General features: G+C 48.0%; 7 protein-coding genes across 11 annotated transcripts; 3 read left to right on the plus strand and 4 right to left on the minus strand.

The window, feature by feature from the left end:
- Nucleotides 1-4,328: 4,328 nt before the first annotated feature.
- On the minus strand, nucleotides 4,329-10,430 carry LOC143834361 (TNF receptor-associated factor 2-like). Its single transcript, XM_077331142.1, has 5 exons — nucleotides 10,155-10,430; nucleotides 7,659-7,713; nucleotides 7,221-7,319; nucleotides 6,289-6,408; nucleotides 4,329-5,339 (listed from the first exon to the last, which is right to left on the minus strand). The coding sequence occupies exons 1-5, from the start codon at nucleotides 10,307-10,309 to the stop codon at nucleotides 4,653-4,655; spliced, it is 1,116 nt and encodes a 371-aa protein (XP_077187257.1). The 5' UTR covers nucleotides 10,310-10,430; the 3' UTR covers nucleotides 4,329-4,652.
- A 35,188-nt stretch (nucleotides 10,431-45,618) lies between these two features.
- On the minus strand, nucleotides 45,619-51,996 carry NFKBIL1 (NFKB inhibitor like 1). The gene is made up of 5 exons (XM_077331154.1): nucleotides 51,902-51,996; nucleotides 50,000-50,316; nucleotides 47,984-48,096; nucleotides 47,321-47,438; nucleotides 45,619-46,472 (listed from the first exon to the last, which is right to left on the minus strand). The coding sequence occupies exons 2-5, from the start codon at nucleotides 50,286-50,288 to the stop codon at nucleotides 45,928-45,930; spliced, it is 1,065 nt and encodes a 354-aa protein (XP_077187269.1). The 5' UTR covers nucleotides 50,289-50,316; nucleotides 51,902-51,996; the 3' UTR covers nucleotides 45,619-45,927.
- Nucleotides 51,997-53,871: 1,875 nt separating this feature from the next.
- On the plus strand, nucleotides 53,872-72,718 carry LOC143834215 (uncharacterized). Of its 3 annotated transcripts, none has more exons than XM_077330839.1 (8): nucleotides 53,872-54,144; nucleotides 58,784-58,855; nucleotides 59,589-59,663; nucleotides 60,376-60,502; nucleotides 62,375-62,488; nucleotides 63,926-64,012; nucleotides 66,179-66,268; nucleotides 67,063-72,718. In XM_077330839.1, the coding sequence occupies exons 2-8, from the start codon at nucleotides 58,832-58,834 to the stop codon at nucleotides 69,363-69,365; spliced, it is 2,820 nt and encodes a 939-aa protein (XP_077186954.1). In that variant the 5' UTR covers nucleotides 53,872-54,144; nucleotides 58,784-58,831; the 3' UTR covers nucleotides 69,366-72,718. The 3 variants fall into 3 exon arrangements, with proteins under 3 accessions (XP_077186954.1, XP_077186953.1, XP_077186955.1); XM_077330838.1 differs by having other exon boundaries at nucleotides 63,926-64,024; nucleotides 67,063-72,716; XM_077330840.1 differs by lacking the exon at nucleotides 59,589-59,663 and having other exon boundaries at nucleotides 63,926-64,024; nucleotides 67,063-72,714.
- A 223-nt stretch (nucleotides 72,719-72,941) lies between these two features.
- LOC143834384 (uncharacterized) lies at nucleotides 72,942-75,705 on the minus strand. The gene is made up of 2 exons (XM_077331195.1): nucleotides 75,630-75,705; nucleotides 72,942-74,209 (listed from the first exon to the last, which is right to left on the minus strand). The coding sequence occupies exon 2, from the start codon at nucleotides 73,924-73,926 to the stop codon at nucleotides 73,036-73,038; it is 891 nt and encodes a 296-aa protein (XP_077187310.1). The 5' UTR covers nucleotides 73,927-74,209; nucleotides 75,630-75,705; the 3' UTR covers nucleotides 72,942-73,035.
- A 2,743-nt stretch (nucleotides 75,706-78,448) lies between these two features.
- GPANK1 (G-patch domain and ankyrin repeats 1) lies at nucleotides 78,449-82,437 on the minus strand. Of its 2 annotated transcripts, XM_077331157.1 has the most exons (4): nucleotides 82,270-82,437; nucleotides 80,098-80,741; nucleotides 78,731-79,220; nucleotides 78,449-78,576 (listed from the first exon to the last, which is right to left on the minus strand). In XM_077331157.1, the coding sequence occupies exons 2-3, from the start codon at nucleotides 80,682-80,684 to the stop codon at nucleotides 78,764-78,766; spliced, it is 1,044 nt and encodes a 347-aa protein (XP_077187272.1). In that variant the 5' UTR covers nucleotides 80,685-80,741; nucleotides 82,270-82,437; the 3' UTR covers nucleotides 78,449-78,576; nucleotides 78,731-78,763. The 2 variants fall into 2 exon arrangements, with proteins under 2 accessions (XP_077187272.1, XP_077187273.1); XM_077331158.1 differs by lacking the exons at nucleotides 78,449-78,576; nucleotides 82,270-82,437 and adding an exon at nucleotides 82,120-82,201 and having other exon boundaries at nucleotides 78,666-79,220.
- Nucleotides 82,438-82,544: 107 nt separating this feature from the next.
- CSNK2B (casein kinase 2 beta) lies at nucleotides 82,545-95,145 on the plus strand. Of its 2 annotated transcripts, XM_077331225.1 has the most exons (8): nucleotides 82,545-82,676; nucleotides 83,935-84,033; nucleotides 88,395-88,477; nucleotides 88,758-88,860; nucleotides 92,030-92,145; nucleotides 93,061-93,136; nucleotides 94,034-94,223; nucleotides 94,762-95,145. In XM_077331225.1, the coding sequence occupies exons 2-8, from the start codon at nucleotides 83,964-83,966 to the stop codon at nucleotides 94,850-94,852; spliced, it is 729 nt and encodes a 242-aa protein (XP_077187340.1). In that variant the 5' UTR covers nucleotides 82,545-82,676; nucleotides 83,935-83,963; the 3' UTR covers nucleotides 94,853-95,145. The 2 variants fall into 2 exon arrangements, with proteins under 2 accessions (XP_077187340.1, XP_077187341.1); XM_077331226.1 differs by lacking the exons at nucleotides 82,545-82,676; nucleotides 83,935-84,033 and adding an exon at nucleotides 87,703-87,889.
- Nucleotides 95,146-99,416: 4,271 nt separating this feature from the next.
- Nucleotides 99,417-107,567, plus strand: LOC143834395 (E3 ubiquitin-protein ligase TRIM38-like). Its single transcript, XM_077331215.1, has 4 exons — nucleotides 99,417-99,548; nucleotides 102,135-102,230; nucleotides 104,227-104,310; nucleotides 105,301-107,567. Exons 1-4 carry the CDS (start codon nucleotides 99,467-99,469, stop codon nucleotides 105,819-105,821), a joined length of 783 nt encoding a protein of 260 aa, XP_077187330.1. The 5' UTR covers nucleotides 99,417-99,466; the 3' UTR covers nucleotides 105,822-107,567.
- Nucleotides 107,568-112,189: the final 4,622 nt, after the last annotated feature.

The raw sequence follows: 112,189 nt of genomic DNA on the forward strand, positions 1-112,189 counted from the left end.
GGAGGGCACATTTGCTGCCACGGAATCCGTCACAGAAGACACAAAACTGAGTGCAAGCCAGACGGCAGGGCTTAACCCCTCCCAAACATCATACACACACACCCTGCATGTATCCTTCCCAGTGTTATGGGATCCCATGCTTTTGGGTTGCTCTTCTTTTCTTCCTTCCACCTAACTCCGAAAGAAAGAAAAAATTGAACCCTTCACAAAATACAAATCTGTATACGTGGCTTCCATCCCCCCTTGCCTCTCCCCACTTTCCCGCTCTTCCACAAGCACCCAACTGGGTGATCTTGGGCCACTGATAGAATTGTTCTGACCAAGCTGTAATCTCAGGGCTCTCTCAGCCTCACCTCCCTCACAGGGTGTCTGTTGTGGGGAGAGGAAGGGAAGACGAATGTGAGCCACTTTGACACCCCTTTCTGGTGGAGAAAGGTGGCATATAAGAACCAGCTCTTCTTCTTCAGTAAACTCGGGGCTCTCTCAGCCTCACCTCCCTCACAGGAGGTCTGTAGTGGGGAGATAGATTCAAGTGGGTAGCCATGTGGGACTGAAGCCGCACAACAAAGCAAAATCAGAGTCCAGTGACACCTTTAAGACCAACAAAGATTTATTCAAGGCGCAAGCTTGCACTCAAAAGCTCACTCAAAAGCTTGCACTCAAAAGCTCACACCTTGCACTCAAAAGCTTGCACTCTTGCACTCAAAAGCTTGCACTCAAAAGCTCACCCCTTGAATAAATCTTTGTTGGTCTTACAGGTACCACTGGACTCTGATTTTGTTTTGCAGTGGGGAGAGTTGAGAGAAATTGTAAGCCAGTTTGAGACTGGGGAGGGAAAGGGGGGACTGGGGAGGGAAAGGAGTCTGTGTCTGGGAGGGGGAGGGACCAGGAAGGGCATTGGGGAAGCATGAGGTAAGGGGGGGGGGAGAGGCAAGAGAAAAGGGGGGGGGAAGGAGTCTGCATCTATGTGTGCACAAGAGTGTCTGTGATAGAGAGGGAGGGGGCCAGGACGAAGGAACCCCAGAGCAGGTATGTGTTCTGTGATAGACTCTCATTAGAATGTATTTGTACTTGTTGGTGTGCATATAAATCAAATAATAAATGCATTAAATCAAATTTTTTAAAAAACTAGGAGAGAAGGTGGGTGGCATCGAATTGCAGCTATGTGCAGTAAAGCCGGTTGGGTGTTTGCATCCTTGCAGGCAGGCACTCTGCATATTGGAGGGAGGAGGGCGGTGCACACCGGGCAAATTCTAACTGTTGTGTTTTGTCGGTTAGTGTCAGTTAAAGCGTTAGTTAACAAAATCTCTCTCGGTCAGTCCCGTGAGCGCCTCATTACCTCAAAACAAAATGTCCCCACTTGGTTCTGTGGAGTCTAAAGGCTATCGCACAGAAGTGCTCTCACACTGAGGACATCGGCTCAAATCACCAACCCAGCCCAAAAATCAGATTTTTACAACCAAGGGAGCTCCCCTGGGCCAGCTCCCCTGCCTCAGTTAATGGCCTTCTTGCCCCACTGATAACAAACCAGCACCCCCCCAGGAGTTTTGCTGTGGGCTAGAGCCATCCCCTTTGTGGGACCACCGAAAACTGACTTAGCAAAATCCCTCAATAAAGCTTTAATTGAATATAGCTTGGTCCAAGTTTCTAGAAACCAGACGTCCTGGAGAAGCCATGAGCTGCGAGCAAGAGAGTCACGTATGCTGCCTGAATTCCACGCGCAAAGAGGACCAAAAGGGTCTATCGCAGTTTGCAAAAGGCCTCACGATAGCCTTCGAGGATGAAATGTTGCAGGTCTAGGAATGTGCATGTGTACAGGACAGACTTCCTCGGCTTTTTAACCAATGAGAAACCCCTGAAACATCAGGCTTTGCAAAACCCCAGAAGTGGCGCAATCATGCAGAATATGGTTGGGAAGCAGAGCTGTGGACATGCCCACCTGGGGCCCCTCGCCTTCCCACCCCCTCCAGGCCCATCATTGGCCATGGGGGATGAGGAGGTCAACATGACCTTATTGTTGGAACAGACAATGTCTGGTGTACAAAGAAGAAGAGAAGAAGACCCTGCAGGGGCAGCAAGAAGACTGTTAGTGAGGATAGTGAGGTCAGGACCTCCTCTCCTGCTAAGTGTCATTCTTTGTTTGTCTTCACATTTCTACTCTTAGCGGCAATTTTCTGCTTCTTCTCGGAAGCCACGGTTCGAATCTCTCTCTTTCTTAGTCGAGCATGTAGTCAGCTCCTGTCTCTGTCTCTCCTCTGCACTATCGAGTATGGTAATTCCTTAATAAACCTTTTCTTATTCTTAAATCAGGGTGTGCAACCTCACCGCCTTATTTCCTCTGCTAGCACACACATGGTCATATCACCTGATAAATGTTTAACCCATTTGAAAAATATACTAAAAATTATTTAACTCCCACTCCTTCAGGAAACCCAGGGCCATCGAGAAACCCTAGGGCAGGGGTAGTCAAACTGGCAGGGGCTCATAGGAATTGTAGTCCATGGACATCTGGAGGGCCGCAGTTTGACTACACCTGCCCTAGAGCAGCGGTAGTCAACCTGTGGACCTCCCAGATATGCATGGACTACAATTCCCATGAGCCTGGCAGGGGGCTCATGGGAATTGTAGTCCATGAACATCTGGAGGACCACAGGTGGATTAACCCCTCCCTAGAGTGTCACGAAACCCTGGTTGAGAAAGCCTGCCCTCCAGGGCTGCTGTAAGCCAGCTGTAACTTGAAGGCACGAGAAAGAAAAAAAGGAACCAGCATTGTATAAATAATGTTTAATGCGGCAATAATAAATACCTACATGGCTTTCAATAAATCAATAAATAGAACTCTGAGGTAGAAAGCATCGTCAGCATAGCTGAAAACTTGAAATTCTTAGCAATGACGATTACAGAGCCGGGTGCAATTTTGTTTTAAAGTGCAGTACAAATGATTAACCAGTAATGTGAATTTTATTATTAATAATAATAATAATTAATATTAATAATAATCACACTCCACCATATCCTGAGGCTGAGCAACAGGAAAACACACACATAGCAGCAGCATAAGTTGAATTTGTATCTTCAAGGGCATGCGCACACTCTTATGAACACACACACACACACACACAGGCTAGAAAGCTTAACAAGGCCATGCCAAGGAGGGGGGGGGAATCTTCCTACTCCTCTATTTCATTGGGAAAAACATGATGCCAGATCTGTTCTCTGAAACGGCTGTTCCTGTTTCAAAGCCGTGCGCACAACATCAGTCCACTGCAGCTCAGGAACAACTACAGTGCAAAGACGGCAGAGGATGTGGGAGAGATGAGCATTATGTGCCGCTTGAGGCCCACACTCAAAACAGCTGGCCCCTTGAGGAGGGGTGGGGGCTAGGTGGTAAAGGCACCTGCCTGGCATGCAGAAGGTCCCAGGTTCAACCCGCAGTATCTCCAGTTTAAAAAACCGGGCATGAGGTGATGTGGGAGTTCTCCAGCTTGGTGTAGTGGTTAGGAGTGCGGACTTCTAATCTGGCGAGCCGGGTTTGATTCCACGCTCCCCCACATGACCTTGGGCTCACCACAGCACTGATAAAGCTGTTCTGACTGAGCAGTAATATCAGGGCTCTCTCAGCCTCACCCATCTCACAAGGTGTCTGTTGTGGGGAGAGGAAAGGGAAGGCAACTGGAAGCCACTTTGAGACTCTTTGGGTAGAGAAAGTGGCATGTAAGAACCACCTCTTCTTCTTCAGTAATCTCAGGGCTCTCTCAGCCTCACCTCCCTCACAGGGTGTCTGCTGTAGGGAAAGGGAAGGGAAGGCGACTGTAAGCCGCTTTGAGACTCCCTCGGGTAGAGAAAAGCGGCATATAAGAACCAACTCTTCTTCTTCTTCCTGACACCCTGGAAAGCTGCTGCCAGTCTGGGTAGGCACCACTGAACTTGAAGGACCAAAGTTCTTCATTCAGAACGAGGCAGCTCCAAGTATCCTGTCCCAGTCGGGTAAGATGGACACGGAACGTAGCCCCCATTCTCTCTCCTGGGCATCCCTGTTCTCAAAACATCAAAACTGCCTGTTTACATTTTTTTTATCCTGGTCTTCTTCCAATGAGTTCAGGGTGGGTCACTGGAAGGTAGGAAAAAGGAGAACGTGGCTAGCTGAAGGCCACCTCAAGTTTGGAGCCTTGTTGGACACTCTAACCCAGGGGTAGTCAAACTGCGGCCCTCCAGATGTCCGTGGACTACAATTCCCAGGAGCCCCTGCCAGCAAATGCTGGCTGGGGCTTCTGGGAATTGTAGTCCATGGACATCTGAAGGGCCGCAGTTTGACTACCCCTGCTCTAACCACTATACCACACCGTGCATAATGCAATCTTGAAGAGTGAGAAGCCACCGGGAGCTGTGCATTGATGAGCAAGAGCAGATTTCCACCAATGGTCCAGTAGCGATAGAGACATCAGTCATCTCGGAAAGCTCAGAAGTGTCCCTCGCAGGCTGGTATTTCACAAATCACGGAACAAAGATCTGGGAGTCTCACATAAGAGGTAGCTAAATATCCACCCTGGAATGGGATTTGTAGTGGTCGCAGTTGAGAGGACAGGCAGAAGGGAAGGAGATCCAGAGAGCTTTGGAAAGCTAAGGGCCCAAGGACAACTGTTCATTCCGCCTCAGGGATTTGGGGTCGCAACTTCCGTTCCTGCTGAGTCCACCACGACCTTGAGGTAGAGTACATCGTCCTTGAGGTATCTGGGGACCTGTGCTTTGCAGGCAAAGAGAGGGCTCCCGCTGGCGACGTTGAGCCTCTCGCACGGCTGGTGGAAGGAGGCGCTGTGGGGATCGGGCAGGAAGGTCTCCTTCAGGGGCGGCTGCCTTCGCGTGGGGTCCAGGAGGACGAAGGTGACCTTTTGCTGGAAGGGCCAGGGCAAGACGTCATCGTAGGGCCCCCTGGCGACCGCGAGGAAGAGCGACAGGTGGCTGCCCTTGCCGATGCCGTCTCCATCAGGGTACATCCGGACACAGAGGTGGTATCCAAAAGGGTGGGTGGCAAAGACTGGGGAATAGACAGAACGTTTCTTCCCAGATGTGGCGTCCCTCAGGAGCTTGGAGAAGTTCTCCACTTTCCACACCAGCATGCCGTTGGTGCTGATTAACTCTGAGGACGTCGGTATGGACCCTTTGGGGCTCCTGTGCCCTTCTGGAGTGGTCTTCAGTAGCTTCTCATACTGGGAACAGCAGCGCTGAAGAGACTTCACCATGGCTACCTGGTTATTCAGCTGCCTCCGCAGAGAAACCACCATCAGCTCCAGGGACTCCACACGCAGCACGACAGCTTCTGTAGTCAAAGAAGAGCCGCCCTATGGATTGGAGAGATTCAAAAGTTGACTTTGGGTTCATGTTTGGTTGAAGGACTCAAGCCTGACACTGGTCTCTTGAACCAGGATTGTGAGGGATTATCCAATTTTTGGCCACAAGAGGGAGCTAGAGGATGGCCAGCAAAGCAGGCCAGAGTAGGCTAGGGCAGGGTTAGTCAACCTGTGGTCTCCAGATGTCCATGGACTACAATTCCATGGCAATTGTAGTCCATGAACATCTGGAGGACCACAGGTTGACTACCCCTGGGCTAGGGAACAAGGCCAACCCCTTCCTCCCCATGAAAAACCTCCAGTTCAGATTTGCTGATCTTTGACCAAGCAACAAAGGAGCTTTGCTCCTGTTTCTCACCCCCACCCATCCTTGTCCTTAGGATAGAATAATGATTGGAAAATTGTGGTCCACTTTTCTCAAAGTGGGAAATAAAGTGGTAAATTATTAGTGCTGCCAAACTCCTGATGGGGGCAGGGGATACCCTGCCCTCAGATCCTGTTAAATGGGGGGAAGGCCTCATCTACTTACAGGAAGTTCTTACTATAGAGTTTCTGGCTATTCATAGTTCTAGGCAGAAGTGACAAATGGTAGCTCTAGGAACCACCTGAAACTCTGTAGTTAGAACGTCCGACTTTAACATCCTAGAACTAAGCTTTGTTTCTTCCGGGTAGCTCTAGGAATCACCAGGAACTCTATCGTTAGAACTTCACATAAGTAAACAAGGTCCTATTTTTATTATTGGTTTTCTCCTGGGGTGGTGCTCCCCCGCAATCCAACAAATTAATGTGTGCAGGTGTAGGGTCTGACGTCTACATTTGTCCAATACCCGTCTTGCTGAATCTTCTTCCGCATCCTTGGTCTGCTAAAGCAGGGGTAGTCAACCCGTGGTCCTCCAGATGTTCATGGACTACAATTCCCATGTGCCCCTAAAGGACTTACTTCGCTGCTGTTTTTGCTGGTCCAGGTGAGTCCCTTTTCTTCAACTGCTTCTTGATCCCTGAGAGCCAAGGCAGATTCCTTTGCAGTTCCAAACGGACCCTCAGGGGGGCAGACATGATCCTGCATCAGAACAAGCCAGAGAGTCAGGAAAGTTGAAAGGGGAGAGGGGGAAGGCGTGAGAGAAATTGCTTCCCATCTCCTTTGTGCAGACAATATTTCTGTCCAACTACGACAGCCATCTTCCCTTAATTAATGAGCTGCCAGCTGGTGCTCTAAGGGCAGATCAAGACCAGAGCTGCTGTCGAAATGATCTGCCAAAGCCGGCCTAGAGAGCTCTTTGCAAGCAAGGATTTTCTGGCTCACAGCTTGCATGCTGGACTGTGCAAACTGGCGGGTGACTTCTCAGAGGGGCCTTTGACCTGGGAAGAGCCTTCCTCCCAACCCAGCAGGAGAGCATCCAAGGCTCCGGTGGAGTTTTCACATCACCTAAACCAGGGGTAGTCAAACTGCGGCCCTCCAGATGTCCATGGACTACAATTCCCAGGAGCCCCTGCCAGCGAAAGCTGGCAGGGGCTCCTGGGAATTGTAGTCCATGGACATCTGGAGGGCCGCAGTTTGACTACCCCTGACCTAAACATTTCAACCTGCCACGGGGTCACCCTGGGGCGGGAGGCCGGGGTTCAGTGGTAGAGTATCTGCTTGACATGCAGAAAGTCCCAGGATGTGAACGCCTAACTTGAAATGTCATGGCAATTTCCCTCCCCTTCCAACTTGTGCTTTTTGTTTTGGAGAAGGCCCTGTGCCCATCGGACTACGAAAGAGAGGCGGGAGGAAAGGGCAGTCCTGAAAATGCTCTGGAACCCCCTCCCTTCCAAGGTCCCTGGGCTGTGTTGCTAAGGAGAGGACGGGGGAGAGAAATCTTCATGAAATACCTGATAGGATTTCAGTGTTCCAGACCAGGCGCATCCAAAATTTGGGCAAGCCACTTCTGTGGCGAGTGCATCATTCTCTGCAGCTTTGTCACTGTGGAACTGAGGAGAGAGAAATTCAGGAGGTTCGCTGGTGGTTCTCTAAAGTCTGTTTCGCATCCTTTTGCCACAGCCCAAACAACTTACACCTTAAACGCGTTACTGCCAGTGAAAATGGCAGCCCTGCGGTTCACCGCCCTTCTAACTCATAGGACGGTTTCCCTACGTTTCCTTTCCAGTCCAAACCAATGGCAGCCAACAATATGGGGCAAGGAACTGCACAAGGCTGTAAGATCAAGATGCACAGTTCTCCATTGTTTTGGAACGGCAAGAGGAAATCCAATGGAGTTTTCAGAGGCAATTGTGCATTTAAAGTATGAAGTTTACTAAAATTCCACTCACCTGTCTGGGGCTCAGTTCTTGTCTACAAGCATGACACAGCACCTTGTCCGTGTCCCTGTGGCGGGAAGAAAAACAGGAACTTAATATTGTGCAAATTGAAATAGAAATGTTAGCTTTTAAGGCTTCTCCCCCTCCCACTCATAAAGTTCCATTTTCTTTATGTGAATATCCTCCACACTATGTTGTCGTACGCATGCACAAGTCCCGTACACTTGTTCATTCTAGTGAAAGATATTTGCGTGCATTGTCAACGCTTGGCATATCATCTATGCCCATTGGCCACCTCTATACATTTGTGCATTATATACATATGTGTCCTTGGCATTTCCATTAGAAATGGGCTCTGGACATCATAGAATCATAGAACCATAGAGTTGGAAAGGGCCATACAGGCCATCTAGTCCAACCCCCTGCTCAATGCAGGATCAGCCCAAAGCATCCTAAAGCATCCAAGAAAAGTGTGCATCCAACCTTTGCTTGAAGACTGCCAGTGAGGGGGAGCTCACCACCTCCTTAGGCAGCCTATTCCACTGCTGAACTACTCTGACTGTGAAATTTTTTTTCCTGATATCTAGCCTATATCGTTGTACTTGAAGTTTAAACCCATTACTCCTCTCCTCTGCAGCCAACGGAAACAGCATCCTGCCCTCCTCCAAGTGACAACCTTTCAAATACTTAAAGAGGGCTATCATGTCCCCTCTCAACCTCCTTTTCTCCAGGCTGAACATTCCCAAGTCCCTCAACCTATCTTCATAGGGCTTGGTCCCTTGGCCCCAGATCATCCTCCTCACTCTCCTCTGTACCCTTTCAATTTTGTCTACGTCCTTCTTGAAGTGAGGCCTCCAGAACTGCACACAGTACTCCAGGTGTGGTCTGACCAGTGCCGTATACAATGGGACTATGACATCTCGTGATTTTGATGTGACCCTAACCTCCTTCAACACCATTAGGTCGTCGCGAAGTAAGTCAATGAACAATCAAACCATCCAAGAAGCGCTTTTTAAAAAACCGGGACAACCCACCAGAAACACACGTAGACTGAAAAGCTAGACAGAGGTGAGCAGTGCTAGAACAGTAAGTGGCTTCTAGACCAAACTGAGCCTGAATTCTGCCTCGAAGTGAAAATGAATAAACAGAGGTGAGATTATTTTATTCAGCCCCTGAAGAGTTTTCAAGGCAAAAGATGCTCAGAGGTGGTTTAGCCTTGGCTGCTTCTTCATTGTGACCCTGGGATCCCTTGGAGGTCTCCCATCCAAATTCTTGCCAGGGCCAACCCTGCTTAAGCTTGCAAGAACAAGAATGAGCTAGCTTTGACAGGGGCCCAGAACGCCTCAAGTAACAACTCCAGCAAAAAGATCTGGCCACGAGTAAGTGTGCCTGCACACAAAAAGCTGAAATGATAGAATCATAGAGTTGGGAGGGACCTCCTGGGTCATCTAGCCCAACCCCTGCACTAGGCAGGACACTCACAACCCTACCGCTCATCCACTGTCACCTGCCACCCCCTTGAACCTTCACAGAATCAGCCTCTCCATCAGAGGGCTATCCAGCCTTTGTTTTAAAATTTACAAAGATGGAGAACCCACCACCACCCGAGGAACCCAGAACTAAACTTTGCTGGTCTTGAAGGTACCACCGGACTCAAACTTTGTTCTGTCGCTAGGCGGTCAAAAACACAAAGGAGAACACACCCTGACCCAAACAAAAGCCAAGGACCTAAAAAGGTCAATAAGGAAATGAACTTTAAGCCTATACAGGGTGGAACACAATGATAATACCAGTGTGTATTAACCAAATTAAAAAACCCAAGGCTTTTCGCATAGCCTCGATAAGATCAATCCATGTATACACACCAATGCCTCCGCTACCACCTTTATCAACGGTCAGGTATCACATAAAACCAGCAGGTATGAAATGCACAATAATTGTTACAGCCCATTGGCTCCTTTACAGAAAAAAAAGATATAATCAGGACACTACCAAGCACCAGGAGAAGGCGGCATATAAATGTATAACAAAATAAACAAACAAACTTCGGACCTCTAGTCCTGGGGTAGTCAACCTGTGGTCCTCCAGATGTCCATGGGCTACAATTCCCATGAGCCCCTGCCAGCGTTTGCTGGCAGGGGCTCATGGCAATTGTGGTCCATGGACATCTGGAGGACCACAGGCTGACTACCCCTGCCTAGCCAATTCTGTGGGCCAGCGGAAGGCCAGAGAAAACTATTGGAGACAACCACCGTTTCAAAAACACATCAAAGCAATAACACCAGAGTCCAGCAGCACCTTTAAGACCAACAAAGATTCATTCAAGGCGAGAGCCTTGAATGAATCTTTGCTGGTCTTAAAGGTGCTACTTCAGACCAACACGGACCAACAGGGCTGCATCGCGTCAAAGCAAGCCCTTTGAGCGCCCCACAGGCAAGCAGCGTGTGACATTTAGAAGCCGCTTGTGACGCCGGGAGGCAGGAGCGAGAGAGCGCGCCACCGACCCACCTGAAGAGCCTCTTGACGCAGCCCAGGCAGTAGCGGTGGCCGCATTCCGCCTGCTGCGGGGCGATGAGCAGGAAGCCGCAGGCCTGGCACAGCAAGCCGGCGTTGGCGACGGGGTCGACGGGCATCAAGGCGCCCCTGCGCAGCTTGCCCATCATCCGAGCCGCGAAAGCAGCAGCGGCAGCAGCAGCCAACAAAGCTCCAAAGCGGCCTGCGCCGAGGCGGTTGTGAGCGCTGCGAGGCCGGGCGGAGTCTTTTTAAAGGCGGGCCAGCCCCGGGCCTTGACTCAGCGAGGACGCGCCAGGGAATCCCGCGCCTGACTCATCACGCGTGCCTCGCAGCGCTGGGGAAATGCCTCTGACTTCAACCCGTTGCGAAAAGGGGAGCCTCGGGACGGGAAGCCAATGTGGGGAGACCCTGCTCCTTCCAGCCCAGGCTCGAGCAATCCTCCCCGGGCTCGGGGGTCGCCTTTCCCCCGGGCCTTGGTCCTCTCCCTTGAATGAATCTTTGGTTAAAGACACGGATGGAAAAGGGGAGAATGGCATAAGTTGAGTATTTGAGGCACAATAAAGCAGAAGAAGAAAATAAAGCCCAATGCTGCAGGGGTAGTCAACCTGTGGTCCTCCGGATGTGCATGGACTACAATTCCCATGAGCCCCTGCCAGCAAACGCAGCCCTCCCCCATCCCCATCCCAAACAGCTCTTTCCTCCAGGGGAACTGATCTCTGGAGTCCGGAGAGGAGCTTTCATTCTGGAGCAGGGGTAGTCAACTTGTGGTCCTCCAGATGTGCATGGACTACAATTCCCATGAGCCCCTGCCAGCAAACGCAGCCCTCCCCATCCCCATCCCAAACAGCTCTTTCCTCCAGGGGAACTGATCTCTGGAGTCCGGAGAGGAGCTTTCATTCTGGAGCAGGGGTAGTCAACCTGTGGTCCTCCAGATGTCCATGGACTACAATTCCCATGAGCCCCTGCCAGCGTTTGCTGGCAGGGGCTCATGGGAATTGTGGTCCATGGACATCTGGAGGACCACAGGTTCTACCGGACTATATTGAACAGTAAAACGTTGAGGTGGAACGAAATAATCGAATGTTAGACTGTGTGTACTAGCTGGGCGGGAAATGCAAATTCCGGGGAGAAATGCCGTATGTGGTACGTGATATTAAGGGGATGTTGCTTCCCAACCATGCTCTGCACCGTTGCACCATTTTGGGGGTTTTCCTGACGCCTGAAGAATGTTTCAGGGCTTTCTCAACGGCTTTCTCAACGGTAAAATTTGCCCTGGAGGCAAATAACATTACCTACAAAATAACGTCCTATTAAGCCTCTGTTAGAATGACTCCGCACTTTTCTCCAGGCCTGTTGGCAACTCTGTCCCTTCGAGAAGAGCACGTTCCTCTCCTGAGGTGACACGCGTTGATCACCAAAACCAAGGACGGTATGCTTTTATCCTTCAGGGATGTCTGACACTTACACATTTTTCTTCCTCCCAAAAGCAGTCGGTCACGGTTCTGTCCTCCCATTTTATCCTCATAAAAGAGCCCCTCCATTTTGTCCTCACAAGAATCCTGTGAGGTCAGTGAGCTTGAGTGGTCTAAATTTACCCTCTGAGGCAGGGGTAGCCAACCTGTGGTCCTCCAGATGCCCATGGACTACAATTCCCATGAGCCCCTGCCAGCACACGCTGGCAGGGGCTCATGGGAATTGTAGTCCATGGACATCTGGAGGACCACAGGTTGACTACCCCTGCTCTAAGGTATTAAGGCAGAGAGGCAAGGGAACTGAAAATGACAGCGTCGTCCTAAGCAGAATTATGCCTCTTGGAGCACTGTTTTTTTTTAGATAAGGCCTGTCCCAGGTGGGAAATTGAAACATAAAATAAATAATATTTATTTATTACATTTTTCTATACTGCCCTCCCTTACAGCTCAGGGTGGTTTGCAATAAACAGTTCTAGCTTGCACATTATACGTTATGGCTCATGGTACATAGCACACGAGAACACAATAACATTGAATAACACTTTGAACATAGCAGAATAGAGAATATCGACAATTTTGACTTAACAATTCCAAACTTAACCGCAATTTACAGTTTATAACAGGGGTAGTCAAACTGCGGCCCTCCAGATGTCCATGGACTGCAATTCCCAGGAGCCCCCTGCCAGCAACCTGTGGTCCTCCAGATGTCCATGGACCACAATTCCCATGAGCAAATGCTGGCAGGGGGCTCCTGGGAATTGTAGTCCATGGACATCTGGAGGGCCGCAGTTTGACTACCCCTGGTTTATAACATGCAGAGGCCTGTCAGGTGTTGCCCTATGGTGTTTCTGTGGGCAAAGCTGGTGATTTGGGGTGGGGTGGGGGGCTTCTAGGTTGCTGTTCTTCTGCCGGCCTCAACCAAAGGCTCCGTGGAAGAGCTCCATTTTGCAGGCCCGGCGGAACTGTTTGAGTTCCTGCAGGGCTCTGATCTCATCTGGACATTCATTCCACCAAGTGGGAGCCAGGACAGAGAAGGCCCTGGTTCTGGTGGCAGCCAGGCTCGCTTCTTTGGGGCCAGGGATCACCAGTTTATTGTTGCTCGAGGAGCATAGAGCTCTTTGTGGGGAGGCTGAGCAGAGAGGCGGTCCCTCAAGTATGCAGGGCCCAGACCACGTGGATTCAACCGGCAGCCAGTGCCGCTGTTGGAGGACGGGCTGAGGGGGCAACTGTGCTTAGGAAGTCACTGTGGGTTTGCAAAGTGGTAGTCTGATGCAACTCCCCCATGCCAAAGGAGAGTCTGTTGTCGTCATCTTTCTCCCTATGCAAATATTATTATTATTTTATTATTATTATTAATGATGGTTTATTTCGTTAGTTTCTATACTGCCCTCCCAGCAAACCAGCTCAGGCCCTATGGAGTTTAGTTCACGGACGCGTGTAGATTAATCACCAAATCGTAGAATATATAGCCCCAGTCACAGAAGGTTTTACTGCTCTTTTTTTTACATTTTATATTTTAGAATGGTCAGTCCACTTAAGAATCTGAGGCCGTTATCTTATCTACCTAGTTGAAGCATCCCTGAACAGAGAAGAACTTTTATGCTGTTTTGTTATAATATGCTTTCAGTGAAGGCTTATTTAAAAAAAAACACACACACACACACACACAACCACCTATGCACAAGCAATTATGTATCTGTAAAGATGGGAGCATTGAAACACCAGAACATGTTTTGTTTCAATGCCAACTGTGTGATCAAATGCGAAGAGAACTTAATTCATCTGTTCCACAAACTAGGCTTGTTTCTGAGACGTTTAAAAGTCATGCTGTCAGATAAAAATATTGAACTAGCCTCTGCCGTGGCTAAATTTGCATGGAGAGCGGCCAAAATAAGGGTGAATCCGGAGCAAAGATAGAGTTACTTAGCTGTATTATGTTTTAGTTTGACATTTTATTAACTTTCATGGTTTGGAATCTCCCCCCCCCCCCTTTTAACCTTTGTTCATCACGCATATTTGTTCTGTAATTTGAATTCTGGTCTAGTACCGCATTAATAAATATTGATTGAGAATAGTAAGCCACCGGGAGCCACGAGAGAAAGGCTGGGGCATTCCAGTTTCAGCAAAGAAAATTATTTACTTTGGCAGAGTTACACGCAGAGTTATGGCAGAGTTACACGCAGGGAGCATGTGATAATATAAAACATGGCAGAGTTATACGCAGGGAGCATGTATGGCAGAGTTACACGCAGGGAACATGTGATAATATAAAACATGTAGCCAAGTAGGTGGGAAAAGCTATGCAGACAGATTGGGCAATCCCCCCTAAATACTAATATAGAAGAATTCAATCCACCCAATCGCAGCTGAGAAGAGTTCAAAATGCTCCAGGGCTTTTCTTTCCCTGGAAGGCACGACACTCACGTTCCTGTGGCAGGCTGTATCACAATCCCTTTGGGACCCGGAAGTAAATTAATTAAAAAGTGCCGGAAAGTTGGGCATCGTTTACATATAAATAAGTATAGATTCAAATGGGTAACACAGCCTACTGAAGTAACAGAATTGATTTTTGCTATATATTCCCAGTCATGTAAGGAGATCATAGTCTGACGAAGAGTGCTTGCACTGGAAAGCTCACGCCTTGAATAGGTCTTTGTTGGTCTTAAAGGTGCTACTTGACTCTGAATTTATTATATAAACAAGTCTACCCCCCTCAGAAAGAAAGACTCATTTAAATAGGTAAGCTTGTGGAACCAAGGGCAAGAAAATAGCCCTGCAACGACAGTTGTGGGTATGCTGGAATGCAAAAGGAAGAAGAGACAGGAGGATTTTTGTTTATTTGTTTATTTATTCTTTTGATTTTTATCCAACCACTCCCCACATCGCAGGCCCATGGTCTCAACCAGGGGCCTGTGGGAACTCCGGAGGTGGTCTGCCTTTCCCCTCCTGCCTTTATGAACTCAGCCACAAGCTAAGGTAGTCAACCTGTGGTCCTCCAGATGTTCATGGACTCTAATCCCCATGAGCCCCTGCCAACAATGCATGAACATCTGGAGGACCACAGGTTGACTACCCCTGAGCTAGAGAACTGTCCACTACCATTGCTCTCCCCCCCCCCCTCTGAGAATGAGTGAATTCTCTCATGGTTTGTGTGCCTAGGAGAGGGCGGAGCCTGCACACCTGCTCCCACCTTAAACCAGCACCTGGCTTTCCTCCTCCGTCCTGCCCAAGCCTACCACTTCCAGGAGGCATGAGCAAAACAATTGTTTTAAAGCTGCCGATGGCAAATAACAGATTATTCCCCTGTAAAACGATTTCTCAGACTTCCAAATGATCAAGACGAACTGCTAGGTGTTTTTTCGTTTTCGGTATCTTCGTCCGTGATGTGAGATACCCTTTAACTTTTATCAATCAGTCCTCTTTAAATGAATTCTTATAATCTTAATCCTGTGGTGATATGTATATGATTCTTCCTCCAAATTGTTCTATAGTATCCAATATACAAAGTTGTACAAGTATTAGCATCGTAAAGTGTGAATGCTCTTTAGGAGTGACTTAGAAGTTTGAGAAATTGTTTTACAATGAATAAACTCTTATTTGCCACTGCCAGCTTGAAAATCACTATTTTGCTTGTATCACGGCTGACGGGTCTTCAGCTGGGACAGCCTTCCTGATTGGTGGTTAGGCTATGAATCCCAACTCCTCCCAGCACCCTCTTACCGTTTTATTAAGAGGTGCAGATTCTTGACTATTTAACACAATTGTTTTATGAAATTCCATAAGCAGCCCTGGGTGTTCCTGTGATAAGGTAAAGGTAAGGGTATCCCCTGTGCAAGCACCGAGTCATGTCTGACCCTTGGGGTGACGCCCTCTAGCGTTTTCTTGGCAGACTCAATACGGGGTGGTTTGCCAGTGCCTTCCCCAGTCATCACCGTTTACCCCCCCAGCAAGCTGGGTACTCATTTTACCGACCTCGGAAGGGAAGGTTGAGTCAACCTTGAGCCGGCTGCTGGGATCAAACTCCCAGCCTCATGGGCAGAGCTCTCAGACTGTATGTCTACTGCCTTACCACTCTGCGCCACTCTGTGATATCACCTATCAAATCCAAAAGCAGACATAGAGACATACTAGGTGCTCTCTCCTACGAATGCATATGTTGTTGAACATATAAAAAAACCCACATATTTTCCCTTGAAACAAAACTATTGCCAAGGTTTTTATCTTGATTCAGATTTTTGATAGGGCTGCCCTGGGCTAGATATTATCAAGTCAGCAGTTACAGTCTCAGTTCACCATCTCAGGGGATATCCCACACTCGGCGTTCAGGAGAAGAAATGATTCATACCAGTTTTCTTTTGAAAAACTTTCAACCTTCATTTCACAAGTTGCCAGGGCATAACTGCTTTTCAGCTGCCAATTACAATGTAGGGAAGAAGTTCAGTTTCCTCAGGACAAATTCTAGTACTCCCGGTACTGGGAAAATAAAATATATTTGCACGTCAAGGAAACGTACCTTGGCGTAACTGTGCAATGAATGACTAACAGGCAAATCATGTTAAAACAAATGAAAATCTGGAAATGCCCTTGGAGAGCACATTTCATATTCATACATGATCTGGAAGCAAGGGTTAGCCACAGGGTCGCCAAGGTCACATTTTGGGGGTGGGGGGAGCCCCAAGAAGACTGTGAAGAACTGCAAGCTGCTGTCTCCCAACTGGATTAACAAGCCGTCGGATGGCAGATCGCATTCGATATGAGGAAATCCACAATAATGTAAATCGGGGCACAAATTTCAGTCGTCATATACATGCGTATTTGGGATTTGAAGTGGCTAGGATGCCCCAGGAAAGATACTGGGGTGATGCTGTATCTCCCTTTCTTTCCCCCTGCTGAAAAAACAGAGTGGGAAAATAGATCGGGGACAATTACCAAGGTGGTGGTAGTAAGTGGTTAAAAAGGTAAAGGTATCCCCTGTGCAAGCACCGAGTCATGTCTGACCCTTGGGGTGACACCCTCTAGCGTTTTCATGGCAGACTCAATACGGGGTGGTTTGCCATTCCCTTCCCCAGTCATTACCGTTTACCCCCCAGCAAGCTGGGTGCTCATTTTACCGACCTCGGAAGGATGGAAGGCTGAGTCAACCTTGCGCCGGCTGCTGGGATCGAACTCCCAGCCTCATAGGCAGAGCTTTCAGACTGCATGTCTGCTGCCTTACCACTCTGCGCCACAAGAGGCTCTTGTGAGTGGTTAGAGTAGGCATTCCCAACATGGCCTTTACCGATGTATATTTTGAAAATTACTCCTCTTGTCCACTTGGGCTTGCTCTCTGTGTGTGTCTCTGCCTCGTACGGTGGCCTTTTTGTGGTTGACTCCACCTCCCATGGCAGTGGTTCTGCAGTTGTGGACACCGAACCGATCCTCCCAATGAGGAAGGCCCAAAGTGCTTGGCGCTTCTCAGCTGACATGACCTAAGGACCAGGAGGACACGATGGAGGTCCATAACGTTCTAAATGCTGGGGAGAAAGTGAATCGCAACCGTTTTTCCTTTCTCTCATAATAGCAGAACTGACCCTAACCTTTTTCATATAATTAACACCGGCATTACCTTATTCACATTATTAACATTCTGCATGGAATTTACCTCAGGCTTTGGTAATAGCCATTTGCTTAGACAGCGTTTAAGAGGTACACATGTGGATCCATAGCTTCTTTTCTAGCTTGTTTGACAATGGTATCCAAGGATGTTATTGCCTTCACCTTTGTCTGAGGATGGTGGCTCAGGATGCTGCCCCCCCCAGATTTTCTTCCATTCTCCCCCGCTGCCACTTGCTCTATTAACCCCTTTCTGTACCCGCTGTCTCTGTTATTCCTCCTCACATCTTTCTATTCTGGCTCTCTACAAGCGGAAGTCTCTCATTTTGTCTCAGCAACGCAAGCTGCCCACTGAAATCTCTTGTTGTCCTTTCCCAAGGTCTCACACAGCAAGGAATAGTGTTCCATGCTGTGGTGTTCTGCACTAAGATTATTTTGCTTGATTTTTCAGGGAAGGGACTTTCCTCTGCATTTCCCCAGCCGCCAATATTGAGGGCTTTTTGGCAATCCTGAGGTTTCCTACCAACTTCCACCTTAAAACTGCATGGCTCCACAGTGTAGATTTTTTGATCTGCAGATTAGGACCTTTCATGATTATTACAAGTCTGATAAAGGCACACTTTTAGAGGCTAGATCTATCAGTAGTTTTATGCAGTTGCAGTTTGCTTCCTTCCCACATTTAATCTCCCCAGCCATGTAACATGGTAAGTCCCACGCATTTCTTTGCAGTCTCAAGTAAACATTTTAAACAGGATGTTTATCAAAACTCTGATGGACTACCAGATACGGTTGCTAAGCAGTTTGCAGCTTTATGGACTTGTATAAGTTGGCCGGGCCCTCTATAAACCATGATTGCTAAATGGAACCTGAACATTCAAGAGCAGTATACCTCCAAGTACCAGAAGCTGAGACCAGTTAACAGGAGTCAGTTACTTTCTTCACAATCTGTTCACAAGCAACCCAGATTAGGTCAGATGACAGAATTCTAAAGCAGGGAGATCTTGTTCTCATCCCACGGAGACAAGGCATGTCTTCCTATTTGTAAATGAGGTTGATTTATTTGAACCAAGACAATTTAAAATCACTTTAAAAATCATATTTGCATCACTTGGGAGGGGGAGGAGGCCAATTTCAATCAATCTTCTCCATTGTTGGTGAGGGATTTCCTCAATTAAAAGTGGCTAACTAATTTGTTGCTTTAGCATTAAAGGAATATTAGCCTGAACAGCCTTAATATAATTAAGTGGGCAAAACTTTGCTCAGGATGCCCAGCCCCAAAGAAATGCAATAGACCTGGAACAGGAACAGGGCTTTTTCGGCCCTTGTCATGTCCTGGTGGAATCATAGAATCATAGAGTTGGAAGGGGCCATACAGGCCATCTAGTCCAACCCCCTGCTCAACGCAGGATCAGCCCTAAGCATCCTAAAGCAAAATGCTTTGCCTAATGAGATCAGGATCCTGCAGGACCTTAAACAGTTCCACAGACCATATAAAACAGAGTTGTTTTGCCTAGCTTGTGGTTGAGGCCCTGGAATAATATCTAAAAATGTATTGGCCTCCCTATCCAAAGTAGCTCAAGTAACCTCTTTCATATCCATTTTATCTTGCATATCCTCTCCCCACCCCCCACCCCCAATGGGGAATCGATTAAGAGCGGCAGCTTCTAATCTGGCGAGCCGGGTGTGATTCCCCGCTCCTCCACATATGACCTGCTGGGTGACCTTGGGGTTGTCACAGCCCTGTTCTCACTGAGCAGTGCTGTCAGAGCTCTCTCAGCCCTGCTGATCTTTCAGGGTGTCTGTTGTGAGCTGCTCTGAGATTCTTTCGGGCAGTGAAAACAGGGCATAAAAACTTCTTTCTTATTAAGGATGCAGTGCTGGGGAAATCAGCTTCTTTGTTGGAATTTTTAAAATATAAAATGTTTCCATTTTGTAAATTTTCAATTTGTTTTTTTTTAAATGTTGTAATCCACCCTGAGCTTGAAGGACCGACTAGAAAAGTAGGAGAAATAGGAGTAGGACTACCGCTGCTACAACTGCTGCTACAACTGCTGCTACTACTACTACTACTACTACTACTACTAGTACTCCTCCTACTACTACTAAATATAGTTGCAGAATGCAGTGTACTGCGTCTCTTAAAGTACAGCCTTTTTCTTACTACTTTAGAATGTGATGTACATTGTATTGTTTGCTTTTAGAGATGCTTTCTGCTCAGGAATCCAAATAGGAACTCTTTCTCATCCTGCAGCCATGACAGGTTTTCTGGAGAAGGACGGCACAAAGAATTTCCTTCTTTCCAGTATCCTTTTCAGTTTCGGGCTTCCCTTTCCCCTTCCACTGCCCTGTCCTGCCACACCCAACAAAACGGAATGACAGTATTAGCTAGAAATACAGCTAACAGTTACAGCGCAGATGAGGAGAAAAAAGATCACCCAAATAGATAGTGTAGGCTTTCATGAAACCCTGAGTTTTCTTGGGTGGGGAGGGTGGGAAGGGGAGGAGCCCCAGGTGGGCGTGTCCACAGCTCTGCTTCCCAACCATATTCTGCATGATCCTGCCACTTCTGGGGTTTCTCAAAGCCTGAAGAACGTTTCAGGGCTTTCTCCATGGTAAAAATATTGAGAATTGTTGAGATACTGGATGAGATTTCAGAGGCTTGCCAGCACACACCCATCTCCCCCACCCCCATCCTAAGACGTATTATACAAAATAAGAGCTGGGGGGGAGGAAGTTGTACCCCACTACAAGCTATTGTGATGTCTGATAACTTGTCCAAGATATTCCCCCCCCCAGTCTTTTCTTTACATAAAAAGTAGCCTTTTGTAAATTCATAACTGGGTTATGTGTTCGGTTTGTACAGAGTTCAGTTTTTATTTCAAGCTGGGTTTCTTTGGGGGAGATTTCTTTTTTTTGAGAGAGAAACTTTTGTTGCGGCCGAAGCTGTTTGGAAACCCCATTAAACATATGATTAAAAGAAACAGTGACTTTGTATCTCTTCCCTCTTCACCCGTTTCAGATCGCTTCAAATGCCTTATGAAAGCTGGGTGGCGGGCCAGTTAAGTTTGGTTTTTATTTTGATAGCTCAGGATGAATCGTTGTAACTCTTTTCATCTGTAAACCACCCCACACAGGACTGTGGACTACAGCGGCATGTACATTTCCTAAACAGATCAAAAGTACTAGAATAAGCCAAATGTACATGCCGTAAAAAGGCTTAAACAATTCATTCCGTTTGACTCGAGGGGTGGGGGGACAACCCTTCCTTAGATTCAAAATACGGCGGTCTGATAAATCCAAAGCTTAGGTACAAGATGGAACAAGAATATTCATCCACTTGTGTTGAGTGCTTTCAGTTTAGCTGAGTTATCTATGATCGACAGTTCTCTTCAACTCTCCAATGCAGGGGTAGTCAACCTGCGGCCCTCCAGATGTCCATGGACTACAATTGTAGTCCATGGACATCTGGAGGGCCGCAGGTTGACTACCCCTGCTCCAATGGGTATCTCCCTCCACTTCCATTTTATCCTCATAGTGACTCTGTGAGGTCAATTAAGTTGTGTGCCTATATGACCGAGTTAAGGTGAGCTTCGTGGCAGAGATGGGTCTTGTACCCAGAGACTTCCCGATCCTAATCCAATGCTTAGTGACCTCACACTGACTGTGACAGCCCAGATGGATGTGATTAATTCCTGTCACAAAACCGTGCGTCAACTTGGAAACAGAAACACAAAGACGCCTAAAAGAACACAAGTCTCTCTCCAAGCAGAAATTGGAAAATGTTTAGGTTTCTTTACCAGCAACGTGCCCTCTGCAGACACACACACACACTGACACACACACACACACGTACACCTCTTCTTCCCTGCAGATTAGAAAACATGCTGTTCTCAGTGAGCTGTTGAGAAACAATGGGGCCGACAGAAGATGAGTCAAGCTTAGGGGTGTGAGTCTGCATTCAAGAAAATTCCAGAGGAGATGGCCTTGCAGCTGGGGGTTGTCCGTGGGAACCGGTTATATAAACTTAAGGACACTTTATGTATGCCAGAGCGAAACAAAAGGTGTGAGTCCTGACTTGTGTGACGTAAGGGTTCTTACACACGGGAGGATTCCCCATTTTAGATGGACATGTCTCTCTGGGACAGGGAACCTAGATGTGTTCATAGGGGCAACAGAGGGGCAACCATCTGCAAGGTCATTGTCTGTATTTTCTGTGCTACCTTTTATGGAAAGCTTTCTCAACTAAGTTTTTGTGAAACCCCGGGGTTTCTTGACGGCCCTGGGAAGGTTTCTTGAATGGGTAGGAATTAACTAAAAGTTTTTTACATTTGTTAACATTTATTGGGTGATATGACCACATATTTCCCCCCAAAACACACACAAATGGCCACTGGGCCTCGAGGGGTTGGAACAAGGAGAGGTGTGTATACAGCTATGCTTCCCAACCATATTCTGCACGATTGGGCCACTTCTAGGGTTTCTCGAAGCCCGAAGAATGCTTCAGGGGTTTCTCGATAATAAAAAAAAAACTTGAGAAAGGCAGTTGTAAAGTCTGCCACTCAGATGGTCCAGTCTCCGTGTGCCACTTTTTGCCCTCCAAAATGTCCTCATGTTAAACTGATTCTCTTCCCCACCCCAATATTCTTCCTGCAGAGACATCCTCCTTTCCCCATGGCCTCCCCATTTCACTCTGCAAAACGCACTGTTGGTGGGCAAGGCCCTTTGCCCTTGAGTCCTGCTATGGACTTCACTGGAGGCCATTTACGCTCACGCAAGGCCTTTCCCCAGTTTGCTTCCTCTTGGTGCCACATGAGGCTGTGCTGGGGGAATTCTAGGGCCTACATAGCTGCCCCGTTTCATGAGAGATTTCCCCCTGTTGCTGGATCCAATTTACAACCTCCTCGGTGCCCGTCAGCCTGATGCCGGGACTGGCCAGCATGGAATTTCACTTAATCATCGTCATCTGCATGGCGCGCCACAGAGCTGCCTGCAGAACATGACAATCCTGCCCGTAAAAGGGAGGCTGGGGATATCACCGTCTCTTCTTTCACTTCCCCATAGCCTGAGAACTCTGGGCTTTTGTTGGTCAACAATGCAGAGACAAAAAATACAGCTGGGACTTCTTCCTCGTCAGGGTTCATTCCACACTGCAGCCCAATAGCTCTTCTAGGCTGGGCTTTGTTTACGAAATGCACCGTCCAGTCTCCTGAGGGTGTAGATAGCCGGAAGAAAATTCGGTAAGGCTTATTCCCAGGCATGAATTCACAGATTTGTGCCTCTGGGGAAAATCTGAGCTGTCCTTTGTCATAAGTGTCTACGTTTTAAAAAGGGCTCTGTCAGAGCCTCTGCTGTGCTCATGCTGGGGGAGAAATAAAAGTCCTTTACTCATATGCCTACCCAATGAACAAAAATACCCCGCCTCTCATTATTATTATTATTATTATTATTATTATTATTATTATTATTATTATTATTATTATTATTATTATTATTATTATTATGTGAAATTTCATAATGTTCCATGTAAACCGCCCAGAGCTGTAAAGAATCAGCAGTATAAAAATTGAAATAAATAAATAATAGTAATAGTAATAGTAATAGTAATAGTAATAGTAATAGTAATAGTAATAGTAATAGTAATAGTAATAGTAATAGTAATAGTAATAATTATTATTATTCTGCACCACTCCTGGAGCTGGCTCATGTCGGGTTACAGATGTCCCATTAAACCCCCATTAAAAAGGACACAAAAACTCAAAACACAGATCACAATAAAAATGAGATACATGGCCAAATATTACCCTACCCAACCCTGCCTCTAGAGGGGGGAGGAAGGAGGGTTAAGAAGATTTAGTTGTTGCTTCACGCTTTCATAGACAGTTGGTTTTTTATTTAACTCCATGCCGTGGACATTTTCAGCTACCTACTTCTACACATCTTACTGATTTACTGATTGATTGATTGATTGTCTGACTGACTGACTGGTTGATTTTTATACTGCTGCTCTTCCATTGGTCTCGCGGCGGTTTACACAAGAAAAAAACAGTAATAATACAATGAATCCCCAGAAAACACCCTTTACAGCACGGTAAAGGTAAAGGTAAAGGTATCCCCTGTGCAAGCACCGGGTCATGTCTGACCCTTGGGGTGACGCCCTCTAGCGTTTTCATGGCAGACTCAATACGGGGTGGTTTGCCAGTGCCTTCCCCAGTCATTACCGTTTACCCCCCAGCAAGTTGGGTACTCATTTTACTGACCTCGGAAGGATGGAAGGCTGAGTCAACCTTGAGCCAGCTGCTGGGATCGAACTCCCAGCCTCATGGGCAGAGCTTTCAGACTGCATGTCTGCTGCCTTACCACCCTGCGCCACAAGAGGCTCATTTACAGCACGATAGCAAATAGTAAAATAGATGGCAGCCTCTCACTCAACTTGTCTAATATCCATCCTCTTCCCCGTTCAGCCGGAGGGAGCGAGGAGCCAGATCTGATAGGCACCAAGGTCATCGAGGGGGGGATCTATTAAAGAGGTGGGATTATTTTGGGTCTGGCCTCTTGGCAACCCTAAACTGGCAAGTCATTTTGTTTAAGCCATGGTCTGCGCCAGCCACAGAGAATGCGGAATGGCATGAGTCAGTCAGAGCATCCATGCTGCCCATTCTGAATAAAGAGCCCTTTGCCCCTATGCCCACTCGATGGGCAACATCAGCAGGCCTCAAGCTATATGGGACGGGGACAAGCCGATCTGTGGGTCCTGCCCCACGTCAAACTAGTCCATCTGACTGCCTGCTGTTCCACCCTATGCCGTATGGCGTTATATGGGCAGTGGGGTGGGGGAGTTGGGGAGTTATTTCTGGGTTTTTTGTCCGTCATCTTGTTATTGCTATTAGGTTGATTGGTTTATGTTTTAATTGGGGGGGGGAGTATTGATTTTATTGTTTTATTATATGGACTATTGTAAAGGCCACTTGCCTTTTTATTTGTAAGCGACTCCGAGTCAACTTCTTGGGAGGGGCGGGATATAAACCTACAATAAACATAAACACAAACACATAAACAAGCCCTTTTATTTAAGCGAAGATCTGTTCTAGTCATGAGAATGTAGCAATAGCTGCTCAGGGCAGTGCTGGTTAATGAGCCCTTTGCCCACCTGTTGGCTGATTGCTGCAGTATAGCTCAGGCAAGAAGAAGAAGAAGAAGAAGAAGAAGAAGAAGAAGAAGAAGAAGAAGAAGAAGAAGAAGAAGAAGAAGAAGAGTTGGTTTTTATACCCCTCTCTTCACTACCAAAAGGAGTCTCAACGTGGCTTATCATCGCCCTCCCTTCCTCTTCCCAATAGGCTCCCTGTCAGTCAGGTTATGCTGGGAGAGCTCTGATAGAACTGCTCTGTAAGAACAGTTCTAAAAGGATTGTGACTGGTCCAAAGTCATTCAGCTGTATGTAGTCTAAATGTACGTCGGGTCCAATCACATATTAGGGGCTTCTGATTCTTAGAAGCACACGGGTAAGAAGAACTGAACCCTTCTGTACCCATCACTTAACCTCGCTGTTGTCTTTCTCCCCAAGCATTTTTGCTGACTTCTTTTAATCAACAAAGAATTTATTTGTCATATGATGCACTGTAGCAGGCAAGAGAGTTTTTTTTTAATGAATTAATTCATTTCAAGTTTTTATGCCCCCCTTTCCTGAGGGAAGCTTGCAATACGTCCATACAATAAAACAGTTTTTTAAAATGTAAATATTAAAATCCGGTTTACATTTTAAAACTAGGGAGCTCACTGCCTTCTGTCCTGTGGGAGGAAGGGGGAGTATGATGCTTTGGCGGGTGGTGTGCAAATCAAAGAATCATAGAGTTGGAAGAGACCTACAGGGTCATCTAGTCCAACCCTCTGCAGAATGCAGGAAATTCACAACTTCCTGCCCACTACAGTGAACCCAATTCCGTGTCCAGGTGATAACCCTCCCCCCCCTCGAATCCCTGGCCAATCGAAAGAAATTCACCTTCTGACCCCAAAGTGGCAATGGCATTTCCCTGGGCATGCAAGAAAGGGCCACAAGAGTCAAGCTCAGATGCCATCCCTTCTGCCCACCCTCTTACAACCTGCCTAATTTCACAGAATCGGCATTCCTGTCAGATGGCTATCTAGCCTCTGCTTTAAAACATCTAAAGAAGGAAAAACTCCCACCTCCCGAGGAAGCTTGTTCCACTGAGGAACCGCTCTAACTGTCAGGAACTTCTTCCGGATGTTTAGCTGAAAAGTCTTTTGAATTAATTTCATTCCATTCATTCTGATCCAACCCGGAAAACAACTCTGCTCCATCCACTATGTGGCAGCCCTTCAAGTACTTGAAGATGGCTACCATATCACCTCTTAGTCGCCTCCTCTCCAGGCTAAACAGTCCAAGCTCCCTCAACCTTTCCTCATACAACTTAGTCTCCAAACCCCTCATCATTTTCATTGCCCTCCTCTGTGTTGCCCATGCAGAGAGGCCAGTCTGTTGGTGTTCTGTGGAGGTAATTATCCATTGGAGGTGGTTTGCCATTGCCTATAATACACCCCAAGAGCCTCTTGTGGCGCAGAGTGGTAAGGCAGCCGTCTGAAAGCTTTGCCCATGAGGCTGGGAGTTCAATCCCAGCAGCCGGCTCAAGGTTGACTCAGCCTTCCATCCTTCCGAGGTCGGTAAAATGAGTACCCAGCTTGCTGGGGGGTAAACGGTAATGACTGGGGAAGGCCCTGGCAAACCACCCCGTATTGAGTCTGCCATGAAAACGCTGGAGGGTGTCACCCCAAGGGTCAAGACATGACTCGGTGCTTGCACAGGGGATACCTTTACCTTTACCTTTATAATACACTCCAGGTATGTCCTTCGCTGTGCAAAGAGGAAAGCACCTGCAATCCTCCATTTTATCTCTCGTTCACTACTAGCAAAACAGCTCAGGCCAAGACAAACCTACTCATAATACTTTGCATGTCAGAAATAAGCCCAAAGCAGGCTCTATGTGGAGCCGATCTCGAGCAAGCGATTTCCTGGCTGTCACAAGAGTGATGCAATGAATCTGCACTGAAAGGGATGGGCCATGTGATCTTTCCTCCACCCTAGCGCAACAGGAACAAAGAAATAGGATAACACCTGGACCGGTGACTGATCTTATCAACGACCCTGTATAGTTTCACCTGAATGTCTCTTCCTGGTGAAGTAATTCTTCCGGTATCTTCCTCCTGTCCTTTAATTACTAGCACATCAAAATCCCATTCGCAAGGGGTCCACCGCACTTGGACTCCCCTTCCAGCCAAAATGCAGATGTAGTCCCCTCCCAGGGCATGCCTGGAGTCCTTCACCAGCTCCAGAGTTTGTCTAATAGCCCATTAGTATTTCTGTGTCAGAGACTGATTCAACCATTAATGAACCTTCAATTTCTGCGACGTTACTCAATTGATAACATCAGGCTTTGCCGCAAGGTTCCTTGCCCTGCCTCTAGCTCCCAAGGTCCAAAACTTGCTATCCTAACCCCGCCCGTGGCACCGCAGGCGCTGCGGACTAAATAAAGCTGTAAGGGCTTAGGGGGAGGAGTTAGGCGGGCTCTGTCCAGGATGAGGAAGGGTGCCGATTGGCCCCTTCCTCCGGACAGACCATCAGCCTCGCCAATTCCCGCCCTGCCGACAAGGGAGCAACTGCGAGCCGCGCGTAGCTGGCGGGCTGGCATAGCAGCGCGGCTGGCGGGGGCTCCCTTGCCTAGCGCCCGCTGTATTGTTATTACAGCGGGCTTAATTACTAGTAAAGCTATAAAATAAAAGCAGTGACTAGCTCTCTTTGCTCTGTTTGGCTCTTTCTTATGCAAAATTCAGCTTGCTGGTGAGCTCTTCTTTCCAGGTCCACCCTTCCCATCAGATGGTAAATATATTTTCCCAATCATCTCTTTACTTTCACCTGTATGGTTGTGTTTAGATTATATTGTATGTGTGTTGTTAGGGATCCCTTTTGTTTTTTTAAAATAAAAACGCTTTTAAAATTAATTTTTAGAACTTCTGTCTAAGATTTCTGACCAGATACTCTGTATACACTGGTGGAGTATCTCACCCATTACCCCTCTTTTCTTGCTTATTTGTCTTTTAGAACTGCTAATTCCGACATCATAAATTTAGCAGACATGTCTAGTTCAGGTAACACCTGCTTCTGTGTGGTGTGAACCTTAAAAAAAACAAAGATTATTGTGTTTAGAAGAAGGATTATCTTTTGGTTGGTATGCTTATATTAGGTATAGTAAAGAAAAAAATCAATAAACATTTTGGCCAGCATCCTTTAAGAACTGCTCTAAGTAGAATTTGGAGTAAAAGCAAAAAAACTTAATTACCAAGATTCCGTTATGGTTGTCACCACATGAAGTTCTGTTTAGAAGTCGTACACATGCAGAAGAGATATGGTATGCCTATAAAAATTTACTTGTCCAAACAATGGAGAAAGCTAGGGCTGAATATAGATTAAAATCTTTAGAAACCCTAAAAAGGAAGGTATTTGAGTGTGGCTATATGCTCAGATTAAAGATAGATATGATAAGAATAGAAAAGAATTTTGTTTTGAATTCGAACCTACGATTTTGTTACCTTTTGGGAAATCAAGAACATTTGATTAATAGAATATATGAGGAATGTTTAAAAATAGAAACAGAGAAAAAAATTGTGAAAGATTTGATGAGAACATGGGCTAGAAACAATGGCCATGATATCCAATTGAATGGTTGGCGTTGTATGTGGGAAAATAGTTTAAAATTTTCCGCCAGTTATTATATAAAAGAAAATGTATATTAAATGTAATATAGATGGTACCCTACACCTTCTAAGCTTTCTAAGATGAAAAAATCAAAAGAAAGTTGCAGTTGGAAGTGTACTAGGTACTTTTTATCATCAATGGTAGTCTTGTGACAAAGCAAAAATTAATTGGAGAAATATTCACATGGAAATAAAGAACATTTTAGGAAAAAAAGATTAAATTCAAACCAGAAATTTATTTACAGGGTAACTTAGATATTAATTTAGATAGGCAAGTTGGAGTTCTTTTTAGATATTTTTCAACTGCAGCAAGAATAGCATAGACAAGGAAGTGGAAGCTCGAGGAAGCTTCTACAATATTAGAATGGGGTCAGCTATAATTGCAAAATTAACAAATTATCCAGAAGAAAATTGGACTTCAGACTTGGGATTCATGGGTGAAATATATAGATCAAATATTCGATGACAAGAACATGACCTTGGGTTTTGCACATGGATAAATGTTGGTTGCATATATAATTTGGAGCGATTGAGGGCAAAAGAAGAAGGGGACGACAGAGAATGAGGTGGCTGGATGGAGTCACTGAAGCAGCCGGTGCAAGCTTAAACTCTGGGGAATGGTAGAGGACAGGAAGGCCTGGAGGATCATTGTCCACGGGGTCGCGATGGGTCGGACATGACTTGGCACCTAACAACAATAACAACAATAATTTGGAAGGCGTATGGATAATATTTGGAATTGTGGAAATGAACAATATACAGAGCTCTTCCACCAGGCTTTTGGTTGGGGCCAAAGCTAAACATCTACCTATTTCATGGCTTCGCCCATCCATCAATTACCAACCTTGAGTGGAAGAAGCTCCAAATCACTGCCAGACCCTTGCCTGCTCTTGAGGATGAGAAGCCACTGCTGTTTTTAACCTGTTGTGCCAATGTCTTTTTAGAAAGAATTTTAAGATTAAATTTTGTTTTAACTTCTTTATTTAAACTTTTATGTTGTATATTGCCCTGAGCCAGTTTCCTGGATACAGCGGTATAGAAATCAATCAATCAATCAATCAATCAATCAATCAATCGGATGGATGGATAGATGGATAGATGGATAGATGGATAGATGGATAGATAGAATTAGTATATTTGACTTCTTTGTATAACATGCTGGAAGTCTCACACATTTTTCTCTTCTTCTCTTTCCTCCTTTTTCCATCTCTTTTCTTAGTTCTTTCATTTTTCATTTCTTTTTCCCCTCTTTTCTTATCAGCGTATTCATTTTATACGTACCCGTGATACTGCTAGTTCTGTTTCGTTGTTGTAATTGCCACAACTGTTCCTTTGGATAACTAGCATTTTCTAACAGGCACAGATACAGGTGATATAAGAATTAGATGGATGTACAGCAGCATCTTGACGACCAAAAGGTGTTTCGGGGTATAAACTATCAAGAATCAAAGCTCACTCCTTAGGCACAGCATAGATAAAGTTGTCAGACCCCCAGCTTGGGTGAGGGGGGTCCCCCGCTTTCAGGCAGTACCTCTCCCCCCCATTAACCCCCTTTTTGGGAAGAATGCTGGAAATTAACATGATGTGCCTATATGATCCAGAAGTCACATAGGCACATTAGGAAAGTCAGGAGGCCATGCTCTGTTCTTTGGGCAAAACTCTATGGTTACAAGCTAATTCTGCCTTTGAGATTCTCCCCAGAAGCCAGAGCATTGCCCCCCAACTTCTCTGACATGCCTATGTTACTTCCAGGTGATGTGGGCATGTCACATTAATTTACAACACTCCTTCCTTCCAGCAGCTCCGAGGTGATTTGATAACCCAGGGAAGAGGATATGGACTTCCTGCACATTTTCCTCAGAGGTCAGATTGTTAGGTTGTTTTATCCCCCTCCAGAATGCCTCCCGGATTTCCAGACAGTAACTTTTGCATGAAATATATACAGAGACCTGCTGCTTCTCCAGCCAGTCAGAAGCTTTTAATTGGCATAAAACATATATAAATACAACTTTAAAGATTCAGTTAGATAATAGAATGGAATTAAATAACAGAACAGGCCATAAAATGGTCAAACAAACCATAAAATATAAAATACAAGATAAACACCACTTTACAGGAACAACTTAGATGCTGCTTCTTTTCCCTGTGAGTGAGAGACGGCAAAATCATTTTACAAGCCACAGACGAGGAGAGGCTGAAGGCTCCCAGACTGACCCCTTGGCAATTCCATTTAAAGCAGTGGTCCCCAACCTGTGGGCTGCTGCCCGGTGCCGGGCCGTGAAGGCCATGGCGCCAGGCCGCGGCTCCCTCTCCCCGCCCCCCCGCAGTAAAAAACTGAAAGAGGAAATCAGGGCCGCACCTGCGCATAGTGCATGCACTGGCCGTGCCACGCATCGTGCATGCACGAATGCATCATTTGTGACCGAAATCGCGCATGCGCGGCACTTTTGCGCATGCACACATGCGCGAAACTGCCGCGCATGCGCAGTTTCGGCTGCAAATGGCGCATGCGCGCATGCGCGATGCGTGGGCCACAGGTGCGGCCCGCTGCCCTGCCGGTCCCCAGCCTCAGAAAGGTTGGGGACCACTGATTTAAAGGATCTATCCAGGGCTGAATCTGCACTGAGCTTTTTCCCCCCTGCCGATCTTGCAGAATTTAGATTGATCTGAACCCGAGCCTTTGTGCTTCCCCCCTCCACCTAGACTTGAAATAGAAACCCATCTGCACTTGAGCGTGAGGCTGCAACTGAGCTGGTGAGTGGGGGGGGGGAAGCTGAGACAAGTGGAGACGAGCCAGCAGCAGCCTTTCACAGAAAGAGGCAAATCTCTGCTGCGAGAAGTGTAGATTCTGGAGCACAGTCACCTTAATCCTTAAAAAAAAATAAACCTTCCAACCAGGAACTAGGAATTCTTGGAACTGGCACCCAGCCAATCAGGGATAGACTGCTGACGTTATTCCGGGGAAACACAGATCTGCCCTTTAATCCTGGGAGCCTCAAAACGGCTTGATCATTTATATCAAGTTGACTCAGCTCCTGGATATCTCGGGGGGAGGGGGGAAATAGTGTCACTGCAGCTCAATCAGATGGTTTGCAGATGGCAAATTTAAATCACCCCAAATCAAAATGGAAATTGCATTCAGTGTAGATGGCAGGGATCTGGGATTGGACTAAAAGCTCCATGCAAATTCAGCCAAGGTTTCAGGTGTTGGCGAAGCCCTTTCTCTGCCAGCCTGAGCAGGCGAGACTGAACTAGGCAGAGCGAGGGTCTGACTCAGTACGGAGCAATTTTGTATGAGTCAAATTTAGTAGATGGCTGATGTCAGTCAAGGCTTCTCCTCAGAAAACAAAGCCATCTCTCCTTTCTTTGTTCATGATGGAGAAAGTAGGGGTGGGGTGAAAAGGGCAATGAACTTCTGACATATTTCCTAGGGAACCGAAGTTGTGTTTGCCAACAAAACTGCACAGGCAGGCAAGAGGAGGAGTGACACAATAGTAAGTAGCATCATGACCTGAAGCAGAAGTCAACACGAATACTAACATTGCATCAAGAGACAGAGGTCAGGCCATGGGCTTGACCAAGACGTATGAGGAAAGGTTGGGGGAGCTTGGTCTGTTTAGCCTAGAGAGGAGACGACTGAGAGGGGATCTGATAGCCATCTTAAAGTATTTAAAAGGGTGCCATAGAGGATGGAGCAAAGTTGCTGTCTCTTGCCCCAGAGGCCAGATCCAATGGGGTGAAATTAATTCAAAATAAATTCCGTCTAAACATCCGGGAGAAGTTCCTGGCAGTTAGAGCGGTTCCTCAGTGGAACAGGCTTTCTTGGGAGGTGGTGAGTTCTCCATCTTTGGAAATTCGTCATCCATCTGACGGATGAGGCTGATTCTGTGAATGTTCAAGGGGGTGGCAGGTTACAGTGGACAAGCAATAGGGTTGTGAGTGTCCTGCATAGTGCAGGGGGTTGGACTAGATGACCCATGAGGTACCTTCCAACAAAACCCCTGTAGGAAGCCATATTAGTCCACTGGAAAAATTCCCAACACCTCTGTTGTGTAAGACAAAGACCGAATCAAATGTCACAGATCAGTGAGCAGGATTCCTAGAACTCTTAGTCTCACGGGCAGTTTTTGCTTAACAGGTTGCCCTAATGAAGAATTTGGGGGTGGGGGGGGACTTGCATGCTAATTTATGATGCACATCGACTCAGGTGTGTTATCCTGAATCCACCCTGAGATAGGGAAGAATAGAAGTTAAATCAATAATAATAAAATAAATAATAATCTGCCATCCCCTTATGACACACACACGCACAAACGCACAAGGAATTTCAGGGAGTTACTGGAATACCAGCTCGGTGACTCACAGCAACCTCAATATTTACACATTCGATGAAAACTATGTGACACCAGCTAACACAAGTTGTGGGGAGAGGAAGGGGAAGGCGACTGTAAGCCGCTTTGAGCCTCCTTCAGTTAGGGAAAAGTGGCATATAAGAACCAACTCTTCTTCTTCTACACTAGAAGCGCCTTATTGGATCCGTTATTTAATTGCAAGGAGAGAAACCCAGAATGGCACAGTGTGTCCATGCTAATAAGCTGGAACTCCCCGGCCTGCTTGATGTTCAGCTGGTCTCGACCAGGATCGGGGCATTTTCGACCTTGGCTCCCACCTGGTGGAATGAGCTCCTGGAAGAACTGAGGGCTCTGATGGAACTTATGCGGTTCCGCAGGGTCTATAAGACGGAATTCTTCCTCCAGGCGGTTGAGGCCGGGCGGAAGTAAGATCTTAGCCCTTCCTTCAATATGTCCACCGCATCTATGACATTCAGGGAGGTGGGGTGGGGGAAGACTGGCATGGGGATGTGGGTGGGTTTTTTTGTACTTTTTTGTACTTTTATGAATGTTTTGTATTTTGTGTTGTAAGCCACCACGAGCTGGCAGGCTGGGAGTGGCGGCCTACAAACTGAATTAATGAATTAGGGGAGGGGAGGGGTCAGGAAGCCAATGGAGGGGTCTGACCCTTAGGAGGAGGTCTGAGCAACAGGAGATGATGGATTGTTACAGATTAATTTCACGCAAACTGGGATGGGGGCGAGTGACTTATTTTTCTCTGTGATTCATTGCGGAAAACTGCAAATAATGAACAGATTTCAACACAACTCATTCTTTTGCAAGCAGGCTCAAGAGTAAATATTTTTGGCCGACATGAGGGAGGCATTTCCCGCCATGACAGCCGGGCCCTCGGTTCATTGCTGGGAAAATCTGGCCTTGCTCATGGTTTAGACTGGAATCTGGGTGATTTCAGTGGTCCAATTGCAGCTTTTCCCCCATGTGATTCCTGGCCCCTATTGGCATCTGAGTTCTTGAGATTCATAAGATACTTGGTCACTCCCCACCCACTCTCATCTTGGTCTCAAGGTCACCCTGAGGTTTCCATTCTAGAAAGGGGTAGGCAAGCTATTCTATTGCTTGGTCTTGTGGCACCTTAAAGACCACCAGAATTAGTGCAGCATAAACATGGGTGGGCTAGACACCACTGCATCTGACGTACGACATGTTTACATCCATCTGACACCACTTTATCTGATGGACAACATGTTTACATCCACCTGGCAAGGCTATACCTATCACTATAAACAGCAGAAATATGTGTGGGAAGGTTATTATGAATCGAGGCAATAGGGCCAGTTTTCTATGCAGTGGATAACATTTAACTGCACTATAGTTCATTTCTTCTTCTGAGGGTGCAGTTGATGATGGGAGGGCCCTCTGAGCTACAGGGGAGGGGGGTTACTTGTTTCGACCGAACGCCTGGTGGGAGAGCTCCATTTTGCAGACCCCGAGGAACTGTTTTAGCTCTGCCAGGGCCCTGATGTCGTCTGGAAGCTCATTCCACCAGATTGGGGCCAGGACAGAGAAAGCCCTGGTTCTGCATGAGGTCAGACGACCTTCCCTGGGGCCAGGGATCGCCAGCTTGTCGATGTTAGGAGAGCGTAGGGGGCATAGGTAGGCAGGGAAACGAAACAGACACAGGTGAGATGATGCGAGAGGGGATATAAATTTATTGATTGATTATATTTCTATATCGCCCTCCCCGAAGAGAAAACTATATCTACCTTCGCGGCATACAGAAGTTCCAAAGAAACAGCGAAAATGACCAGTGCTCTGGGTGTATGTGGGATATACAGAAGAGAGATTCTAGTGCCAGGGCTTCCTCAGCCTCACCTCCCTCACAGGGTGTTTGTTGTGGGGAGAGGAAGGGAAGGCGATTGTCAGCCGCTTTGAGACTCCGTCAGCTAATGAAAAGTGGGGTATAAAAAACAGTTTTTCTTCTTCTCTTTCCAGAGCCTTGGTGTTGGAGTTGCATCTTGGCAAACCACTGATCATCTGCAAATTCTCCCTTCTACAGTTGTTTCATTGCAGCATGTACAGATTTGACAACAGACACCCTGTGGGGTGGGTGAGGCCGAGAGAGCCCTAATATCTCTGCTCGGTCAGAACAGTTTTAACAGTGCCGTGGTGAGCCCAAGGTCACCCAGCTGGCTGCATGTGGGGGAGCGCAGAATCGAACCTGCCATGCCAGATTAGACGTCCGCACTCCTAACCACGACACCAAACTGGCTCTGTAGTGGTTCTCAACCTTCCTAATGCCGTGACTCTTTAATATAGTTCCCCATGTTGTGGTGACCCCCAACCATAAAATTATGCAAGTGTTCTTTCACAGAAGTTAAACCAAAATTGACCAATGGTGTGAAGATCCATTGTTCATGATTGTATATAAATTGTTTTTTTTTTTTTGCAGGGGTTTCTCAGCTCAGCTCTGCCTCTTGTCCCACCATGCCGATCTCACTCTTTCCCGCTGTTCCAGACAGACGAACACACTATCTCAATCTACCCTGCAAGGCTGTTGTGTGGATGGCAACTCCCCCAGCCAAGCTGCTTGCCCTGCCGCAACCCCTGTGAAAGGGTCATTCGACCCCCCAAAGGGGTCCCGACCCCCAGGTTGAGAACCACTGTACTAGTGGATCTGATTCCACCTGTTACGTCTCTGGTTTCTCGCAAAGAAATGCGCTTCTCAAGAACAGAACAATTTCTTTATTCAGTCATTTTGAACATAACAGGGGAGGGGCAGAAAGAACTGCAGGCACATTTGGAATTCGGACACAAAATGGTGGGCACAGCAACAAAATGGCCACCCCAAGCGACGGAGTCAGCCACAAAATAATTGCCACAGCTTAACCCAGCCTTTGTCTGTGGAAGAGCCCCTGAAATAATTTTTCAGGCTTCAAGGAGCCCCGGAAGTCATTTCGACTGGCCATGCCCAAAAGTGGCATGTCATCAGAAGTGATTTCAACACCTGTTGAAATCCGGGAGTAGGTGTGCCCTCCCAGGCAAAGATACCACAAGAGAACTCACTCACGCTTATTCAAAAATCCAAGTAAAACCTTTTTGTTTAATCGAGTCAACAAAAGTGATGTGGGTTTTTCCTTTTTTTTCCTTTCTTTTTATAGATACTGGGCTAAAGTTTATACTGTTTGGTTGTTGTTTTGCTTTTCTTGCCTGGTGAAGTATTAGTTAAAATTGCTGAGCTATTAAAAAAAGGTAAAATTGACATCTACAGGCAACAGAAAACCAACTGAAGAATTTCAAGAATAGTGGGATTTTTCTCTGGAGCATTTGGCAAAATGAAACTTCAAGCAAATGGGGACTCTGGGGGGGGGGGTGTAGAGGGATGGGGTGATATTGTAACCAATAGTATTAATTTTTGGTATTTTTTTCTATCTGTATAAAAATAAAACATAATAAATAAATAAATAAGTGATGATCTAGCACAGTGGTCCCCAACCTGCGGGCCGCGCCATGGCGCTGGGCCGCGGCTCCCTCTCCCCGCCCCCCTGCAGTAAAAAACTTCCCGAAGCTTCTTACTGCAGGAGGGCGGGGAGAGGGAATCAGGGCCGTGCCCGCGCACTGCGCATGCGTGGCCGCGCCGCGCATATGCACCATGCGCGGCCGAAATCGCGCATGCGTGGCACTTTTGCGCGGGCGGGGCAGTTGCCCTGCCGGTCCCCAGCCTCAGAAAGGTTAGGGACCACTGATCTAGCATGAGGAGCTTTTTAGTGTCTGATAGCCACTTCACAGGAATCTCTGATACCATATTTATTAACTACTTCACGGTTCTGTAAATTCTTTATGCAAGGGGTGGGCTTGAGGAAGTGACACCAGTTTCCCAATGTCTGGTTTAAAATTACTTAGCAGAAGTCTTAAGTCGCTATGTTTAGTAATCTGGAGTCGATTTCTTTGCTTGGCGATAAGTTGGATGTCCGCACTCAAAACCACACGAAAAACCACACCCCACAAATGCAGGAACGGGCTTCTTCACCCGCCTCTGTAGGGGAGGAGAGTTATCAGGAAAAAAATTTCCTTCTGTTACAAAAACTCTTTGAGACAATTGCATAACCATTGGCTTCCGTCCAATGTCATGTTGTATCTCAGTGAGTTCTTCCTCCATTACCCCAGCTTCCTTAATATTTGAAAGTGGATTTATCACCCCATCTGGAATTTCCATTGAAAGAAGCTCTTCCGAGCTCTCAGACGTGTCTTCATGCAGCGTATCCAAATGGTCCCACACAAAACCCCCCAATTTGTAGGTCTTGTATTCTCTTCATCTCTTTAAGCTCAGACAGGCTCAAAAACTGGAATAGCTCTCAAATAGCTCTCTGAGGCTTGGGGAGGGCGGTATATAAGGATGATAAATAAAATAAAATAAATAAATAAATGCCTATATTGCCTTGGAACAAAGGTAACTGTGAAATAAACATAGGAACAACAGATGCCTTTCTCATCTTTTTTACCACCGAGAAATCCCTGAAACCTTGTTCAGGCTTTGAGAAAACCAGAAGTGGCGCATTTGTGCAGAATATGGTTGGGAAGCAGAGCTGTGGACACGCCCACCCGGGGCTCCTCCCCTTCTCCTCCCCTTCCCATCCCCCCAGGCCCATCATTGGCCACTTAGAGGGAGGCAGGTCGACATGACCATTGTATGGTCATATCACCTGATAAAAGTTTTTTTTTTAATTAAAAAAATATATATACAAAATTAATTCCCACCCATTTGGGAAATCCTACTGGGGCCATCAAGAAAGCCTGCTTTAATAAAACTGACCTCTGCAACTGCAAATTAACGTAATTGAACTTTGAAAATAGTTCTGATAAATAAACAATGCCATGCTTGCTTCCTTTTGAGTCCATTACGGAGCCAAGCATTCCCGTCTTCAAAAAACTCCACGGTGTGTGGAAAAGGTGATAAAAGCATTTCATACAGCTGCCTTTCGATGGCCCATGAAGTTCAGTAGGAAGCCACAAATGTCTAAAGAGCCAGTTTGGTGTAGTGGTTAGGAGTGTGGATTTCTAATCTGGCATGTCGGGTTCGATTCCGCGCTCCCCCACATGCAGCCAGCTGGGTGACCTTGGGCTCACCATGGCACTGATAAAACTGTTCTGACCGAGCAGTGATATCAGGGCTCTCTCAGCCTCACCTACCTCACAGGGTGTCTGTGGTGGGGAGAGGAAAGGGAAGGTGACTGTAAGCCGCTTTGAGCCTCCTTTGGGTAGAGAAAAGCGGCACATAAGAACCAACTCTTCAATTTCACTCCCAATGTGTAATGACTTGTGTGGTCGATCACTGAGTCTTTTGCCACCAAATGTCGGCAGAGAATGACACAGTAAAAGGCAAAAGGATTTTCATTGACCGGCAAAGTTGACTCATGCATCTGCAATGCAAATTCTGTCCATATGCTGCACAATATATCTTCCACATTTTCAGCCACTTCATGACTCTCTGGGGTGCTGGGGGTGCTCCTGAGGTTTTTGCGATGCTGCAGACCTCTGGAGTAGGGAACTGGGGCACGAACCAAAGTTTCCCCCCAAAACGCCCTGGTTTGCGCCCCTGCCACAAATGTTGTTGGTCTTTCAGGTGCTGCTGGACTCTCGCGCTGCTGCAGGCAGACTAACCCGTCTTGATCTGTTTTCGGAAGTCACTGTTAGATGCCCTCAGCTCCTTTGATGCAGAAAAGGTGGAGTAAACATGTTCTAAAAGCTCTACGTTCGGCTTTCTCAACCAGGGTTTCATGAAACCCCGGGCTTTCTTGATGGATTTCCTGAATGAGCAGGAGTGAGTTAATCTTTCATAGAATTTTTAAATGTGCTTATCATTAATCAAGTGATATGACCATATAGAGTCGTGTCGATCCACCCCCACCCCCTCCCAAAATGGACGGTGATGGGCCTGAAGGGGATGGAAAAGGGAGGGGTCCCAGGTGGGTGTGTACCCAGGTGTTTGTCCCACCCATATTCTGCACCATTGCGCCACTTACGGGGTTTCTCAAAGCCTGAAGAATATTTCAGGGATTTCTCAATGGTAAAAAAGGGCCAGCAAAAGGAAGCTCCTCCACCAGGCATTTGCCTGAGACCGACCACAGCCCTCCCTCAGACTTCCCCTCCATGGCCTGAACCAGTCTGGCCTCTCTAGGGGGTTTAGCTAAGTTTCTATTCCTGTTATATTGCTGTTGTTTGGGATCACTGAGTTTGTATTGTTTAGAACCACAGTTGGATTGTTGTTGTTGGAATAGACCAGATGTAGTCAAACTGCGGCCCACCAGATGTCCATGGACTATAATTCCCAGAAGCCCCTGCCAGCATTCACTGGCAGGGGCTTCTGGGAATTGTGGTCCATGGACATCTGGAGGGCCGCAGTTTGACTACCCCTGGAATAGACTATGTTGTATGTTGATTCGTTCCACGTATCCCCCGTGACGTTGCATGTAAACCGCCCTGAGCCATATGGAAGGGCGGTATAGAAATCAAATGATAAATACGTAAGTAAATAAATAAATGAATAAATGAATGAATGAATAATTCGGGATTCAGACCCGAAGTAAAACATCATCAGGACTTCCTCTCCACCCGCTAGTAGTGGGAGGGGGGGAAGTTGAGCTGCCGTTCTTTGCCATGCTGGTAATATTGGTAACGTTATTATTGTTTTAATGGGGTTTAATGGGGATTCTGGGATGCTGTTACCTGCCATGAGCCGCAAGGGAGTGGCGGGAAATAAATATAATAATAATAATAATAATAATAATAATAATAATAATAATAATAATAATAATAATAATAATGTTGTTATGTTGTTGTTATGTGCGAAGTCGTGTCCGACCCATCGCGACCCCATGGACAATGATCCTCCAGGCCTTCCTGTCCTCTACCATTCCCTGGAGTCCTTTTAAGTTTGCACCTACTGCTTCAGTGACTCCATCCATCCACCTCATTCTCTGTCGTCCCCTTCTTCTTTTGCCCTCGATCACTCCCAGCATTAGGCTCTTATCCAGGGAGTCCTTCCTTCTCATGAGGTGGCCAAAGTATTTGAGTTTTGTCTTCAGGATCTGGCCTTCTAAGGAGCAGTCAGGGCTGATCTCCTCTAGGACTGACCGGTTTGTTCGCCTTGCAGTCCAAGGGACGCGCAAGAGTCTTCTCCAGCACCAGAGTTCAAAAGCCTCAATTCTTTAATAATAACAATAACAATAACAACAACAACAACAACAACAATAATAATAATAATAATAATAATAATAAACTGTCCCAAGCCCCCAATAGCCTCATTGCCATTAAATAATAACAAAACCCCCAAGTTCCTTGTGCTCAGGCCGGAGGCCAGGAAGTGAATGTGCAGGCTTCGTCTTGCGCAATCTCCTCCACCCATGCGCAGAAGCCTGGACAGGAAGGGCTCTGATGCGTCCGTGCACCAGAATGGCAGATAAGGACAAGAAGAGCAGCACCGGATGACGCTGCCTCCGAGGAAAAAAGAGGAACAGAGGCCCTGAATGTTAACCGGACGCCTGCCGTGGGAATTTTGGTCATGGTCTTTAAGCAATGAGTGTTGCACGAACGCATTTTCTTCTTGCTCCATGCTTAAAACTTGCAGAGGATGCCGCAGTACAGCCATTTCCTGGGGGTGTGGGAAACCAAACCACTGAACCAGGGGCAGTCAGAAGGGCAGCCCTCCAGACGTCCATGGACTACAATTCCCACAAGCCCCTGCCAGCAAACCATGGACCTCTGCGAAAAGAAAGGGGGGTCATCAAAAGGGAGTCACACATGAACACAAACATGAAGCTGCCATCCTTGGTCCACCAAGGATGGTATCGTCTACTCTAGAGCAGAGGTAGTCAACCTGTGGTCCTCCAGATGTTCATGGACAACGATTCCCATGAGCCCCTGCCAGCGAACGCTGGCAGGGGCTCCTGGGAATTGTAGTCCATGGACATCTGGAGGGCCGCAGTTTGACTACCCCTGCACTAAACCATCCCTTTGCCATAGATTTGACTCTGGCCGCTGGGCAGATTGGCTGCCTACGCTGCCTTTCCTGGAGACCTTTTAGATTTCCTTTCCTAACAGCCTGAATGGGGGAATTGGAAGAAAATCGGTCCCTGGAGCTCTGCACTGCATACCCCGCAGTCATCCTCATTCCCGCCCCAACTGCAGCTGCACTTTACTCCATGTCCCTCCCCTCCCCAGACCCTGCCTCCCCAGTCCCTCCCCCACCCCTCCCCAGACCCCCAAAATCCCCAGGTATTTCCCAACTCAGCTTTGGTTATGCTAATGGGGCATTTTGAAAAGCTCAAAAGAAAGCTCTGGTCTCAGGGACGCTGTCCGGCCGGCCTCAGTTGGGCCCTCAGCTGTGAGGACTCTAAATCAGTTAATTTCTCTCAGTCTCACCTCAAAGGAAAAATGGTGGGCACATGTATCTCCCTGAGGGGGCAAAAATTGATGTGGACAGAACGGAGACGGGGCAGATGGGAGTGACGGGGATAATCCGGGACCTGGGGCCAAGGCCTGAGGAAAGGTTAAGAGGTGAGGGAATGTTCAGCCTGGAGAAGAGGTGGTAGAGAGGGGACAGGATGGCTTTCTTTCGGGATTTGAGAGGTTGTCGCTTAGACTCATAGAGTTGGAAGGGGCCATACAGGCCATCTAGTCCAACCCCCTGCTCAACGCAGGATCAGCCCTAAGCATCCTAAAGCATCCAAGAAAAGTGTGCATCCAACCTTTGCTTGAAGACTGCCAGTGAGGGGGAGCTCACCACCTCCTTAGGCAGCCTATTCCACTGCTGAACTATTCTGACTGTGAAAAATTTTCCCCTGATATCTAGCCTATATCATTGTACTTGTAGTGTAAACCCATTACTGCGTGTCCTTTCCTCTGCAGACAACAGAAACAGCATCCTGCCCTCCTCCAAATGACAACCTTTCAAATACTTAAAGAGGGCTATCATGTCCCCTCTCAACCTCCTTTTCTCCAGGCTGAACATTCCCAAGTCCCTCAACCTATCTTCATAGGGCTTGGTCCCTTGGCCCCAGATCATCCTCGTCGCTCTCCTCTGTACCCTTTCAATTTTATCCACGTCCTTCTTGAAGTGAGGCCTCCAGAACTGCACACAGTACTCCAGGAGGAGGAGCAGGAGGAGGGCAGGGAGCTTGGAGGAGGGCAGGGAGCCGTTAATGTGAGGATGATCCACAGCCTGGGGACCAAGCCCTATGAGGAAAGGCTAAAGGACTTGGGAATGTTCGGCCTGGAGAAGAGGAGGTGGAGAGGGGACAGGATGGCTGTCTTGAAGTATCTGAAAAGTTGGCACTTGGAGGAGGCTGGCAGCAGAGGATTGTTCCTGCTGGCAGCAGAGGATTGAACCCACAGTAATGGGTTTAAATACATGTAGGATGGTACTGGATGGGGTCACTGAAGCAGTCGGTGCAAACTTAAATGGACTTCGAGGAATGGTAGAGGACAGGAAGGCCTGGAGGATCATTGTCCATGAGGTCTCGATGGGTCATTCATGACTTTGCACCTAACAACAACAGGATGGTACATAACAAGAAACAAGAAAATTGTTTTCATAGTTCAGCAGTGGAACAGGCTGCCTAAGGAGGTGGTGAGTTCTCCCTCACTGGTAGTCTTCAAGCAGCAGCTGGACAGATCCTTATCCTGGAAGCTTAGGGCTGATCCTGCATTGAGCAGGGGATTGAGCTAGATGGCCTGCATGGCCCCTTCCAACTCCTGTGATCCTATACATAACCAAAGTGTTAGGGAGAGGCAGGTGTCATTTCCCTGTCGTTGTTGTTGCCGATGCAGTGCAGTGGCAACAGGACCACTACATGGCAGGTTTTCCTCATCGTCTCCCTGCCGCAGAACCCTGGCAATGCCGCTGGCCCTCTGTACCACCACCAGGACCTTTTTAAATTTAAAAAAATGACCCTGGCAACTGAATATCATAATATCGACATAACAATAGGACAACCTGTGTGTCAGATTCTTTGACTTGCCTGCTTTTTTTTTAAAGCCTCCAGCCTTGTGCAGAAAGCGTATCTTTGCAATAAAAGGGGCCAGAGACTTTAAAAGAAACAAACAAACCAAACGCCTGGGGAATTCAGAAAGACGGTATGTTATACTTATATGACAGCATGGCTTCTAATCGAAGAGAGTCTCCCAGTGGCAGAAGGGAAGGAAATGGTCACTGTGGGGAAAATAGCTGCTGAGAAAATGAGAAATTACCCACCCACACAGCAGTCATTCTGGGGTTGGCTGCGATCTTGTCCCAAACTTTGCGGGAACGGAGGCATGGGAAAGATTGGGGGGAATCCGGTAAATGCCCAAGGGGAAGGGGTACACAGATATTCCATGAAGCTGTGGGGAACTGTGTGTGGGGTGGGGGAGAGAGAATACTTCCCAACAGCACTGAACCTGTGGCAAACCATTGTGGAAATGGTCAAAATTTCCCCCAAATGTTCCACTTCTTAGGTGCTTAAGGTCCCATGGGACCCGTGTATTAAATTCATGGGTTCAGGGTGGCCAAGGGAAGTAGAAGAAGGAGAACGCCCACTACCACCACCATCACCCCCGACCCCATGTTTCTCTACCTGAAGTTGGTTCTTATATGCCGCTTGTCTCTATCCGAAAATGGCGTACATTCGCCTTCCCTTCCCTCTCCCCGAAACAGACACCCTGTGAGGGAGGGGAGGCTTAGGGAGCCCTGAGATTACTGAAGAAAAGTTGGTTCTTAGATGCTACTTTTCTCTACCAGAAGGAGTCACAACGTGGCTTCCAATCACCTTCCCTTTCCTCTCCCCACAACGGGCACCCTGTGAGGTAGGTGAGGCTGAGAGAGCTCTGACAGGGCTGCTCTGTGAGAACAGCTCTATCAGGACTGTGGCGAGCCCAAGGTCACCCAGCTGGCTGCATGTGGGGGAGCATGGAATCAAACCCGGCTCGCCAGATTAGAAGACGCCACTCTTAATCACTACATCAAGCAGAACTGCACAAGAAAGCTACAACCAACCCCAGCTTATATACACAAGCCCCATAATAGATCTTCCTACCAGTGTACACTAGTGGCCATCTCCACTTTAAACTAACTGGATCCGGCTGGTAAATTAAGACTGCCCACTTCGATTTCGCTTTGGACTTCAAGCTTAATTCTTGCTACAGAAATAACACAAATAAAGAGTGTAGTGTAGTGGTTAAGAGCAGCAGCCTCCAATCTGGAGAGCCAGGTGTGATTTCCTGCTCCTCCGCATGCAGCCAGCTGGGTGACCTTGGGCTCATCACAGTCCTGATAGAGCTGTTCTCACAGAGCAATCCTGTCAAAGCTCTCCCAGCTTCCCCTACCTCACAGGGTGTCTGTTATGGGGAGGGGAAGGGAAGGCGTTTGTAAACCACTTAAGAGACTCCTTCAGGCAGTGAAAGCAGGTTATAAAAACCTTCTTCTACAGTGCTATGGAGACCATCCTCCAAAGCATCCCTGTAGTGTGATTAGCTGGGGATCCCCAGGTCCCAGCTGGAGGCCGGCATCCCTAAGGAATTTCCCAACCCGGACTTAGCAATTCCTCTGCCACCAGGAACAAGGCCCCACATCCTCCTTCTGTGGTTTTATGTGGCCTCCCTGATCACCAGACTGATGCCTCGTGTGCAAGGAAGCTACAGACCCCACCCAAGGGCGCAATCCGTCAGTAGATCTTCCTACTCAGACCTCAAGAGATACGTACAGGTGCTGTGCAAGAGCACTTCTGGGAAAGGGATGTGGGTGGGGAGCGGCAGAAACAGAGGCTGGGCGACCACACCTGGCTGAATCGGGAGGCCACCTTAAAAGCCCAACCAAAAGGTTCATCAGCAGACAATTATCCCATGCTCTGTCCTCAAAGACAGGCGGTCTGCGGGTTGGAGACGGCCTCCTTGGTTTGAGTGCCTACCGAAGGCCCTTGGCCAGACCAAGAAGCCATCTGTACGTGAGGGGCAGCCGACCCAAATATAACATGATAAGAAGGAGAGAGAAGAACCCCCTTTTTACATCCCAGGAAAGCAGCTGGTTTGCTCAGCTGTGCCACCTAGTGGGGCCGAGGGGAAATACACGCTGACCGCCATTTTCATTTATTACCCTTGTGCTCCGAAACGCCCGCAAGGTGGGCCCTGGCCTTCCGAAAGAGGCTTAAACACAAAGTTCAGTGGATATTACCATATAAGATGGATAAGCCCTGGAGCATATCCATCGCACGTTAAAACCCCCACTAGCGTAGCAGGGAATGGTGGTACAGGGAGAGGCGCACCACACCAATTCCTTGACCAGAAGACGCTCACCGCAGGAGAGGAACTGTCTGCAGCCACCAGTGGGAAGCCACAAAGGGAGAAGTACCTTCAGCCTCAGGTGGGAGAGATTTCCATAGCTGCCTGTCGGAGAAGGCAGTTCGGAGATCCACAGATTCATGGCCAGACCTTGTATAAAGTGGCTCATCAAAACCCTGCTTCACCAGCTTTTGCCATTTCCATGTTACTCCTGACTTTCGCCCAGAGGCTCATGGGATTTGTAGTTCATGGACATCTGGAGAGCTACAGTTTGGCCAAATGAGGCACAGACAATCCCTAATCATGGGACGTGGTCCAGGCGTGAATGTGGTACACTTGCCTTCTTTGGCTTACGTTTATTTAAATTCTGCTGTGATTGGGTTAGAAAAAGAGGTCGAGAAAAAGAGTACCACTTTCTACTATCCAAGTGGTAAGGCAGCAGACATGCAGAGTGGTAAGGCAGCAGACGTGCAGTCTGAAAGCTCTGCCCATGAGGCTGGGAGTTCGATCCCAGCAGCCGGCTCAAGGTCGACTCAGCCTTCCATCCTTCCGAGGTCGGTAAAATGAGTACCCAGCTTGCTGGGGGGTAAACGGTAATGACTGGGGAAGGGAATGGCAAACCACCCCGTATTGAGTCTGCCATGAAAACGCTGGAGGGTGTCACCCCAACGGTCAAGCATGACCCGGTGCTTGCACTGGGGATACCTTTACCTTTACCTTCTACTACCCGAAGGAGTCCCAAAGCGGCTTCCCGTCGCCTCCCCTTCCTCCCCCCACAACAGGCACTCGGTGAGGGAGGTGAGGCTGAGGGAGTTCTGAGAGAACTGTGACTGGCCCAAGGCCGCCCAGCTGGCTGCACGTGGAGGAGCTGGGAATCGAACCCGGTTCTCCAGATCGGAGGCCGCTGCTCCGAACCGTTATGCCAAGCGGTCTCTCAACTCTGCTCAGTGTTAACAAGCTGCTCCCGGCTTCACAGCAAATACTAAATTTATTTAAATTTGAACCGGAAACTCCCCCGGAAAACCGACTGGACCGTTGCCTCTTCTTAGCACTGCTTGTCTCAGAAGAAAGATCGTCTTGTGAACCCCTGATCACATCAAGTGGTTCCTGTTTCCTCATCCCATGCTTCTTCGGAAGCCCCAAAGAAACCCCCAGAAAAGCCATTTTTAACAGCAGACCTCCGACGGTTCTTCTTTTCTCTCCCCCCCCCTTCCCCACTCCCGGCATCCTCAGAGACAAAACTGAATCAACCCGCAACGGAGGGGACAGCGTTACGCCTCACTTGGCCGCTTCGGCTAGCCGGTTGAAAGCCTGGGATAAGGCCGTGACCGTGTCCAAGATCCGCTGGCGGTCCCTCGCGGCTAAGCGTGCGCCGCAGCGCTGAGCAAACTTGTCCGGGTGCCACAGGGCCTGCTGGCGCCGGAGGAAGCGCCGGTAAGCCGCTCTGTCAGAGGGATCGGTGCCGTGGAGGGCCACCGCGGCCATCTCCTCGGCCGTCCCCCTCGGGCACGGCCAGGGAATGTCGGCATAACTCAGAAGACGGGAACCATCGTCGGTGAAGACCCGGCTGCAGCCTTCCTCGTAACGGGCTCTTTTGGCCGCCTTCAATTCTTCTTCTTTGGCCCGGGCGCGCTTCTCGTAGAGGAGGTGCTCCTCTTGGAGTTTCCGGAGCTTCAGGGCAGGTTTCTGGGCTTCCGCCCGAGGCTTCCGCTGGTGGGGGTGGGGACCTTCCGCTCGCCTACGTTTCTGGCTGTATTCGCGGGAGATGCGATCAGCCCAGTCCTCGTAGGTTTCTGGGTTCGGACCGGTCGTGTAGAAATCCTCTAGAGAACGGGGCGAAAAGAAAGGGGGGGTCATCAAAAGGGAGTCACACATGAACACAAACATGAAGCTGCTATCCTATTTCCGTCTACTCTCGTCTACTCTAGAGCAGGGGTAGTCAACCTGTGGTCCTCCAGATGTCCATGGACTACAATTCCCATGAGCCCCTGCCAGCGTTTGCTGGCAGGGGCTCATGGGAATTGTAGTCCACGGACATCTGGAGGACCACAGGTTGACTACCCCTGCTCTAGAGGTTCCTGGACTTTAGAGCTTGTGGACACATTTGGGATCCTGACACCACAGTGGGCGCAATCCTAAAACGCCTGCCACAATTTCCCTTCATTCACACACTGATGACCTTAGTGGGGTAATGACAGTGGCTGCCCAAAGCAGCATTAAACAATAATCTGCGTGGCCAATCAGGTTGCCAGAATCCCCATCATCCAGGCTGGCGAGCAGAAGGTTTCCTGGTTTGCCACAAACCGCTCTTTGCTGTGGCCTTGGAGCGGCCAACTACGGTTTGTTCCGTGTCTAGGGATGAGGACTCTAAACCAGTGTTGAGCATTTGAGGCTGAGGACTTCCAAGGCTCATTCCCACTCTGGTTGGGTTGGGGGACTGTGGATCGGTAGCACAGCATCTGCTCGGCACGCCAAAGTTCATGGGTTCAATCCCCAGCAACCCCACTTAAAAGGACCAGCAGCAGGTGACGTGAAAGATCTGTAACACGAGGCCCTGGAGAGCAGCTGCCACTCAGGACAGGTAACATGATGGAGTCTAAGGCTGCTTGTGGCTACACCTGATTGCTGTCGATGGGGAACCTGAAATGTAGGCGACAACTCTCTTCTTCACCTTCATACCGCCAGCAGGTCTCCTGGTACTCGTCTTCTAATTCGCCCAGGAGTTTGCGATTCCACTCCCTGTCGGCCTCCCGTTTTGCATCGAGGTCTTCCAGCATCTCCTGAGGGCACTGCAGAAAACAACAGGATTTCCACGTTTGGGGAAAATGACTTTTTCTTTTTTCGCATTGCATCTGAAGATAAATATTGATTTATTTATGTGATTTCTACATTGCCCTATCCAGGCTCGGGGTGATGTACAACATAAAAGTTTAACTACGGAATTTAAAACAAATACAATTTAAACTTAATTTTAAAAGCCATTGGCACAACAGGTTAAATACAGCAGTGGCCTCTCAACCCTCAGAGCAGGCAAGAATCTGGCAGTGATTTGGAGTTTCTTCTACTCAAGGTTGGTAACTGATAGATGGGTGAGGCCATGAAATAGGTAGGATGTTGTTTAGTTTTGGGCCCAACCAAAAGCCTGGAGGAAGAGCTCAAACCCTGCGGAACTGTGCTAGTTCTAAGAGGGCTCGAATGTGTTCCGGAAGCTCCTTCCGCCAGGTAGGGGCCAGGACAGAAAATGCCCTGAGGTAGCTCTTTGAGGCCAGGGACCTCCTAAGCCTCATATCCAGCCCTCCCCTTACACTCTTCCCCTACTGGGCTGCATTTCTACCTGTTTGTCTTCCGCCTGTCCCAAAAGCTCCCCTGGTGTCTTTCCATCTCTGTTTCTGATGCTCAAGGCAGTTGGGCACTGATTTCGCAACGGAACGAAAAGGTCTTCGTACACTACGGGAGGGAGAAAAAAGGAGATTAATGATGCCACTCTGACCGAGGAAAATAAGAGATGGATGCAAGACATTCATAGTTTGGACCTGGACAAGAAAGGATCTGATAAACATCTTCAAATATTTTAAAAGGCTGCCTTGTAGAGCAGTGGCCCCCAACCTTTTTCGGGCTGGGGAACGGGGGTGGGGAGGGAGGACTGGGGACCGGGGGGGGGCACCCGCGCCTCCCCCCCCCCACCGCAGCCTGGTACCGAGGCCTCCATGGCCCGGTAACAAACCGCAGCCCAGTGGTCGGGGAACACTGTTGTAGAGGATGGAGCAGAGTCGTTCTCTCTTGCCCCGGAGGGACGGACCAGAACCAATGGGTTGAAATTAATTCAAAAGAAATTCCATCTAAACATCCAGAAAAAGTTCCTGACAGTGAGAGCGGTTTCTCAGTGGAACAGGCTTCCTCGGGAGGTGGTGGGTTCTCCATGTTTGGAGATTTTTAAACAGAGGCTGGATAGCCATCTGACAGAGAGGCTGATTCTGTGAAGGTTCAAGGGGGTGGCAGGTTACAGGGGATGAGCAATTGGGATGGGAGTGTCCTGCATTGTGTGGGGGTTGGACTAGATGACCCAGGAGGTCCCTTCCAATTCTGTTACTCTATGATTTTATGATTTAGCAGTTTTTTTCAACAATTCATGCCCTGCAATCAACTGTATTCCTAATGGTCATACTGAGAAACTCCACATTCAGATCTGAGAAAGGGCCAGAGCTGGTATACAGTATGGAGTCTCCTTGTGCTTTAGTACCTTTCTACGCATGATGTTCACCAAGCATGGCCAGCCCTGGTTAGTGCTTGGGTGGGAGACTGCTAAGCAAGTCCCTGATTACTATGTAGAGGCAGCTACCAGCCAGCCCCTTCTTTTCATTTCTTCCCTTGAAAACCTTACGGAGTCACCTGAAACTTGACAGCAATTTCGTCCACCATGGCTCTTATGGCCATCTAGAAGAAGAAGAAGAAGAGTTGGTTCTTATATGTCGCTTTTCCCTACCCAAAGGAGGCTCAAAGCGGCTTACAGTCGCCTTCCCGTTCCTCTCCCCACAACAGACACCCTGTGGGGTGGGTGAGGCTGAGAGAGCCCTGATATCACTGCTTGGTCAGAACAGCTCTATCAGTGCTGTGGCGAGCCCAAGATCACCCAGCTGGATGCATGTGGGGGAGTGCAGAATCTAACCCAGCATGCCAGATTAAAATTCCGCACTCCTAACCACTACACCAAACTGGCTCTATCCCTTAGAAAGGGAAGGAAGAGGGACCACGCAACCCAGACTCCACTCAAACCAGGGAGTTCCCTTGGACCTCCCCACTTGAACCCATGCGACAGATATGACCAACCATAGGCCTGTTAAAAACAGGGATATTCAACCTGTGGTCCTCCAGCTGTTCATGGACTACAATTCCCATGAGCCCTTGCCAGCATTTGCTGGCAGGGGCTCATGGGAATTGTAGTCCATGGACATCTGGAGGACCACAGGTTGACTACCCCTGTGTTAGATTGTTTGCCATGTTAAAATATTATTCCTCTGTTCATTATTACTGGCATGCCAGATTATATTATTATAATAATAACTGAGTTCAATGTATTATCCTGTTTAGTTCTATATGAGCCACCCTGAGCCTTAGGGGAGGGCGGTATAGAAATGTAATTAATAATAATAATAATAATAAACTCCTAAAGGTTTGCAATAGTTGAGTGGACGAACGTCTCCCCACCCTACTTAAGGCAAGTTGCATCAGGACAGGCTACCAAGATACAAAATGAGGGGAAGGATAGAGATCCTCCGTCCTGCCTCCCAGGGCAAACAACCCCAGATCCCCACCTGCAGAGGAAGCCGGGGGCTCAACTGCTGGGTCTCACCTGTGCCTCCTTTACGCGCCACTTGCCGGGCAGCTACGTGCAGGGCCGTGTCTCCACGCTGATCCACAAGGAAGGGGTCCGCTCCATACTTCATCAAGAGGAGGGCGGTTTTGTGGTCCTGCCGGGCGCAGGATCGGTGCAGGGGGGTCCGGCTTTTGCGCTCCGCGGCCTCCCCCAGATCCAGCGCTCGCCTGTGACGCCGCAGCAGCCTGCGCAGCTTGCGCCGACGACTCGCATCGACGTAGCGCCACAGGCGATGCTGGTACCCCGATGCCATGAGGACAGGCATTTAGTCCCGAGGGCTGGAGTTGGACAGGCTGTGGGGAAGAGACAGGTTTAGCAGCAGTTACAGGGTGGGAAGTCAGGACGGATATCGATTCCATGAGATTCCGACACCTGAGGTTGCCAAGTCTTGGAGATTTGGGTGGGTGGCAGGATTTTGGGAGGGTAGAGAGCCAGCTTAGTGGTGGTGGTGGTGATGAAGAAGAAGAGGAAGTGGAAGAAGGAAGAAGAGTTGGTTCTTATATGCCGCTTTTCTCTACCCGAAGGAGGCTCAAAGCCGCTTACAGTCGCCTTCCCTTTCCTCTCCCCACAACAGACACCCTGTGAGGGAGGTGAGGCTGAGGGAGCCCTGAGATTACTGAAGAAGAAGAAGAATTGGGTCTTATATGCTGCTTTTCTCCACCCAAAGGAGTCTCAACGTGGTTTACATTTGCCTTCCCCTTCCTCTCCCCACAACAGACACCTTGTGAGGGAGATGAGGCTGAGGGAGCCCTGAGATTACTGAAGAAGAAGAGTTGGTTAGTATATGCTGCTTTTCCCTACCCGAAGGAGTCTCAAAGTGGCTTACATTCGCCTTCCCCTTCCTCTCCCCACAACAGACACCCTGTGAGGTGGGTGAGGCTGAGAGAGCCCTGATATTCCTGCTCAGTCAGAACAGCTTTATCAGTGCTGTGGCGAGCCCAAGTTCACCCAGCTGGCTGCATGTGGGGGAGTGGGATCTACTTGTAGGAATGTTTCACACTTGTATGGAGACAGATGGGGCCAGCAGCAAATGGCTGATCAGTGACATAGACAGTTTTATTTCTCTTATACAACTGAATTCTAGGAGACTGATTGGCTGTTTTAGCAAATAATTATCATATGGCTCTATTTGGACGTTGTGACACAGTTTACTTAACAGGATTAACTTTTGCTTATATATTCCCACTGTCACGAGGGTCAGTTCATAGTCTGAGGAAGAGTGCTTGCCCTCGAAAGCTCACGCCTTGAATAAATCTTTGTTGGTCTTAAAGGTGGCACTGGACTCTGAAGCTGTTCGTTGTTTAACTATGGGGCCCTCATTTTTTCTCAGCCTAATCTACTTTGGTAGCTTCTTGTGGCGCAGAGTGGTAAGGCAGCTATCTGAAAGCTTTGCCCATGAGGCTGGGAGTTCAATCCCAGCAGCCGGCTAAAGGTTGACTCAGCCTTCCATCCTTCCGAGGTCGGTAAAATGAGTACCCAGCATGCTGGGGGGTAAACGGTCATGACTGGGGAAGGCACTGGCAAACCACCCCGTATTGAGTCTGCCATGAAAACGCTGGAGGGTGTCACCCCAAGGGTCAGACATGACCCAGTGCTTGCACAGGGGATACCTTTACCTTTACCTTTAATCTACTTTATAGAGTTGTGAAGATAAAGACGGGGGAAAGAGCCAAGTGGGACTGTACCACCACCATCCCCAGTAATAATTATACAATAACTTTCCCCCTTCATGGGGGAAAGGCGACTGTAAGCCGCTTTGAGCCTCCTTCGGGTAGGGAAAAGCGGCATATAAGAACCAACTCTTCTTCTTCTTCTCCTCCTTTTCTTGCTGACTTCTCCACGTGTCCCCCTCCCTAAATCCCACTGAATCACGATTACCTTATCAAGTCTCCACGCAGCATAGCGCACTTCGTCTTTGGCCAGTGCGATGTTCACAGGGGAAGAGGAAAACAGAACACCCTGAGTTGAGGGCGGATGTGACTTCATTTAATCATCTAAAAGTGGAGCGATTCTTCTTTTGCCCATACTTGGTGCTCCGTGTTTTAGGGCTCGTGTGGAAAATCTGAGCTGGAACCAGAATAAATTATTTTTTAGGACGGGCAGGGTGACGGCACCCGCCCTTCTCACTCTCATACCCAACTGTGCTGGGGTGTTGCAAGGACGACTGAAGTCATGCGTATGTGAAGCGCTCGAAGGAGCTGTCTTTAGCAATTTTTAATACCTGCGGACAGAAGCGGCCGCTCTCTGTAGAGTTGAGTTTCACAGGGGAATGCATAAAACCGGGCACGAAGTGAGGGCGGATGTGGCTTCAGGGCTCTTCCTTATTTTCTTTTCTCTCTCCAGTACTGGTTGGGTGTTGAATGTTTTAAGATCTCAGCCAGTGTTGATGCAACACAATTTGTGTAAGAAAAGCTCTTTGTTTCCCAAATTCTAGGGGGGGGGGGGGACTGTGGACGGCATTTTTTTTAAAGTTGGCTTTCAGTGAAGAGCAATTCAACGCCTGAAACTTTTCTTACTGGACTAGAGAGTCAGAACTTGGTCAGGATTTCGCACATCTGGAGTTGCGAATGAGCGCCTGTCTTTGTTTGGGGACCAACCAGTCTCCTGATTGAACTCAGTTCAGAATGGTTCAGGGGTAGTCAAACTGTGGCCCTCCAGATGTCCATGGACTACAATTCCCAGGAGCCCCCTGCCAGCGAATGCTGGCAGGGGGCTCCTGGGAATTGTAGTCCATGGACATCTGGAGGGCCGCAGTTTGACAACCCCGGGTTACGTGATTGTACAGCCTAATTATTTAATTTATATGTCACTATTCTTTGTGCTATGTATTTGCATTTATTACTGTTTTACGGATGGGTGGGTAACAACATCAACAATTTCAATCGGCTACAAAGAAAAACTAACAAAGCGATACAGTTCCATGCACGCCTATTCGGAGGAAAGTTTCATTAAGTTTAAATGGACAAAGGTCATACTAAGCACTGATTCAGGTGGCTAACCCTGTTGGTTTGAGGCAGCAGCCCAAATTTTGAGTCCAGCGGCGCCTTTAAGATCAACACAGTTTGAGTCAACGTGTGAGCATTCGTGGGCACGCACAGTTCCTCAGACAAATGAAATAGAAATCAGCAGACTATACAGAATAAATTAGCAGTAAATTATTAAACAAAACCATGGAACCGTAGTTGATAGGGACCATCCAGGTCATCTAGTCTAACCCCCTGCTCAATGCGGGATCAGCCTCAAGCATCCGTGAAAATATCTAGCAAATGTATGCAGTGTCATGAAGTTTAGCCGAATCAAGTGCCTCGCTATAATAAAATGATTTTAGAAGAGTGGGCTTTTATATGCCGCTTTTCTCTACCCGAAGGGGTCTCAAAGCGGCTTACAGTCGCCTTCCCTTTCCTCTCCCCACATCAGGCACCCTGTGAGGGAGGTGAGGCTGAGAGAGCCCTGACAGGACTGCACAGTCAGAACAGCCCGATCAGGGCTGTGACGAGCCCAAGGTCACCCAGCTGGCTGTCAAGAATCAAATCCCGCTTGGCGCCTTAGAAACCTCGCCTCTTAACCAGTACACCACGCTGGGGTTTTTAGTCCTTTGGGTTCAATTCCAGTCCCCCCCCCCCCCAAACACACACACACACACACACAGAAGGGGAATAAAGAAGTTAGGATTAGGGATCCCCAGTTGTGGAAAGCAGCACTTTAGCTGCAAACAACTCCTAGTTTGGCTGCCGGAGGTTTTCAGTAAACCAGAGTAGTCGATCCCTGCCCGTCGCGTCTATCCCCGTTAGCAGGAAAGAGGAGGGCGGGTGGATTTCGCACTGAGTTGATCTCCGGGAGGATCCGGCTTTGCCTCCGGGCGATCACATGGGAGGAAGCGGAAAACACGGGACGGGCTTCCCTAGGAAACAGCAAGGGGGAAACGGCGAACCCGTGCACCGTTTATATGGGATTTAGTGTAAACAGACAGTCCGGTTCCATTGATCTGCGATCTTGGAGATTTGTGAAGACAATAGATAAGAGGCGGCGAGAATCGCCCATGCAGAAAAGCAGAGGGAGGAACGGCGGCGGCAGCCACGGAGGGATCTACTGCGCTGGAGAGCGAGCGATCGAGTCTGCTGGTGAGAGATGTGGGCAGGGGAGGGAACCTGCATTCATTGGGTTGATTCTGTGCATTTAATGGTAATTTTCCTTTTTTCCTCTGACAAAAAAAGAGGAACTATTGGTAGGTGTCCTTTACTTAACCAGCTGAACAGACCAATCTGGAACAGTTTCACTGTATAATATAAAAAGCTAAGGCCTCACGCCTTCCGATTGGTCCAAAGATCGGACTGACCCAGCCCCCCAGACTTTGGACCAATAGGGAGGCGACACAGCTTGCCCCTCTCCCCAGCTGGGCCAGGGGCAATCTGGCAAGCTCACAGCCAGTTTGCCCCTGGCTGCTGACAGGGATCCAGTAAGTGGGTTGGGAAGAAGATCTCCTTTCCCCCTTAGGCTGGGAAGCCCTCATGCTGCCCCTGCGAGGCGGCATGAGGGCTTCCTGGCCCGACTGCCGGCCCAACGGATGCTGTTGTGGAGGTTCTTTTGCCTCCTGTTTCATCTGCATAACAACAACCCTGTGCAGTAGGCCTCAAATCTGCAGAGAATTGAAACACACATGGCTTGGCTGTTTCTTCCCTCCAGCAGCCAGGCCAGCCGGAGCAGCATTTTAAGGGAGAAGGGGCTTTTCTGCGGCCTCCCTGTCAACCAGCGGTTAGGCAGAAGGGGGAAGCTTCCCCCCCTCAAAAGGAAAGCACAAGTAGCCCCACAGACTCCCCTGTGTTCCTCTCGGAAACTCTTCCCTCACCTCAATCAGGGGCTGTCAGAGGCTCCTGGTGTGAGTTCCCCCCCCCCCAAAAAAAGAAACACGCCAAACTGGAAAACCTTTTATGTTTTTTATTTTAGCTGCAGCAAGAAAAAGACGTCACACACACACACACACAAAAACCTCATGTTCTTACAACCTGTGTCCTTGTCCCTTTAGTTTACAAAGGAAGAAGATATTCTGTTTTGGGTTTTTAAAATCTTTATTTAAACTCCATTCAGCAGTGTATTAGCTGCCTTCCGTCTCCCGGAACAAGAGCCCGTCGAAGATCGTTCAGGCCCTCTCTTGTTGGCTTTGACCCGAGGCGGGAGCGTCTCTTCCGTCTCTTCCGTCTCTTCCGTCTCTTCCGTTTCCCATCTCAAACCTCAGTTGCCCGTCTTCTTCCACTTCAATTCTCTCTTGCCCGTTCTCAGTGATTTTCCGCGCGGTTATTCGTCGCCCGTTGACCACTTTATTGCACGTTGAGATGGATTTGCAGTGGTGCCTTCCGCTGCTGTCGATCGTCCTGCGGGAATCCATGGTGTACTCCCCGGGCCCCAAGGAACTGAGTTCAAAGTCTCCTCCGCTGTTGTCCGTGGCAAAGAAGTCCATATCTACGAAGAACTCTTGGAAAATCTCTTCTGGACTAGGGCCGTGAGAGGGAGATGTCCCTCCGTGGCGTGGTTCTTGGACGGACCTGTCATGGAGAGAGCTCTTCTGGCGGGCCTGACGAGATGTCTTAGGCCTTGGCCGTGGGTCTGAATTTCTTCTCGGCTTCTTTTCGCAAGGGCTCTGGCCAGTGGGCCTTTCTGATCTCTTCTTGCGAGGCATTTTGATGTGGTCCAGAGGATTTTGTAAACCGATGGAGCTAGAGATTATCTGGCTGGTTTTCTAGAGGCGACCAGATGTTAATCGTTCTCTTGCCAAAGGGCCAAGACCCTTGCTCCTTAGCACCATTGTGAAGTCAGAAGGATCTCATCAAATCAGCACGCGTTTGACTTTTTTTAAAATGAAAGATTTTTTTATTTTGGAAAAAAAAGAGGAATATGATAGGGATGCAGAAGGGAAAGGGGGTTATGCAGTGGTTGGGGTCACGGTTAGGAGCGGCAGCTTCTGAACTGGAGAACTGGATTTGATTCCCCACTCCTCCACGTGCACGTTGAGCTAGTCACAATCCTGATAGTGCTGTTCTCACAGAGCCAGGAATATCAGGGCTCTTTTGGCCCCACTTACCTCACAGGGTGTCTGTAGTGGGGAGGGGAAGGGAAGGTAATTGTAAGCTGCTTTGAGAATCCTTCTGGGAGAGAAAAGCAGGATATAAAACCAACTTTTCATATTATACCAAAGTTCCTATACATTTCAAGTTAAATAAAACAGACAAGCAAAAAAGACACATTTCTTCCCACCACCCTCCTTGTCAGAAACTTATTTAAAAAACAAGATAAGAATTAAGCAAAAAAGATCTCCCCATCTTCTCCAAATCAAAATCTTATCAATAATGAATATTTATCAATCACTGTAATGTAATTATTAGCTCTTACTTCAATTTTTTTAGCCTAAACTGCTTTACAACTATATTGTTAATTTTCATCATTTCTTCTATCTTATACCTCCATATATCTACCTTAGCATCTTTCACATTTTAACTATAATCATTAGAATTTAGGGATGGACACGATCTGGCGGAAGCTCAGTCAAGTTGAGGTTTGGTGGGTGTCCCTCCCCCATGATCGTAGAGACCCCAAAACTGCAGGTCATCTCCCCAGAATGCCCCCTAGATGCCCCTGGGTTTTGTGAGGATTGGACTTGGGGGGGGGGAGGTCCCCAAACAGAGTGCCACTAGAAGGGTGCTTTTCCAGGAGATGTCAAGGTGTAGATTCAGGACTGGACAGAATAGAACCTGGGTGAGCTACAGGCTTCCAACCTGCAACACCCCTCCCTGGGGTGCACCCCTGAGCACCCACCAAGTTCCTTGAGGATTTTAGCCTGCAGTCTCTGCAGTCCATTTAAACGCCTTGTGTGCGTTCGACCCTTGTGTGTGCTCTTTTAGCATGCAATCTCTCATTCCCAGGAAGGGGGGAAACGGAGGAGTTTAAATGGGGCAAAGTTTGCAGGCTAAAAGGGCACCTTGATCGAGGGTCCATAATTTGCACACACACACACACACTCCCAAGTCCAATCCTCGCAAAACTTGGTGGGTAGGCAGGTGAGCATCCCAGAAAGCATTCTGTATTGTTCCTGGGTTTTTGTGTGTCTGTGTGGAAGGGTTTTGGGCAGTTAAGTACATCAGTGTTTGCATAATCCACACCTTTCTCTCTTGTTCTCTCTCTCTGAGAGCAGGGTAAATATTTAATATTGGGATACCTGAGTTCAACTCATGGCTCTTGAACAACCTTTAGTACCTGGTGTCAGGGGCGGGGAGGGGGGGTTCTTGCTGCATTCAGACTGTTTTGTTTTGGTCACAGGCACAATTGCAACGGCTTGTTGCAGTAAAACATTTCCCTGCCTACTCACTTTGCACATAGAGTCTGGTCATAAAGAGTTGGAAGGGACCTCCTGGGTCATCTAGTCCAGCCCCCTGCACTATGCAGGACACTCACAACCCTCTCGCTCATCCACTGTAACCTGCCACCCCCTTGAACCGTCACAGATCCAGCCTCTCCGTCAGATGGCTCTCCAGCCTCTGTTTAAAAATCTCCACAGATGGAGAACCCACCACCTCCTGAGGAAGCCTGTTCCACTGAGGAACCCCTCTAACTGTCAGGAACTTCTTCGGGATGTTGAGACAGAATTTCTTTTGCATTAATTCCATCCCATTGGTTCTGGTCCATCCCTCGGGGGCAAATTAAACTTTGTAATTCGGGAATGCTTTGTTTTGCTTCGGAGGAGAATTCCCCTCCACGAATTCCTCTTTACCATGATCACCCCCAAGTTCAAGCATCTGAGGAAACTGGACATTTTTTTCCTCCCAACAAACCGGCATTCTAAAACAGTTTTTATTTTCTGGGGTGGGGGGGAGGAAATATACTAGAATCCTAGAATCATAGAACCATAGAGTTGGAAGGGGCCATACAGGCCATCTAGTCCAACCCCCTGCTCAACGCAGGATCAGCCCTAAGCATCCTAAAGCAATACTCCCTTTGCTCAAACCACCCTCCTTCTGTCATCATAGGAAAGTGTTTTGAGTGGAGTTTTCCCAAATCAGGAAGCTTTTCAATCACAGAATTTGTGGCTACTGTGTGTGTCCCTTTCACAGACCAGCAGGTTTCACTTCCTATCAGAATTTAGGCATTCAGATAGCTAGACCCAACTGTTCTTCCCAGTGAGGACACAGAGCAGTTTACAACGTTCTCCCCTTCTGTTTTATCCTCACAACAACCCTATGAGGTAGCTTAGGCTGAGAGCATGTGACTGGCACAAGCAAACTTCCACAGTGGGTGAGGGGGGTGTTTGAACCTGCATACTCATCTCTCAGATACTGGTGTGACACTCTAGCAATGTGTGAAAGTCAAATAGAGGTGGGGGTGGGTGAACCTAATAGATATGTCAGTTCTGGTGACACAGGACTTCCTGTGACGTGGGAGAGGTCTGGTGATGGGACATCCAGCGGGAACATCTGGGTGATGTAACTTCCGGGGACCTGGGACATCTGGGGGTGTGGCCAGCTGACATAACTTCCGGGAGTCCTCAATGCCCGGAGAATATTTTAGGGCGTCTTCCATGGTTGAAAGATTCATAAATATTGCTCTAACCACTATGCCTCATTGACTCTGAGGTTCTGAAGAACAATTGCCAGTCATTAATACTAAGCTAGGAGGTAAGGTCTGACTTTTTTTAAGGCAGCTTTGTACATTCACCTGTGAAATCCCATCTGACATCTCCCCATTGTTTTTGTTTGTTTTTTCTGCCCCTTACAGGATGTGGGGGGGAAGTCTGTTGATCACCTGTGGATTTAGGACAGGGAAATGCAGGCAGCAGATCCGGTTCAGGTATGTTGGTTTTATGGATTGTCAAACTCGTTTGGGGTGGGGATAAAGTGTATGTGTGTGCATGTGACAGAAAGAAAGAATATAATACTCGTACACCCCCCCCATCCCTGCATAGTGCAGGGGGTTGGACTAGATGACCCAAGAGGCCCCTTCCAACTCTATGATTCTATGATCGCACCTCCTGGCATGATAGTTTCAAGGACACTGTAATGGCTATTGGCAGATTCTGAGAGGGAATGGTTGAGGCCTCGGAATACCATCAACTGTCTGTCCTCCCTGCTGGAGACACCCAAAATACCCACCTATTGATCAGTAAAGATCCACTTTATGTGCTCCTCACTCTAAGTAGGGATTCCTAACCAGGGCTAGGGGGAGAGCTCTCCAGGGATTATGCGAAATTTGGATGGCCGCTGACATCACTGGAACCCACTTCCCTTGTTGCTCTACCAGCCTAGCCTCTTCCTCCAGAGTGGAAATGGCAAATGATTGATTGATTGATTGATTTATTGGCTGGCTCCCGCATATTCCTCTGCACCCACTTTTCTGAAGGGGCCACATCACCACTTTCAGGCTTCCTTGAAGCTTGAAAAATATTTCAGGGGTTCCTCTTTAGTCAGGAGGTCGAAAAAGGCTCTAAGGAGAAGGAAACTGTTGGGTTTTAATCTTTAATTTTAATGAACTCAATTAGGACTTCTTATTTTATTATGTAATGCTGTATTATTATGTTGTATAGAATCATGGAGTTGGAAGGGGCCATATAGGCCAACCCCCTGCTCACTGCACAATCAACCTAAAGCATCCAGGAAAGGTATCTGTCCAGCTGCTGCTTGAAGTCCACCAGTGAGGGAGAGCTCACCACCTCCTCAGGCAGCCCCTTCCATTAATGAACTTCTCTGACTGTGAAATTGCCCCCCCCCCAATATCTAGCCCAGGGGTAGTCCAACTGCGGCCCTCCAGATGTCCATGGACTACAATTCCCAGGAGCCCCCTGCCAGCATTCGCTGGCAGGGGGCTCCTGGGAATTGTAGTCCATGGACATCTGGAGGGCCGCAGTTGGACTACCCCTGATCTAGCCGATATCGTTTCCCACGTAGTTTAAACTCATTACTGTGGGTCCTGTCCTCTGCTGCCAACAGGAACCTTTCCCTGCCCTCCTCCAAGTGACAACCTTTCAAATTCTTAAAAGACAGCCATCCTGTCCCCTCTCCACTTCTCCAGGCTGAGCATTCCCAAGTCCCTCAGCCTTTCTTCACAGGGCTTGGATCCCAGGCCCCGGACATTTCATCACTCTCCTCTGAACCCTCTCAATTTTGTCCACGTCCTTTTTGAAGCGAGGCGTCCCTGAGTCCCCAAGAGAAATAGAAATAAAATAAATATTTCGTGGTGGAGGGGGGGGGGGAAGCTAGTGGGGCGATTCCAGTCACTGCAATTACTTCTGCACAGAGGGACTTAGAAGTTTCAGTGCCGGACGTGACAGGGTCTTTTCTAAGAGTTAAAACCAATGTACTTTTCTCTTTCAGGCACAGGTGGCCTTTGAGGATGTAGCTGTGTATTTCACAGAAGAGCAGTGGGCTTTGCTAGATCAGAGTCAAAGAGCTTTGTACCGAGATGTCATGCAGGAAAATTATGAGACTGTGGCTTCTTTAGGTAAGGAAACAAAAACGGTTTCCTTCACTTCTGCTGGTCTGCTCTGTTCCTCCTAAATATCCAGTAGATTTGGACACAGGTGCCCCTCAGTGACTGAAAAACTAGCCTTTCTGAATTAGAATGTCTCCCTTTTAAAGAATTTTGTGCTTGGGTCCTTAACTATGTCCACTGGCGGTGAATTCCGCAGCTGAGTGAAGAACCATAAGGGAAATCTTCTGCTAATGGCAATAAAGCCTTCGTGGTGTTTTCTGAGAGGACTTGTGCCGCCCGTAACAATCCTGCAGAGGCAGTGAAGATCATGTTGCCTTTCGTAGCTGGGGAGGATGAAGAGTTAGGCACAAGATGGCGATAACAAGGAAAAAGGAATCATGTATTTAGGGAAGTTAATTGTTTTCGCTCCATAGAATTGCCTTGGGAAAGCCGTATCAAGTGGCAATGAATGGGGCTGCTCTGATGAGAAATTTTACTTGGCCAGAAACAACCTCCACAGTTCGGTAGTCTTGCCCCATCAATTTTGCCTCACTTCCGAGGTTCTGAAGAGACTGGTGAATTATAGCCTTTCTGAGGAGGACAGAGTTTTTATACCAGGCCGTTCTGAGGAATTCTGTTCTTCAGGAAGCTTATCTACCGTTGATTTACAGAATTGGTATCCTGCATTTCTGCCCTCATAAACGTCACCAAAGCAGCAAACAAATTAAAGCATACACAATAACATCACGTTTTAAAACCAGAACCTTCCAGTTTCGTCTCAAGAAATTGCCTCTGCTTTAAATTTATTTAGGTTCTTCCAGGGAGAAGCCTGTATTTATATTTAAGGGTTTTTAATCCCCGCCCTGTTGTTCTCTCCAGTGGGGACCCAAATTTCGCCACAAAAATACTCTAACTGTGGCTCAGTCAAGGCTGCAACCCTTTTGACGCCGGCCCTTCGGCTCATGCCTGCAGCCACAAGCAAACTTCCTTCTTGGATAAGTTTACCAGCTGCAGGTTGGGAAATACTTGAAGATTTTGAGAGCAGAACTTGAGGAGGGTGGCTTTTGAGGAGGGGAGGGACTTCAACGGGGTATAAAGCTATAGAGTCCACCGTCCAAAGTGGGCGTTTTCCCCGGGAGAACTGATCTCTGCCAGTTGTAATCCAGAAGTTCTCCAGCCACTACATGGATAGTGTAGACAAGAAAAAGGTAGTTTTCAAGCTGGCAATGGGCAAAGATTCTAAGATTCCCTAGAGCAGGGGTAGTCAACCTGTGGTCCTCCAGATGTTCATGGACTACAATTCCCATGAGCTCATGGGAATTGTAGTCCATGAACATCTGGAGGACCACAGGTTGACTACCCATGCCCTAGAGGATGGTTACCTTGTTGGACCTTAGATATTAGTAGATATCTTAAAATATAGTAGTTGTCTTAAAATATAAGCTTGTGTGTTGAAGACTAACTTTGCTAGTATCCTTGTAAAAACCAATTTAAATACTACACTGTATTGATAAGTTCACTGATGACGTAAAAAATGAAAATGAGACTGCTGTACCTAGGAACTCGTTCTTATATTGTTTGAATAAAGTTTTTGCCTTCGCCAGCTTGAAAATTACCTTTTTCTTGTCTACTCATCTTCGGCTGACGGGTCGTCTCTGCTACCACATGGAAAGTGGATGGAAAGTTATTGTGCATGCTTTAACTTGATTGCTTTAACTTGATTTATTGTGCATGCTTTAACTTGATCCATTATGGTTCTTCTCCTAAAATTGCCAGGTTTACTGGCTGTACAGTGCTCTAGCTTGTATGCATATTCCAGCTGGATTTCACGGAGCCGGGCTAGAAGGCTGGCCAATCCTGACGGCAAATGTCCATTGGCTGTGTTCTTTTGCTCTCGAGCAGGGCTTCCCATTCCCGGACCTGACTCGATCTCCCGTCTCCAGCAAAGAGAAGAGCCACGGATCGAGGCCCAGCCGGTCTTGGAGGGAATTGACGTCTCCTCCGATGATGATTTAGGTGAGGTGGGAGCAAGAAAAACAGCCTGCAAATTGATAACCCCTGGATTCTCAGAGGCACTCAAGCCGATTGTAATTAATTAATCAGTTAATTAAATTATGAAACACTGGTCCCTATAAAAAGAGGAATTCAAAGTCTGGCACATGTAATAATATTGGCTAATATTGTCATAGCAGCCTAATTGTTCTGTCTAGACCGGCCTTTCTCAACTTTATCGTTGAGAAATTCTGGAAACATTCTTCGGGCTTCGAGAAACCCCAGAAGTGGTGCAATCATGAAGAATACAGTTGGGAAGCCTAGCTCTGTCCACGCCCACCCACGGCCCCTCCCCACCCCCTCGAGGCCCATCATAGGCCATTTGGGGAGGCGTGGGTGAGTCAACATGGCCATATATGGTCACATCACCTAATAAATGTTTTAACAATTAAAAATATATATATATATAAACAATTAATTAACTCCCACCCATTCGAGAAGCCCTTAAAGCGCCATCAAGCTCTTCCGCCAGGCATTTCTCCCCTCTCCCCTTAGGGTTGGGGCCAGTACTAGACTGGCCTGGCTCGACAGCTCCCCAGTGACAACATCCCAATTTCCATCGGCCGTCTTTGGTCCACCCACTGGGCTTGTGTGGGATGTAAATTTAAGAGCCAGTTTGGTGTAGTGGTTAGGAGTGCGGACTTCTAATCTGGCATGCCGGGTTCGATTCTGCGCTCCCCCACATGCAACCAGCTGGGTGACCTTGGGCTCACCACAGCACTGAGAAAGCTGTTCTGACCGAGCAGGAATATCAGGGCTCTCTCAGCCTCACCCACCCCACAGGGTGTCTGTTGTGGGGAGAGGAACGGGAAGGCGACTGTAAGCCGTTTTGAGCCTCCTTCGGGTAGGGAAAAGCGGCATATAAGAACCAACTCTTCTTCTTCTTCTAATTGTGTATCGCCATTGATTGGCTTGAGTTTTAGAATGTTATTTAATGGGATTTTTAAGGGGGGTGTATTGTTATTGTCTGGATTGTATATCAAAATTGTAAACCACCGCGAGCCAGCCTTGGGAGCGGCGGTCATACAAATCCAATAATAAATAAATAAATCAAGAAACCCCAGGGTTTCACAAAACCCAGGATGAGAAAGCCTGGTCTAGACCGATCTCATCAGATCCCGGAAGCTATGCCGAGTCAGCCCTGGTTAGTACTTGTTTGGGAGACCAAGAAAGTCCAGAGTTACTCTGCAGAGGTAGGCCATGGCCATCTTCTACGGCTCCTCTCTTATCTTGAAAACCACGTGATCCTGGGGTCCCTGTGAGTTGACCGTGACCTGGTGGGACACACTTATTAACAATGCAATACATGAGTGGTCAGAATGCTAGTGGTCACCCATCACCATTTCCAGGTTTGCCTGTGGATGCGAAAGCATGCCAACCCCCCTTTTTGCTTCTGGCCAGGGTACCCCGATGTGCTGATCAAGCTGGAAGAAGACGATGAAGAGCCACGGAACTCGGAATGGGAGGGGAAAAACCAGGCTTTCTCCGGTACGTCCTCAGGTGAGGGTGTGAGTTTTGCTAACGCAAAGTGCTGAGGTAATTTACTTCCCAACCTGTTAGGGGTTTTTGTTTACAAAATAACTCACGTCGCCTCTCCTGTCATTTCCAAGATTCTCAGGGAGTGTGGGTTGGAGCCAGCCAACTCTTCTGTTAGTCTAAAACGGAGGAGATCTGGGAGGGTCTCCCCTGACTCCCTTCTAAAGTTCAAAATGATTGGTCCAAAGGGTCCAACTGCTGGGGTCCCAAAGAAGGCTCCCCCTTCCCTCTATTATATACTATGAAATCTGGAGGGGAGGCCCCGGGAAAGGTGGGAAAGCCGAAATCCCCATTATAGTCAATGGCGCCATTGACTTTAATGGGTGCCAAAGCCGAATCAGCCGGATCGGGCCCTTAGTGCACAAGCCTAGTACTAAACTTTCCGTTGGTGCAAGAGTGAGACGTGGGTGAATTTGGCCTAATTCCCCCTCTTCACTGCAGCTTGCAGCACTCAGGGGCTTTCCCCCGGGGGGGATTCCCACAACCGTGCCTTTGGGGAGGTTGGGCTGGGCTGGGCTGGGGAGGAAAGGGGAAAAATCGGCCACTGTGAGTGCCTTCCCTTTGGCCAACCACAGAACCCGACCCAACGTGTAGAACAGGGGTAGTCAAACTGCGGCCCTCCAGATGTCCGTGGACTACAATTCCCAGGAGCCCCTGCCACCATTGCTGGCAGGGGCTCCTGGGAATTGTAGTCCACGGACATCTGGAGGGCCGCAGTTTGACTACCCCTGGTGTAGAAGCTAGAGAAGATCATGTGTCAGAAGGTAAATTAATGCTGAAGCCGGTGTTTGTGTTGTTGCGACATAATATTTGCCTGCACATCTTGGTTCCCTTGGTCGATACACACAGTCCTTTAAAAATATCTCCAGGTTATTTGGATCTTTTGATGTAACAGTGGGCTAAGATCCAGTGGATCATTTCCACAAGATTCCCATCCGCACAGCAGGACTTCCTTTCCTCCCCACCGCTGCTGAAGCCCCAGATGCCTCCAGTGACGTGGGGGGCTGTCTTTGTGCTGCAGTGCGTATTTTATTTGTTCATTTATATTTCAGCTTATATACTGCCGCTCTCAGAGACTCATAGCAGTTTACAATAAAAGAATAAAACAACCCATCCCATAAACCCCCCCCCCCCAATTACATTAAAAGATGGAGAGCTAGTTTGGTGTAGTTTTAGGAGTGTGGACTTCTAATCTGGCGTGCCAGGTTCGATTCTGCACTCCCCCACATGCAGCCAGCTGGGTGACCTTGGGCTCACCACAGCACTGAGAAAACTGCTCTGACTGAGCAATAATATCAGGGCTCTCTTAGCCTCGCCCACCTCACACGGTGTCTGTTGTGGGGAGAGGAAAGGGAAGGTGACTATAAGACACCTTGAGACTCCCTCGGGTAGAGAAAAGCGGCAGATAAGAACCAACTCTTCTTCTTCTCTTCTTCTATTCATTGGAGTCAACTCCCCATCTCCCCTCCTCTGTCCAGTTGAAGTCAAGAGCTCTTTCGTTAGGAGTGAAGGTCCTGATCTAGCTAATTTTAGGGGATCCACCGATAGTATGCCAGAGAGAAAGTCATGCTTGGCAGAAATAAATCAATCTGTCTTCAGAAATGCTCTGCTGGAGCCAGCCTGCTTTTGCCGTCATGAAAAAAGCACCCTACATTCCTTCCAGAGAAGAGTATGCTGAGAATGAGAATTCTGCACACAGAGGAAAGAAATCCTCTTTAGATGTATTTCACACGCTGATTGTGCCGTCCTCTTTGGCCCCTGAGCAGAATACTTGAAAAATTTTTAAACCTAACTTTGTTTCCCAGTTTTTACAAGGGATCCCTATAGATTCCAGATTAGCAGCTTTTTGAAGAAAACTGAACACTGCCAGATCCCAGCGGTGGGGAGGGAAGTCAGAAGTCTTGCTCTCGGGAAAATATTATTGTCCAATAGAATTAGGCCTGTGGTTTTCTCATCTGTTGTCGGCTGCTTTTGAGTTCATGAGCAGCGAAGAAAACTGGGGTAGAAGTATCCAAATAAATGCGATTTGCTCCAACTGAAGACAAAATTAATGTCTTCCAGTGCTTCTCCTGATGACATCGTATGCTTATTCTCTCCTTTTCTGTCTCTTACAATCAGACCTTTTGGATACAGTGATCACAGTGGTGAAAGAAGAGAACTTCTGGGTACCAGTTAATCCTTATTCTAAGGAAAGCAAGGCTTCCCCAGGTGAGGATTATGTTCATATAACAGTTGATTCAGCAGTTGTCTCCCCAATTACATGTCTCTTGCTTTTCCTTCAAGGATCATACTGTGGTGGACTATTTTACGTTTGTAGTGGTATACCATAATACCATAAGGGAGACAGCGTGATGTAGTGGTTAGGAGCAGCAGCTTGTAATCTGGTGAGCTAAGTGTGATTCCTCGACCATCCTCCACATGCAGCCAGCTGGGTCGCCTTGGGCTACTCACAGCCCTGATAGTGCTGTTCTCATGAAGCAGTTCTGTCAGAGCTCTCTCAGCCTCACCTCCCTCCCAGGGTGTCTGTTGTGGGGAGAAAAAAGGGAAGGTGAATGGAAGCCGCTTTGAGACTCCTTCGGGTAGAGAAAAGTGGCATATAAGAACCAACTCTTCTTCTTCTTCAGTAATATCAGGGCTCTCTCAGCCTCACCTCCCTCACAGGGTGTCTGTTGTGGGGAGAGGAAAGGGAAGGTGACTGGAAGCCGCTTTGAGACTCCGTCTTGTAGAGAAAAGTGGCATATAAGAACCAACCCTTCTTCTTCTCCAGTAATATACTCTGAAAGATTTTTAAAAATATATTTGACATTTATCTGTAGCTTGTATGTGAATTTTAAGACTGCCCCTCTCTTAGTGTTGCTTTTGGTGGCATGCCTAGAAGAAAAAACCCACACCCCTCCTCTGTTTGTGTCAATATTGTAGAATTCGCAACCACCTATTATGTCTCTGTTGACGTTTGTGCCATGGAACTTCCTAACATCTTTTGTTTTGTTCCCAACGTCAAGGGCCTGTGAAGGAGGAAGAAGAGCAGACTCTTCTGTCCGAGGACCTAAAGCAAGTGGATTGCGACAGGCTGCTATTAGGAATTGTCAACGGGGGAATTCTCCATTGTCCGGGGAAAACAGAGACCTGTGAGAGCCTGTTCTTTGCGGAGGAAGGGAAGGAAATCCCTGAGGGGCAGAAACAAGAAAAAATGTCACCGGAGACAAGTGGCAGCAAAGTGGGGAGACAAAAGAGGGTTAAAGCGTCTGGGAAGAAGCACCCTGGGGGCCCTCTCACCTGTGTGCCGAAACGAAACCATACAGGAGACAGACGGTATAAATGCTTCCACTGTGGGAAAAGCTTCCCCTGGCGATCTCTCCTGATCGTACACGAGAGAAAACACGCGGGGGAGAAACCACATAAATGCTTGGACTGCGGAAAGAGCTTCCATCAAAGAACCACCCTCATTAATCACGAACGGACCCATTCGGGAGAGAAGCCGTATCAGTGTTCCCTCTGCGGGAAGAGCTTCAGCCAGGCGGCGAACCTGACGAAGCACGAAATAATCCATACCGGGGAGAAGCCCTACGCTTGCTCGGTCTGCGGGAAAAGCTTCAGCCAAAGGTCCTATCTCATTAGCCACGAAGGAACGCATACGGGAGTCAAGCCATTCTCCTGCTCCGTCTGCGGGAAGAGCTATTACTGGAAATCGCTTTTTGTTGAACACGAGAGGACCCACGTGGGACCAAAGCAGTATACATGCGCGGACTGTGGCAAGAGCTTCAACTGGAGGAATCACCTGTTTATCCATCGAAGGAGCCATACGGGGGAGAAACCCTATAAATGCTCCCTCTGTGGGAAGAGTTTCTATCAGAGTTCAGCACTCTTTGCCCATGAGAGGACACACTCAGAAGAAAAACCGTATCAGTGCTCGGTCTGCGGTAAACGCTTCAAAGGGCGGTCAAACCTTCTCCTTCACGAAGGAAGCCACGCGGGAGTAAAACCGTATGCCTGCCCGGTTTGTGGGAAGAGCTTCAGTCAAAGATCAAATCTCCTCACGCACAAGGGGACCCACACAGGAGAAAAACCACACCCCTGCTTAATCTGTGGGAAAAGTTTTGGCCAGAAATCGAACTTGATTAGCCACGAAAGGGTGCACACAAAGGAAAAACCGTACCCGTGTCCAATCTGTGGGAAAAGCTTCAGTCAGAAATCCAATCTGATCACTCACGGAAGGATCCACACGAAGGAAAGGCCCTACGTGTGCTCGGTTTGTGGGAAGAGTTTCAGTCAGAGGACGAACCTTATCACGCACGGGAAAACCCACACGGCCGAGAGGCCGTTTATGTGCTTGATCTGTAGCAAAAGTTTCAAACACCGATCAAGTCTGGTGAGTCACGAGAAGATCCACACCGAAGAAAAGCCCCACATTTGTGCGGTCTGCGGTAAAAGTTTCGTCCAGCGATCGGGGCTGATCGCGCACGGCCGAACCCACACTGGAGAAAAACCATATACGTGCTCGATCTGTGGGAAGTTTTTCAGGCAACGATCGGGCCTGAGTATACATGAAGGGATGCACACGGGAGAGAAACCTTACAGGTGCTTAATCTGTGGGAAGGCCTTTGGGCAAAGATCAAGCCTTCTTAGTCACGAGAGAATCCACACCGAGGAAAAGCCATACCGATGCTCGGCCTGTGGCAAAAGCTTCAAGCGGAGATCCAACCTCATGACTCACGAGAGAACTCACACAGGGGAAAAACCATATGCATGCTCCGTCTGTGGGAAGAGCTTCGGCCAAAGAGCGACTCATCTTAGGCATGAAAAAACCCACACGGAAGAAAAACCACACACGTGCACCGTCTGTGGTAAAATCTTCAGCCGTAAAACAAACCTTATTTCCCACGAGCGAATCCATTCCGGAGAGAAGCCCTACAAATGCCCTGAATGTGGAAAGTGTTTCACTGACAGCTCTAGCTTTATTAGGCACAGGAGAACCCACACAGGGGAGAAACTGTGTAGATGCTCCAGGTGTGACAAAAGCTTTACTAAAAGATCGCAGCTGCTCATGCATGAAAGAACCCATACTGGGGAGAAGCCATACAGATGTTCATTTTGTGGTAAAAGCTTCACGCAAACATCCAACCTGAATAGACATGAGAGGACCCACATCGGGGAGAAAACATATTCATGCTCTGACTCCGGTGAAAGATTCAGTCATAAATCAGGCCTTGTTCCTCAGGAGGGACCCATACAGGAGAAACCCCATGTATGTGCACACCCTGTGGGGAAAACCTCAGTCACAGATCTAACCTCATTACCCATATAAGCACCCTCCCGGGCGAGAAACCCTATGGATTTTCAGAATGCAGTGAAAGCTTCAGTGGGGCAGTAAATCTTGTTAGATATAGGCAAATCCATATAGGTGGGGAAAGTTTCAGTTAGAGATCAACAGTAGGTATGAAAAGACTCCTCCAGGAGAGAAACCACATTTATGTTCAAAGTGTGGTAAAAGGTTTATTTGTAAAACGCATCTTAAGGCATGAGCCAGTCTATTCAGAACAAGATAGGTTGTGAAACCCGAGAATGAGGGGAAACCTGTTTGTGCTAAGATTGTACAGGTCATGAGTTTTGGGATAAAAAAGGACATAGATCATCAGGAAGATGTCAGTCATATTTTTTCTACAAAGGCTTAGATGTTTGTGAGGAAAAGAATTTAACCAGAAGTGGTTCCTGATAAGTCCACCGCGGAAGAGACAAATGTAAATACATTGGAATTTTTAAATATATATATATGTACCTTTTTAGAGTCTAACTCTTCAGCCAAAAGCTCCCCAGGAGGAGGAGGAAATGAAATCATAAATTATTTGTGCCCCTTGGTGAAATACACAGCAAATGTCTCATATTACATTTAACACATGTACAGCTCAATGAGTGATTGAAACCAGGTGTTACTTCCAGGGTTCATTTGTAAAGTGAATATGTGTTGATTAATTCTTACAAATAGATGTAAGCACACATTTGCAGGGTGTCTGTTTGTCCCCTGCCCCCCCCCCTCCCAAGTTTCCAAACAAGACGACATCTGCTTTTAGGGTAAAATCCACATTTAATCCAACACAGGAGAAACCTGACATTCCTACTTTTGAGAAGGTCGTCCTCAGAGATCTTGAGGATATGGAACAAGATCTGAGAAAAGCTTTGAATTTAACTAAAGGCGAGTTCAAGGCTTTAAGAGAATGATTCAGAAATTGTCACGAAACCAGCAGACAAGCGAGGGGAAATAGTTATTTTGAGAAAGGAGGATTATTATAATGAGATCAATAGGCAGTTATCTGATCCCAGATACTCTAAACCAGGGGTAATCAAACTGCGAATGCTGGCAGGGGCTTCTGGGAATTGTAGTCCATGGACATCTGGAGGGCCGCAGTTTGACTACCCCTGCTCTAAACAAATCAGCTATAGTAAAATCGATGAGGTCATGAGAGTTATCAGAATGGTGGCCAATGAAGGATCGGGTCTTAATTATATTACAAAATCTGAGGCCCAATTTTTGGAGAATAAATTCCCCAACATTCCAAAATTCTATATCCTCCCAGAGATCCGTCAGAATAGAATTCCTCTTCCAGGCGGGCCTATAATTTCCCAGCAAGGGATCCTTTATATAAATATGGGGGCAAATACGGCGGTATATAAATATAATAAATAAATAAATATAAATAAATAAATTTATGGCAGTGGTCCCCAACCTTTTTCAGGCTGGGGACCGGCAGCAGCAGGGAGGGCGATTGGGCCCTGCTTCCCTCTCCCCCCCCCCCCCCCACACACAGTAAGAAGCTTGCGGGGACCACCGCTTTATGGGACCTTTATCAAAATCCTTGGATTTTCATTTGCCACCATCTACTTCTGTGGTCCCCAGCCTTTTTATCACCGGGGACCGGTCAACGTTTGACAATTTTACTGAGACCCGGGGGGGGGGGGGTAGTCTTTTGCCACAGAAGCCTTTTTCCTCCCCCCCCTGATGGCAAAAGGCTTCTGCAGGCCCGGGGATGCCGGTTTGGACTGACAAGGAGCTTGGCTGACACTTTGCGCCTCCCGATTGGGCCCTCCGCTTGTCAGTCCAGGGGAAGGGGCCAATGGGCACCTTTCCTCACCCGGGACAGGGCCCGCCCTCAGGGCCCTTACTCTATTATTTTATCCGCTCGTCAGGAGCAGTTAAAGATACCATTCACTTACTAAGCTACTAATTCATTACTAGTTCGTTATAGACTAATACTGCGTTTCCCCGAAAATAAGCCGTAGCAGGATTTCTAAGCATTTGCGGAATATACACCATGCCCCAAAAATAAGGGTGTCCTCAGGGGGAGGAAGTCAAGCTGTGTCTGCCATTTTACTCAGCACTGTGGGTCTTGCTCACCTAGCACCAACCGGCAACAGCCTGTGGTACAGCTGCTTAGACGCTCACGGATGCCCAAGACAACTAGCGCCACGGCACGGAGGAGAGGAGTGGCGCCGGTACTGGCACGCCAACCAGCACCCACACACAGGCGCAGAGCTCTGCGCCTGTGCGGGCATCGGTTGGTGCGCCACCCGTATCAGCTGGTGCACGCCAGCATTGGCACCCCCTTCCCTCTGCGCTGTGGCACTGGCCATCCCAGTCTCTCTCAACCTCCACAAACACCAGTAAAGCTGCAGCTCCCCAGCACTGACCAGCAACAGTCTGTGGGTGTCTCTTACCCCCCACAAAGACCTTTGTTGACGGCATTGACTTTTCTAAATACCAACAAGACATCCCCTGAAAATAAGCCACAGTGTGTCTTCTTGAGGAAAAATAAATGTGTCTTATTTTCGGGGAAATACGGTATCCCACACAACGGAGCCAGGTGTGTGGTGGCTAATTTTCTTAACACAGTGCTTCTCTCTCACACACGCACCCCATACCCATTTTCTGTTAGATTTATTGGACATCATTCTGGGAAATAATTGTTTTGAGTCTGACGAATCTTTGTCCTTCGAGACCTGTGGGCTCTCGATGGGGAGCGCCATCGTGTCTGTAGTAGTTAATTTATTTGAGAAAGTTTGGTTATACAAACCTAATGTCAATCCATTTTTTTGAATGTATTTTTTGCCTACGCGTGTTTTCTCTTGAGGACATCTTTTATTATTTTCACGGCCGAGACCAGATTTCGGGACTGTATTGATTGGGCAAATGGCCAACATAATGCAATTCTTAACACAGTGCTTTAGGATGCTTTGGGCTGATCCTGCATTGAGCAGGGGGTTGGACTAGATGGCCTGGATGACCCCCCAAAAACCCTAAAAACAATAAAAACGAATACAAATAAAATAGCCTATCAGACCCAAAAGTTGTGGTGAAAAAACTCATCCTAGACCAGGGGTAGTCAACCTGTGGTCCTCCAGATGTCCATGGACTACAATTCCCATGAGCCCCTGCCAGCAACTGCTCAGTTTGCAGGAAAGGCCTGTTGTAGCCACCCATATCCTCATCTCGCACCCGAGCCAATACTCCTCACTGGTTGATTTAGAAGAGGAAGAAGAAGAGTTGCTTTTTATACCCTGTTTTCCACAAGCTAAAGGAGTCTCAAAGCAGGTTACCATCAAGCCGACACTGACCCCAGCGCTAAGCGGAAAGTCCCAAAACGTCACGAGATGCAAAGCTTAGAATGTGGCAGCTCACAAGAATCCTAGGCCGAGGCCCAGGAGGTGAAGGAGTAGACCAGGGGTGGGCAAACTGTGGCCCTCCAGATGTCCATGGACTACAAGTCCCATGAGCCCCTGCCAGTGGGCAGGGGCCTCATGGGACATGTAGTCCATGGACATCTGGAGGGCCACTTGTAGTCCATGGCCACCGTTTGCCCACCCCTGGAGCAGACCATGGTTTGGAGAAACCAAGGGGGAAGAAGCAACTTCTCAACAAAAATAAACCACGTACAAAAGGTCCACACAGCCTCTTTATATTCTGTGGTCGTCTGTGCTTAAATTCAGCCTTCCTTCTTGCCCCAGCTCCTGGCTATCAGCTCCCACCACCCCCTCGGGGATATCCGGTACTGGATTCCATCCTTGGAGCCGAACACTCTGACCTGATTCTCTCCTTTCCCAGAGACCAGTTCGATGGTTTCCCCGCTGGCCGCGATCACCAGCTTGGCATTCTCCTGGATCCAACTGGGTTCCTTGGCGAAGGTTAACACGGCCACGTCGAAGCAGTCATGGAGGTCTTCCTGCCACCTCCCTAGCCTATCCCTCACCATCTTTAGGTTCTCCAGGGTCAGCGGCACGATCCCCGCGCGGAGACGCTCTAGGAACACGTACCAGCTCTTCACTTCGACATCGTATTGGGGGACGTCGTCTGCGGAGAGGAAGACGGAAATCTCGCAGGACCCTTGACCGGAGACGAATTCCACCACCCGTCCTTCGCACTCCACCAGCATTCGGGCATCTTGCTTCACGACACTGGGCTCCATCAGGAAGCCCTCCACGGCCCGGTCGAAGCAAGCCAAGGAAGGTGCCTCACCCGCTGAACCCCACAGGCACAGCTGGCTACGGGTCTTGAGGAGGTTGCCAAGGCTCAAGGGGTAGGATTGGGAGCAGAGGCGGGAGAGGTACTGCCTCCACTCGGCCGCATAGGTGTAATAGTGGGGCTTGCCTTGGCTGTGGAAGATCACAATCTCGCAGCCGCCTTTCCCGGAGATCCACTCTTTCAGCGTGTGATTGGCGGCGACGGTGAGCCGGGCGTTGTTTCGTATGCAGGGTGGCTCCAGGCTCAGCTTTTCCAAGGCAAGGTCCAGGCAGGAGAATAACTCTCCGCTACGCTTCGCCCTGTTCCGAAGGGACAGCAAGGCGGAGAAGCTGAGTTCTTCCATCTGGGAGGCCATGACTTCCGCTAAACACCTACGGAAGGCTCAGCTGCGTGGGTTCTGCCTGCACTAGGGGAGGGCGGGAGGCGGGCAGAGGGGAAGGGAAATAATTGTAGGGCGCTGCTTGTACACTGGGCTTCTCCTCTGTCCTGGGAGCAGTAGGGGGGCCTCGCTGCTTTGACGGCCCCCTGCAAAAAGATCTTGGGATGCGGTTTTGCTCAAGGCAGACGGTGCTGCCCCTGTCTCAGAGGCACGATGACAGGGGGCAAGAGAAGGGATTCTTGAAGTACGGAGGCCAAAGCTGTTTAAGAAAAAAAAAAGAGAGAAAGGAGAGGAGGTTGAGAGGGGACATGATAGCCCTCTTTAAGTATTTGAAAGGTTGTCACTTGGAGGAGGGCAGGATGCTGTTTCTGCTGGCTGCAGAGGAGAGGACACGCAGTAATGGGTTTAAACTTCAAGTACAACGATATAGGCTAGATATCAGGAAAAAGTTTTTCGCAGTCAGAGTAGTTCAGCAGTGGAATAGGCTGCCTAAGGAGGTGGTGAGCTCCCCCTCACTGGCAGTCTTCAAGCAAAGGTTGGATGCACATTTTTCTTGGATGCTTTAGGATGCTTAGGGCTGATCCTGCGTTGAGCAGGGGGTTGGACTAGATGGCCTGCATGGCCCCTTCCAACTCTATGATTCTAAGATTTAAAGACCTGCCCCTTGCACTGTGTCTAGAATTGTACAAGGCAATAAAGTATCCTTTCTCAGCTTTTTTTTTTTTACACTGGGAAACCCCTGAAATATTTTTCAGGGTTCAGGAAACCCCAGAGGTGGCAGAATATGGTTGGGAAGCACAGTTGGGCACCCACCCACCTGGGGACCCTTCCCGCCCCCTCCAGGCCCATCACTGGCCATTTTGGGAGGTGGGTTGGTATGAGCATATATGGTCATATCACCCGATAAATGTTTAACATATTTAAAAAAATATATTAAAAATGAATTCCCACCCATTCAGGAAACCTTTCCAGGATAATCAAGAAACCTCCGGGTTTCATGAAACTCTAGCCGAGAAAGCCTGAGGTACAGGACTGGGAGGGAAATTAGGCTGATCACAGGGCCAAACAGGAGGCCTTCTGATTCCCCCAAATGTCTTCTGCAGACGTGTCTAAATCATATGGCTCTCTTGAGAATAGGAGTTGGCTTTCTACCCGTCTCAAAGCGGGTTACAAACACCTTTCCCTTCCTCTCCCCACAACAGACACCCTGTGAGGGAGGAGAGGCTGGGAGAGCTCTGACAGAACTGCTCTGTGAGAACAGATCTAACAGGACGGTGACTAGCTCAAGGTCACCCAGTTGGGGAAATCAAACGCAGCTGCCCAGATCACAGGCTGTTGCTCTTAATTGTTAGACCAGCTGGCTCTTGGAATAGGGGTGCCAGCTCTGTGGAGCAGGAAAAGGAAATAGTGGGGGGGGGGAGCCCCAGTTGAGTGGGTGGAAGTGACAGCATGGGTGCAATAATAAGGAATTTCCCAAATATTTATGGCATTGACCATAGAGACTGGAGAAATGGGCTCCATCAGTCCCTGTCCTCAGGATTCGCCTCTGAATTGCTTCCCAAGACTGGGAGCAGAGAAGCAGGTATTGATGACATTTGTAAAAGGGAAACAAACTGATGAGCCTTCAGAGGAAAGTTCAAGGAGAAGGGAAACTGAGGCATTTCCTTGGGTTTACTCACGCCTAGTTGCTTGCAGATGAAGACCCAGGGAGAAAGTCAGACAACACACGGTGTTTAGACCCGTGCGGGACGATCGTGAATCAGCAGTTAAGGCATCTGTGGCTTTAAAACAGTCAGCATAATCTGCACATCATCCTGTGATACCCTGCCGCTTAGAGCATGCTCTGTCCCTTTACGGTGTACCCATTGATGACCACAAGGTGGCATTCATTTCAGGCTCACAAAGATCTGTGGGACTGAGAACAGGAAATACAGGCTTCTCGAGGTAGAAGAAGAAGAAGAGTTGGTTCTTATATGCCGCTTTTCTCTACCCGAAGGAGGCTCAGAGCGGCTTACAGTCGCCTTCCCATTCCTCTCCCCACAACAGACACCCTGTGAGGTGGGTGAGGCTGAGAGAGCACTGATATCACTGCCCGGTCAGAACAGTTTTATCAGTGCCATGACGAGCCCAAGGTCACCCAGCTGGTTGCATGTGGGGGAGTGCAGAATCGAACCCGGCATGCCAGATTAGAAGTCTGCACTCCTAACCACTACACCAAACTGGCTCTCTAGAATTGTACAAGGCATAACCGAGATTCCTCCCCTTTCGCTAATATACACACGCACAGGGGGCGGATATGCAAATAAGCATATTGGAAACAATTCCTCATCTTTTCGGGGAGATCCCACCCTTCCCAGATAGTTCAGCTGGTAGAAATGGTGCTAGATGGATTTTGGAGGCGAGATGCCCAAAAATCTGAAGGCAATAATTTTACCTAGGTGACATTAATCACAGTGACATTAATCTTTGCTATGAAGTGGAAGCAAATTAAAACTACAACAACAGAAAAGCACCGATTCCATGACGGGCTGGTGAATCTAAAAATGATTCAAAATGGAATTTCACAGGCATATAAAGTCAAATCAAATATTCATTTATTCTTCTAGCAGTCATTTCTCAGTGGAACCCAATCAGAACTGGTTCCTGGGTTACTCAGATCCCCACTTCCTCTGTCTTCTCCAGTGATTGTGAGGCTTCCAATATTTTCGAGTTGAAGCGTAGCCATTATCCCCTTGGCTCTCAGCTCATCAAATTTTGGAGTCCTTACTATGACGAACGGGGAACTGCGTAACCCGGGAACCCGTTCTGATTGTGTTCTAATGAGAATTGACTACTAGAAGAATAAATGTTTGATTTGACTATATATGCCTGTAGAATTCCATTTTGAATCATATTTGATATACAAGGAATTGACGGCTCTTTCGGGACGGGTGCAACCAAAAAGCCGACCAGCAAAACAAAGAGACTTCCAAATAAAAACCTGGCATGGTTCAAAGTTATGGGAAGAATTGAGCAGGTCACAAAATGAAATGAGAGTCCTGAATTTCAAAGAGGTTTTTATGGCTGGATAGACACGTTGGTTTTTATACCTGTAACATCAGGTGCCTGGTTTTATTTAAGACACATGGAAAGCTCAGGGGAAATAGGGAGATGGAAGTCTTCCGTTCTTAAATTCAAGCTATTAAGAGTGCTAAGTTGTAAATATTGAGCCTCTTGTGGTGCAGGGTAGCAAGGCGGCCGACATGCAGTCTGAAGCTCTGACCATGAGGCTGGGAGTTCGATCCCAGCAGCCGGCTCAAGGTCGACTCGACCTTCCATCCTTCTGAGGTCGGTAAAATGAGTACCCAGCTTGCTGGGGGGGGGGGGGAACGGTAATGACTGGGGAAGGAAATGGCAAAACCACCCTGTATTGAGTCTGCTAAGAAAAGACTAGAGGGCGTCACCCCAAGAGTCAAACATGACCCGGTGCTTGCACAGGGGAGACCTTTACCTTCTATATATATATTCCCACCCATGGAGCGCGCCAGACAATGAGGGCCCAGCCAGCAGCCAAGCCAGCCACAGGAACCCAGGCAGCTGCTGCACAACCTGTGGGGGCTGAGTCAATGTTGGAGGAACAGGTAAGCAGGAAGGGGGAGGGGGGAAGGGTGCGTGTGTTTGTTTGCTTGGGAGAGAGGTAGGCTGGAAAATCAACAGGCAACATGGGGAACAGGCATGAACAGGAAATGGGAGAAATGTGGGGGAGTCTCTCTCTGTGTGTGTTTGCGAGAGAGGGGGGAGGAATTTGGGAAACCAAAAGGTAAGGGGAGGGGGAAGGGAGTCTGTGTTTGTATGTTTATGTGTGTTTACGATGGAGGGAGGGGCCCAAACCAAGTAGCCCCAGAGCAGGTATCTCACTGGTTCTAAGCAGTGTTCTCCTTTCACAAAGTAAGCTGCTGTACCCTCCTTAGTATGAATAAAACAGCTTTGGCCTTTTATACAAGAAATGTCTCAGTCTGTTTTGCATCCTTCAGGAGAGCATTCCAGGTCCGTGACAACACCTTGAGAAAAACTTTATTGAACCTAAAGGTACCATTGGCAAGTATGACGCAGGGGTGCCTCAAGATGGAATTCCTGGACAAGGGAGAAACATTTGAAGAAGAGTTAGTTTATTTATTTATTTAGATTTCTCGACCGCCCATTTCTTTGCAGCTCGGGGCAGCTTACTATACGTTGGTTCTTATACGTCACTTTTCTTTACTAGGAGTCTCAAAGCGGCCTACAATCGCCTTCTCTTCCTCTCCCCATAACAGACACCCGGCGAGGGAGGTGAGAGAGAGCCCTGCTCGGTCAGAACAGTGCTATCAGGGCTGTGATGAGCCCAAGGTCACCCAGCGGGCTGCATGTGGAGAAGCAGAGAATCAAGCCCGGCTTGCAAGATTAGATGCTGGCGCTCCTGACCACCACGCCAACCTGGCTCTTGGTACTGAGCACTAAGACAAAGTCTCAAGACTCCTGCTGCAAACAACCTTTTATTTATTGATCCGCGTTTAGAAGCGGGCACAGCAAGTTTGTCAAAGGAAAACATTCCCACCTTCCTTCCCTTCCAGCTGTCTCCCTCACGCAGTCCAATCCCAAGCCTCTAAGGCAGGGGTAGTCAAACTGCGGCCCTCCAGATGTCCATGGACTACAATTCCCAGGAGCCCTTGCCAGCATTCGCCAGCGAATGCTGGCAAGGGCTCCTGGGAATTGTAATCCATGGACAACTGGAGGGCCGCAGTTTGACTACCCCTGCTCTAAGGCAAGGGAAGGCAGGGCAGTGTGATGCAAGAGTTCAAAGGTCAAGGTTCATGTAAGTGCGGAAGTTGCGCTCCCAAGTGTTGGCTTCTCGGCGCCGGGCCTCCCGTTTCGCCACCGTGGCGGCCCTTTCCTTCCGAGGCCGCTGGCCTTGGGGCTGCTCCACGGCGCTACGGTCGTGGGCGTCGAAGTGGGTCACCTTGGGCCTGAGGTCGCTGCGGAAGCCGAGGCCCTTCTGATCTCGCTTGAGGACGGTCTGGATGGGAAACTTGCGGCCGGCGCCCTCCGGCCCCAAGCCGGCCTCCTGGTCCCAGCCCCCCTTGACCATCAGCTGGAAGCCCACGTTGTTTTCGGGGATGTGGTAGCGTGTCGGCGGGAGGGGATCGCGCCGGTTGAAGAGGTGGGCGGTGGAGCGCTCGTGGAGGGCCACTGTGTCCTCGCTGTAATGAATCTGGCACACCGTGCAGTATTTTCTCAGAGGTGGCGTTTGCGAACTGCGGGGAAAGGAAGAGAAAAGGGTTGAGGATAAAGAGGGCCACGGCCTGGCTGAGAGGGAGGGAGAGTTGCTTATGTTCATGAACAGCATTTCTATAAGAAACCTCCAGGTTGAGAAATACTGCAGCTCTGATCCTCTGGACCAGGGGTAGTCAAACTGTGGCCCTCCAGATGTCCATGCACTACAATTCCCAGGAGCCCCCTGCCAGCAAATGCTGGCAGGGAGCTCCTGGGAATTGTAGTCCATGGACATCTGGAGGGCCGCAGTTTGACTACCCCTGCTCTGGACAATGCTCAGGGGACAAGGAGTATTTGGGCTGGATACTTCACATATTCAAAATATTCTGCACAGGTTCTTAGCTTCTTTTCCTTTGGGTTAATCTACACAGCCATATTTTTTTCTGCATGCCCAGGTAGCCCCACATCTAAGGATGCCCCTGCCTTGTCACAGGGTGGTCAATCAATATTTTACAGTCCTTCAGACCAAAATTCTGAATTCAGGAGTTGAAATTCCTGTTTTGCCCTGGAAGGTTTTCACTCCCTCCCCACCTTTGAGAAGGTAAAGGTATCCCCTGTGCAAGCACCGAGTCATGTCTGACCCTTGGGGTGACGCCCTCTAGCGTTTTCATGGCAGACTCAATGTGGTTTGTCAGTGCCTTCCTCAGTCATTACCGTTTTACCCCCCAGCAAGCTGGGTACTCATTTTACCGACCTCGGAAGGATGGAAGGTTGAGTCAACCTTGAACCGGCTGCTGGGGTCAAACTCCCAGCCTCATGGGCAGAGCTTTCAGACGGCTGCCTTACCACTCTGCGCCACAAGAGGCTCTTACCTTAGAGAAGACGACTGCTCAAACTCCCAGACCCAAGAAAACCTACCTGGAGGGCTCCTCCTTCACCCGAGGCCTTCCGTACTCCTGGAGAATTTCCACCACCTCCTGGTGACCTGCTTCTTCTGCCAAATCCTCAGCATCCCGGCCTTGAGTCTCGCACACCCCCACCCATGCAGCGCCTTGGCTCACGAGATACCTTACAGCCTCCGCCTGCCCAGCATAAGCGGCACACATTGTGGCCGTCCAATAAAAATCGTCCCTGTAGTTCACGTCGCACCCGTCCTTCTCCACCAACGCCCGCAGGGCCTTCAGATTCCCCTCTTGGGCAGCTTTCAAGAGCTGGTTTCCTTTGCGCGTGTCTGTCTGTGCAGGCGGGTTCTGGGTGCGAATGGCCTCCGCTGCCAGCCGGCGTGCAGAAGGCGCCTTGCGTTTCCTCCGTGAGGCTCTCCTGGGAGCGCTCGAGAGTAAGAGGCTCTCGTAGAAGCTGCGTGCCGCTTCGCCATCCGCGCTCCCTTCCCCCTGGCCAGGGACAGGCGCGACTCGGTGGCTTTTCTTCTGAACTCGCCCATCTCGCCAGAGATCCGATTCCTCCCGGGCACGAGTGAAAGCGATCAGCTGTGGGCCGCGGTTCATGGCGACGCAGAGCAGGGCTGGCTATGAAGTGGAAAGTGTAACTGCGGGCTTCTCAGCCTGTTAAGAGGTGGAGGGGGGGGAAGAGAGAGAGAGATTGACATCTGTGGACAGGGCTGTGAATAGGCAACTGGTTGGGTGCTTTAGGCTGGTCCTGCATTGAGCAGGGGGTTGGACTAGATGGCCTCTATGGCCATCCCTTCCAACTCTAGGATTCTATGGTTGCAGAAGTCAGCTTCCTAAAAATCTCAACTTTCTTAAAACAAACAAAAAAAAAAACCCTCCAAACAACTTTCTGCTCATTCTGGCTGCAAAGACAGGGTTTAGAAGGGGTGGCCAAAACTGTGGCTCTTCAGATATCCATGGATTACAATTCCCATGAGCTGCTGCCAGCATATCCTGGCGGGGTCTCATGGGAATTGTAGTCTGTGGACATCTGGAGAGCCAGTTTGGCCACCCCTGCCTTAAAGGAGAGGGACAACCCTTGCTGAAATCTCAAATGCCAGAGAAATGACTGAATTCGATCTCATTGATTCAGGACCACACATTGTCTCGTGCCATTCCCTACAGCAGGCAAAAGCAGAACGATACAAAATAAAAGGTATTGGGAAATACACAATTTAATAGATTAGCACTCCCCCTAGCCTTTTTTCTTGGTGCGTATTTATGAATCTGTGATTTTTTAAAAAAATCTTTTCTTCTTTGCGATGTCAATGCAAAATTGATTTGCACATAATTTATTCCGCTAAGAGGCAAAACAGAACCCCAGTCCTGTGAACCCCTGAAATCCACCTCTACCCCATTTTGGCTTCTGAGACTGCATCTCCATGATGCCACACTGATTCCCATCTTGCCGTGTACCCCTCCCGAAAATGAGGAGACCACCAACACACAGTCTGGAAACCCCACCACAGACTTTAAAGCTCATGTTAATTGTTTGGAACGTTTTTTGTTTGACAATTTCACCCCCCCCCCTCAGAATGGTCCCTGGTCACACCTGGAGAAAGGAGAAATACAATTTTTGGACAGAGGTCAACTGTAAGAGATAGAAGTTGGGAGCAAGGCAGAAAGTTTAAGACAAAGCCACTGGAAGTGAAGGGGACAGAATGAGACGGAGAGGGAAATCTTTGGAAAGAAAAAAAGAACTCAAAGCCTCCCCCACAGGCACTAGTGATCCAACGGGCTGCACTGTCCACAATCAAATTTCCAATGCCCTGTTCCTCCAAGAAGACTGAGGTAGCAGATTTCCCTAACTTCCATCTTCAAGCACTCTTCCTCAGACTAAGCTCACACCTTAAATAAATCTTTGTCGGTCTTAAAGGTGCTACTGGACTCTGATTTTACTGTACTGCTACAGACCAACACGGCTACCCATTTGATTCCATCTTCATAATAACCCTGTAAGGTAGGACAGCCAAAGATTGTCTGTCTAGCCCACCCTGAGTGGTGAGTGGAGGCCAAATCTCGCCAGCCCTCTCCTGCCCACCCGCACACAGCCTGCGGCCTGATACAAACAAACCCAGTTGCCAGGCAACGCCTTGATCCCCCTGGAGACCCCTTCCCGAGACACCCCCATGTTCCAAAATACCATAGAGAGCCAGGCATCGGCGATTCCAGAGCGACGACGAAAACAACCGCGCCGCCAACATCGGGAATTCCGTCCACGGAAGCGGCCAAGAAGGAGACCAGAATCCTTGTTCTTATTATCACTTCCGGTTTGAAAAACCTACAGGGTTTCCACTCTTCCGGTCGTAGCCCCCCCCCCCCCAGTCCTGACGCAAGCGGTCGTTTTCAACCGGAAGTGGAGAGCGCCTGCCTTGTTTTTCCTCAGTCTGGCTTCCAAACGTCACAGAGGCGCTTTTACGCATGTGCACGGAGCGTTGCCCGGTGACAGTCGGAAACGCTACGCATGCGCAACAGCCATCCCTGTCCTTAGCGGGGTTGGGGGCGCTTCGGAGCGTCTTGCCCCCACCTAGACGCACGGCTACTTCCCGAGTAAGTGAAGGAACAAACGTGGCCGTCCTTGCTCTGAGAGGCGTGAACGTAAAATACATTTAGGAGTCATTCGGGCTTCAAGTCAGGGGAAATGGCAGGGAGACTTCACGGAAGAAGAGATGCCAGGATTCCGCACGAGCGCCACGGACGCTAGAAACGTTGGGGGGGGGGGGGGGCAGGCAGGAGGCGCATGCGCACTTAGGCATCCGAGGCAGGGAGGTATTTGGTTTACTGTTGCCTCGTGCCCTTTCCCGCTTCTCCCAGCGGGCCGCGTTCTCGCGGTAACCGTTTCCTCAGTGACCGTTGGTCTGATTGGGATACGCGCGCTTTTTTCAATGGGGCGTTTTAATTAAAAACTGCGCCTGGTGGCACTGCGCCCTATACCTGAAAGATGATTTCCCCAAAGGACCCAAGTTATGTGTTCTTTTTTAAATATAATCAGGATGCGTTAGAAAGATGAACGCCTCTCCCTGCCCAAATCGTTGCACAAACATCAGAATTTTAAAAAAATGTTCAGAATTGCTTCCTCACAGAAAAGAGACACCCATCCTGTGAGCTTCGTTTGAAGTTGCTAACAAATCTCATAGCTGGCAATATATATCCATAAATCAAACTATTAAAAAAATCCCACTGGAGGGGGAAAAATCAATGTATCTGTAGATCGAAGAATAAAAACATCCACACCAGAGAAAAAAACAAAATTAAAGTTTTTTTTTTACGTTAATGTTAGGTAGAAGACAAAAAACCCCAACAAGTTGTTTGAAAAATTAAATATTCTGTACTTCAATGCCATTTGCTAAAAAGAAAAACATTCAAAAATTCATATTGAGAAAGGCTCCACAACCTCTACCCCTACCCCACCAGTGTTAAGATTGTCAGATCAATATCTGTTGAGGGTCCCCCCCCCAGGACCCTGGCCCAGCCTGGTGAAATGCTCTGCTGAAAAACATCAAGCCCCCTTGCAGTACCTTAAACCAGTTCCCCAGGGTCTGTAAAATAGAGCTGTTCCATAAGATTTATTGTCAAGGCCAAGGACCACCAGGAAATACTAGCCTTGCTACTGGAAATTGAAGATTTCCTGTATAAACTGGTTTTTGATGTTGTGATTTTAACTATTTGTTTCAACAGTTTTGTTACCTGCCCTGAGCTGCACAGGAAGGGCAGGTTAGAAAAATAAAGATTAATTTATTTTAGGTACATGGTTTGTGTGTATTCTGTATGAATTGTTCATCTTCATTTTATTTATTCCTCTTCACAGGAATGGGGAATTAACAGAGGAATCGAGTTATGACAGCCATGCCAAGGACTGGCAATGCAGACAGAATGAGCCGGCGAAGCAGTACCAGCATCAGGGATGGTAACTCACTGGGAAAGGGGAATCTTTTTCTATCTAGAGCACACCAAAATAGGGCTGTACCACCTTTTCTATTTCAAGAAATACAAAAGCCAATTTCACTCCACTGACCTGATTTAAAGGTTTTCCTGTGAAGCTTTCATGCTCCCAGAGTCTTGTTTAATGTAGAGGAGCACCCATGTTACGTCTGTTGCGGCAAAAAGAAACAGGAGTCTTGGAGTATCATAAAAACTAACAAGTTTTTCTTCTAGCATAAGCTTTTCTGGACTTAAAACAAAGAGGTCAGAAAATAAGACCTAGAATAAGACTTTTGTTGGTGCCAGCTAACTAAGGTTGCACGTGCCATTTAAATGGGATGGCAGGCATGTATAAGGATCATGTTGTAATTGGGCCTGAGTGAAATCAGTTCCTTTGGGTGTCTGTACAAGCACTGTCAGGAATGAGAATGGTGGAAAAGACGGTCCAGAGAGAAGAGCCAGTAGCAATGACTGCACTTAAAAACTACAGTTGTGAGGTGGGCTTCTGCTTGGAAAAGCCTTGTCACTGTCAAGCCTAAAATCTTCGAGTAAATGCACAAAAGCCAAGATATCAAAAATTCCAATAATCCAAAATAAGTCAGGCGAGAAAACATCTGGATGAAGCAAAGAGAAAAGTTTATTTTGCGCAAAATAGGGAGATCAGGACAGCACAGCAAAGGTGGTTGAAACCGTGACCTCCGACCTCCCAGGGCCGGAGAAAAGGTTTTAATACTTTGCATTCCCATACTTCTACAGTATCCAGTATTGATTGGGACATTCGCGGATACAAAATATTTAGGACAGTATTGGGTTGGTCAGGTACCAGATCCACTGTTTGGATTTCGGTAGGTCAATAGAACTCTCACTCTGGTGTTAGGGGTGGGTGTCATAACATCATTTGCATGGGAATTGCCCTTTCAGTTTGTAACAATTACGATATGAAAGAACAGTGATTAGTCTCCCAAGAACCTAATTGGCTTCTTTGGATTAGTGCTACCGGATTCCATGAGGCACGCAGTGTACGTGCTGTCTCCGCTTACCCACAATGGCACCTCTTCACCTCCTGGGTGAACTTTGGTCATCCTGGACTCGAATCCATGCTAGTTACGATTCAGCTTAACAACTATACAAATCAGGGGCAATTAGTATTCTTACAAACTGTGGATCTAACAGGAAATAATCCTGCAAATTCTACAAGGCTAACTTGTCTGAAATATTTTCTCTCAGGCCTACCATACCCTTTTGTCAGGCCACCTGCTTTGGTGGTGGTGGGTGGGAAGAGGCACTCAGGAGAGGGGGAAATGTGCTGTTTTACCGCATCTTCTCAGCTCCACACCGTTTCAGTCCCAGTGATGGCAGCAGATGATTGTCCTTTGTTTCTTCTCCTCTGTGTTCTACAAGTTGTGAGTCACATGCCTTCCTTCTCCCATCTACTTACAATCTTTTTTTTAAAACGAGAGCACCAAATTGTAGGGGACCACTGTTTTGGAAGTCAGTCCTTGCAAAGCCAAGTCCCATGCTCATTGTTTAGCGCAGTTGTTCTCAGCCTTCCTAATGTCGCGACCCTTTAATACAGTTCATGTTGTGGTGACCCCCAACCATAAAATTAGGCCAGTGTTCTTTCACAGAAATTAAACCGAAACTGACCAATGGCGTGAAGATCCACTGTTCATGATTGGTTATAAATTGTATGTAAACTGTATATAAAATGGCAGGTGCCTTCAGGAGGAGCGGCAACAGTGCCCCCCTGCCAAGCTGCTAGCCCTGCCGTGACCCCTGTGAAAGGGTCATTCAACCCCCAAAGGGGTCCTGACTCCCAGGTTGAGAACCACTGGTTTAAGCGAGTCCGTTAAGCCATCCCAGCCAGCTGCAGTTAAATTGCTAGTCCTCCTGATCCTGCTTCAAGCCAGAGGGCAGGTGCACTACTACATTCCGCTGCTGGTTTTGGTGGAGATCAACCTAGCTCCACCATTTCTCCCATTTCTATCCCACCTTTCTTCCATTACGGAGTCTACCCAGGAGCACACAAAGGGGCTCCCAGGAGGTTTCCCCGCCAAGCACTGAGGGACCCAGACATGCCTCACTTCATCCGACCCTCCCTGGAGCCCAGTAGGACACCGGCTCTTCCAGAGAGGTTTCCAGGTGGGCAGCTGCGTTGGTCTGAAGCACCAAGGCATAGTCCGGGTCCAGTGGCGTCTTGAATACCAACAATGTTTTATTCAAGATAATAATGGCAAGAATATCTTGAATACAATTGTGTTGGTCTTTGAGATGCCAATGGACTCCAACATTCTTCACCAACTCTTCCAGATACTAGCAGGTACTCTGTGACACTCCAGAGAGCAACCAGAGTGTTCACTGCAGAGGGGGGGGGGGGGGGAGAATGCATTTTCCAAGCAAGTGAAGGCAGCTTCGGGGAGGTTAGGCTCCTGGAATCGCATGCTTTCCCCCCCAAGTCTCCCGGGGGCCTGATCCAGGGAGGTTGCGGGTGAGCTCATTCAGCGGCACCCCGTCTCCACTAGCTGCACCCAACTGCCCTGACGGGAATGCTCCACCTGCAGATTAGGGGGTTGGACTAGATGGCCTGTATGGCCCCTTCCAATGCTACCATTCTATGATTCTGTAACAGGCACCTCAAAGCTCAGGCTGACCCCAGTGACACAGGCCAAGGGATGCCATGGTTATGGGACACGGCTGCCCCTTCTCCCAATCGCCATCTCGTATACGAGGACCCAGTAGGCACACAATATGTTAGGCAACTTCCCTCTCTCTGAGCAGGGGGAGGCTCCCAGGGCGAGGCACCCTGAACCTAACAAGCAGGACAAAAAACGGGTCTCAATCAGGACGGGGATTTGGGGGAAGGTATCCTTTCAGAGGCTTGCTTAAAAACGGGCTTTCTGCGCGTGTCCCAAAAGTTCCCCTTCCCCCTTTTATTCCATGCCCCCCCACCCCGATCCCTGGCGCCATTCCCTCTTTGGGGTCCCTGCCGCCTCCTTAACTCCTCTGTTCCTCCTGGAAAGCAGTTCGCTTCCTCGCTCCTTTCTCTCCCCCCGTGGTCGCAACCAGCCCCCACGGAGTCCTCGGCGGGCCATACGAAGCACGTCCCCTTTTCTCGGCCTGATCCCTCCTAAGCCCCTCTAAGAGGGGGGGGGCTCCCCAGGCGGAGCAGGATGGCTCCCTCCCGCCCCCTATTCTGCCGCCCCTGTTTATGGGGGTAATCCCAGTCGGCTCTTCGCTTTGCCTCCCGCCCAGACTCGTAACAATTTAGCGCGAGTGACACCCTGCGCGGCCCTCCACCATCCCTTTCCCGCCGAGATCCCCACCAAGGGGGGCTGACCCGAGTGGCGCCTGGCCCACCAAGCCCGCATCCCTGCTCAGTGGCGGATGGGCTTCGCTCGGTCGTTCCGGGGGCTCGATCTTCCTCACTCCGAATCGCGCTTCGGAACACGTTTACTGGGGAGCGGTGATTTCTCACCGGGTGGACCCGAGAGGAGCGATGGGTAGGAAGTTGTCACCGAGGGGCCGTCTCGCGTCGCCTGGGATTTGTAGTTTTACCGACGCTCCTTGCAAAGGGTTTGGAGGGCGTCTGGACTACAACTCCCGGCGTGCCGCGCAGTCCCCCGTGCGCGTTGGGCCATTTCCCCTTGCCCGTTGCACTGTAGGATTGGTAGTTCTTTGCTTGTTTGCCCCCTCTTTCCATATCCTGAAGCGCCGCGATCCCGTGGTGCCCTTTTCGTTTCGGGAGAGAGGCGCGTGCGCGGTCGCAACCGGCGGAGGCCTTAGCGGTCCCGAGCCTGTTTGCATCCCCTGTTCCTCTCCTTGAGGCGATTGAGCCCCCTGGGGTGAGTTACTAGGGCATAAACCGAGGGAGCCGGTCAGCGGGAAGTAGGAGGGTTTCTCGGCAATGGCGCTTCCGCGACAAGGTTGTGGAAGGGGGTATGGGGCCCTGTTTCCGTGCACAAAAGTAGGAAAGGGAGAGCCGTGTCCCCACACTTCTGTGGACGGAGACGGGGTGTGGATATACTCTGTGATGCAGATTATTTTAGTATTAACGGACTGGGAGAATGGCCATTCGAGTATAGTGGAAGGGGTATGGGACTTGCTTCTACCGATGGTTTACCTGTAGGCACGCAGTAGTTTGGATTTCCACCCACCCTCTTTTTTAATCGCTGGAAGAGCACGACATCGCTATACCAGTAGGCGTACTTGGAAATATAATGCAGAATCCTTCTTGATTGCATTAGGAGAAAAAACAATGCAGAATGCTTCTGGGTTACATTGGGAGAACAGACATCATGGAAGGGGTGTGTGAGTTGAATGGATGCTGATTCTCCTCTCTGTTTCTAGAGGACGGGAAGATGAGTAGCTCCGAGGAAGTATCGTGGATTTCTTGGTTTTGTGGCTTGCGTGGCAATGAGTTCTTCTGCGAGGTGAGTCGGGCACGAGGGCTCCCCGAAAGCATCAGCGGTTTTTGCTGCTGATGGGTTGGTAAAGTCTGTCGCCTGAATGATGAGGTTACTGAGATTATGCCATGTGGGTGGGTCATTGAGGGGTGGGTTTACTGAATGGCTTGTTAAGAGCTGTTGGCATTTGTAGGAAGTTAGCGACCTGATTGAACTTTTGGGGAGCAAGTGGGTTGAGTATGTCTGAGAACTGAGTAAGGCTAGCTTGGTCGATGGCTGATTCCCATATTTTGTATCTCGGTTCTAGGTGGACGAAGATTACATTCAAGACAAATTCAATCTAACTGGTCTCAATGAGCAAGTTCCCCATTATCGCCAGGCCTTGGATATGATACTGGATTTGGAACCAGGTGAGAGGTCAGCGTAGAATCATGGAGTTGGAAGGGCTATACAGGCCATCTAGCCCAATCCTCTGCTCAATGCAGGATTAGCCTAAAATCTCTGTGATAAGTATCTGTCCACCCTCTTCTTGTAGACTGCCAGTGAGGGGGAGCTGACCACCTCCTCAGGCAGCCTATTCCACTGCTGAACTACTCTGACTGTGAATTTTTTTTCTTGATATCTAGCCGGTACCATTCTACAGGTAGTTTACTGCGGGTCCTATCCTCTGCTGCCAACAGAAATAGTTCCCTGCCCTCTTCCAAGTGACAAATTCTTTCAAATACTTGGAGACTAATCATGTCCCCTCTCAACCTCCTCTTCCCCAGCCTGAACATTCCCAAGTCCCTCAGCCTTTCCTCATAGGGCTTGGTCATCAGGCCCCAGCTCATCCTCATCACTCTCCTCTGTACCCTCTCTATTTTGTCCACATCATTTTTGAAGTGAGTCCTCCAGAACTGCAAACAGGACTCCAGGTGCGGTCTGACCAATATGTTATATAATGGGACTATGACTTCTTTCAGTGTGATATCTCTGTTGATACAGTCCAAGACTGCATTCAACTTTTTTACCACTTCATCACACTGTCTGCTCATATTTAGCTTACAATCCTCAAGTGCCCCAAAATCTTGTTCACACACAAACTGCTACCCAGAAGTATATCACCCATCCAGTATGCATGTTTCTCATTTTTGTAACCTAGATGTAGAACTCTGCACTTATCCTTACTGAATTGCATCACATTTGCTCCCTTTGCTCAGATCTCATTGAACTCTCTGTCTTCTGGGGTGTTTGTTGCTCCTCCCTATTTGGTGTCATCTGCAAATTTAATGTCTAGTCCCCCCAGCCCCTCATCCAGATCATTGATAAAAATGTTGAAAAGTACTAGTCCCAGCACTGAGCCCTATAGCATTCAAGTGCTCGCCTCCCTCCAGTCCAATGAAACACCTTTGACAACTATTCTTTGGGTTTTCTAACCAGTTCTCTTTCCACCTAACCTTCTGAAAATCCAGTCTGCACTCCTCCAGTTTCCCCATCAACATCAGGGGGAATGATGTCAAAGGCCTTACTGAAAACATTTCAACATCAACTGAGTTTCCGTGTTTTAGTAAGCCCGTCCCTTGGTCAAAGAAGGAAACCATGCTGGTCTGGCAAGTCCTCTTGGAGATAGATCCGTGCTGACTTCCCTGGATAATCAAGTTGTCCTTCAGATGTTTGCAGATTGCCCCCTTTAGTATCTGCTCCATTATCTTTCCTGCAACAGAGGTCAGACTCACTGGCCTGGCCTCTCCTCCCTTTTTTGAAGATTGGGAATAGCATTCGCTCTCCTCCAGTCCTCTAAGAGGTCTTGCAGATGTTGGACAAAGGTTTTGCAAGCTCTCCAGAAGGTTCTTTGAGCACTTGAGTGCACACCATCCGACCCAGGGGATTTTAACTCATCCAGTGTAGCCGGGTGTAGCCCGCTTCCAACCCCCCTTCTCAACAACCTCTTTGTCCGTGTTAGCCCTCCACCCAGATACTATACCTTGCCTACTACTATCTTAGATGTATTCACATTCTTCCAGGAAAAAAAACATAGGCAGCATAGGTACTGAGTGTTTCCGCATTTCTCTTTCCAACAGCGTTTCTCCCTCTTCACCCATCAGTGGGCCTATTGCCTTGTTTATCTTACGTTTGCTCCTCACATACAGTGGGCTTCCCTGGCCAGTCTCAGCTCATTCTCAGCTTTGGCCTCTCTGATGGCTGACCTACAGTGCCTAGTAACCTGCTGATACTCTCCTTTAGTGGCCTGACCTTCCCTCCATTTCTTGAATATTTCCCTTTTCTTCCTTAGCTCCTCCTGAACTTTTCTATTCATTTAAGTAGACTTGTTTCCCTCTTGCTGGGATAGTCATGGCTTGAGCATGCAACAGCTCTTGTTTAAGGAGAGCCTGCCTTTCACTTGCTCCTTTCGCTGACAGAGCCTCAGCCTCTATATGCCTTGCTGTTGGCTGCCCAGAGGAACTGGTTGGCCATTGTGTGGGGCAGGATGCTGGACTAGATGGACTATTGGTCCGACCCAGCAAGTCTCTTATGTTCATACCTCTGAGATTCTGGGATGTTTTCTCCTGCCTTCCCTTCTTCTGTTCCCTTAAGTGATGTTCAGATGCTTTCACCAGTGTTCCTTTTTGAGCACTATTGTTTTGGTTAAAGAATCTTAACTTTCTGCATGCCCATGAAGTTTCCATGAATATGTAGAGACCTTATCTGCAAGTGGTTTGGATTTGCTGGTTTACTATCCTTATCCATGGTTCCTGTTCCATGGGTCCTCTATATATTTGTGAAACAGCCTGGGGGGTGGAATGTGTCCGGCTGTCCAAGTTGGAATAGCTGGCTGCACCCTGATTGGCCCTGCCCCTGCAGCTCCTGCCCTCTGTCCCTGGACTCTAGCCTCTTTGCTCTCAGACGCGCCTCAGTGCCTGGAGCCAGCAGCAGGTAAGGGGAGAGGGCCCTGGGCAAAGGGTCATGGTGGAGGGCCTGCTAATGAGGGCTCCCCGGCCTGCTGACTGCCTGCTAAGGAGCTCTGTCCTGGGCCTGCTAATGAGCTCCCCAGCCCCTGCCTGCCCCATTTGATCTGGCTGCGAGCTGCGGCCGAAAGCCACCTTCTTAGGAACGGGCTTTGAAGCTAGTTATATATAAAGGATGATAGTTGAGAATTCCCCAAAAATGTAGGAATTATATACATTATTATGGACTTGGAACACTGTGTTGGAAACTCTACATGTCTCAGCAAAACAATTTTTCTAAGTGTCGGGGTATGCAAGATTGAGATGGATATATTCTTTGGTGTGCCCTGTAAAAACATTCATGATATTTGTTTCTTAAAACCTCCATGAATCTTGCTGTCACTGATGCATTACAGAATGCAAATAAAATCTGGAAAGCGAAGAAGGCAGCGCAAGATAGAAATATTGTTAGCTTTATACTTGCACAATATGGTGTTCTTGAGGTATAATTTGTCTTAGAGGTTGTTAATATCAATATTGCTTCAGTGATGGATTGAGGAATGATGTGGGGACCTCTTATTGTCACTGTATCTGTGGCATCCTCCTGTCCCCGTATGGTTCTACCTTCCTTGACTGTCTTCCTCTTCTCTTGAAGATGAGGAGCTTGAGGACAACCCTAACCAGAGTGACTTGATTGAACAGGCAGCTGAGATGCTGTATGGGCTCATCCACGCCCGCTATATCCTCACAAACCGCGGCATTGCCCAGATGGTATGTGGATTTATTTCTTAACACATTTAGATCCTGCTTTTCCTTTGTGGCTTAAGGTGTCTTACAAAACAAAATTAAAACCATTGTAGCTTGGATCATGGACCTGGTTCTGCATATACTTATCTCGGGGCACTGCCCTAAAGCAGGGGTAGTCAACCTGTGGTCCTCCCGATGTTCATGGACTACAATTCCCATGAACCCCTGCCGGCAAATGCTGGCAGGGGCTCATGGGAATTGTAGTCCATGAACATCGGGAGGACCACAGGTTGACTACCCCTGCCCTAGAGTTTACTTCCAAGGATTTTCAAAGTGGATATTGCAAGGGGACCTCCTGCACAGCACCTGGAGAGAAATGCATGCAGAACAAACATAGGATCCAAAATGCTTGCAGCTTATTCCCTATTAAAATCCCTAATCAATGAAATGGCATTGCAGTACCTCCGCAAAAACATCTGGAGTGGGCACCCCGTTGACCTTGGGGAGCCCATTCCATAAGGTGGGAACCATTATGGGAAAAGCACAGGCCATGTTCAATGCCAAGCATGCCACCTGAAGTGAGGGGGACGGCCTCTAGGTGACAACCTGAACACTAGTTGACGTGTGGGGTCATATGGGGAGAGATGGTACTTTATGCTGCCTAAAGGTCCTTGGAAGAAGGGTAGGAGAAAATCAGACAGTATTTGTGGTGACCATTGGGTGAATCTTTATGGGTTGTGCCCAGAGGCAGCCACTCAAAGATCAGAGCCAACGAGGCTCCTATGACATCAAAGTAATAACTGACGTAATTAACTCATGGTAACTCAGCTCTGGCACTCCTGAAATATCTCCCTGGTGATCAACTGAATGAACCAATCCTAGCTTGTAATTCCCCATAAAGTCCCTCCATTGTTGACCTTTTGTTCCTTTTATTCCTAGCTGGAGAAATATCAGCAAGGAGACTTTGGCTACTGCCCTCGAGTTTATTGTGAGAACCAGCCCATGTTGCCTATTGGTAAGTATGGGAAGGACAGGAAACCTGGGCAGAGTCTGCACTTACTTTCTTTATTCCATTGTCAATCCTGTTGAATTCAGATCGATTTGAACTCTTCTTCCTCTCCCCCCCTCCCCCCATTGAAACAGGAAAGTCTTCTGCACGTGGTTAGGGAGGCTCAGAAGGTGGGGGGAGGCAAGCCTCTTTTTTTCTTTTCTTGAAAGGGAGGGGGGGGGAGGAGCCAGGCAGGGAGCCTCTTTCTTTTCTGGGAGGAGAGAGGGAGAGGATCGAAAAGGCAGAGGAGGGAGGAAAAATCCAGGACCGACAGAAGTTGAGAGAAATTAGGGGCTTCTCCTTCAAGGCAAGTGTGTCACATGACCAGGTGTGGCCTATCAGAGGTTCTCTACCAATGAGCTTTCTTTCCCAAATGAATATTGAGGATTTTCAGCACTCTGAGATATTGCACACTAAAGGTAGAGTCACTCCGAATCAATCCTTCTTGCTGCAGAAGGAAAATTAAAATCGCCCCAAATCCGAACGGAAATCGCATTCTGTGTAGAGGGCAGGGACTGAATCGATCTGGGGCTGGAATAAAAGCTCCGTGCAGTTTACACCCTGGAGTGGAGCTGAAGTTGGGAGACCACGTAGTAGAATTCTTCAGGAAAGACTTACTAAGGTAGAGAGGATCTAGGTAGGAAGAGGAATGATAGGAGTCTAGGGGTTCTCAGGTAGGAGAATAAAATGCGGAGCTGTAAACATGGTTGCATGTTCTCTAGGCCTGAACTATTTCAGGCTTATCCTTTTGAATTCCATTATTTATAAAGGAGATTAGTGCTAGGAACCATATTGAACACGTTCATCCCAGAAGCTCTGGCGGCCTAATTTCTGAACTTTGCCTCCTCTTTTCTTCCCACTTAGGCTTGTCTGATATTCCTGGGGAAGCCATGGTCAAACTGTACTGCCCCAAATGCATGGATGTCTACACCCCCAAATCTTCCCGCCACCATCATACGGATGGGGCCTATTTTGGGACGGGCTTCCCCCACATGCTGTTCATGGTGCACCCCGAGTACCGGCCAAAACGGCCAGCCAACCAGTTTGTGCCCAGGTAAGATGGCTTTGATCCGACGGAGTGAATGCAAACATTGGTTAAAGGAAGAAGCTGGAGTGGGCCCCTATAGCTTCACTGAAAGGCAAAGAATTCAGGCTTCGTAGCCTCAGAAGTGAAGTCCTGTTTCATTTCTAGAACGGAAATGACCAGCTGGAGACCTGCCTGTATCTATTCCCCCCCACACATCTGGCAACTTAGAGGGCACCTGGCCCAGAAGCAGTGCATGGCTACTTTAGGTTGGTCAGGAAATGCCACAGACCTGTGTTAAGATTCTTACTTTTTCATAAAGCTCTCTGGGTGATCTCCAGCCAGTCTGGCTTTCTCTACCTTAACCCACATGTTGTGAGGATAAAATTGAGAGAGGGGAGCCACGGACTCTGTTCTGAGTGCCTTGAAGAATGCAGTCTGTCTTATAGGCTGCCTGTAAATTGCCCTTCAGCCTTTCCAGTGCTGGAACGGCAAAGGCATTGTTGTGAGCAAAGCTTTATTCTCTGTCTCTCACCTCCAGTTTAACCTGTCTTGCTTTCTGTTTCAGGCTTTATGGCTTCAAGATCCATCCCATGGCTTACCAGTTACAACTTCAGGCTGCCAGCAATTTCAAGAGCCCAGTCAAAACTATCCGTTGATCTTCTCCGTCCAGGTGCCCAGGGTCTTCCCCTGTCAACTCCCTTTACCCCCCACCCCCAGTCAGGGCTGCTCATACTTTAATTTTGGTGACATCCCCTGAGGTCCGTGCTTTCAGTCACCCTCCAGCCTGATTTTTAGTCTTACTCTGGTGTGTGGTTTAAATTAATAATAATCAATTTCTGTTAATTCCCAGAAACAGACTGTGACAGACATATTCAATAACCACCTTGAATGTCATGATTTTGTGGGGCTTTTTTTTCCTTTTTAAAAAATAAAATGAACTGAAAAACAACACGGATGAAAAGCAATTTTCTTTCCTCCCCTCTTGTTTGGTGAGGGATGGCTCGTTGAAGGGAAAATAGGGGGTGGGGAATGTGAAAAGGTTGCCAAACACATTTAAAGATGGGAGGGAGCCCATTGGATATATCCAGCATGTTGGAGACCTTGAAGCTAGCAGGTGTCACGCCAAATGCAATTGATATTCACTGAAAGTGCATCATCCAGCATGTGCTGAACATGCCCAGAGCCCATTATGCACAGGTTGAATAATGCACTTTAGAAGCAGTTTTTCTTGTTTTGCACAGGAAAATCCAGCTGCAAAAGCACATTGGAAACACATTATCCAACGTGTGGAAGGAGGCCAGGTTGGAATTGCGTAAGCAAATTGTGCCCACCCACCCCTGCATTCGAGCCTTCGACTATTGATTGAGTCTCAAAAACCCAGGCCAGGCATGTTTCCATTTGTCTTTCTGCAGGAAGGTGATGCTCGTAGACCAAGGAAGGAAGGAAGGGGAAGAGAGATGGGGTGGGGTGAGGCTTGGACGAAGTGAGGTGAATGGGGACATGCTGAATGAAGGAGATTATAAGGGATCCGAGGGAGTTAGCATACGTTGTTGGTCTGCCCAAAACAGCCGTCTGGGAAAACCAAGAAATCTCAGGAAATAAAAAGACTCTTTCGTCCACCAGGCCACTTATTCTGTGCCCCTCCATCGATAACAGTTCAGTACCGACTCTTGGCCTGACAGCAGCCATCTTGCCAGCTTTGGAAATGCAGAGATCCTTTCTTTAGCAAAGCGTTTTGAGTGGTCTCTATCGTCGAGCTACAGTGAGAATGGACTGCTGAGCAGCTTGAACTGAAAAGGGTCGCGAAGGGGCTTCAGTTCTCAACATTGTGCCGATGGCCAGAAGTTACCTTTGCCGAGCCCATTCGCGTTGGTCGCATCGTGTTTGTGTCCTTCCCCGGTGAGCTGCGGGCAGAGTTTGAACGTGACAAGGACTTAGGAGAGGCTGAAGCTTTCCAACCAAGTGGTAATCTCTCTCCCGATGGTGACAGCCAACAGTGTGGCAGTGCCAGAATACGACACTCGGCCTGCGATTCAGCTCCTCGATCTGTGGGTTCAAAGACCAGGATGCTGGGAATTCATTTCAGCTCTTTATTGTGACCCCAGCATGATGGTCGAAAGGCAAAAGCTGAGCCGAAGGTAACCCACAGCCAACCCCAACATATACAAAATACCCACAACAGCTCTTCCTGCCAGTCTACGCTGTAGGTCAGTTTTGCTTTAAACTGACTGGATCCTGCAGACGGGATCTAGCCATGCACTGGACAACCTCTCAGCAGAGCTACAGAAACAACAGAGTACTGGTAACTGAGGTCTTCCAGCTGTTGCTCTTAACCATTTGATTGCTGCTGTCCTGGCTTGGAGCTGGGATTGTGCTGAGTGAATATTTAACTCCTTTAGTGTCTTACCAGCTACAGAAAACATGCAGTTGTCCCTGCCCTAGGACGTATCTGCAAATCTGTAGAAAAATGCTAATAAGATTGAGTGCTGGGCTGGTCAATTAACCAGTAGCATTGCTAGGGTCCCCCCTGGCACGGTTGGGAGATGGTGGGCTTGCTAGATAAAGGTCGGGAAAGTGCTGAAGATTTGGGATGAGGCCTGGGGAGGACAAGGACCTCAGTGGGATGCTATGCCATAGAGTTCAAGCTCCAAAGCATCTATTTTCTCCAGAGAAACTGATTTCTGTTGTCTGGAGACTAGATATAATTCAGGAAGACCCCAGGTCCTACTTGGAGGTTGGCATCCCTGTTGACTGGACACACAATGTCAGGTATTTTTTTAAAAAAATATTAATTAGAATGAGCAAAAAATTCTTTAATTGTGGACAGATCTGATTCTCAACACTAATCTCAAAAACAAATTACCTCCTTTGAGTAGTAAAAAGTGGGGTACAAAAAGCTAGCAAAGAAAAAAGTACTTGAACGAAAAGCCGCCAGAGAAGTTTGACAATCATTAAAGTTAGATTCTATTATTTTAACTTTAATAATTGTCAAACTTCTTTGGTGGTTTTCCATCCAAATACATTTTTCTTTGCTAGCTTTTTGCCTCCCGCTTTTTACTACCCAAAGGAGAATCAAAGCAATTTACATTCGCCTTCCCTTTCCTCTCCCCACAACAGTCACCCTGAGAGGTGGGTGAGGCTGAGAAAGCCCTGATATTACTGAAGAAGAAGAAGAGTTGGGTCTTATATGCTGCTTTTCTCCACCCAAAGGAGTCTCAACGCGGCTTACATTTGCCTTCCCCTTTCTCTCCCCACAAAAGACACCCTGTGAGGGAGGTGAGGCTGAGACAGCCCTGATATTCCTGCTCAGTCAGAACAGCTTTCTCAGTGCTGTGGCGAGCCCAAGGTCACCCAGCTTGGCTGCATGTGGGGGAGCGCAGAATCAAACCCGGCTTGACAGATTAGAAGTCCGCACTCCTAACCACTAAAACAAACTGGCTCTCATGATCCAAAATAAAAGAGAGAATGCCTGTCAGTGTATTTATTTTTACTTTGCATTTTTTCCCCTCCTGATTCTTGAAATATTTTGACGTTAGAATGATTTTTTTAAAATCTTGACTGTAGCAAAATATGCCTGAGTTTCAATACAAGTGAAAAACTGTCAGTGGCAGATGGTGTCTTGACAGGATATTTCCCCTCCCCCTTTATTTTTACATTCCATTACATACAAAGTATGTTTACCCAATTTCACAGCAATATTTGTTAATGGGGGACTGGGTCTAAACGCACAACTTTCTGACCCCCGTTTGTCCACCAAAGGCCAGGCACAGAGCCCCCTCCTAAGTACAGAGTTGTGGAAAACTGCTGAATCAGTCTTCAAAGGTATATTCCCCAGTCCCCCTAGTTTCTCTTGTATGAACGTCTTCTGGTAAGTTTTATAATTTCACAAGAAACAAGAAGAATCCAAGAATAGGTGTAAGCCCGCAGGTTGTAGAGTCTGTAAATAATAATACAGTAACTTTCTCATTGTAACAGCAATTTGTGACGTCAGTAGTGCCAAATGATTTTGGGTAGATTAAATTTTAATGCCATTAATGAATTATTATTTTGCACAAAATTAATTACCATAACATGATTTTAAATCCTGGACAAATGTTCTAAAACAGGTGTTTTTAAAGGACATACGCCAAGTCACAACTGCAGATGTTAGAATCATAGAATCATAGAGTTAGAAGGGGCCATACAGGCCATCTAGTCCAACCCCCTGCTCAACGCAGGATCAGCCCAAAGCATCCTAAAGCATCCAAGAAAAGTGTCTATCCAACCTTTGCTCGAAGACTGCCAGTGAGGGGGAGCTCACCACCTCCTTAGGCAGCCTATTCCACTGCTGAACTACTCTGACTGTGAAAAAAAATTTTTTTTACCCAAGTCCTGGAGATTTGGGGAGGAAAGTGGGCTACACTGTTGCAGAGTCCTTTCTCCAAAGCAGCCCTTTTCTTCAGGTAATGAGGTATAATTCCAGGTGATCCCCACGTCCCACCTGGAGGCTGGCACCTGTTGGCATGAGCCCTGCTCTCCTTCCCCCATTTATTATAGATGCACATTTTGATTGTAAATGGTCAGAGGGCCAGCATAAAAATCAAATTCTAAATACATTAAAAAAGAAAAACAACAACAAAAAAGTGCAGGGGTAAGATAACTGGATCAAACCTTATTTTTGTACCGTGACATTTTGAATGGTTTCGGAAGTGCATTCGGGGAGACTTGTGCCATCCACACAACAGCCTTGCGGGGTAGATCGAGATAGAGTGTTTGTCTGTCTGGAGCAGTGGAAAAGAGTGAGATCAGCATGGTGGGACAAGAGGCAGAACTGAACTGAGAAACCCCAGGGGAAAAAACAATTTATATCCAATCATGAACAATGGATCTTCACGCCTTTGATCAGTTTTGGTTTATTTTCTGTGAAAGAACCCTTGCATAATTTTATAGCTGGGGGTCACCACAGCATGAGGAACTGTATTAAAGAGGGGCGGCATTAGGAAGGCTGAGAACCTCTGCCCTACAGGGTCGTAATAATTCAGCTGCGACCTGGCGGTGCCTTCCACAACCCACTGCCATGTGTGCTTTAATGAAGTTCCTCCTTTGCTTCTTTTTCTCCATTTGGGGGATTGACCTTTTGAATCTGCTTGCATTTTCCCTGTCGATCCTCTTTCTGGCACTTCTGCTTCCCTTTCTCAAAGGTCGGATGCTCCGACCACAAAAGCTGGCTGCTCCTCCTCCCCCTTCCCCTGCCGTTTCTATAAACACACCCTCGCAGAAGGACTTGAACGATGGAGATCGAAGAGGCATATGTGACGGGAATCCTCCAGAGATTCAGAATAGCTACAAGAGCATCGCCAAAGGAGACCCAAGGTATTGATTCCGCAACGTCAGGGCCGTCCGTCCTCTCCTAATTTCTGCTCCGAAATCTCTGCTTCACGGCCGAGCACAAAAGAGTTGCTTCCACGGTAGCCGTGTAAATGTGTTTTTTGCTGTAGGATTTCCAAGGCAAGAGACAGTCTAAGGTAGGCTGCCGTTGCCTTGCCTTAGTGTTGCCTCTGTGAGCCTGGGTATTTATGGTGGTCTCCCATCCAAATGCTAAGCATGGATTAGCAACGGAGAGCTGACATGATCGGGGTTAGCGATAGACATCCACAAAGCCCAAAACAACAGATCTGTAAAGACCAAGCAAATATCCTCAAAACCCTGAGCTAAGGCAAAGGGATAATCTTCAGTGAAAGAACACTATTTCACTATTCCTTTTGGGTTGTTGTTGTTGTTGTTATTTTATTTATTCCATTATCTGACATTTTAGTTCAGGGGTAGTCAAACTGCAGCCCTCCAGATGTCCATGGACTACAATTCCCACGAGCCCCTGCCAGCGAATGTCCATGGACATCTGGAGGGCCGCAGTTTGACTACCCCTGTTTTAGTTAATGAAAGATAAAACAAAACAAACCCAAAAAAGGAACAGTAAAATAATGTTCTTTCACTGAGTATTGTTATTTTTGCCTTTGTTCAGGTTTTTGGTGACAACAGCAATAGACATCAGCTATTCACCCAGTTTTTACGGAGATGTTGTGAAATTTTCCTCCTTCCTTTACTGTTTCTGCCGCTTACTTTAATTAGTTGCTTAAGGTGGTTCCCCCTCCCCTGAGCATCCTTATTCAGTTGTGGGAAGAACTGGGGTGGTATTAAGTACTCCCTCCCCCTTTAGAGCAGGGGTAGTCAACCTGTGGTCCTCCAGATGTCCATGGACTACAATTCCCAGGAGCTCCTGCCAGCATTTGCTGGCAGGGGCTCATGGGAATTGTAGTCCATGGACATCTGGAGGACCACAGGTTGACTACCCCTGCTTTAGAGCATACTAGGGTTGCCAGCTCTCAGTTGGGAAATACTTGAAAATTGTAGGATCTGGAGAATGCTGGGTTTGGGGAGGGGAGGGACATCAGCAAGGCACAATGTCTTCGATTTCACCCTCCGAAGCAGCCATTTTGCCAGGGGAACAGGTCTCTGTATTCTGCAGAACAGTTGTAAAAGCAGGAGACCTCCAGGCCTTCCCAGAAGGTGGGAAACCATACCCAGCAACGTTCTTTGGCAGGTTAGAGATTCCAAATTGGGTCTTCTTGTGGGTGGGTGTTAAGTGCCATCAATTCACTTCTGACTATATGAATGAACAACTTCCCAGACGTCCTGTTGTTAACACCTGCTCAGGTCTTACAAATGGAGGACTGTGCCTACCTTTATTCTCTAATCTGTTGGGCCATCGAGAGCCCATTAACTCACCTTGGACTAATCTCACCGATACCCAGCCTCACTTCCCTGCACCATCATTATAATCATGATCATTATTAATAACAATTACATGGATACCACCCTGAGACTCAGGATTGAAATAATAACTAAGACCTTAAGACCTTGGACTCAATCCATCAACACCCAGCCTCACTTCTTTACACCCATTTACCTTCCTTAAGCAATGATTGGTTCTATTCGCTTTCCCCATCCTGTACTTATAGAGTCATCAAGCATCATTTACAGCCCACCACAGGAAAACGCATCAATTTATCATTCAAGGGCCATTGTTCATTGGTCAATTGTCATTCAAGTGAACAAGGGCTGTTGCACAACTGTGGTTTCCTGTGCAGAAGTATTGTACAGGATAACAGCCTGGGAAAACATGGCCTGTGTTAATTCATGTGTGACATTTGGATGTTCTGCCACAAGCACCCAAATCCCTTGAGCTGTCTTTCATCCAGGACTATGACTCTCTTCTTGCTGGAAAAGGCAATGTCTGGTATATAAAGAAGAAGAGAAGAAATCCTTGCAGGGGGTAGCAAGAAGGCAATTCAATAGGACAGTGGGGTCAGCATCTTCTCTCCTGTTAAGAAGAAGAAGAAGAAGAGTTGGTTCTTATATGCCACTTTTCCCTACCCGAAGGAGGCTCAAAGCGGCTTACAGTCGCCTTCCCATTCCTCTCCCCACAACAGACACCCTGTGGGGTGGGTGAGGCTGAGACAGCCCTGATATTCCTGCTCGGTCAGAACAGTTTTCTCAGTGCCGTGGCGAGCCCAAAGTCACCCAGCTGGCTGCATGTGGGGGAGTGCAGAATCGAACCCGGCATGCCAGATAAGAAGTCCGCACTCCTAACCACTACACCAAACTGGCTCTCTTAAGTATCTTTCCTGGTATGCCTCTAGATTGCTCCTCTCAGGGCAATTTCCCCCTTCTTCTCCAAAGTGCTACCGGCAGTCTTACCCTCTCTCTCAGCTAGAGACAAAGTTAGGAACCTCTCTCTGCCTCTCGCCTTTCCTATCAAGTATGTTAATCCCCAAATAAACCTTTTACTAACTTTGCTGTGTTAGTTACTCTCCCAACGCTCCTTTCTGGCTGCTGACTTGAGAGTAAAAGCCATTTCTCCTCTCCTCCAGATTCTCACCACAATTTTTAATCCCACAGGCCCCACTCCAAAAATGTACAGAATAATGTTGGTAGTTCTTCTGACGCTGAGCGTGGCTCTGAAGCTGTATCTCCTTTACGTTCTGCTTCATCCAGGTACTTTTCTTTTCGGCTTTATCTCCGTAAATATCTGCCCATCCCCTCTTGGCCTAGTTTAAAATGCAGCTGTGGAAAAGAGCAACAATCCAGTAGCATCTCAAAAGACTAACAAAATGTGCAGGAGGGGAGGAGCTTTCCTGAATCACCACTCACTTCTTCAGATGTTTGTGAGCAGCGACTCACAGAAGCTCATACTCCGTCGCAAATTTTCTTACATGATCATTAAGGTAAGAGCCTCTTGTGGCGCAGAGTGGTAAGGCAGCAGACATGCAGTCTGAAAGCTCTGCCCATGAGGCTGGGAGTTCGATACCAGCATCCGGCTCAAGGTTGACTCAGCCTTCCATCCTTCCGAGGTCGGTAAAATGAGGACCCAGCTTGCTGGGGGGTAAACGGTAATGACTGGGGAAGGCACTGGCAAACCACCCCGTATTGAGTCTGCCATGAAAACGCTAGAGGGCGTCACCCCAAGGGTCAGACATGACTCAGGGATACCTTTACCTTTACCTTTTAATCATTAAGGTACTCCTAGACCCCTACTGTTGCTTCAGGTATATGATTCAAGTGGGTAGCCGTGTTGGTCTGAAGCAGCACAACAAAACAAAATCAGAGTCCAGGGGCACCTTTAAGACCAACAAAGATTTATTCAAGGCGTGAGCTTTCGAGGGCAAGCACTCTTCCTCAGACTGTGAACTGACCATCATGACAGCAGGAATATATAAGCAAAAGTGAATCGTGTTACATTAGTAAACTGTGTCACAGCATCCAATTACAGCCATATGACACTTCTTTGCTAAAACAGCCAATCAGACCCCACAAATTCAGTTGTAGTTCACAAAAACATAGGAGAAATAAAACTCTGTCAGTGACCAGGTAAATGAGCTTCACAGGTTTTTGTCGTTTAACACCCTTGCAAAACCTGTTAGACTAAAACAATGGGGGGTGGGGGAAACTATACACATACACAAACAACAGGGCAGAGAGTCTGAGGCCTTGATAAGAACATAGAATCATAGAACTGGGAGAATCCATACAGGCCATCTAGACCCCACATTGAGATGGCTTGGGGGGTGTTCTGAAGAGGGTTTCCCACCTCCAGATACCACCTGTAGGTCTCCTGTCAGACAGACTGCTACTTTCAAAAGGAAGAAGAAGAGTTGGTTCTTATATGCCGCTTTTCTCTACCCGAAGGAGGCTCAAAGCGGCTTACAGTTGCCTTCCCTTTCCTCTCCCCACAACAGACACCCTGTGAGGGAGGTGGGGCTGAGAGAGCCCTAATATTACTGAAGAAGAAGAAGAGTTGGTTCTTATATGCCGCTTTTCTCTACGCGAAGGAGGCTCAAAGCGGCTTCCAGTCGCCTTCCCTTCCTCTCCTCACAGCAGGCACCCTGTGAGGTGGGTGAGGCTGAGAGAGCCCTGATATTTCTGCTCGGTCAGAACAGCTTCATCAGCGCTGTGGTGAGCCCAAGGTCACCCAGCTGGCTGCATGTGGGGGAGCACAGAATCAAACCCGTCTCGCCAGATTTGAAGTCCGCACTCCTAACCACGACACCAAGCTGGCTGTGATGAAGCCCCTTTAATGCTTGCATGTTCAGTTGGCAGAAATGCCATTTGAAATCCTTCTTTTCATATCACAGTTGATAACCGGCATTTTTCAGGAGGGTAGGGAAGATTCGGCCCAGGTGTTGTCAACACTTACCACATACATTCACAGATATACTTGAAATATAATTTCTAGTGCTGTGAGGAGGTGTTAGCATCAGAACTGCTGTTCAATGGGACAGTGCCACCAAGCCTTATGCCACGAGCTTAGGTTGGGAAATTCCTGGAAAATTTGGGAGTGGACAGAGTTTGACAAGAGAAAGGAGCTCCACAGAATTGAAGTCCCTTGAAAAAGTTCTGGGAGTTCGCCAAGTGTCGTCTGGAAGTTGGCACGTTTAGCCTCAGGATTTGGGAAGTTGGGCCAAATCCTAAACTAACTGAAGATGTTTACAAGTTTTTCAGGATGACTCTTCAGAGACCAGCTCCGCTTCTGCTGTCTTATTTCATTCCTGCGAAATGGCCCATCGCAACTTAACAGGTAATCCCAGCTTTTTCTTAGAGCAGGAGTTACCACCAAGGTGTCTACCAAATTTTTGTAGAGACTGGGCTGGGCTGGGGAAGGGCAGGATTTTGCCCAGCAGGGACTTCTGAACGGCTGTGCAGATTTTTTAAAAGTCACTTCAGCAGCTTTCATCACAGCACCAGGATCTCCCTTGAATATAAACTGTCTATAGAAGAACATGTTGTTAAATGTTCATTATAAAAGGCATCCTGTTAAATGAGGTTTAAAACGCAGGATGGTAAACCTTGCGTTTGCAGCCCTCCTCACCGAGAGACCCCTCCCACGTATCCCTCTGCCCCGTTGCGGCTTATTGCCTCCCGAAGAGGCTGCAAAGAAAAACAAATCAAACTTCTCCCCCCCACACTCCTTGGCTTGTCAATCACAGCAAGCTACCAATCAGAGCACAGCAGTTCTCTCACGGACTGAAAGTTTCTTCCCCCTTGAGCCCTCAAATTTATATATACACAAATGGGATTGTGCCTGATCCTCAAAAGACCGAGAACACTTTAAAGAAAGTTTACCTTTGACAATGTAGCTTTGTGGTCAATGCAGACCATGGCATTAAAAAAAATGGAAATGGAGAGGGGAGGGGAGGTGCAAGGGCAGAATAACACTACAGATGGGATGCAAATAAAAATGGTAAATCCACTTTTTGTGATTCCCCTCATCCCAAGGCAAATCTGGGCAAAACTCGAGCCAGCCCTGGACAGCCTTAGGATGCAGGCGATATCATGTGGAGGGGGCTCTAAAACCAGCCAGCAACCAGAGGCTGTCCAGGAGCAGATTCCCCGTGCGGAAATGATGCTGGTAAAAACAAATTGCACAGGCTCAGATGTATTTTTTCTTAGTCTCTGGAATCTCCAAAAGGGACAGCTTCTCATTGTTCTGAGCCACATCAACATGTAGGTTATCCCAAACGGGTCTTTCCTTCTAGCCGACCCCACCCACCCATTTTTGTTCTTTCAGAGAACCTGACTTTGGATCCAGAGACAGCACATTACCAGCTGGTTGTGACAACAGACGGCAAACATGTGTGGCGTGGAAATAGTACAGTGGACACACTCCCCCAGAACAAAAAGAGATTTGACCATCTCCTCAGCATCCTGACCCGTGAGGGATTCAGTTCAGGGAAGCATTGCTGGAAGGTGGACACCACGAATGGCAGATATTGGGCTATGGGGGTGGCCAGAGAATCCGTGAGAAGAAAAGGAAGATTCAACATTAGTCCCAGGGATGGGTTCTGGGTGCTTCAGCAGTGGGATGGTGAATTCCAGGTTCTCACTTCCCCTATGGTGGATCTCTCTCTGAGAAACTTTCCCCGGATGATTTGGGTATATTTGGACTACGAAGAAGAGAAAGTGGCGTTTTTCAACCCTGTGACTGCTGATGCCATTTTCACTTTCCCAAAGGCTTTGTTTTCGGGAGAAAGAGTCTTTCCTTGGTTTGCAGTGTGGGCTTCTGGGTTCTACCTCACACTGCTGCCCTGAGAGGTTGACAGCTAGGCCTCTACTGACCAAAGGTACCTGGTCTTCATGGCTCCTAGAGGCACTTCTGGCTCCATGTTATGGCTGGTCGTATCCTTCACGTACAACACAAACAGGGGTGAGCCCTTCAGCATAGTTCGGCTGCCACAGTGTGGACAGGAGGGGTGGCGTTAGCATCAGCTCTGCGCCTAAATATGGCCGCCAGCTGGCACGATGACGACACCATCCCTCCTCTCCGCATTGCGATGCTGGCCGCCTCGGCGCTCTCCCCTAAACACAAAGGAACTGTGTTTTAAAAACCCGCAACCAAACCCAAAGACTGTCAAACCATATGAGGCCAAAAAAAAAAAAAAAACAGTTGGATGTTGGAAGGCTGTTTGTACCCTAGTCAGGAATTCAACAGGTACAGCACCATCCTAGAGATTCGGCAATAGATATGGTGGGACTGATTAATTTCTCTGGAATGTGTTGTTGTTGTTGTTGTTGTTAGGTGTGAAGTCATGTCCGACCCATCACGACCCCATGGACAATGGTCCTCCAGGCCTTCCTGTCCTCTACCATTCCCCGGAGTCCATTTAAGTTTGCACCGATTGCTTCAGTGACTCCATCCACCCACCTCATTCTCTGTCGTCCCCATCTTCTTTTGCCCTCAGTCGCTCCCAGCATTAGGCTCTTCTCCAGGGAGTCCTTCCTTCTCATGAGGTGGCCAAAGTATTTGAGTTTCATCTTCAGGATCTGGCCTTCTAAAGAGCAGTCAGGGCTGATCTCCTCTAGGACTGACCGGTTTGTTCGCCTTGCAGTCCAAGGGACTCGCAAGAGTCTTCCCCAGCACCAGAGTTCATGTACAGCGTGATAAAAGTACAGGAGGATCAGGGCTGCCAACTGGCCAGGAAAGGGGGGAAAAGTCCTGGCCCTTTAATAGGGGCTGAATGTCTGGAAATCTGGTCGAAATCATGTCTAAGGGGGAAGCTAGAGGAAGCAGTTTGAAAGTCACCTGAATACTAAAGAACACAGAACAGGCTACGAGGCAAGCTGTAGAGTTGGAACTTCAACCTCTTACTGAGGTCTCTTTCAATGAATTGCCCTCTCAAGCGTTCAAATCCCACTGGGGTTTCCCCAAACGAATTTCAAACATGAAATCCGTTTTCCTTTCAAGTCGATTTCTTCCAAAATACTCTGACTTACAGGTTGGCAGCAATGAAAAAGCCAAACTCCCTGCTGCCAATTATTGGGAAAGACATTGAAAATAAAACATCCAAGAGTGACTTGAAGGGTGCCCTGTCATCGGAGGCAGCAGACTTCTGAATACCAACAGGTAAAAGGTAATATCAGGGAGAAAGGCCTGATTGAAGCACAGGATACTCGCTTTAAAGACTCGATGGACCGCTGGTCTCATCTCACTGGATTCCTATTATATTCTCCCATTTTGAGTCTAGTTTAATTGATTTAATTAAGTTGAATTCTGGGTATTATTCTGCTCTCAAGGGTTCCAGACCAACACCCGAATCTAGCCTTCCCCCATTTATTTACTGCTTTCCCTCCTTTAACCTTCTTCAGCTTTCAGTTTGACCTTCTTTCTGTTCCCAGCTTAAAGAGATAGATCTTCTTGTAGAATAAAACAGTTCATCAAACAACAAGATTGCTAAGAATCACACCTGGTTCCCAAGTAATAGTCACTGCAACTCCTCATGACTAAGGCTGTGGGCTCAGGGTTAGGAAATACGTGGAGTGTTGGGGGATACAGCCAAATGGGGATGGGGTTTGGGGAGGGGCCTTGTTGGGGTTTAATGCCAGAGTCCTCCTTCCAAAGGGGCCATTTTCTCCAGGTGAGCTTATCTGTTGCCTGGAGACCAGTTGTAACCCCAGGAGAGCTCCAGACACCACCTGGAGGTTAGATAAAAATGAGTCTGCGCGAGGCAAGAAATGTAAATAAACAATTTTACTAGTGTGACTAAATAGCTTCTGTTTCGATACGAACAAAGCATGTTATGGAATCATTATAGGGCTTTTGTTCAATCTTTATTTCCCTTTGCATCGATGCGCCTCCCTGCAACGTCTCTCTTTCACACTGTCGATAGATACACTCACATTTTTGGCACCTGATAGGATCACACCTGCCAGAGGCCAGGCTAATTTTCCTGAAGAATCTGTCTGATCTTTTGGGGCTCCTCTTCACTCCCAACTAGGGCCATTCCCTGTTCCCTTCCCAATCACTGGCTCTCAAGACCATGGGGAACATCTGAAGGGGATATGTGGTCAGCATGAAATCCTGTTCATCCTCTCTTCGGCCCATTATGCACGGCCGCCAAAACGGCGATTTCGGGTCACATGGAAAACGCGGAGGGGAAATCCTGTTCATCCTCTCTTCAGCCCATTATGCACGGCCGCCGAAACAGCGATTTCGGGTCACATGGAAAACGCGATGCACACCGGTTATGCATGGGGCGGGGCGCGACAGCGGCAAAACCCAGAGTAAAGGATTATGCACGCGGCAATCCGGGCGCCGCTTCTGGTTGCGCTCTGGTCACCCGGAAGCTGCGCTTTCTTCTGCGTTTCGCAAACGCGGCTTTTTCGGAGGCATGCACCGTAGCTGCGGCCGGTTGCAGCTGACACCGTGCGTTATCGGTGATTTGAGTCGCCGCCATTCCACCCAGAATGTGCGCTAAAACCCCCGTGCATAATGCGTCATAGAGAGTCTTGTAGTTTAAAGGAACTCTCAAGAGGGAAGTCATCTCATACCTGGACTCCATGTCAAAATGAACCCTTCCTTGGTTCACCATTTTAACACTAGGGAAAACCAGGGGATTGGAAGGGCTAAAATGTCAACCGTTGTTTGCCCTGCAAAATCCCATGAGCCAACGACTTAATGTTTCCCCAAGAAGCTACCACCATTACATATTAAAATAAACACACTCAAAATGTATCAGATATAGCCAATAGGGAGAGAAGAATATATTTATTGAAGATAGTTCAGTTTTAATGGTAAGTAATACTGCAGGATAATGAGTAGGATTTGTTTTAATGAAAAACAAAAGCCTTGAAGTCCACCTGTGACCGGGCTTCCCCTGGATGGGGTGGCACCAGGCTATGTGAAGTACAATTGCGAAGTTTGGTTGTGTGTAGCCAAACCTTCTGTGCCACTTTCCTGGGTGATCACTGACCTTCTGATGCAGTTGCAGAGAGGAGCTGCAAGACAGAGGCTGGGTGGGATCTCTTGGGAAAGGGCACCCGTAATATGGACGGCTCCTCTTGGCCTTACAGTTACCAAAGAGGGAAGTCAGGTCATAGCTGGACTCTGGGCAAAAATGAACCCTTCCTTGGCTCAAAAATCTTTAAGACTCCAGTGAAAACCAGGGGATTGGAAAGGCTGATGTTTGAACTGCTGTTTGGCCTGCAAAATCTCCCAGTGGCAACTATTTCATGTTTCCACTAGAAGCTCACCTGTTTGGGAACAAACAACACATTCAAAAGGTATCGGTAAATACAGCCAAGAGGTGCAAAAACAATATATTTATGGCATAGAGTCCATTTTGAATTCTAAATAATACTGCAGGATCATTAGTGCGATTTTTTTTCAATACAATACAATACAATACCTTTATTGGCATAAAGCAGATAAGCAGGATAAACAAAGTTAGTCAGGATACGTCAGACAGTTTAAATTTAAAAACTGAGGATTTCTTTTCATGAAAAACAAAAACGCTAAAATCCATGAGGGACATCTGCTGGGCAGATCTGGAGTTGGCATCCAGACACTCTTTCTAGAGCAGGGGTAGTCAACCTGTGGTCCTCCAGATGTTCACGGACTACAATTCCCATGAGTCCCTGCCAGCAAGCGCTGGCAGGGGCTCATGGGAATTGTAGTCCACAAACATTTGGAGGACCACAGGTTGACTACTCCTAGAGCATGGAGAGAGGGCAATTCCCCCTCAAGTCTTCATGGAGCACCAATCAACGGGAAGAGATTCTAAGAGGCCCCATTTCAGTCTCAGCTGTTCAGACAAGGCTGCGTTCCTTGAAGAAGAGGAATCCACAGAGGAAGGAAGAAAAGGTTGCCACCAACTGCACTGTAGTCCTCTGGACCCCATTCATGGCCTTGGCTTCTCCACGAGACCAGCTGGGTACATTCCTGCAAGGCAAAACCAGGCGGTAAGCAGGGATCGTGGACTTCTCTCCGCCGGCATCTTCCAGGGACTTCCGCAGCCTTCAGTTGGCCAACTTCCACTGGTGCCTGGCTGCAGCATCCATGGACTTCAACCTGGGAATGGCTGCTGGGCCCATTCATCCATCCTCACTCATCCATTCATGCCAGTGCCCAATGCTGATGGTGGAAAGCCCCTCAGTGATGGAACACCCCCATTCACAAACACATTCACACACAGATGTACTCACACACACACATTCACACCAGTGCTCAATGCTGACGGCAGAAAGCCCCTCAGCAAAGGAACAACCCCATTCACACTCACAGTCACTCTCACATACATTCACACATTCATTCTCACACACTCAATTCACTCAGTTATGGCACTGTCAAAATTTATGAAAGCTCTGACTTCCCCTCTCTTACAAAGCTCTCAGGTGACACTGTGCCCCACCCGAATTCTTCACACCCCTCAAATTCTCCCACACATCAAAGGAGAAACAAAAACAACCCCCCCTGCATTTCCCCTGTAATATCTTGGAAGACACAGTTGCAGAGGCCTCTCACTATTAAGAACTTCGGAAGCTAAGGAAATAATTTACAATCACTCTTAGTAGCTTGAATTTAAGAACGGAAGACTTCCGTCTCCCTATTTACCCTGAGCTTTCCAGGGTCTTAAATAATAAATCCGGGCACCTGAACCTTCCCGTGATGTTCCAGAGCTGAGTTAAAAGACAAATTCTCTTTCAGACTCAGGGTGGGAGAGCCGGCATGATTAATCTCAATAAAGATATCACGTTAATTAGTTAACACAATCTATGGTGAAAGCCAGCCTCCCACACAGGTATTTTTGCTCTGTGCTCTAGAGAGAAAGGAGGGGCAGGTAATTCCTTGCTCATGTCCTTTCATATGCTAATTTTCCTGGCCAGGAAACAGGCACCTGGAGTGAGAGGGGAGAGCTTTCTTCTTCCCAGACATCCTGACGAAGAGGGGCTTCCTGTGGGGGGGGGGGGAATAGGCAGGTATACAGGTGCTCACCTTCAGGGCCATATGCGGTCAGGGTCCTGCGTTTCTCAAGGACCGTCTGTTTGTCTATACTCCCCAAAGAGCAACTCGCTCTATTCCAACAACCTGGTAATCCCTGGTCTTAAAGAAATTTGCCTGACCACAACCAGAGCCAGAGCCTTCTCCTCCGTGGCCACAACCTGCTGAAATGAGCTCCCCAAAGAGATCAAGGCCCTACCGGAACTCAAACAGTAGGGCCTGGAGCTTTTTCAGCAAGTTTCTGGATAAGACCAACTATGAGGGCCTCGACCTGAACCAGCCACCAGGAAACTGTAATACCAGCGACCAAATGTCCCCATCTGATAGACCATTCTTTGTGATTGGTTATTTGTTACACCAGTTATATCTCCTCCTTCGATTGATTACAAATGTTATAAACGTTACAGTGTGTTTTTCTAGTTTTTCTTGTTCTATGTTCCATGTACACTGCGGTATCGAAATCGAATGAATGAATAAATAAACAAGCACATGGAGCTGGGTAAGGATAAGGAAAAGGAAGCCAGTGCTCGGACAAGAACCCCTCTGAGACCCCCCCCCCCACTGAGCTCACTCCTACAAGGAAACTCATCCAGCATGCAATGGGAGACTGCCCCGGAGGAAACGGGGATCCTATCAGGAGCAAGGGGGCCAGTCCCCAATTAGCCCTCTGGTGAACTACAGACCGTGGTGTTTAACTGAACAATTGTGGATCAAAGCCCAAAACTTAATTTGGATGACAGCTTGCCCCAAAGAGATGCCTTTTGCTTCAGTCGGTTTAGCTGCCGTGAGAAGCAGGACTCATTCAGTATAGAAACTATCATTCAATATTGTGGGGTCGGAGACAGACAAATGCAAATCTAGCAAAAACAATTTCTTGCTTTAATATTGGTGTATTTGGCGGATTTCAACATCTTTAAGTTTACAGACCAGTCCGTCTTGAGGACTATGTTCCCTTTCCAGTTTCCATAAGCAATCAATATATTAGCAGCTCTGAATGGACTTCTGGTTCTGGATAGTTTCAAAGATTACAGGAAGGTATGGTGCACCACCATCCATTAGCTGTGATAACTACATAGAACCTCCGTGTCCAAGATTATACTTCTGCTTCTGAAAGAGTGGTCACACCAGGAGAAGACGGACTCAAGTATTTTAAAGGCTGCCATGTAGAGTATGGAGCAGAGTT

The sequence above is a fragment of the Paroedura picta genome, chromosome 3, assembly GCF_049243985.1.
Source record: "Paroedura picta isolate Pp20150507F chromosome 3, Ppicta_v3.0, whole genome shotgun sequence".
NCBI lineage: Eukaryota > Metazoa > Chordata > Lepidosauria > Squamata > Gekkonidae > Paroedura > Paroedura picta.

Bases quoted from the DNA above. Each gene is read 5' to 3' on its own strand.
- LOC143834384 (XM_077331195.1), bottom strand. From the start codon at position 73,926: ATGGCCTCCCAGATGGAAGAACTCAGCTTCTCCGCCTTGCTGTCCCTT.
- CSNK2B (XM_077331225.1), top strand. From the start codon at position 83,964: ATGACAGCCATGCCAAGGACTGGCAATGCAGACAGAATGAGCCGGCGA. The intron at 84,034-88,394 runs GTAACTCACTGG...CTCTGTTTCTAG, and splicing joins CAGTACCAGCATCAGGGATG to AGGACGGGAAGATGAGTAGC. The intron at 92,146-93,060 runs GTATGTGGATTT...TTTTATTCCTAG, and splicing joins ACCGCGGCATTGCCCAGATG to CTGGAGAAATATCAGCAAGG.
- LOC143834215 (XM_077330838.1), top strand. From the start codon at position 58,832: ATGCAGGCAGCAGATCCGGTTCAG. The intron at 60,503-62,374 runs GTAAGGAAACAA...GCTCTCGAGCAG, and splicing joins TGAGACTGTGGCTTCTTTAG to GGCTTCCCATTCCCGGACCT. The intron at 64,025-66,178 runs GTGAGGGTGTGA...TCTTACAATCAG, and splicing joins TTTCTCCGGTACGTCCTCAG to ACCTTTTGGATACAGTGATC.
- LOC143834361 (XM_077331142.1), bottom strand. From the start codon at position 10,309: ATGATGGGCAAGCTGCGCAGGGGCGCCTTGATGCCCGTCGACCCCGTC. The intron at 7,714-10,154 runs GTGGGTCGGTGG...TTCCCGCCACAG, and splicing joins TGCGTCAAGAGGCTCTTCAG to GGACACGGACAAGGTGCTGT. The intron at 5,340-6,288 runs GTAAGTCCTTTA...TCCAATCCATAG, and splicing joins CCAGCAAAAACAGCAGCGAA to GGCGGCTCTTCTTTGACTAC.
- NFKBIL1 (XM_077331154.1), bottom strand. From the start codon at position 50,288: ATGCCTGTCCTCATGGCATCGGGGTACCAGCATCGCCTGTGGCGCTAC. The intron at 48,097-49,999 runs GTGAGACCCAGC...TCCCTCCCGTAG, and splicing joins GGCGCGTAAAGGAGGCACAG to TGTACGAAGACCTTTTCGTT. The intron at 47,439-47,983 runs GTAGAAATGCAG...TGTTTTCTGCAG, and splicing joins GACAGGCGGAAGACAAACAG to TGCCCTCAGGAGATGCTGGA.
- GPANK1 (XM_077331157.1), bottom strand. From the start codon at position 80,684: ATGAACCGCGGCCCACAGCTGATCGCTTTCACTCGTGCCCGGGAGGAA. The intron at 79,221-80,097 runs GTAGGTTTTCTT...CTTTCCCCGCAG, and splicing joins GTGAAGGAGGAGCCCTCCAG to TTCGCAAACGCCACCTCTGA.
- LOC143834395 (XM_077331215.1), top strand. From the start codon at position 99,467: ATGGAGATCGAAGAGGCATATGTGACGGGAATCCTCCAGAGATTCAGA. The intron at 99,549-102,134 runs GTATTGATTCCG...TTAATCCCACAG, and splicing joins ATCGCCAAAGGAGACCCAAG to GCCCCACTCCAAAAATGTAC. The intron at 104,311-105,300 runs GTAATCCCAGCT...TTGTTCTTTCAG, and splicing joins GGCCCATCGCAACTTAACAG to AGAACCTGACTTTGGATCCA.